This window comes from Phocoena phocoena, chromosome 15, assembly GCF_963924675.1.
Source record: "Phocoena phocoena chromosome 15, mPhoPho1.1, whole genome shotgun sequence".
NCBI classification, from domain to species: domain Eukaryota; kingdom Metazoa; phylum Chordata; class Mammalia; order Artiodactyla; family Phocoenidae; genus Phocoena; species Phocoena phocoena.
The window spans coordinates 76,750,827-76,893,616 of NC_089233.1; the positions used below are offsets into that span (position 1 = coordinate 76,750,827).

Here is a 142,790-nt window from a genome sequence, read left to right on the forward strand (position 1 = left end):
CTGTTCTAGGAGCTGGAGACCCAGAGGTGAGCAAGACCAACAGGGTCCTGCCCTCACAGAGCTTCCCCGATAATAAACTTATATTCGAAACATGACCCCAAGCATATGTCATTTTATACTTGAGCAAGACTATCTGAAGGTTTCATTTGCAGAAGTTATGGCTATTGCATCAAAGAGTATATGCATTTATCACTTTGATAGATGGGGTCAAATTGCCCTCCAAAGGACTGCTAGTCTCCACTTCCACCAACAGGGTACAAGAGTGCTTCTTTTCCTGAGGACTTGACAGCACGCGGTGTTATCAGACTTTGGATTTTTTGCCAATCTGGTAGATGAGAAATGATCTCTCTGTGTACCTTTAATTTGCATTTTTTAATTACAAAGGAGGTTGAACATCCTTTCATATATTTATGAGCTATTTGTATTTCCTTTTCTGAGAACTATATGTTCATATCCCTTGTCCATTTTTCTAGTGATATTATTAAATGAAAAATGACAAATGAAGGGGCAGAACAGGATGCATATTACATTCACTTTTGTAAATTAAAAGTAAAACAATTGTTTTGCAGATATATATAAATATTCTTGTATATGTATAAAACTTTTCTACACGCAACCACAAGAAACTGTTAATGGGGAGGTAGACTCGGTGCCAATTTTTTGCCTGTGAGCTTAAAAAACTGTTAATGTTTAATTCTCTGAATGTGGGGGAGGTTTATCATACCTGTTTGCTATGTTTTGAGCCTTTCTAAATGACTTCACTTTCCTAACCACATACAAGTATTACTTGTATTTTTTTTTAATGTCAGTAGGCGTTATTTGGCCATTTTTTTGCCTTTATATTTTTTGGATTTTAAAAACTCTAATATATGTTATTTTAATTCAAAAAAACTTAGAAGCATGCTGTATTTTCAAAAGAAAATCACCATTAAGAATTGAGACCAGGGCTTCCCTGGTGGCGCAGTGGTTGAGAGTCCTCCTGCCGATGCAGGGTTCGCAGGTACGTGCCCCGGTCCGGGAAGATCTCACATGCCGCGGAGCGGCTGGGCCCGTGAGCCATGGCCGCTGAGCCTGCGCGTCCGGAGCCTGTGCTCCGCAACGGGAGAGGCCACAGCAGTGAGAGGCCCGCGTACCGGAAAAAAAAAAAAAAAAAAAAAAGAATTGAGACCAGTCCCAGAATTCAGCTCAAGTCTTAAACACTTTGTAAGTGCTCAAGAAATATTTGTTGGATTGAAAGAAATGAAAGCTTCTCTTTAACTGACTCATCAAACACCCCAGATGTGGAATCAGAATATTCTTTTGTTTTCAAGATCAATAAGAGAGAGACCAAAGTTGCCTTGCCAGGACTTTTCTTTTTTAGGTGAGAAGGCTGGTGCCTCTGTCCCATAAAGTCAAGAGCCTCAGATAACCTGTAAGAGATTTCCTATGAGGATGCTCCCTCTCAATAATGCCTATCAGTCCTGATATTGTACCTCATTGGTTGAGTTTAGGTCATGTGCCCATTTCAGCCAATCACTGTTGCCAGGGGGTGGATCACAGATTGGTCACGCCCCACACCTGAAGCCAGGGGCGGAGTCTACACTATCCAAACCACATGGACCAGCAGTAATGGAGGTGTGGTTTTGTCAAAGGAAAATCGGAGTGCAAATACCAGAAGAAGGAACAACAGATGCTGGAAGGCAGAAGCAATATTACATGTCCTCCACAAACACCTACTATGTACAAGGCACAGTGCAAGCTGTGGGTGATATGATGGTGAACAAGATGGATGTCCCAGCCCTCAAGGAACTGACATCTTAGTGGGAGAGACCAAAAAAAAACAAACTAACAAATGTTTTTAAAACTACAAATTGCAATAAGTTCTATGAATAACACAGGCAATGGACTGAGATAAGAAATACTTTGAATAGGACAGTCAGAGAGGAGGTGATATTTAAACTGAGACAAGATGAGAAGGAACAACCAGGTAGTCACTGGGGGAAAAAAATCAAGTTGGATCCTTCCTTCACATGTAAACCAGGACAAATTCCAAATAGATCATAGATTTAAACACATAATGTGAAACCACAAATGTAGTAAAATAAAAAAGGTATAAGTCTATTATAACTTCAGACTCTAAGAGACCTTTTTAATAATGCAACAAAACTGAAATGTCCTAAAATGAAAGATAGATACTTTTGACAACATAAAGACGTTAAAAACGTCTTTATGGTTAAAAAGATTTACTAAATTAAATGCCGAAAGACAAATTGGGCTAATCACGAAAGGCTAATTTACCTAATATGCAAAGTTTTCCAACAAATCAATAAGAAAAGAATCACCAGTTCTGTGGGAAAATGGGCAAAAAAAGATTGTTCATAGGGGTTTTCCTGGTGGCGCAGTGGTTGAGAGTCCGCCTGCCGATGCAGGGGACACGGGTTCGTGCCCCGGTCCGGGAAGATTCCACGTGCCACGGAGCGGCTAGGCCCATGAGCCATGGCCGCTGAGCCTGTGCGTCCGGAGCCTGTGCTCCACAACGGGAGAGGCCACAACAGCAAGAAGCCCGCGTACTGCAAAAAAAAAAAAAAAAAAAGATTGTTCATAGAGAAGGAAAAACAAATGGCTTTTAATTATATAAATAGATGATCAATATCATGCATAATAAGAGAGATGAGTATCATTTACCCCCCATCAGATTAACAGAAATCCTAGTTTGACAATCCACTATGTTGGTATCAGAAAATGAGCACTTTCATACATTGTTAGTGTGAGTATAAACTGATGATGAGTATAAAGATGACTTCGGCAGTTTCATTACATTTAAAATGCCCATACCCGCAGTGGTTAAGAATCCGCCTGCCAATGTAGGGGACACAGGTTTGAGCCCTGGTCTGGGGAGGTCACACATGCTGTGGAGCAACTAAGCCCATGCACCACAACTACTGAGCCTGTGCTCTAGAGCCCACGAGCCACAACTACTGAAGTCCACACGCCTAGATCCCGTGCTCCGCAACAAGAGAAGCCACCGCAGTGAGAAGCCCGCGCACCGCAACGAAGAGTAGCCCCTGCTCACCGCAGCTAGAGAAAGCCCGCGCGTAGCAACGAAGACCCAACGCAGCCTAATTAATTAATTAAAAATAAAATGCTCATACCTATTACCCTGGCAATTCTGCTTTTAAGAATTTATCCTGGGCTTCCCTGGTGGCACAGTGGTTAAGAATCCGCCTGCCAATGCAGGGGACATGGGTTCGAGCCCTGGTCCGGGAAGATCCCACATGCCACGGAGCAACTAAGCCCGTGTGCCACAACTACTGAGCCTGCGCTCTAGAGCCTGTGAGCCACAACTACTGAGCCTGCGTGCCGCAACTACTGAAGCCCACACGACTAGAGCCTGTGCTCCGCAACAAGAGAAGCCACTGCAGTGAGAAGCCGGCACACTGCAATGAAGAGCAGCCCCCGCTCACCGCAACTAGAGAAAGCCCATGCGCAGCAAGAAAGACCCAACACAGCCATAAATAAATAAATAAAAATTTATATAAAAAAAGAGAATTTATCCTACAGGTTTATTCATACATATGCTAAATGACATATACAGAGTTCTTCATTATCACACCATTTGTTTTTTGATTTTTGTTTTTTTGCAGTACGAGGGCCTCTCACTGCTGTGGCCTTTCCTGTTACGGAGCACAGGCTCCAGACGCACAGGCTCAGCGGCCATGGCTCACGGGCCCAGCCGCTCCGCGGCATGTGGGATCTTCCCGGACTGGGGCACGAACCCACGTCCCCTGCATCGGCAGGCGGACTCTCAACCACTGCGCCACCAGGGAAGGCCCTATCACATCATTTTTAATAGTAAAAAAAATGGAAACAATGTCTATTGATAAAGGACAGGATGAATAAATGGCAGTCCATACATACAATGGAATAACATTCAGTGATATGAAATAAAGAGGCAGCTGTGTATAAACAGGTAAGTAAAGCTCATGCCAGGACTTCCTACAAAATATATATATATATATGTACAGAACCACGTGTATAGCACATACTCGTTTTTGATATTTTAAGGGGATGGAGAGGAAAAGAATATATTATTGATATTTGCTTATATATGCAAAAAATATCTTAAAGGTTATGCAAGGGACTAATAACCCAGTGCTGGGGGGAACAGTATATGCAAAAGGCCCCAAGGTTTAAAAAAAAAAAAGGTGGTAAATTCCAAGGACTAGGAGTGTGCCTGGGAAAGATGACATGTGACAGGTGGTGGCCAGATGCTACAGAGCCTAAACTGCCATTTAAGAGTCTGGTCTTGAGTCCAAGTTCAGTGGGAAGACATTCAAAAGAAGAATATGATCTGATTCACATTTTAAGAGCATCCTGCTGCCATTTGGAGAAACTATTAGCGGAAAGCAAGATGGAAACAGGGAGACCAATTAGGAGACTGGGCAGTTATCTCCCTCTTTAAGGGAGAGATGAGGTGGGCTGGACCGGGAGGAAGCAGTGGAGATGGTGAGGAGAGGATGGACTTAAAAGAAAGTTTGAAATTGGAATCCATGAGTTGATGTGGCACCGGAAGGGGCAGTGAAGCAAAGGGAAGACTGGAGGCTGACTTCTGGCTCAGGTACCACATGGGTGGCGACAGTGCTGATTGAGCTGGGAGGACTAGGGAGAGGGGACTGGGGTTGGCTTGGGATGGGGGTGCACTCCAGGGTACGGTATATTAAGGTTGGCAGGTCAGTAAAACATCCAAGTGGCAACATCAAGTAGACAGTTGGGTACTTGAGCCTGCAATGGGGGAGGCCAATAAGAACTGAGACAGTGTAAACAGAGTAACAAGCACAGATCCTGTGTGGATTCCAAATTGGGGCCCTATGCCTACCCTAGAGAAGTGGGGCGTTACTTCCACCAAAAGTCATGTTCAAGAATGTTCATAGCAGCTCTATTCATAATAGCCCAAACTGGAAATGGCTCAGTGTTCTTCAACAGCAGGTGGATAAATAAACTGTAATGATAGATAGATACATAGGCAGATAGACAGATAGTAGATTAATAGAAAGTATATGCTAAAATAGTGAAAAAGAATGAAGTATTGATACACACAATGTGAATGAATCTCATAGACATTGTACTGAGTCAAAGAAGCCAGACACCAAGGAATACATACTGTATAATTCCATTTACATAGGGTTCTTGAATCAGCAGAACTAACGTATAGTGATAAAAGTCACAATAGAGGTTACCTTGGGTGGGGGAGTGGAAGGAAACAGGAGGACTTGTGGTGGGAGGGGTTAGAAATGTTCTAAACATGGACCTGGGTGGCGATTACCCAGGTATAAACATATGTAAAAAGCATTTTAGCTACTTCAGTGTATGTATGTTATACCTCAGCTTTAAAATATTGTTAAAGAATAAATAGACTAATTTCATCATCTTAGCAAAAGTCAACATATTCATTAAAAAAAAACAAAATAAATGACAAAAAATAATGCTTCAAGCATCTTAGTATTTTCATAATCATTTTTCTTAACTTTAGGGGAAATTTTCAAATAATTTTAGGGGTAGAACATTCTTTTACTTGAAATTTGAAAATTCCTTCAGTTTCATTTTCATTTCTTTTTCTCCTATAAAATTAAACTTAAGTATTTTATTCAATCAGTCATATCTACCATTTAAAAAAAATTTCTTGGTGGCGCCAGATGCCTCTAAGGGTGGGGGAACAGGACAAGGCTGAGCACGGGGCCTTGGCTGGAAGTTGGTAGAAGGCCCTCAACCCCCTCTGCCAGCCTGTGTAGCCAGGTGACTGCCCTTCCCACCTTGGCAGGGATCTGGGGGTTACTTTCTGGAGACATTGGGATAGAGAGGAGGTGGACATTGCAGAGGCTGGGGATGAAGCAAGGAGCTAAAAACAAAATAGACCCAGCTCCCTTCCCTACATCGGCTTCCAGAACACAGGCAGCCTGGCTCAGGCAGGACCCCTGGAGAGTCCTCTACAGAGAAGTAGAAGTGGGCATCCTCGGCAAAAAGACTGATGACAATGACATTTGGGTCCCAGAATGAAAAAGCTGGCTCACTGCCCAGCCACATTACAGAGAAACACATGGAGCTTCCAAATAGTTGTTTAGTGCCTCCCTCTCCAATATGAATAGAGGTCCTAAGAGCCCCTGACATCTGAGAAACACTTCCAACATGAAAGACAGAGACCAACATCAACAAACAGTAAAAGGGATCTGGGAACAAACCAAGATATTGCAGGGAGTAGATGGAAAGGCATCCAAGTAGGAGACTGGAGAGCAGGATCTGCATCCCAGTTCTGTCACTTGCTGGGCTGCCACATACAATTGTGCAGGTTGTGGACTGCCCAACTCCAGGAGGCACCCTTCACATTGAGGTCTGTGTAGATGGTGCCCCTGGGGCTGTACAGTGCATCACCATATATGGGATCCTGACCCACTATCTGCCCCCGGAAAGTAACAATAACAGAACCTCACACTGGGGGGCTCCTGGAGGGCAGACAACCATCATGGTTGTTTTCATAGCTCCCAAGTCTAATATAAGCATATGAATTGGCTCTCAGTAAATGTTTGTTGACTAAATAAATGAATTAATAAGTCAATGAGTAAGTGAGGGAGACAGTGACTATGTATCCAGTGATTTACAGCATCTATAGCACTTCCATACCCACCACAAGATCACAATAAAGCAGGCAGCATGATGTAGTGGCTATGAGTCCTGGCTCTGGAGGCAGACTGCCTACTTCAAATCCCACTCACTTAATCCCTTTGAGCCTCTGTCCCCTCATCTATAAAATAGAAGTGATAATGATGATGCCTGCTTAGAAGTGCTGTTGGGAGGATTAATTGAGGTGTGTAATAAGCACTTAACATGGACCTGGGCAAGTCTTGTCAGTTAAAATTAGATTTGGCTATATAAAACAGAAATCCCAAGTAGAGCTCTCTCCCTTTCTCTCCCCTCATTGCCCTTATCCTGTGCACACTTAAGAAATCAAAAGGTGTGACATCCAGGGTGAGAATGATGAGTAGACAATCATCAGGGTCCTAGACTTCTATTGTTTTCCTCCACCAACCTTAAGATTGCCTCAAGGACCAAAAAGGTTGCCAGAGTGCCAGCCGTCATGTCCACACTCTAGGCAGGAAGAAGGAGGGCATGAGGAGGGGCAAAAGGTGTGTATCTGCCAACTATCAGCTCCACCCAACAACGTCTGCTTGCTGCTCCCTTAGCTGCATGGGAGGCACATTGCTTCCCAGAACAAAATCAGGGGTTGTTAATAAGGAGTAGATATTAGGAGAGCAGCCAGTCATCTCTGCCACATGAGAACTCAAAAAATATCAGCTGTTATTATTGTTGCTAACCCAGTTTTTAAAAAATATTTATTTATTTAGTTAGTTATTTCGTTATTTAGCTGGGCCAGGCACACAAGATCTTTGTTGCAGCGTGCAGGATCTTTAGTTGCGGCATGCGGGATCTAGTTCCCCAACCAGAGATCGAACCCGGGCCCCCTGCATTGGGAGCATGGAGTCTTAACCACTGGACCACCAGGGAAGTCCCACTAACCCAGTTTAGAGAGGGGAAAAGTGAAGCTCAGAGAAATTGGGCAATTTTCCCAAGATCTTTGTTCAATTCGTTCAACAAGTCTTAACTGTATACCTGCCATGCTATGGCCCCTTAGGCTACAAATTCTGAATAAGACATGGGCTCTGCTCTCAAGGACATGAAATCAAGTAATTTAAAAGATCACTGATGGGCTTCCCTGGTGGCGCAGTGGTTGAGAGTCCGCCTGCCGATGCAGGGGACACAGGTTCGTGCCCCGGTCTGGGAGGATCCCACATGCCGCGGAGCGGCTGGGCCCGTGAGTCATGGCCGCTGGGCCTGCGCGTCCGGAGCCTGTGCTCCGCAATGGGAGAGGCCACAACAGTGAGAGGCCCTCGTACCGCAAAAAAAAAAAAAAAAAGATCACTGAGTCCAATGGCCTAAAGGACAGAGCACTCAGCCTGGAGTGAAGGTATGGGGCTGGAGTCAGGGAGGGCTTCCTGGAAGAGGTGGAAATCCTCATCATGAGGATATAACTGTACCTACTTTACAGGGCTGTGGAGAAGGTTAAATGAGATATGCTAGTGACAAGCTTAGCAGTGCCTGGCACACAGTGAATGCTCAAATCAAAGCAGCTCTTACGCTTCTATGATCCTTACATCATTATTATCTTGACCATTTTGCAGAAATAAAAATGGCCACTTCTCAACTTTATAATGTTTTGCAAATGAAATTATCTTCAAAGGGTGCCGACCTCTAATATGTATTAACAAGAGGAACAACAGAAAACAAAAATTCCTCTTTTTCCTTTCCTTAGCTTCCTGACGCTAAGCCAGAAACTGACCTTGGGAATGATAAATTCGTACTGTTTCAGGAAGAACTGGATTTTAAGAGCTGGCATCTTAAATTTTAACCTCAAGCACTTAGCTGCCATCCTCTCTACTCAACAGTAGGAAAGAAACAGCAAGGGATTAAGAAAAAAAATTTTTTTAAACATCACGGGAGTTTGGTTCTCCTGAAAAGGCTAGAAGAACTGAGGCTAATTCACATTTTACTCAAGCGACCCCAAGAGAAGTTCAAAAAGTGAGGCAAGCTCTGTTTAAAAGCAAACTCAGAGCAAAATCACATTTTGCGGGGGGCACGAGGTAGCCTTTAAGCTGAACCTCAAAAATAGCATCTGTCCCCAGGATATTTTGGGAGTGTACTTGGCAGAGCATGGCAGGAACCAGAGGCCTGTTTGGACATCTCCTCCAAGGGCGCACCTAAAGAATGCATCACCCGGCCTCCCCTTGACCCCAAGCCCCACCCAGGCCCCAGAGCTGTGTCAGCAGCAGTATAAGTGGTACAGTGATAAAGGGAGATATTTAAACACCCAGAAAACATCTTCTAATTTAGGAACCAAGCTGCAAAATATCTTTCTCCCCTAACAGCTCGAGCTGGGTATTTGGATTTTGAACCTCTCCTCTTGCCAGGCCCCAAAACGTCTTCATGTATTAATAGAAGGCAAGTGTAAGGCTTCAGGGACAGGAGGGCTGTGGGTCTTAAATTGTCCACAGTCAGAAGATTAAGACCGTCGGAGCCCTTTCTGGGCCTCTTTGTTTGCACTCTGCTTCCGCTGGGGCTTTTAATCGCCTCATCATTGCTGCCGTTGTTGCAGTAATTATTAAGCCCTTTCATCCTTGCACAAGGAGTGTGCAATCCGTTCATTACATTCCTCCCTGCATGATTGTCGGAGGCAAGTTGGAATTGTTCTCCCTGTTTTGCACAAAGGAAAATGAAGGCCTGGGTGAGTGAACAAGTCCAGGGTCAAAAATTAGTCAGCGCGAGGGAGATGCAGGACATGGGTGGGAATGGGACAGGCACTGGGTCCAGCCCAGTCTACAATGCTTGCAGGTCTAAATTCAAGAAGTGGTTGAGGAGCACATGTGTATCTGTGTTTGTGTGAGTGGTGTCTGTGTGTGTCTGTGTGCTGAATGTCTGTGAGTGGTGTTCTGTGAGTTGGTCTGTATGTTTGTGTGTCTGTGTGTACTCCTGTGTTCGTGTGTTTGCCCATGTGCTTCCGTGTGTACATCTATATATCTGTCTGTGTGTCTATGTGTGTAAAAGGAGGGACAGAGGTGGGAGAGGGAGGGTGATCGGGAGACAAGGAGGAGAATCAGTTAATAAAGCTTGGAATGGCAAAGCTGGGCTCTCCCTTAAAAACCATCTGGTCCATTTTAAGATCTCATTGTTAACTTTGGTAGGTGTGATAATAGCATGGTGATTTAATTTTTAAAGTGATTATCAAGTATTTACTGGTGAAATGACAAGAGGCCAACAATTTTCTTTAAAATACTCTGGCGTGGCATGGACATATATGCACTACTAAATGTAAAACCGATAGCTAGTGGGAAGCAGCTGCATAGCACAGGCAGATCAGCTCGGTGCTTTGTGACCACCTAGAGGGGTGGGATAGGGAGGGTGGGAGGGAGACGCAAGAGGGAGGGGATATGGGGATATATGTATATGTATAGCTGATTCACTTTGTAATAAAGCAGAAACTAACACACCATTGTAAAGCAATTATACTTCAGTAAAGATGTTAAAAAAAAAATACTCTGGCAAAGAAAGAGTAATTTGAAGGGAGATAATCAAATAAGATTGGCAAAATGTGGAAAACTATTGAAGATGGATACCCAGGTATTTATTATGTTTCTATTTTTTGTGTATGTTTTAAAATATATTTTTTAAAAATCCCGTATACCAGTCACTGCAAACTAGCATCCTGTGGGTCAAACATTACTCGTAAAAATATTTATAAAAATTGAACTGGTTGCCAATATTTGGAAATGGGAGATGGCATATTAAAGTCTCAATTTCCAGCTTTTCTTGAAAAATCAGAAGCTCTAGTAACTCCGGTCCCACAATCCTTTTGGGTAACGAAGCTGGGAGGCAGCTGGAAAGCATCCCCTTTCGATGGGCCCTCTGCTCCCAGTTTACCACAGTCTCCACCATTCTCTATACTCCTGACACTGAGACTGCTTATCATCGCTCTTAGGTCACTGTTTCTCGCTTAGTAAAAGTAAGAGGAAATTGAAAGAGATCTCTTGGAGCAAGGACGGTTATTTGCCATCCAAATGTCTAATATCTATTTCTTTCGTACACTACACCCCTACACTATTGGGGGTGGTAATATAGTCAAAAGTCACATTTTCCAGCTTCTTTTGAATGTAAGAGTACCTTAATGTTCCCCAAACAGGGGCGATTCTGTCCCCCAGAGGACATTTGGCGATGTGTGGAGATGTTTTTGGTTGTCACTGCTAGAGAGGGCGAGTACTACTGACATCTAGTGGGTAGAGGCAGGGATGCTGCTAAACATCCTGCAAGGCAAGGGGCAGACTCCCACAACAAAGAATTATTCAGTCCAAAATCTCAGTAGTGCTGAGGTTGAGTCGCCGATGCATTGCAAATGAAAGTTGATGGTGGGGCTTCCAAGAAAGCTTTTTGGTGCCTCACCATTCTCCTTCATTTTCCCTGCAATGCAAACATGATGGCTGGAGCTTAAGTAGCCATTTTGTGACCCTAAAGAGAGAGGTTCCATACTAAAGATGGAAGGAAATGGAGTTCCTGTCCACATCGTGGAGCTACCCCCTTGGAATGCTGACCTCCAGACTGGTTTTATGTAAAAGAAATAAATCTCTAATTTGTTTAAACTCCCGCAGTCAACTAACTGTTACTGTCAGCCAAGTGCAGTTGCTAAATGACTTATCTCTGTGCCTGGTTCTCTATGCTAGTGGGGAAAGGAAAGATAGATAAGAGGGCCAAATCTTTAAACAGGAGAAAGCATATTTCTTTGTGGCAATGACCCAGTCCACGTACTTTGTTTATGCCACTTTTTGGCCTCCCTGGGCATATGGGTTTGTAACTCTTGGACTGGTCCAACCCTTTCACCAAAAATATGAGGACCTGAGGCCCTCAACAAGTTAATGATGACCTGGGGGATAATCCACAACCTCGTCCTTCTCACATTTCAAGAACCCAAGGCTCATGTAGTGATAAAGAATGTGGTTTCTGGAGCTGGACTGCCTTGGCTCAAAAGCTGGTGCCCCCATTTACTAGCTCTGTGACTTTAGGCAGCTCACTTAACCTCTCTGTCCCTCAGTTTCTCATCCATAAAATATGGATGGCTCTTCAAGTTAAAAAAAAATAAAAAATATAAATAAATAAAATAGGGATGATGATAAAGACATCTATGGCCTTTGACTGTTAGGAGGATTCACATCAGTCAGGGGCCCAGCAGGAGGAGAATTTTATGAATGGACTGCTTATAAAGTTGTGGGTAGGGTGTAGAACCCACAGATGCTGCAACACCCCAAGGCTAGTAACAGAGGGGGTGTTACCACTGAGTAGTAGTAATGGGGGGGGCATTCCAACCCCCTAGTGGAAGGCGTTATCACCCTAAGCCGAAAAGGGCAAAGATGGAAACAGTTGCCAGATATGGAGAGAAGGAGACCTATGAAGAGGCTGTCTGAAGGAGCTGTGACCTTCAGTCAAGGGACACAGTGGCCAAGGGTCCCAACAGGAGAGCTGAGGGAATAAATACCCAGATCCACTCTGCTGCCTTCCTCCCGTCTCCTGCCAGTGTCTCTCATTGGTCAAACCAATCAGAAGCCAGCAGGCGGGAGAGCCCTTTGATGCTGTCCACATAGGCGGCAGAGCAGCGTGGGGAAGGCTGGAGGAAGGAAGAGGAGGCTGAAGACTAGGGATCGCATCCCTGTCTCCATGACTACAGGCTTCTGAATTGTGCCATTGGAAGGAAGAGAAGGGCCCTCTCCCTCCCCTTTTCCTCTTCCCACTGGTAGGAGGGAATATGTTAGGAGCGAAACAGCTCTTTTATTTTATTTTATTTATTTATTTTTAACAGCTCTTTTAGACACAAAGTAGAAGCTACATGTTAACGGTGCCAAGCAACTAGACAGAGTCTGAATCCCAGACAAGATGGAACCACCATGGCCAACTATACGCTGTTGGGCTGTTCCATGAGAGAAGATTAAACGTTCATTTTTTTCAAGCCAGTTATTTTGGCTTTTTTTTTTTTTTTTTTTTTTTGGTGGTATGCGGGCCTCTCACTGTTGTGGCCTCTCCCGTTGCGGAGCACAGGCTCCGGGAGCGCAGGCTCAGCGGCCATGGCTCACGGGCCCAGCCGCTCCACGGCATGTGGGATCTTCCCGGACTGGGGCACGAACCCGTGTCCCCTGCATCGGCAGGCGGACTCTCAACCACTGCGCCACCAGGGAAGCCCTCTTTTGGCTTTCATTACTGCAGCTGGACTAATATCCTGACCAATATAAGAGTTAAATCAGGCATTTGCTCAGATTTTGGAACTATTTTAGGCTAAGCTTTTTAAAACAAGCAAAAGTGACTAGAAAATTATAGTCTCTGCTCAAAAATACTGGTAAGGAATCTGCTCTCCAGGGAGATTTAACATAATACAATAGGGAGCAGTGTTTGGTGGGAAAAAAAATGTTTTAACATCTAAAATTCCTCAGGAATTGAGACTTTCAGTGAGCCAAGTTCATTTGTCAGTGACCCAACCACTCTAAGCTCATTGGGGAACTGCAAGACAGAGCTGCTTGCTTCCTAGTTGCTATCAAACAAATCCTGAGGTGAACTCTGATTGGACCAATTTGTACCACATGCCCATTCCTGAACCAGTCGTGGTGGCCACTGATTGGCTGGTGCTAAGTCTCAATGCTCTTTGTTGAGAGGGGTGTCACGGGAACCTCCTGGACAGAGAACTTGCAGAAGGGGTGATGCCAATGGAAACGCGGGGTGCGTGGCACAGAAGAGAACGCAGTAGATGCAGAAGGGGCCCCAATTAGCAAACATCCTTCATACTCACCACTATGAAAAGAAAGAAAATTTAGAAAATAACATAAAGTGTCATGGGGGTGGGGGGTTGGTTGCTGTGGGATTTCCAATCAGCCACTCTGCAAAATTTTTTTTGGCAGATGGAAGTATCCAGCCAGACTAACTTCGGTGACAACATTCAGCATGTGTACTATCCCCAGAAAGTAACTAAATAAATAGGAGAAAGAGGCGCCCCCCGCTGGATACCCAAGGGGCATTTCCAAAGCTATCAACGGAGCATTGTCTGTGTTTCAGTAACGTTGTGAAAGACAACAAAGGAATTCATGTGAAATACAGGGGGCGATTATGTACCAAAGGGTGGGGTGTGAGGCTTGTTAATGCCCCAGGAAAGATGAGGTCCTTCCACTCAGTGAACAGGAGTCATCTGCTTCAGCTCCGGATGGAATTATTACATAACTGCATAACTGGACAATAGCATGTTCCACCCTGTTCTTTGGGGGAGGTTTAAGGCAAGACTGCACTTGGATTTAATTGATATCTTCGTTTGGAAACCCCCCATAGCAGAGCTTGTATCGTAGTTTGGGTTTCCACAGAGGCAGATCCTGAGACAAAGATTCAAGGACAGGTAATTTATTTGGAAGACAAAAGATACATCAGTAGGCAACTGGAGCTTCACCTCCCCGCCCCACCCTCCCAGTATAAAACCTGTGTCTCAGAGTTATTCTACCTGAGGGACCAGGGAGCTGGGGTATTTATACACCACCTCCTTCCATGCACAGGTTGGTGGCTGCTGGGCAGAGGGGAGAGAGAATTAATTCTCCAGCACTTCTAGCCTGCTCAACTCCAACAGCCAGGGAAAAAACAAACTCATGCCAAAAGATGAAGATGCTAGCAGCTAGAAGTTGGGCGGATGAAGTCAGGCAAATGATAAAATCTGAGGCTCACAAACAGCAACTGCTACTCCCTAGGTGCAAGTAGTTTATTTGGGAAACAACCTCAGGAAGAATAATGAGGAAGTGGGAAATGAGACAGGGAAGGGAGGACCAGAATAAAGGGTGTGTCAGTGAGTTGTTTACCTTTATGGGCAACCAGGGCTCAATCTCAGTGAGGACCTCTGGAAGATGATGTAGAGTACACTGTAGTGTCCTGTGAGAGGGTGAGGAAGCTGGGACGTTTATCCACCATGCCTATCTCTCAATGGTGGAAGGTGCCGCCTGGGGCTATCAACTCCGAGGCACTTCCCTTGTGACCTGCTGTGTACACGCTGAACACACGGGCCCTGGGCAGTGATGCAGATGCCATAGGTGTGTACAGAACTGTCCACCAAGCTTCAGGCAGTCCTCCAGGGTGGGCTGAAGAGGATGGCTGTGGGCACCAACACTGGCCTGGAAACTCAAGAGAAGGAGGAAACAGAGAAGAAGGTAAAAAACCAACATTTACAAAGTGCAGGGCACTGACATCCATTAGCACATTTCATCTTGTTTTATAATTCCCATTTTACAGATGAGGGAATGTGACTTGCTGTTGGTAATGTGGCAGTTAAGTGGCAGTGCTAGAAATCCAGCTCATATTTACCCTACAAAGACAATGTTTCAATCCCTCTCTCTCTCTCTCTCTCTCTCTCTCATACATTCCTTTCTTCCCAAATGATGTTTAGAAAGTCATCAAGACTGAAGTCAAGAGAAGCCTCCTGATGTCCTCAAATTTTAAAGATGCTTTTTATGAAAGATAGTTTTCACTTGCACTTTTCATTCATTCAGCATATTTATTAAGCAGCTACTACATGGTGAGAACAAAACATACACAATCCTTGCCCCTTAGGGTTTATATCACAGGAGGGGAAAGAGACGTTAAACAGCTAAATACACATATGGGAAGCAACGGAAGTACGGATCTTAGAGTGGGGAAGTGATGGGGAAGGGAAGGCCACTGACAAAGGGAAATTACTTGATCACAGCTGTGATGCAGTTTCTCAACGTCAGCCCGATTGCACAGGATCGTTTTGTTGTTGGGGACTGTCCTATGCACTGTAGGTTACTTAGCCTTATAGAACTGGATCCTAGATAGGGTAAATCTTACTGTAGATAGATTGTCTTAATAAAAAAAGTTAAAAAAATAAAATTATTTCAGAAGACTCTACAATAGGACTATCAGTTGGACGTTTGCGGGGAAATCAAGCTTCGTGAGAACTCTAAAGCAGATCTTGACTCCAGCGGGGACTGTGTGAGAGGGAGTGAGAATCCAGGACCGTTCGGACCGACTCACGTGTAAGCAACTGGGAGATCTTTATGGGAATGCAGATGTTTGGTGTTGGATATGAGGAATGACTGTTTTCCATAGATTAAGAAAAAAAAAGATTGTTCCAAACAGATCAATGCAAAAGCCGTCTGGGGGAACACTACTGGACTTCACACCGGTCTGTGTGAGCTTAGCCCATGGATGGACCAACCTTGCTGAAAGAGGGGGAAACTCCGCTGAGCAGAAGAGAATCTTGTTTGCATAAACTCTTGGCTACCTTCAGATTATAGACAGCTTCAGGGCCCATTTCAGAGCTTCTTTAGATGTCATTAAAACTTCATCTCTGGGGCTTCCCTGGTGGCGCAGTGGTTAAGAATCCGCCTGCCAATGCAGGGGACACGGGTTCGAGCCCTGGTCTGGGAAGAACCCACATGCCGCGGAGCAACTAAGCCCGCATGCCACAACTACTGAGCCTGCTGTCTAGAGCCCATGCTCTGCAACAAGAGAAGCCACCGCAATGAGAAGCCTGTGCACCTCAGCGAAGAGTAGCCCCCGCTCTCCGCAACTAGAGGAAGCCTGCGCACAGCAACAAAGACCCAATGCAGCCAAAAATAAATAAAATAAAATAAATAAATAAATAAGAAAACATTTAAAAAACAAAACAAAACATCTCAGAAGCAGGAGATTGACGTAGCAGTTAAGATTTAGGCAACTTCAAAATTACATCTGATCCATCTAAACCCCAAAGTGAATTGGGATTTCATCTTTTTAAATGAGACACTTCAGTGCCAATAACAACAAAAACCAATGAGTCAATGGCCCATGCAATTTCAAAACTGTGGTTTTCATCTTATGGCTGGTGGGGACTTCCAGAGAAGTCACAATGTTAATACAGGAACAAACAATGAAAAAATAGTTGACAAAGGCTTAGACCAATGTCTGTATGTTTACACAAGTCCAAATAAATCCTATAGTAGCGGTATTTGTAAGTATACCCATAAATGGCAGGGCCAGCATATGTCCATGGCTCTGCCTGGGACAGCTCTGTGGCCTGAGGAAGTCCCTTCGTCCCCCTGAGCAACAGCTTCCTCATTTCTAAAATGCAGATGGCACCAGGACCTGCCTCATAGGGCTGTTGTGAGATATTAAATAAGATACTGTGTGTTAAATGCTAAGTAAGATGATGTATTAGTTTCCTATGGCTGGTGTAGCAAATTATCACAAACCTAGTGGCTTAGAGCAACACAAAGTTATTATCTTATAGTTCTAAGGTCAGAAGTCCAAAAAAATGGGTCTGGTGGAGCTAAAAGCCAGGTGTGGGCAGAGCTGCATTCCTTGTAGAAGCTCCAGGGGAGAATTTGTTTCCTTGCTTTTCCCAGCTTCTAGAGGGATGCCAAATTCCTTGGATTGTGGCACATCCTCCACCTTCAAAGCAAACAGCATGGCCTCTTCTTTTTTTTTTTTTTTTTTTCTTTTGCGGTATGCTGGCCTCTCACTGCTGTGGCTTCTCCCGTTGCGGAGCACAGGCTCCGGACGCGCAGGCTCAGCGGCCGTGGCTCACGGGCCCAGCCGCTCCACAGCATGTGGGATCTTCCCGGACCGGGGCACGAACCTGTGTCCCCTGCATCGGCAGGCGGACTCTCAACCACTGCGCCACCAGGGAAGCCCCAGTATGGCCTCTTCTGCTCACTCTCTCGGATGCTGATTCCTGACATCACCTTCTCTGACTTTGACCCACCTGCCTCCCTTTTATAAGGACCCTTGTGGTTACATTGAGCCCATTGAGATAACCCAGGATAGTCTCCTCACCTCAAGATCCTTAACCTAATCACACCTGCAAAGTCCCTCTTGCCACATAAAGTAACACATTTACAAGTTCAGGGGATTAAGGCATAGACATCTTTGGGGGGACCGATATTCTGTCTACTATAAGTGGCTGTTAATAGCATTGTTAGTATAGTTTTCTGGTTACAAAAACTCTGCGGCGATGTAGAATAACGATGATGACATATTGGAAAAAGGAAAAAAGGATGCTCTCAAACTGCTGTATGAAAATCTTCCGTAGGAAAGAAGGCTGGGAGAGTACACGCTAAGATGCTTACGGTCATTGCGATTGGAGTTACATCGGTGTAACTAGGGGTGGTGTTTCTTTTCTCCATTTTTGGCGACACTTTTATATGACTTTTATAATAAAGTATTTTAATGAAAATGTTAGTAAATGAAAATAGAAATATCTTTATTATATATGCATATTATTTTTATATATTGTTCTGGCTATCAATTGATGCATGACAAACCACCTCCAGATGTAGTGGCTTAAAAACAACGGTTTATTATTCTTACTCACATGTTCTGTGGGTTGACTGGACTCAGATAAGCGGTTCTCACTTGGTTTCTCTCGTGCCGTTGCAAGCAGATGGCTACTGGGGTTGACGTCCTCTTGACTTGGGCTGGACATCCAAGATGGCATCTCAGTGCCCTCCCACTGGAGCAGCCTAGACTCCTTCCGTGGTGGCTCAGGGCTACATGTGGCAGGAAGCCCAGAACTAGCCCAGCATCACTTTCACCATGCTCTACTAGTCAAAACAGACACAAGGTCTAAGCCAGGTCGGATTCAAGGGTGTGGAAGAGTAGACGCCATACCTCGAGGGAAAGAATGAATGACCACCATCTTTGAAGTCAAGTTAACGTGTATCATACTCTTCCTCTCCCCACTCCTCCCCCATATCATCCCAGGATGTTGCATGCTTTTCCCCTCCCCTATTTCATTCTGGGATGTCTCCCTCTTCTTCTTTGAGGGGAGTGTCACTGCAAAAGCACATCACAGTTTTGTGGGTTTCCAGTTAAGACATGAAACTTGTCCCCTCCAGCAGCATCAAGAGCTTAAGCTTCTTTGAGACGTTGAGGTGGGCTTTTTTGTTTTGTTCTGCTTGTTTAACATCCCTTCCCACTTCCTGTGCCAGGATCTTCCTGTGGGGGGACTACTGGTCAACCACGGTGCCTTACACTCACTTAGCCTATGAGTGGGCAAGTGAACCAGGCCAAGCCAAACAAACCCTCTCTGAAATTTGAATCTCCAACAGAGTAACAGATTCTGAAAAAAGAGTTTGCAGTGGGCACTGTAGGTGACTCCCCACCAACTATTACACCCCAAGCGCAGGGAGGGCCTGATTAGTCTAAGCCAGGGTTTTTCAACCTCTGTACTGTTGATGTTTCAGAACAGATAATTTTCTGTAGTGTGTGAAGCAGGGAGGCGTCATCCTGGGCATTGTAGGATATTTAGCTGCATCTCTAATTTCTACCCATGAGATGCCACTAACACCACCAAATGTCCTCCAAATGGGGGCCAAAATCACCCCCTATGCCTCTTGCTGAGGAATGGTTCAGGGGTGAACAGCCCAAGCCAGATTAGCCAGTGAGATACCAGGATAGATTTCCTGGGGAATTCTGGCAGCAACACTTCCTTACTCTTAAGAGAGAGCCAGGGAAAGCCACTTTCTTTCTTTCCTCCCTACTGGATGTTAACAATTTTATAGCCTGCTTACTACTGGCCGCCACTTTGCAGCCACAGAGGGAACCAGCTTTCAGTTGAAGCCAACAGGTGGATAGTAGAGGGAAGAGAGAGAAAACCTGTGTTCTCAGTTACATTCTTGAACCCCTGAGTCGACCAACTTCAGAGTTGCCCAACTTACCAACTCCATTACTGCTTAAGCCAGTTTGAGTCGTTGTTCTCTATTACTTGCAGCCAAAGCGTCCTTAGTGACAGGTCATCAGAGCTGAAGAAGACACTTGCCAGTTTATGCAACCAAGACCCCCCCAACCCAGGGCATCCTGTTCTCAAGCCTTTTCAAACTTGCTTCTGGCATTTCTTTCTCCATGTCTATAAAGTGCCTTACATTCTTCTCACAAACTCCTCTCCTGTTCTTGCGGGCCAATTTCTTGATTTGCAGTGGGAGAATTCTGGTTCAGGGGTGAACAGGCCAATAGAATAGAATTCTATTACCTCAGTTGACTAATTTCAGCCCCATAAAAACCAACATTCCCAGCCACCATACCACTACCATGGGGCTACCTTAGAACCTGTTTGCTGAGTATCACTGACCCAGCTGGTATTTCACAAAGTGCTGCTTACGAGACCCGCAAGAAAGACTGAGCCTCATGTGAACAGGTCGATAAGAAAATCAATACAGAAAACATTCCAGTAAGTTCTAAAGACAGCACCACACGGATGGGGTGGTCATGCCAAGGGCAGCCCCGTGGGGTCACCCCAGTACATCCTGAGGGCTGCCGGATCTAGCAGGAGATGAGAAGTAGGTAAAAGGGCAAAGAGAAGGGCAGGATTCCCTGCTTAGAGAGGCCCTGGCTCCACCACCTCTGTGACCCCAAAGAAGCTGCTTCTCCCTCCAAGCCTCAGCTGCCTCATCTATCAAATGAGCATGATCTGTACTAACTTCTCAGGGTTGATGTGTGCTTTACCTGAGACGCACACCTAACCGGTTTAGGGATACGTCTCAACTAGTTGAGGTGTAACTAGAAATCATTTTATTTTTATAATAACTACTACCAAATATCCTCTGTTGAAACCTCCCTTTTCCCTCTGGGTAATAATAAAAAGACGAGAGTAGAGGTAGTATTCACGGTAGCGGCAGTAGTGGAGTGAGAAAGAAGCAGGCTCCCAAGAGAGCCCCCCCACCACGGGCCAGGCGCTGCTCTTACAGACACCGATGCACCGAGTCCTCACAATGACCTCGTGAAGTAGGAACCTGCGTTAGCCCCACGTTACAGAAACAGAGAAACAAGAAGTTCAGTCATTTGTCCAAAGTCATGCAGCTCTTAAGGGGTGGGCTTCCTCAACCCACCTCTCTCCAATTCCATCATTTCTCAGGCTCTTTTAGTTACCAAAACCATCTCCTTTCAGTCCTTAAAACTCAAAACTCCTCAAATTAAAATGTCAGTCTCAACCAGTGAGCTGCAGCTAGACCCAACACAGATGAATCTCATAGCCGTGATGCTGACCGAAAGAAGGCAGGCATGAAAGGGCAGACCCTGCGTGATTCCATTTATGCAAAGTTCAAAATCGGGCAAAACTCACCCAGGGTGTTAGGAGTCAGAATGCCGGCAGCCCTTGAGGAGGGGATGGGACCGAAAGGGGCACAAGGTGGCTCTCCGGGGGGCTGGGAGAGTTCTGCATCTTGATCTGGGTGCTGGCTACATCAGCATGTTCAGTTGGTGGACATTCTTTAAGCTGTGTACTTATGACATATATATAATTTTTTTTTCTGTATATGTATTATATTTTAGTAAAAATTTACTTGAAAAAACTTCAATCTAGAATTTGATTCAAAGTTCTTCTACAGAGCGTCCCTGGTGGCGCAGTGGTTGAGAGTCCGCCTGCCGATGCAGGGGACACGGGTTCGTGCCCCGGTCTGGGAAGATCCCACGTGCCGCGGAGCAGCTAGGCCCGTGAGCCATGGCTGCTGAGCCTGCGTGTCCGGAGCCTGTGCTCCGCAACGGGAGAGACCACAACAGTGAGAGGCCCGCGTACCGCAAAAAAAAAAAAAAAAGTTCTTCTACACCTTCCCCCCTTCCAACACCCAGTTCAAGCAAGACTTATGGCTCTAAGGGCTTGGAAGTGGGGGGCGGAGGGGGCTGGGTAGGAGTGGGAGTAGGGTGCCTTTCCACTAAAATGGCTTCACAGGGACCCCTGAAGAGAAGTGGCTGTCCCCAACTGCTAGATGACCTCTGAATTTAGACTCAGAAGGCCCCTTCATCATTTTATTGTGTATGTAAAGTGCCGGGTGCAAAAGCATATGTAGCGGGGGTGGGGCCCTAGAGGGAGACCCAATATATCTGATATGTCAAGGACTAGAAGTGGGGATGCGCTGCTCTTTTAAAGAGGCCAGAAGTTTGTGGAGTCATACTTGGTTGAAGAAGACATTTCTATTTGTGGCCTTTTAGTTAGACAGAAGGAAAAGCCCAAGTCTACTGTCTGAGACAGAGTTCCTCCAGAAGCCAATGCAGAGGCAAGGCTTCGAATGCAAGCAAGTGATTTGAGAGGAGGTCTTGGGGAGCACTGGTCCAGGAGTGGGGGATGGAGGCAGGGACAGGAAGGGGCAGGTTGCCACCAAGGGCAAGTGGGACTCTGCCCCACTGGAAACTTCTGAGAGCCCGTGGAGAACATGCCCCTGTGTTGTCCGCCCTGAGGAGCAAGGAGTTGAGCTGCTTACCCACAAGGCTCCCACTTGTCCTTGGTCGAGGGCTGTTTCTAAAGGCATGAGCTCCTGGCCAGACCCTGAGGGACGCTGAGCCCACTCCAGTGGCCGGAGAGAGCTTTCTGCCAGAAAGCTGCAGTGTGAACACCGAGGGCTGAGGGGATGTGCAGGCCATCAGCATGATGGGGGAACACCTGTCCCCAGACTGTTCGTTCTGTGGGGAAAAGGAACTCTGATCGGCTTCAGCTTGAGTGTTACTTGGAGCCAAAAGCATTCCCATCTGATATGGGAAGAGCAAGGGAAGCTGGAGAGTGGACTGAAGTGAAAATTTAGAACAAGAAGAGACAAGTGGGAAGCAGAGTTTGAGGAAAAGGTATTCAGATTTCTCAGAAAGTGTTGCGGAGCCGAGGGGACTGGGTTTCCTACTGCATCATGAAATGGGAATTAGATCACACTGAGTGTTTATTAAATGGGGGCGGGGTATGACCCTGTCTGGAGGGTGAAGAACCTGGAAACATTTAAGTGTGAGAAAGAGAGAATGAGACCTGGAGTGAGAGAGAGAGAGAGAGAGAGAGAGAGAGATGAGAGGGGCTGAGGGAAAGGGGAAGATGGAGATAGAGGTGAAGAGACAGAGACAAACCAAAGAACTGTGGAAATCCGCATACCAAAATGTTGTCACCACTGTAAGTGGTGAGACTAAAACACTGTTTCCTCTCTTTCATATGTGCTTTTCAAGATTTCTTCATTAAACATGTATTACTTTTGAGATTAGAAAAAGAATTGAGAAAAAAAAGGTCCCACCTCCAGTGCTAGAATTTACACGTCTTGGTGGAGAGAATGCCCACCTTGAATCCTTTCTCTCTTTAGTTCTTCCATGCTTCTGGAATTTGATTTAAATACAAACACAGTTTCTTCTCTCCGTTCTTCCTTCTTCCTGTTTTTTTTTTTTTTGGAGACAATCTGGGTCAGAGTCAGCTCATTGCTGAACCAGAGCTAAGGCTGACAGTGGGTGGATTAAAGGAAATTTAAGGAGAGAAGGATTAGACACTGCTTTGGAATTGAGAATTGGATTAAATTCTTCTTCTTCCTGGCTCTACCTCTGCAAGAACTGTCTTGTCCTAGAGTAGTATAGGAGAGCAGTGGGGAGGGAAATTGTCTCTGTTTAGGGAGGTGAAAAAATTGGGCTTAGATGATTCATTCTTTCATATATTCATCCAACAAGCATTCAGGGAGAACCTCCTCTTGCCCAGCCCTGAGCTACCCTAGGGATATACCAAGATGAATACTACCCAGTCCATGCCTGAGAGGAGCTCCCGGTCAGCTGAGAGACACACATCCGGACTGATAAGACCAATACAAGAGGATCAATCCATGCCCAAATAGAGTTTCGTACAAAGGCTGAAGTTCTGCTTTCACCCCACCCAGATACAGATCTTGGTTCTGAAATGAAGAAGTAAGAAGGGACGAGGGAGATTCTTATTTAGAAGAAAAGTGGTGACAAGTTGATGCAGGTGGTTTCCAAAAGATCTTGACTTCCAGAGCAACCAGGGCTCAGCGGAAGGAATGAGGCTAAACTTGAGACCCATAGGGCTGAAGGAAGGTAGAAACAGAAGGCAAAGACAGTGTAGCGGTTAGCATGCTTTTGGCTGCAAGTAATAAAAAAGCCAACCCAAAGTGGCTTCAACAATAAAACTAAAAAGCTTATGATCTTTACAAAGAAGTTCAGAGCTAGATGGTTCCAGAGACAGTTCAGTAACTCAGTGACATTGCCAAGGGCTCAGGGGCTCTCTCTCTGTGCTCCTCCAGCCTTAGCTTGTTGAGGAAGAGGCAAAATTCCTTCCACGTGTCTCTTACAAGAGGGAGAAACTTTTCCCAGAAGCTCCTGGGCAGACTTTGCCTCACATCCCATTAGCTGGGATTGAGTAATATGTCCATGCTCAAACTGCAAAGGTGGCTTGGAAAAGGAATAGCTCACTTTTTCAGCCTCTGTTATAATGGGTGGGCTCTGTCAGCCAAGAAGAAGGGGGGAGGGGATGATGCGTAGATAGGCAACCAAAAGTATCTGCCTCAGAAGGGAATTAACATTCTCTGGGCACTGTTTCTAACCCCAGCTGTCCCCAAAATTTCCAGCTTCCCCTTTAATATCTAACTAACAATCAGACCCCATGACTCTAACAAGACCAAACTTTTATCAGGTTCTTTCTGCAGGATATTACTCAGAATCTCTGGGGGATGTTCACATGTCCCATGGACCATCCCTGTGGCTGCCTGGCAACCACAGTGAGCTGTCTCTCCCAGGACTTCTACTGCCCTTGTCTGCCTTCTCTTAACTGCCTGCAACAAGATGCTCTCCTGTCTCCAACGCCATCTTAATCTGGAGGCGGTACACAGCCCTCTTCCTTATCAGCCCCCTAAAACATGTCTGGCTTAATTATAGAATATAGATTCAATTACTGTAACTCCCATGAACAGTGGCTTAAACAAAGCAGAAGTTTATTTTTAACAATAAGAATGATGTCTGTAAGCAACCAGGATGACTAGACATGTGCATATCAGCTGAAAATCAGCCCCCTTTATGTCTCTCTCATGGAACGGTCTGTGTGTGATCAGTCTAGGGGTGATGGGGCAGGCTCCTTCTGTCTTGCTCTCTTCCATCCCTTGTATGTTGCCCTTGTCTGCACAGTCCAAGTTGGAACCCACTATATCTACGTTCCAGGCAGCGGGATGGAGTAAAAAGCAAAAGAAAGAACTTTTCCTGGCCCTCTGCCCAGCACCCCCTGGGCCTTTGAGGGCATGATTTAGAGGTGGACCACATCACTTCTACCCACATCCTATTGGCCAGCATGTAGTCACCTGGCATAGTTAGCTTCAAGGGAACCTGGGAAATGTAGTCTTTAGCTGGGCAGCCATGGCCCAGGTACAATCCTATTTCTATGAAAGAAGAGGAGAATTGATATTGGGGACAATTAGTATCTGGGTAATACCAAGCCTAAGATGAGCTTGCAGCAGGGAACAACATTTTATTGAAGACTTGAGGATAACAGGTGGGAATTACAATGCAGAAAAGGGAAACACAAAATGAAATTGAAAGCAGATAGTTTCTAGAGGCCATGTACCTGCGTCCTGCTTTCCCTCATGCCGGTCACCGTCCTCCTTTCTCTCCAGCCAGTTGTGAGAGCCAGTCTACCTCCCACGGAGGGGGGCCTCCTGACCCTCTCTCTAGAATTTAGAGCCTTTCTCTTCCTTGCCTACCCTAGATATGGGCAGTGGGAATATCCAGGTCCTTCAGAGGAAAGCTCCATCCACTGTGTGCTTCCCCATGGCCCAGGTGAGGACAGCTTGAGAGTTGTGAGAACATTCCCCCAAGTCAGGGTCCCTCTGCTTAAGTGTGGGTCCTCTCCATAGGCCTCCCTCCAGGACAGGAAAGGAAAAGTACAGGCCAGCCCCTCCCTCTCTGCATGGTCAGTTTTCAAATGGAAGACCATTTCCATCTTCAAATACAAAAACTACCAGAGCAAATATTTGATCCAAAAGACACACCTCTCTTCCAAGGACTCCAGGAACACTTTTATCTAAATGAAAGCTTAGAAGTTAGTTCCTTTTCTCTAAAAGGGCTGCCATATTTCTACAGAGCCACTCAACTCACAGACATTATGCCAACACTGCTGGTGACAATGGACGAATTACATAACCCCTCTGCTTCCTCGTCTGTCAAATAAGATTAATAACAGACCCTTTCACAGGGTTCTTGGGAAGATCTAGAGGGATGAAGGTAAGGCGCTAGCTTAGCACAGAGCTTGGCCCATAGTTAACACCCAATCCATGTAGCAATTATAATTACTATTACTAAACAATAATAAACAACTCAACATGGGGAATATGTATCTGAATAATGTCACTGTTTTAAGACTTCCCCCAAGAGTAGTAGTTCCTCCCAGAATAAAGGGGGGAAACCATTTCCATCTTCAAAGACAGAAACTGTTCCTAACCCACTTCAAGAATTTGAAAATCTAGACTCACTTTCAGGACTGGCTACACAATTTGCAAGGCCCAGTGTAAAATGAATATGCAGGGTCCCTGATTCCAAAATTATTAAGGATTTCAACATGGTGACTGCAGAGCATTAAACCAAGCGCAGGGCCCTTCTGAGCCCAGGCCCTGTGTAGCTGCACAGATTACAGACACACCCACAAAGCTGGCCCTGCTCACCTCCACCGGCGTGACAGAAATTAGAGATATAAAACAGTAAGTTGCAACATATACTATGAAAACATCTGTAGGCAGATCATAGCCTGCTTTTTCTACTTAGCAACCTCCACAATTGTAATAACAGCAGCCTCATTTACGGAGTCCTTGCCCTGAACTAGAGACAAGGCTCGGACACCATCTCGTCCGACCATCACATCCCTGTCTTAATGTAAAAGATGGAAAACTGGCAATCAGAAGGTAAGTAACCTGTCTAAGGGCACAGAAGCCCAAGTCCGCCAGATTGCAGAACCTACGCCCAGAATCACTGTGTGTGCCACCAAAGTGTCCCCCCACCCCCTAAACTGGAGGGTGGAGGAAGCAGTGGCCTCTGGAAACCCTCCTTTGCTGAAAGCACGGGGCCAGGTTTAGTTTCCATCCTTGGGTCAGACTTGCCTGCTTGAAGTTTCCCTGCTTCAACCACCCCCTGTCTCTGACCCACCTTTCTCAGAACGCATGTGATTCCCCCTAGTTCCCCCTGACCTCCTCCTGCACCTGGGCACTCACTCTTGGAGGAGAGGGAGCTCCAGATTAGATTTGTGTATTTATTCTTGTTTTTACTTATTTATTTTTTGCAGTACGCGGGCCTCTCACTGTTGTGGTCTCTCCTGTTGCAGAGCACAGGCTCCGGACGCGCAGGCTCAGCGGCCATGGCTCATGGGCCCAGCCGCTCCACGGCATGTGGGATCCTCCCGGACCGGGGCACGAACCCGTGTCCCCTGCATCGGCAGGCGGACTCTCAACCACTGCGCCACCAGGGAAGCCCCTTGTTTTTATTTTTAATGGCTTAGAATAAAGTCTGAAATATTTTCTGGGAGTGGAGGGGTGGGAGAGTCTTCACAAGGCTGGGGAAGGGCCCAGTGAGGATGTGAGTGAGGGGCTTCTGGGCTGCTAACCTTCCTGTGAGTTCTCACAGTGCAGAACTCACATATATTCATAGAATTTCAGAACTAGAAGCAGCATCTAGAGCTAAACTGCTTTCAAATCCTGGCTCCACCATTTCTTAGCTGTGTGACCACAAGCAAGCTGAGAAACTCTCTATGCCTCAGTTCAAATGGGGGATAATAATAGTAGTAGCGCCACCATGCTGTTGTAAGTGATAATTATTACCACTATTATTATGTCTTCATTGTTATGATTTGTTTAGAGTTCATGGGAATTCTTGGAGAGACTGTGTAGCATCACGGCTGAGAGCACAGACGCTGAAAGCCGACTGCCTGTTATCTAAATCCTACTTCCATACTTAGAGCTGTGCGACCTTGGTTAAGAATTTGACCTCTCTGGGCCTCGGTTTCTTTATTTGCCAATATTTCCCTTGGACAAAGTGATTGGCTTAGAGATGGCATGTGAGACTCAATTGGACCAATGAACTTCAAGGCCAGGACTTGTGCTGGGACCACAGGGAAAAGAAGCACTTTTTCCATCAGGGTTGCTGAATTGGCAGGATGTGAACCTGGAGCTGCCAGGGCCATCCTGGTTACCTGGGGAGGAGAGTGAAGCTAACACAGAGGGAAGCACTAAGAGAGCAGGAGTAAGAGAGTCACGATGACACTGTTTGAGCCCTTGGATGCAGCTGTGCCAGAAGCAAACCACTTTTGGACTTCCCAGTTTCATGAGCCAGTGAATTCCCTATTTTGTGAAAGCTACTTTCAGTTGGGTTTTTCTCACTGGAAAGCATTCAGGCTACAGTAGGAGGTTAAGCAACTTGCCCAAAGCCTGAAAGCTGGTAAGTAGCAGACCAGGGTTAGAAGTTTCTAACCTGCTGCACCCAGACCAGCATTCTGTATTTGGGTGTTCATTGATTTCACCTCCTTACCCATTTTCTCATCTGCAAAATGGGACAACACCAGGCTTGCAGGACTTCTGGGAAACATAAACTGAGAGGTCACACCTAGTGCTGTCTGTGGCTGGAAGCTGAAGCTCTGTGCATCCAGTTTCCAGTGCTGTGGGCCTGGGTTTTGCCCCTAGTCAGTTATTCCATCCCAGGGATGTCTTTGGCTGACCCCAAATCAGCCAACCAGTCAAGGCCCCCAAACTTCTTTAGGAGAGCAGCTGTGAATCTCAGAGGGAAGGGCCACTTCCTTTCCTGGCTATGTGTCCTCACTGGTAGACAGAGCGAGCTGGATGACACTGCGGACCCTGGAGGTCTGAGTCTAAGAGGTAGAAAAACGCCCTGTCATCTTGATTTCTGGAATCTTCCAAGGACTTGTGGCCCATCTGGGAATGACCTGTAGCTCAAGGAAGACGGCATTGAACCAAATCGACTTAATCTCTTTTCTTCATGAAGTTTACATTTAGTGGTAGAGATGGACGATAACACATAAAACAAACACAGGACATAATACTACATGGTAACAGTAGGGAGAAAATATGTCCTCAAATGCCTGATAAGTTCTAAGAAGGAAAAAGGATATAGATTCATGGAACTGTTTATTAGGAGGCATCAGAAGGGGCCTCTCTGAGGAAGTGACATCTCATCAGAGACTACTTTGGTCTCTCTCTGAATTCCAAGCTCTTAACACTGGTCTACCTCCCAGAAAAAAGACCAGGCCGGATTTTTACCGGGAAGCTTGCTGACACCGCTAAGCTAGGAGTCAATGATCCATTGGAGCCTTGGTAAACAGCCATCCTGCTCTACTGACAACTCTTCAGGATATTTTAAAAAGTTTAATGGGTCATTGATTTGCTCCATTAGCTAAATCTGTGAAGGAAAGGCCCAAGAAACCACCCGAGACCATTCCTCAGGCAGGCCTGCCAAGAAAAGGTTTTCGCTATCATGACACATGGCCATTTGTTTATTTTCTAACCAGTCATCACTAAAAGATTCCCAATCACCACCATCACAGCTCTGGGGGATACCAAGGCTTGGCTGGTTCTAGGCCAGGACATGGCAGAGAACTGGTAGAGCGTGACAGATGAAAGCCAAGCCTTAGAGAGCCACGGAAGATTCCAGAACCTCAAGTCCCTCCTCCCAACGCAATATCAGGGGCTTGGGGCACAGACAAGAAGTCGAGGTCCCTACCCTCCTGGAACACTATAGTGGGGGGCAGGAAAAGGAAACAAGCCAACAAATAAAGAGAGAAATTTTAGAGGTGAGCACTGTGATGGAAATATTGGCTTAGAGATGGCATGACCTTGCAAGATGACCTTGCAAAAAACAAGGTCACCGGTAGAAAGTGACTGGGGGCTATTTTAGAGACCGTGGTCAGAGACCTATCTGCAGAGGTAACAGTTGACCTGAGACTTGAAGGGTGACAAGATCTGCAGGAAGAGTGGTCCAGGCAGCAGGAACAGTTGGTGCAAAGGTCCTGAGGTAGAAACTCATTCAATGAATTAGAGGATTGGTCTAGAATACAAGAAAAGGAGAAAGGTTGGGGAGGTGGGCCAGGGTTAGGACTTATTTGGGTTTCACTCTAAGAAGGATGGGAAACTATTGGAGGGTTTTACCTACAAGAGTTTCATGATCCAAAAGTTAAAAGCTCTCTCTGGCTGCTGCTATGTGAAGAACGGATATAATAGTGATTAGCTGATACTTGAAATTAGGGGTTTCATTCAGGACCAATATTGTGACAAAGTTTCACCCTCTGCCACTGTGGTAGGTTGAGTGGGGGACATATCTCAAAAAAGATATGTCCAAGTCCTAACCCACAGAACCTGGAATATAACCTTATTCAGAAAAAGGGTCTTTGCAGATGTAATTAATTTAAGGATCTCAAAATGAGATCATCTTGGATTACCTGGCAATGCAAAATCCTCCTGGATTAGAGTGGGTCCTAGATCCAATGACAGGTATTCTTAAAAGAGTGAGGCCGAGGGAGATTAGACAGCTGTTAGAGGAGACAGAGGAGAAAAACCACATAAAGACGGACACAGACTGCATTTATGCTGCCGCAAGCTGAGGAACAATTGAAGTCACCAGGAACTGGAAGAGGCAAGGAAGGATTCTCCCCTAGAGACTTCAGAGAGAGTGTGGCCCTGTCAACACATTGACTTCAGACGTCTGGCCTCCAGAACTGTTCAAAAATATATTTCTGTTGCTTGAAGCCACCACATTTGTGGTAATTTGTTACAGCCACCCTAGGTAACTAATGCATCCACTAAACACACGTGGACTCTGCACGCACACACCCACCTCCACTCCTTCATCAAGATCCTGTGCATAGCACTGGCCCCACTCAAAGGCTGCTCCAGTCACTGGGTGGTACTCCCTGCAGGCATGAGGGCCACTTGGGCTCCAGATGGGCATTTGATTTATTTACTTACTTAGGTCAGCCCACAGTAAGAAGAATGAACCAGCCTTGTTCTGTCCCCCCCAACAAGGAGCTCTGAGTTCTGTGAGTTCCAGATAAACTAGCACTCAAAGAAACAAGGGCAGGAAGAGTACGAACCTGGAGAGTCACTTAAATGGCTAAGACTTATATTAGGCAGCTTCCAAGTGTAGGGTTCCCAAAGTTTTCACCCGAAGGGGCATCTTTTGTTAATTTCCCCCTCCATGGAATACTCAGTTTCTAAAGACATTGTCTATCAAACCAATTGCATTTATTCAACAAGGATTTACCTCCCATTTGCTATTATTTGAAGGTATATAATAATGGGGGCTCATATTTATTGATCCACTCACTAGACTAAAAGCATTATACATACTCTTTCAATCTTCACACCACCCTATGAAGTGGGTACTTTCATTATCTTCATTTTACAAAGGAGGGAACAGAGGCAGAGAGGGGTTAGGTAATTTGCCCAAGGTTGCGCAGCTAGTATTTAGTAGAGCCGGAATTTGGACTCAGGCAGCCTGTCTCCAAAGTGAGCACTCCCCTGAAGACTGGTTAGAATCCTGGCTTCCATACCAATGTGCAAAGGTACTCTGGACAAGTGATTTTGCCTCTCTGTGCCTCAGTTTCCTCATCTATAAAATGGGAATAATAAAAGTGCCTATATTGTAGGGTTGTTGTAGAGATTAAATGAGAAAATGTACTTGGAATGCCAGGCACAGTGCCTGCCACAAGCACTCAAGGAATGAGCTGGAATTCAACACCGCTGCTCTGGGTAGGCTTGAGATGGGAAGAGTGAAGAGAGATGATTCTGTCCTCTAGGGTCTCTGATCCCATGGAGTTCACAATCTTCATATAATGTGCCCGACCCAAAAGTGAATGGCTTAAAGTACAACCTGCAGGAAAACCACCTGACCAGCCCTTCTCATGTGTGCTTCAAGGACCACGGGTATAGAATTAGCTGGGGTTGCTGGTAAAAAATACAGATTCCTGTATCCAAATCCTTTGGAAGTGGGCCCAGAAATCTGCCACTATTCAACACTAATGCACCACGGAATTTGTGCTCCACTGAGTCCATTCTGAGCAGGACTTCCTTGCTATTTGGGGAAATATTAAAAATCATTCCAAGACCCCAATCCATTCATTTCTGCAGTGCCCAGGATAGGAGACTCCAAATGCAAAGTACATGCAGAGAGTAGTGGGCCTTCCCCAGCAGCCTGGTAAATTATGAAGCTCTAAGTTTCACGAAAAAAGGGCGGACATTTATCTGGCCAGAGGCCGGAGCCTGGAAGGGGAGCATGTAATCCCCCCCCGCCCCCCTGGGAGCACTGAGGCCTGGGCCCTGGCGCTGCAAGAAAGATGCATGACTGCTTCAAGGTCTCTCTGTGATTCAACGGACCGCGTCGATGCTTGAATTCAAGATCGGTGGCAGCCGGGCAAACCCACGCGCCGTAGGCGGGGCTCCCGGGGTCGCCTAGGCAACGGGCGCGCGCCACGCCCAAGCCCGTAGACCGGGATGGGAGGGCAGGAGGGAGGGCACGCTGCAAGATGTCTTCCCCCAGCACCTCCCCCGGCTCCGCCCCGCGGAACTGCTAGCCGACATTCCTGAGCGCTGATTGGTCCTTCCGCTTGAGGGGCGGAGCCCGCGGCAGCGCGGTGCGTACTTCCGGCTGCCGGGTTGACATGAAGAAGCAGCGGCGGCTAGGGCGGCGGTAGCGGCGAGAGTCGCGGCTTGCAGCGGGACCAAGTGCGGAGAGCGCGACGCGGCCTAGAGCGGCAGACGGCACAGTGGGCCGAGGAGGAGGCGCAGCAGCCCCCCTGGCCCGCCATGGAGATGGAAAAGGAGTTCGAGCAGATCGACAAGGCTGGGAGCTGGGCGGCCATTTACCAGGTGCGGGAGCGCCCCCAGAGCGCGGCAGGCCCTTCGCTTAGGCCTAGCGAACCTTCCCCTCAGACCCCCAGGTCCCGCTCTCCCTCTGGGTCCCGCCCTCCGCCTGGGCCCTGCTCCGTGAGGATTCGATCCGACGGCGGCAGAAGCCAGCCGCCTCTCTCTTTGTCCCCCGGGTGGGCCTCCGTCTCTCCCCGGCCTCGCAGTCCCCTTTGATCCCCCACCTACCTCATATCCTCCAGCCCGGGTGACCTCTCAAGCCTGGAAGCCGCCAGTCTCTGCTTTCAGCGCGAAGCCTCGCACCCCGACCCCGCCCCCCTGCCTGTCCACTCTTTGTCCCCTGGGGTGGATAGAACACCCCCACTACTTCCTTTCTAGACTGGACCACCTCAGGCTGTCTTCCTTTGTCTCCCCGGGGGAAAGGGTTACTCCCCCCTCCCTCCTTTACATTTCCTTTCTCCTGGTCTCTGTGCGTCGAGTCCCAAGGATGACAGTCCCTTCCCCCTTCCTGTTCATTCATTTAATGGATCTGAGTTGACGTGCCTCTTCCGTGCTAGGCGCTGCTGAGGCGCTGGAGGTAGTGTTTGCTGAACAAGACAGGCAAGATGCTATCCCCCGTGAGCTTAGAGTGGAATAGGGCAGTGCAACACATAAGCAGACAATTTCAGATGGGGACAAGTGCTATGAAGAAAACAAAACATAACGGGGTAGAGAGTGATTTCAGGGAAGATGGCCTGCCTCAGAGAAGGGGATCAGGGAAGATCTGTCAGAGGAAGAGATACTTGCTCTGTGAGCTAAGCCCTGAGAGTAGCAGGCTGAAAAGAGCTTTCCAGCCAGGAGGTCTGGAGTACCCACTCCACTGGGGCCAGAATATTACCCCGTGTCAGGCAGGCAACAGGGGAGGTTGACGTTTTTACTTCCTCTAAAATAGCATCTTTCCCTCGGTGAGCATCTTATCCTTTGGTCATGGTTGAGATGATGGTGTCTTCCCGGTCCTCATCTCCTTGTGGGTTATGGTGATTCATAAATAAAAAGTTCGGAAGGTAGAGTTTCTCACGTATCTCTACATCATCAGATTAAAAAGATGAAGAGGTCTGCTTTCACAAGAGCTAAATCCTCTGAAGAATATATGTGCTCCCGATTAAATGTCATCGCGGGGGTTGTGAGGATTAACCAAAACCACACTCGGTATTTTAAATAAACAACATACAGAATAGAGAGATGTTGTTACTTGTGTAAAGGGAGAAGGCTGTTTTTGGCTTATAGGCTCAAAAGGCAAATTGTGAGATCCATCAGCTGGTAGTATTAAAATCTATTTTGAGCTCCACTTAAAAAGAAAAAAAGCTTTAAGCAGTTCTTTGATATGCTTGACTAACAAAAGCCTTTTTTTGGCAGGCTTGGTTTCATGTGGATTTTCATCAAGCTTATTTGACAGGATTCTTTTTACTTGCACTGAAATATGTATATTAGCTTCTGATAGACTAATGTTTATAACCACTCTAATCTGTGTAAGTACGATCGATCAGTATATAAAATTTGTATTCCGTGTCTAGTCTCTCTGAGTTAATTGAATGAATTCCACTAGTGACTTTGAGAATGTGTAGACAAATTTTCTGCATCAGATTGAATACAGTGGAGTCTAACGTGGTCTTAAATGAAAAAATTCTTGGTCTGAAGTGTTGGAGTTGATAATGATATACCCCATCCCAAGTAGGGGTGGCCTCCAGGAGGTACTGGGGAGAGTCTTTTATATTGAAGCTGACTCAGTTGGCAACAGCAAATTCATATTATAAAAAGTCCTTGTTTGAATTTGATTACTTACACTTTTAGGGAGGAGTGGGAGACCTTTCACCCAAGCACTGTTAAAACTATGTTAAGCAAGTCACTAGCATGCAGCATGGTCTTCAGTTAATTTCCCTCATTGTTCTTGTGTTTGTCTACCACCTTGGAACCCCAGGAGTTGGCCGAGATCGCTGTATGTTGAGATTTCTCTAGATCCTTAATCGATTGCCACATTTCTAGAGGTGGTTTCTTTTATCTTAGAGAATTATCCGCTATGGGCTTTCTCACCTCTGCAGTACAGATATTTTTCGTTTACAAAATCTGAATCAGACGCTATTTTCCTTCTTGATGTTAAAAGTGGCAAATTCTGGCATTTAAAAAAAAATGTAGAGTTCAAATGACCTTGAGTCTAAACTGGCAGATTTTCCAAAGTGTGTGTCAATTTACAAAAACCATTATTTTTCAGGAATTCAAAGAAATGTGTTTATGGTGGGTAGAAAATGGAAGTTAAAAAAATTAATGTTTTGTAGCCCGTCACAATGAAGGCAGCCTTATACAGAGTCATTTTGGGCTTGCTTAGTCTATTGTGATTTTTAAAATAATACGTAATTTTTGCTTAACATTTTGTAAACAAAGCAGTGCAGTTATTTCTCACTATACTAACTTCTAACTAGAACAAAAAGATGTAAAAACTTGGAAACAATTGGGAAAAGAACAAAAGATGAAGTAGACTTTTGAATGCCGAGGAATGAGGTGGCTTAGAAAACAAATGTTTCAGGCGAAGATTCTCTCCTAGCTCAATTTGATAAAGTGAGCATAACTGTTTTTATATAGTTGTTAATGCTAATAGATAGCATAGATACTAATACGCATTTAGGTCTATAAAAAGTCAGCTTTGATAGCATGTGTAGATGGCTTTAAAAAATTGTTCTCTATCATTTAAATGATTGTATGTCTGGTTTGAAAAGTGGAAGTAATACTTAGCAAGCCTGGAGTGCCCAAAAGAGAAGAGAGAACATAGATAGGGCAAAGAGATTGGTTTTTGGAGCTAGAATGAGAGAAGAGAGGGCTTGAATGAATGAAAATAGGAAAAACTACCCTCCATTTGTAGTTTAAGGTTTGGGTCAGGTGTTTCGCCATTTCTCTCATCTCTAATTCTTTGATTCTCTGACACTGTTCACTAATTTTCAGTATGAATGATTTGATTGTTTCAGTTGGGGAGATTGCAACAATAGCTTGTGACTTCAAGGCAAGATTTATTCTATGTAAGAGGCAGGCTTTGTAATACGGGCCACTCTTCCAATTGACATTTGTTTTTATAGCTGCTTTCATTATGAAATACGATCTAATGCCTGACTAGGTTAAAATCATGTTATAACAATAATTCACTAAAATTCCTTACTGCTGTATACAGCTTATTTTATTACAGTCCAAGATGAATATTAAAATTTCCCAGTAATTTTTATATAAATACCATTCTCTTCAGAGAAAAACTGTGTTTTGTGCAGAGGAGAAAGATCTATACACTATGACTCACTTCACTTAAAAAAAAGAAAGACAAACGGAAGTGACATGGAGAGGGATGGGAAGCTCTAGTCATCTTGAGTGACCCATTAGATCTAAATGTTCTTGTGTAGCCCTGGTTTGAGTGAACTAAATTTAGGTGTCTGATCACCACTTTGGAAATGGTGCAAAGACGTTTGTAATTGTCTGGACTCAGATTAACTGGGGGCACAAGTAGAAATAGTGGAGGGAAGAACTTTTTGCTATCATTATTTGTTTGACATCACTGGCATATTTATAGGAATACTTTGGTTCTTTTGGAAGTACATCATAAACTATATCAGATGGTTCTGAAGAGTCAGCTGGGGGATAATGGTAATGCAAATGATTTTTGGTTGCCAGTTATCTACCATTGGGCTCCAAGGCCCCTCCAGTGCATTTTGCTTTTTTTTTTTTTTTTGGGCTGTGCTGTGCTGCATGTGGGATCTTAGTTCCCCTACCAGGGATTGAACCCATGCCCCCTGCATTGGAAGCATGGAGTCTTAACAGCTGGACTGCCAGGGAAGTCCCTGCATTTTGCATTTTAGCACGAATAGCTCCCCCAAACCTATTTTTAAAATGCCTGATATTGAGTAGTGTAATTGAATGTATACTGAATTTCATGATAGAAATAAATTTTAAAATTTCCTGTAGGGGTTTTGTCAGACTCTTAACTACTGAAATAACTGTGCCTTTTCTTTTTTCCCTTTTCTCTTTTTTTTGAGTTGTCTCTTTTCTGATCTTTTAGATGGCAGAATCCTTTTGACAGTTTTTGTCTTATGCTGTACTTTTAATTGCAGGTACTTTTTCATAAGCCAGCCTGAGCTCATGTGTATTTTGCACAAGCTGGCGTCCCTCCCTACAGTGTTTATGTTAATTTGTTCATGGTAACCAACTAATACTGACTACAAATAGTCTGGGCATGTTTCTTTGTACTGCCCATGTTTAGGAAAAGGGGAAGTCCAGCAGGGTCATTGTGTCCAAGACAGTGTAGTTTGGTACCAGTCATTTGGTGCATGTTTTGAATATCCAGGAGTGCTGGGGACTTTGGAATGGTTCTTGATTCCCTCCACCGCATCTCATTGATTGGTCACTATGATGTCCTTCCTACCATCCCAGTGGTCTAGGTTCTCAAATTTTGCTTATAATACTGCTGTCATTTCTGGCTTCACATTACAGAAATTGGTGAAACCAGAAACATATTAATAAGGTCCCTCAACAATCTCTCCACATCTCCCCCCTGCCCCACTGTGTATATTCTTCACATTATCACTAGCGTAATTGGTTAAAAACAGACCTGGGTCTGTCACTCCTCTGTTTACTTCTATGCTTTCATTTATGTGTAAGGTCCAAGCTCCTTGGCATGGCAGCCAGGTTCCAGCCATCCCCTCCTGTGTACCTTTTATTCTGGCCACACTAGAAGGTGCAGTGTTCCCCAGACTCATCCTTCTCTTTCATTCCTCTGTACTTTGGCTCAACACTTTGTTTAGGCTGCCTTTCCCACTCATTCTGGCTTGCGCCTCCCATCTCAAATGTGTGCCCCCTTGCACTAGATTTTGGCTCTCTCACTTGTGTGCTTACATACACCTTCGTACCTATCTCTTTTAAAGCCCTGCTCTCATGGGAGCTGTTCCTTTGTATCCGAGTCCATCTACTGTAGGGTCCAAACTATGGAAGTCACCTCTTCCATCTTTCTCATTCATCTTGGTGTCCTCTGCACCGGGCACAAAGTGCCTAAGAAATGTTGGGGTTGAATTGATGGTCAGCACTTTGCCCCAGGCCCTGACAATAGAAAGACAAGTCACAGTTCCCAGCTCCCATTCTGGGGGAGGAGGAATGGTAGACACAAAGAGATTAGCCTGCATTAGTACTAATAGCAGAGGCCACTCTCAGAGAAAACCAGTACAGTTTGAGCCACGGCTTGATGAGGCAGTTTGGTGTTGCCTGCTGTGGTGGCTTGGAAGAGAAGCTTGGATGCTTACCCAGTAGGAAACCCAGCTTATTTCACAGGAACTTTAAATTTAACAACAAATTTGTACTTGGCCTGAGGCGAACTTAATAGGAAACTTGGAGGTGATATATCTGTCTCTCTAAGAATTATTCAATTACTCTGTTCTCATCACTCTCAACTTGTTCTCACATGCCTTCTAGAAGGGCTTTGTATGTAGCTGGTTTGTAAAATATATTTTGACTCTGGGCTTAAAAGTATGGTTCTCAGGCTTCCCTGGTGGCGCAGTGGTTGAGAGTCCGCCTGCTGATGCAGGGGACACGGGTTCGTGCCCTGGTCTGGGAAGGTCCCACATGCCACGGAGTGGCTGGGCCCGTGAGCCATGGTTGCTGAGCCTACACGTCCGTAGCCTGTGCTCCGCAACGGGAGAGGCCACAACAGTGAGAGGCCCGCGTACCGCAAAAAAAAAAAAAAAAAAAAAGTATGGTTCTCCATAAAGTAACAACCCTTATAAAACCTGTGATTTCTTTTCAGAGTATAAATGGTAAAGGCAAACATTTTTGGCCTTTGATCAGATCACTCTTCTGGCCAAGAGAGTAGCTTAATCTTTTGCTTTTTCTCTAGTTAGCTCTAACACTAACTAGGCTGAATGGGTCCCTTCCTTTCTTTGGGCTTCAGTCCCTTCCTGTGTAAAAATGGTCCTTGGCTAACTGATCACCAAATTCTCCTCAAGTAATGAAAGTCTTTAATGTGCTCACAAAGAGAGTTTGATGTTCCTGAAGTAATCCTTGTAACCACTGCTGTGGTTACTCAATTTTGTAAGGTGCGTGGGTGTCGGTGGGTACAGTTAGGCTCAAAAATGTGTAAGAGTTTTGTGACTATAGTTGAAGATTCAAAAGAATTGAATCTTTTTTTTCCCAAGAGGTATTGAACATTTTTAATAAGTTGGGCTCATTTGGTTTAGTAATGTGGGAAAACAAGTGGCACTGACATATGAGTTATGCTTGCAGTTTTTCTCTGAGTAGCAATTGGGTGGTTTTTCCTGTAAAGATAGAGGAACTGATTCTCGAGAATTTACGAAAGATTCAACCCCAGCTAGGTACACAAAGAGTAGCTGCCCTTTATGTTGTAATTTTAGAAAGAAACCAACATCTGGTCTAAACTTCATTTGAAGAGCATGATAGTATACACAGCTGCCGTGTTTGAGAAGAAAGTACCTAAGGCTCCAGCATTTTAGAAATAATGCTTCACTTTGTAGAAGTGGGCTTCATAATTTCCTAGCTGCTGCCCTCTCCTTCCTCATATCACAAGGGTCTTACTGACAGTTTTGTAAATTTTGAATATCTGAAAGCTAGGAACAAGACCATTTCCCATGGAAGATTTTTTTCCCCCGAAATAAATAGCCAAAGAAAAGTCAAGCCCCCCCAAATCAGTTGATCCTCGGAATGTAGTACAAGTCACACTGCAGACAAAAATAACTACTGATAAATGATTTTCAGTTTTTTGTTGTTGTTTTTTTTTAATTTGTGACCTGATTCAGTTTGCAGTTTTGAATGCTTATGATTCTACCAACGCTGTTTGTAAAGTTTTACAGATACCCCGTGGTAATTAGATAGAATTGGTGCTTAAGAAGTTCTACAGCATGGAATCACAAAATAAACGTGGCTTCTTAGCAAAGGGACACTTAAGGTCCATATTTTTCTCTGGAAAATATACATATTCCCTACTACTCTTAATCTAGTAGTGTGCCAGGAAATTCTGAGTTCTTATTGAGGGTTAACTGCTTGTTGAAGCAAACCTTTGGGCGCGAGTGGACTTGTGTCCTAGGCTTCTTTCTTCCCAAAGACTGATTGAGGCACGTTTTCTTCTACAGATGAAGAAGGAAAAGCCTTGGCTGTGTTTGTGGCTTTTGTGGGCAAGCGACACCACTTGCAAAGATAAGATGAGCATAGCAAAACTAGGTTTCCAAAACTGTGTTTTTAAAATTTATTAGTTAGTGATTAGAGAAGGAAAACTCCCTTATCTCCGTTACTGTTATGAAACATTTTTCCCCCGACTTTTTTTTTTCTTACCTAATGGCTTTGTTACTGGTGCATCTCTTCGTTTTGAAGAATCTCATTTAAAAAATGCCACGCTAAGTTCCAGGGAACAGCTTAGCTAGTTTTTATTCTGATGAGTACTGATTACTCAGAGAATTAAACAGTATTGTGAATTGCTTACAGGAAGGTGAACATCAAGTAATTACTCCAAGTAGTTGGAATTCTCCGAAGAACAGGGGGTTACTTAAAAATGTCTGCGCATGAAATCACTTCTGAATATAACTTCACTCAAGAGAACAAATAGGCAAGCTGCATTTAGCATAATACGGTAAATTAGCTTTAAATTCCCTCGGTGCTTAAACATTTGTCACTGTTATATTTATCTTTTAGATTTTGTATTGCTTCACTATTTAAATAGTCAGGGCTGGGTTTGCTTCTACAATGATAAAGGCAAAGTATGCCTAACTGGGTCATAAATATTTGTGTGGCTCACTTTTGCACAGAGAAAAGAGGCCTCTAAGAAGATATTCAGGGGTCTTTCAGAGGGAGGATACTTTGTTTTGTGTTTTTTGTTGTTGTTTTGCTTTATTTTTACCCTGATTCAAAATGTTATTTTGACAGCATCTTAGAGTTAAGAGCATTGTCATTATTGTTCTCCACCACCTGGATACCACCTCCCAGTTGCCAGGGTCTTTTGGATCATCCTCGGAGGTGGGGTGAGGGGGTGAAGCAGAGTGGTGCAATATCAGGAAGTTGCATTAAGCCACATCAGGTTGACAGGCACAAAGCCACATTTCTGGAGCAGTCCCCAGTACACCGGGTGATATGGCCGTGATTGAGGGTTAGCTGGTCCACATCTCCCATGAACCATCCTTGAGAATCCACATCCCCATGATGTGCTGCGTTTTAATGGGTCCTTTATGTACCTATCATGGTACCATTTCTAAGTGTATTTAAATATTCCTTCATGTCCCACTAACAGTTTTTCTTAATATATCCCAGGAATATTAGTGTCATTAGCAGTATTTTATTTCATTTGTTCTTGTCATAGTACCCAGGTCTGCTGCTGTCCCTTGTTTTTCTACTTACTGATAAGAATGCTTTTTAGAATCTTAGTATTGAAGAGTGCACAGTAGCAGTTGGTAGGTTTTATACTCATCGTTTCTTAACCACTCGTTTCCATCCTTTTTGAGCTTGAACTTTCCCCAGAAAACTTATCAAAAATGTAGTCATCATGCAGAGAGAATCATGGTAAAAGTAGTTGAAGTTTAACAAACTAGTACCTTTTTATTTTTGCATGAACCCACATTTGTCAACTAAGCTTCCTTTTGCAACACGTTCCACTACTTTATGACAAAAACTTTTGTGTTTCCCAACAGCCTTTGTTCATTGGAAGATGTTGCTTTTGGAAGTAGGAAATAAACGGCTTGAGGAGATGGAGGCAAGCTTTGGTCTGAAGTAGGAGTCTGGTATGTCCCTAGCTCTCTGTGAGAAGTGCATTCGGAGATGGGTGTGGTCCATCATCTGAAATTTCCTATCCTCAGTTTGAGGAGGTGGTTACCATTCTAACCACTTAAGAACTGCATGGTACATGCTATTTTATTTACAGGGCAAAACTTAGCTCTAATGGTTTCCCTTGTACTTGCCTTCAGATTAATAAAATGTCATTCTTTGGTAATGTTTACATGCCAGAAGGAAGAAAGGATACAGCTGAAGTTAAAGGATTAAATTGGCATCACACCTTTAGTTTTGTAAATGATTTTAATGTTTGATTTTTGTAGGTTGATCATAAGGAAGTGATAAGTATGTTAGGTTATTTGTGGTTTGAGCTAATTTTAGTCTCTTGTTCACAGCTTGCTTTATATCCTTTGACATTTGCTTTCTAGAAAGACAAATTTTGAATGTAGGACTCAGTTTATATTCTACACTTGGCTATATTTCAAAAAAATATTTTCTCAGTACTTTGGTAGTTGGACACTTTGAAACATAGTAACATTCTTTTAAAAATCATTGATTCCTTTGCTTAGTGATGTCTCTACTTTTCCAGCAAGTAAATTAGATTCTTTCATAAAGGCTTGGAACTCTTGCTATAAGCCAGTGGCTAAAAGGGTATGGTTGATAGAGGATTTTTAAGAGTCTGACTGACCCTGAGATGTACTGAAGCAAGGCTTTGATTGGCTGTATATAGGAAACCTTCCCCACCCTGTCCCCTTAGTTGATAGAGCCTTTTACTCATAAAGGCTGGGTCTTTGTCTCAAAGCTTTAGTCCCAGGCTGCCCTGCTACCCACCCTTAACCAACTCCCCCGAACATACATCCCCCCCAGGGACTTGGGAGGTGATGGAAGAAGAGGACAGGGTTTGGGTTCTGGGTCTGCCTTCGACTGTTGTGGGACCTTGAAGGAGTTAACATTCAGCATCTGTAAAATATGGTGATTAGACCAGATAGCCTTACAGCATGACTGGAACCTAACATCCTACACCTACGTGGTCACACGGGGAGCCAGGAGACTGGGGCAACTTTGCTGGAAAAATGGGGGCTTCACGTCCCACTCATGCTAGATTTGGTAGCCATATATGTTCCATGATCCCCCTTATCTAAAAGTGAGACAGAACTTTAAATTTTCATATTAACTCAAATCAAAACTTTAAAAATCCATTATGTCCTTAAAAAGAACAAAACACCCTGTGTGGGCATAAATCCATTATTTTATAAAATGACTGAATGCCACATTGATGAATGCAGTTTCCTTTGAAATTCTTCTCATGTCTAAAGAGGATTATTGGGTTTTGTAATTGGACTAAAATCTTCCATTCAAGGGAGAAAGGCACAGTCTGATCCATGTTCTACCCTCATTCATAATAAAACCCAATAACAGCTAACTTTCATTGAATTCTGTTATGTGCCCCAGGCACTGCGCAAAGTGCTTTACATGCAGTACCATTTATTACACACCATAAATTGGTCTTTAATAGCAGGAAATGTTTTGGGAGGATAATTAGGTGTCAGAGCCTCGATGTTCTTTGCCTGAGGTCTCCCATGTCCTGGACCCAGCTTTACAACGGCACTGTGGCCATGCTCACACTGATACACAACTGCAGGGACAAGGAATTGCTCTTCGCTTCCTGGTTGATTAGCACATAGGAAGAGAGAGTTTGTAGATTTTGACCCTTGCCCATATTTCTGACCTCTTACCTAGATGTCACAAGTTGGCCACCCAGTTATATTTTGCTTGGTCCACACAGTGCTTTAAAAAAAAAGAGGAGTTTAAACTTTTGTCATTATTGATAAATCAGGAGAAATCACATACAAATCTGGATTTCTGGCTTCTCTTGAAAAATCTGAAGATCACACAGCCTGAGCCCACCGTGGCAGTGGTCTGCTGATCTGAGGGGCACGTGTGTATTCTTCTCCCCAGCGGGTCCCCCTGTTCTCGCTTATATGATCTTCCCAGCCATTGGACGCACTTGAGTTTGTAGCCTCTACTCCAAACTGGGTTTTTTTCTTGGAATTGTTTATTAGCATTAGAATTAAGGTGATTTTAAAAAGACGTTTAGGCTTGTAAGTAGTTGGTGTACTATCATTAGATAAAATCAAAGCAAGGGAAGACTAGCTGGAGATATTGGTGGCTAGTGTGAAAATGCCTGAGGAGGGAGTGCCCTTGACATTAAAGTCCGGGATAAAATCATTAGCCACGTGCTTCTTTCCTTCCTGCCCTTCCCCCTTCCCTTGTCATCCTTATCCCCTTTCTGCTATTTTGAGGAAGTTGGAAGCTGCCACCATTTTTTTCCACCTCGAGCAACTGAGTGTGACTGTATTTTTGTCCCATGTTCAATTATTTCCACGAACTATTTTTGATGATCAACTTGGAAATTAAATTGGGTGGTCAATATGGGACTTGACAAGAAGAATGACTTGCTCAAATAAGTTTGCACTGAAAAATCTAAGAAGTAGTGTTTTTAATGACTTGCTTTGTGACCTGGTTAGGAATGATACCATTTGTCATGTGTCTCAATTCATGATTAGATGGCTTCTCTACCTTATCCTCTCTATCAAGGGATGAAATAAATGATAGCCATGATTGGGGGGAATATATATATATATATGTATATATGTTACAAAGAATATGTGTGAAAGGTCTCTGTCCCTGTTTAGCGACAGAAGTACGTGTTATATTGTAGATGCTATTCCTTTGATCCCTCTTGAACATCTCTTTTTCCATAGAGGTGTATTATATATGACAAATTAGAACAAGCAATAGATAGGGAAGATTCTTTACCATTATAAAACAATCAGGATCCTTGTTCTGAGTTTTGTACCTTTTCCCCTCCTAAAGCTGAATCCCAGGAGGACAAAACCAACTCAGTGTTTTAGCACTCCTGAATTGTGTGACATGATGGCATTGGCCATTTAATACTTTTTTGTATATATGAAATTAAAATCAATAACTGGAGATCAATTTCTCCATGAAGCTTTTCATCTCCCCTTTATTTCCTCTTCTGTACTGCAGTGGTAAGCTCCTTTCAGGCAGAGTCCGTTCACTCATTCAAGTTCATGAGCTAGGGCCGGGGCTCTGGTAGGCAGTGAGGGTAAGTGGTGAGCAAGAAAGACACAGTTTGTCCTTGCTGTTAAGAAGCTTAACAGTGCAGCCAGCAAAGGGGCTGGGTAGAGACAGTCCCAGTTCAGAGTGATGAGAGCTCTCATAGGCGTAGGCCTGGGTACTTGTGGACACTGAGGAAGAGGCATTTGGGAGAAGGAAAAGCAAGCAGAAGACCTGTCAGGTAAAGATAGTCTATAAAAGTAATATCTAAGTGGAGATTCCAAGGGCAGGCAGGAGTGAGCCCCTTATGTTCTCTAGTCCCCTAATCTGGGTTCAGGCCTCCTTGCCCTTCTCTGTTCATGTTAAGTGTTAAATTACCTAAGCTTGAAAGCATGGGAGCATATTTAACTTTCTTCCTCTTTGTTCTTAACCCTCCGCCTCCCATCCACCCCTTGCCCCTCCACGATTCATATGCATTGTCTCTCTTTCTCTTAATATATATTTTTTTCCTCTCTCCCTTGCCATTACTTCTCACCTTGACTGTGATAATGGCCTCAGAATCCTTCTAATAGGGTGACTTAGTGAAGGCTACAACATGTCATTGACCTCATGTTGCCGCCGTGTAGTGGTCACCTGTGTAGGTGTCTTCTCTGGCAGGATGATGTTTGTGTTATCGTCTGTGCGTTAACGGTGTTAACGGACAGTGCGTTACACTTAGTAGGCAGGTAGTACAGTATTGATTGCAATGAAGTGATAGCTTTTATATAAATAGTTTTATTTTTCTTATCCAGGTATTTATGCAGATACTCTTCAGTCGGTACAAAAAGCAGAATTATCTTTTATGACACAAAATGTTTTTTATAAAGAGTCTTTAAGCATAAGCCTGACTCAGTAAGTACAAATGGAAAATACGTGGCTATCCCCCTGATTTGCAGATGACACTGTAAGAAGAAAGGTCTCATTTATTCATTGTGAATTTTAAAAGATATCTTTAATGGTGTTAGCTGGCTTATCCCATTATGTGGTCTGTTCATTAGCAGTTCTCTATACATAGATGGCTTTGTTCGAGTGAGTCTTTGAAGTCAAGTACCTTGTAAAATAACTTAAGTTTACTGATAATTTATCCTAGTTTTAAATGACTAACTGATAGGCTTTAATTTTTAGGCATTTTAACATTTTTGGATATGATTACATATTCTGAGACTTTGTGATTTAAACACAAAAATTATCATCTTGAGTAATTCTGAATGAGTTGCTGATTGCTGCCTGTTTTCCGTTCACATACTTACTAAACTCATTCCTTGCTGTGTCGGAGCAGTCAGACTTGGATATCTGCAAACCATTAAGGTTGTGTAACATCTTTTCTTTTTTCCTTTTTCTGATTCTGGCTTTGAAGATAATGTGTGGAAGTAGTACTGGATTCGATGTTTTAAAGAATAATTGTTGATTACTAGTCATTACAGATTTGAAAATGGAAGAGTTTTTCTTATCAATGGAGGACAAAGTAGAGTAAAAGAAGCTTTGACTATCTTTCCTTCACTGGTGAAGGAGGATGTTTCAATGTGGCTTCTGTTCTTGTTTTTCCTCCTTCCGGTTTTATTTTGGAGTCATTTACATGTCACTGAATGGATACTATAGAACATCCATAGCAGAAATAGATGTATGGAGCAGAAAAACAATAGTTCACAGGCATCTCAACAGAGTCACTAAACATAGCTTTTTTTTTAAAATTTATTTTTGGCTGCGTTGGGTCTTCGTTGCTGAGTGCGGGCTTTCTGTAGTTGCAGCGAGCGGGGGCTACTCTTGGTTGCGGTGCACAGGCTTCTTATTGTGGTGGCTTCTCTTTTTGCAGAGCACGGGCTCTAGGTGCGTGGGCTTCAGTAGTCGTGGCACGCAGGCTCAGTAGTCATGGGGCACAGGCTTAGTTGCTCCGCGGCATGTGGGATCTTCCCAGACCAGGGCTCGAACCCATGTCCCCTGCACTAGCAGGCGGATTCTTAACCACTGCGCCACCAGGGAAGCCCCTAAACATAGCTATTAAATGGACAGAATATTGCAGGGGGGAAGCAACCATTTTTAAGTTGGAAGTGAATAAGAAAGCATTATAAAAATAGATCCTTAATAGAAGTCCAAACTCTGGATAAGACCCTGGTTCACTGATTATGCTTTGTCTTAGGATTGGAGGGGAGGTGTAGATGTGCGTGTGTTGGGGGTGGGAGTATGAATCTTAGAGAGGATTCCAGCAGGCATTCCCAGTCAATAAATTGCCTTTGGGGGAATTGTTTAATTACTTGCCTGTATTATGCTGGTCATATTTTAAGTGGGCCCCTCTGCATCCCTCCCTCTCCCTTTAACTTACCTGGCTCACAACGTGTCCTCTTTTCCACAGCTGCTGTCGCCCCTGGGCCACGTCAGTGTTCCCTTGGGCAGTCCATCCACCATGCTCACCTCCTCCCCTGGAAATTTCATGTCCCTCTCCTTTTGCCTTCTCCTTCCCATAGGGCACGCCCTGGCCCTTGGGATGTTTTCTGTCTTTGCCATCTCATTAGACTCAGACCTTTCACTCTCCAATCACAGCCTCCTGTGCTTCCACACTCCCTCACTCAGTTACTTCCCTCCTCTGGGTTTACTCCTACAGCCAGATTTCCAGCTGCTCCTTTCCAGCGTCAGTCCTCCCTTCCCTTCTTATGCGGCCGGTCAGTCCCTCGAAATGCTGCCTCTCCAATATCCCTTTCTGCCCATCTTCTTCTTTTTTAAAAAAATTTATTTAATTTATTTTTATTTTTGGCTGCGTTCGGTCTTTGTTGCTGTGTACGGGCTTTGTCTGGTTGCGGCGAGCGGGGACTACTCTTTGTTGCGGTGGCTTCTCTTGTTGCAGAGCACAGGCTCTAGGCACGCAGGCTTCAGTAGTTGTGGCACGCGGGCTCAGTAGTTGTGGCTCGCGGGCTCTAGAGTGCAGCCTCAGCAGTTGTGGCGCACGGGCTTAGTTGCTCCGTGGCATGTGGGATCTTCCCGGACCAGGGCTCAAACCCGTGTCCCCTGCATTGGCAGGCGGATTCTTAACCACTTCGCCACCAGGGAAGCCCCTGCCCATCTTCTTGCCATCAGCATACCAGACCAGATCTACCTGGACCAGGCCAGCCACCAGCTTTTCTCTTCCTGGGCCCACGCCCCTAGGTGCTGCTGGAGAAAAATCTCCTGGTTTTGCAGATTGAACCACTAGAAGGAAATCAGGTCAGTAACTTCAGATCTGTCTCCCTCAGCTCCTGGCTGTCAGATCTGAAGTTTGCCTGTCATCCTTTCTGCCTCATTTCTCTCACAAGGAAAAAGGAGTCTTTGTTCCTGTCGAAGGCAGCCTTATATCTGCGCTCTTCATACCTTCCCATCCCACCTGTTCAAGGCGTCTTGCACCAATAGCTTAGTGTTTCTTTTTAGGTATGTGTCCTTAGCCCTCCCTCTATGTTACCATCTTTCTTGAACCATTTAAACATTTTCAGGCTTCCTCCGGCTGCAACTCCCCCTCTAGTCACTGCTCTCCAGCTGAAATGTTTGAAATAAATAGGTCACTGCGTCCATTGTTCACCTCCCAGTCACTCCTTGGCTGAGGGAAGCTAGGCTCCACCCTGCCACGCCACTAAAATAATTCTTCACTGGGTTACTGTTAGCTTTCTTGTTTCTAAAGCCAATGGATTCTTTGCATCCTTATCATAACACCATTTAACATGGTCGACCTCTATTTGCTTCTTGAATATTGTCTAACCACAGTTTCCATAACTCTCTCTTTTCCTTTTTCTTTCCTTTTATATATTCTCCTTTTCTAGCTAGTTAGTCCCAGCTCTCACTCTTGGGCTTCTCTGGTCATCTGCTGGGGGTCTCCCTATGCTGCCACTTTCATCTGACTCTGTTCTTCTTAGGCTGCTTCAGTTGTTCACCCAGAGGTAGTAACAGCCCTTGAATTCAGAGCGGGCTCATAGACATTCTTGCACTCTGGTGTAGCTTCCAGAACACTTTTCGTTCCTGAAATGTAAGGCTCCCTGTCTCCTAGAGGGCCTTTGCGTATACTGTTTCCTCTGCCTGGAACATTCTCCCTCACTTGTTCTTTTTTTTTTTGCGGTATGTGGGCCTCTCACCGCTGTGGCCTCTCCTGCTGCGGAGCACAGGCTCCGGACGCGCAAGCTCAGCGGCCATGGCTCACGGGCCCAGCCACTCCGCGGCATGTGGGATACTCCCAGACCGGGGCACGAACCCGTGTCTCCTGCATCGGCAGGCAGACTCTCAACCACTGCGCCACCAGGGAAGCCCATCCCTCACTAGTTCTTGTTCTTCCTTTCAGGCCCATCTTAGGCATCCTCTTTTAGGATGCTTTCTCAAATTTCCCCAGGTAGGTGCCTCTTACAGGTCTTCCCATGGCCCCTGTACTTCCACTTTCATAGCACTTTGTGTGATTATACTGTAAGGATATTCATTGTTCTGTAGTTGCCTGTTTACTTACCTACTGCCAAGTTACCTATCTTAAAAGGGGCAGGATTGCTTTTGTTTGAGTCATTTCTGTCTCTTTGATCCAATATAGTGCCTGGCATATAAAAGTACCCAGTAGGTAGTTCCTGAATGAGTAGATGAGCTATGCTATTTGGGTTCATGAATTGGAAACTGGTTGATAGGGAGGCATTGAGTTTATAGTATTGTGCAAACCATGTGTTACTGACTCACCATCAACTTAGCACACATTTTGTTTTATCTCTCACCCTTTATATTATGTGTGGAACAACCCCCTCCCCCATTGAAATTAGAAGCCCTTCTGAGCAGGAACTGTGTGTCATTCTTGGTGTCTCCCTCCAGTGCCTTGAACGTAGCTGAACTTCATTTCAGTGAGCCTAATCCCAGATAGATAGACACATATACACATATACAGTCAGTCCCCTACATACGAGTGAGTTCCGTTCTGAGAGCGCATTCGTAAGTCTAATTTGTTTGTAAGTCCAACAGAGTTAGCCTAGGTACCAACTAACACAATTGGCTGTATAGTACTGTACTGTAATAGGTTTATAATACTTTCCACACAAATAATACATAAAAACCAAACAAACAAAAAATAAAGAAAACATTTTTAATCTTACAGTACAGTACCTTGAAAAGTACAGTAGTACAATACAACAGCTGGCGTATAGGGGCTGGCATTGAGTGATCAGGCAAGAAGAGTTACTGACTGGAGGAGGGAGAGGAAGTGGAAGATGGTAGAGCTGAAGGATCGTCAGCAATAGGAGACGGAGGGCAAGCTGCAGTTTCACTCAGGCCTTACGTGATTGGACATGCAAACGCACGTTTGCATCTTTGAAAGTTCGCAGCTTGAAGGTTCATATGTCGGGGACTTACTGTGTACACTCTGGAACTAAGTCTCATCTGTAACCCATCCTTGTCTTCCTCGGCTGGTCCTGTTTCGGGGCCGTGCACAGCCCATGCCACTCTGGAGGGGCAATTTCCCTGTGGTTTCTTAGTTCTTGTGTTCCAGCATGCTGGCCAAGTATGAGAGACGTCAGCGGTATGAGAGTCTCCCTCATTGAAACTTCATAGGTTTGGTAGCAGGGACTGACCAGTGCTGACAGGAAATAGAGGCATTTATTAAAAGCCAGAGTTGTCAACTTGCAGGATGCAGAGCTCTTGTTAGCATATGATTTTATGGTTGGTTTGGTGCTCCTCTATAAAAGTAAAGAACTGGATAAAAATGGCAGGAGCGTGCTTGGGTCTCTGAAGTTAGATCCTTTTTCCTAAGTAATTTGCCTTTAGAGTTTCATTTATTTGGAATTTCCTGAGATTTTGATCTTGCCAGAAAGTTTCCAGCAAAACAAAATTCTGGGCAGGTGAAGCATGTGCATGTGAAACGAAATCATTGCTTTTGTTTTCAACTCTTTTCTTAACGTATTATCCTTGGTTCAGCCCTGAAGGTTATTCTATTTTTTGTGGATCTCAACTTTTCTCTCATCTTCTGGTTCTTACAAAATGAGCGGTATTGTTTGAATGGAGAAGAGGAGGAGAGGAATAAAAATAAATGTAAAAGCTTTGTTCTTGCCTAGGCAGGCTTGGCTTTATATTAGTAGCTTGGAGCAGAATGACATGTCTAGTCTGGTGAAGAAGGGATATTTCGGGTTGGTTTGGCTTCTTGTGGATTTGATTTTTTTTTTTTAAAGGTTTGTCTTTTAAACCAGAATTTTTCTGTGAATGTAATCAAATTTAGATAAACGCACTTAGTTTCACAATTTGCAGGGCACATTTCTGTTACCTGTGTTAAACACAAGTCATTGTGGTGAATGACTTGGGTCAGGGTTGTTTCTCAAATGAACTGAGATCTGGCATGGTTTAAGTGGTCACAGAGCAGACCTGTAACCCAAGAGAATTCTTTTCTTCCCGGTTCAGTGTCCCTTCCTCCAGACGTGCTGCTTTCCCGGAGCCCTAGGAATGCCTTTCATCAGAGTAGCCGTGATTAAACGAATAGAGGTTTCCTGTTGGACTGCAGCGCTCACCTGCCTTCATTCTGTTCATCTCAGAGCAGAGGTTCTGGATCCTCAGTGTTACTTACTGAGATTGTTTTAAACATAAAAGTGCCTTTAACAAGTTTGAAGGCCAGAGGTAGAACAGTTGAGAACAAAATAGAAATAGTGTTAAAGACAGAGTTGTTGGCAGGAGTCTTGAAGGAGTGTTGAAGATAGTATGGGAAGCAGTTAGCAGTTAGCATTTATATTCCAGTTTGTTGGTTTCAGACCTACTTGTATGGTCCCCGTATTGTAGTCTGTGTGTTACCGAGTCCCCACCCACCATCATCTTCTTTGTCTTGCTCTCCCCCATCCTTGCTTCCCCTCCTCACCACTCTCTCCCCCCATGGCCACCACAACCACCACTAGCAATTACCAACATGTTGGATCTTGAGGCTGCTTCCCTATAAGGATGTGGAGCAAGTGGGGTTGGCCACTGACGTCGTTACCAAGCTCTGTGGGCTCTCTCACTGTGTGCCTCGTGACGTTTGATTGGCTGCAAACTAGCAATAAACTGCTGCTTCTGCTATCTAATCTGTAGTTGCTTTCTATCTCTGTATTTAAGGGTACATCTATAATCTACCAATGCCAGTTGAAGAGGATAGATGATAGAAACAACCGTATGCTTAAGCAAGTTGGGAGAGATGCTAATAGACAGCCAGAAAACTACAACGGCCTGTAAAACAACAGGCTCAGTTTGTGGCAGAATTTTGTGTTCAAGAGTTTTGTTTTTTGTTTGATTTTTAATATGCCTGTTTTGTCCTTTTTAAATTGATAGTCTTCAAATTGAAAGCTACGACCAGTCTTGTGTGTCATGGAGTCCCTGGCTGTGAGGCTCAAAGTTTATTACTATCCAGAGTGTCCCCTTAAATCTCTTTGGGTCAGTTCATGAGAACAATGTTCAGATGGACTTTTCTGGCTGGCAGAGAGTCAACTGGTAACCAAGCATGAAAGTACAGACAGTTCCTAATACATACATGTGTCTGCTTCAAAAGGTTGAAAGTTAGTTGTCTGGGACTCTGAACATATTTTCTGTAGAATCAGTGCTATGAATGGTGGTTAAGTTCCAAGCTTACCCTGGTACCTATTTATTCTGCAGTATACCTGAAGTATTCCTATTAATATCATATGTGATTTTCCCATAGAATTATTATATATGATGATGATTACTATATATATTTAATATTATACATAATAGTGATTTTATGAATAAAAACCATTCTGGGTTCCATCTGGGGGGTAGAGTGTGTGTGTATGTGGTGGGGGGGTGGCTATAGGTGTGTATTAATACATCCCCTTCTCATGCAGCCCTGCCACTGGAAGTGGTTTTTCTTCTCACCTCTAAGTAATATGGACTCTCATGGATTTTGGAGGAGAGGCTGGATTAAAGGTTAGAGCCGTGAGGAATAGATTAGGCTGGCATTTCTGGGGCTAGAGAACAATGACAGCTCCCAGCACGCTTCTTGGGCCTGGCTGTCTCTTCATTACCCCGTTTTGTCTTCTTCCGGGGTCCCCAGGCATTGACCTTTTTTTCCTTGGTTACCATTTTTTTTTTGCTTGGACCAGGGTTTTTGCCTCTGGTCTACAACTGAATTTTCTATCAGGGTCTCCTGCTTTTGAAATAAATATATAGTCTTTTTGAGGTTTTCAGAATTAAATGTTGTGGCAGTTATCACATGTTAATTTTGCTGTGAGAAATTGTAGAATCCCAGATGACTGATCTTTATGATCTTTATAAACTGCACCTGTATTTCCATTTCATTCTCCTGTGTTATATATCACATTGCAGAAAATAATAGCTTTTATAATTAATACTGCCTCCCTTGATTACATTTCTTGTCTAAGATTTGTTTTCAGATAAGACCTTTTCATGACAGTACACAAAACCGTACAGCACACTTCCTACTTAAATCTTCTGAATCTGTCCACAGCAGTATTTCAGAGTCCAAAATGACTTCTGCCAGGAGACTGGATACACCTTTGGGTAGGTGAGCTCTGTGGTCTCTTATGACTTGATTTGTGCTTCACCTGGTACAAAGAAATCTTGTAGGGTAAGGACAGGCTGCATTAGCTGGTCATAGCAAATGGGACCTCGGAGAGCATCTGAATGGCACAGCAGGCCTGGCCCTGGCAGCCTTGTGATAAAAGGGTTTGCCTCCAGGGCCATCATCTCCCATAATATCACATTCCCCTCCCTGAACCCACAGGCACCCAAGTTGCACCTCATTTTTGTCCTCAACCAAGCACTGCTGAGATGCTGAGGAATTGGGCTCTTAGCTGATGGCAATAGTTGGTCTGGGTGTTTCCATTTAGCAGTTTGCTGCTTTTAAACTGGCTTGTGGAGAGCTGCAGGGCTGGAGGTTCCCTGCTAGTTCGTGTTTGGCTTTTTGTCCCTCACTTGACAGCTGCTATTTCACTTCTCAGCAGAAAGGGACACTGTGCCCACCCAAGCCCACCCAGAAAGGAAGGTGTGATGTACCACTTCTGAAAGGTTCAGTCTGGCATCATTGTAAACGAGAAGGTGGGTCAGGTGGGGCTGGAGGTGGAACGTGGCTGCTCCCCAAAACTGCAGATCGTTCTACAAGTGCATTCTGGCATAGTGTGATGAAAGTTTCTAGCATTTTATTCCCCTTAATAATCGTGAGCACAGAAGGGGTAGGGGGAGTGGGGTTGTCTGGCCATAGAAGCTGTCATATTAAACAGCACTTTCTGGTTTTAGCAAGTTTTATCCAAATGAGACTTCAGATTTTCTCTCTCTAATTTACTGGCAGTTCTTCTGAAAATGTCTAATTATTTTGCCAGAAAATCACTCAAGCACTTAAGCCTTTTTTTTTTAACCTGTGCAAATATGTTACATTCTTTTAAAATAGATCAGATAGAAATGGGAACCCGTAAGATTTTATATATTTTCTAATGCATTATTTTTATATTAAATAGGTTTCTGTAGACTTTCTCATGCTTTTGTTTAGAGGATGTATTTTGTAATGTAGAGCATGGCTTTACCTTGCCTTGTAAGCTTGATATATTTTTTTAACCACCCAGCATTTTTTTTTCCTGTATTGTGAAATCCACTGAATAATTATAAAATCAGTAGACACTTGTTTACAAGTTAATATGTGTATCTGTCCTTAGTTGCACTGACTCAAAAGCTAAAGTAACCTTCAGTTCTTTGATTTACCCTTACATCCAACTGATTGCCAAGTCCTCCAACTTCATTCTTGAAATGTGCATCTGAACCTCTTTCCTTCTTTCCTCATCCTCTTCCCTTGTCTCCATTCAGGCCCTCCTCATCTCTGGCCTTTTATGGTCACCTTCAGCTGGTTCAGGCTCTTTGTTTCCATCCTGTCTTTCATGGGACAAGAAGTGTTATCCCTGTCCTACTTGAAAACTTCTAGTGGCTCCCCATTGCTGGGACTGTAGTCTCCTGATTCCTTGGCCTCACCTAACACAGGTGCTTCAAGCAGGTCTGGGTAAGGGTGTTGGTTTAGCTCTGCTGACCAGCACCCCTGCCCCACCCCCTTCCCTGCACATTCCAAACTGGGTTGTCATTGGTGCTGTATCTTCTGTCTGCTGAGCGGCCACCATTCACCCTCCTTTCAGCTCACTGGCCCTGCCTCAGTGGAGCAGGTGCCTCCCGCCCCCGACACTGAGCTGACTTTTCTGTTAAGTTCCCTTTTTTTGTTGTTCTATGGGAAATATTAACATGCTTTCTCTGTTACCTCTATACCTGAATGTATTAATTTTCCCTAATTCACCTGAGGAATCCATCTCTCTAGGGGAAAATTAGGATTTGGTTACAGGAAGAAAGCCACTGAGAAAACGTATTCTGCTTCTGACATGCCAAATAGCATTTTTTGCAGTGTGCTGTTCCTTTTTAAACACTTAATAATATTTTATGAGTTTCCCTGGTGGCGCAGTGGTTGAGAATCTGCCTGCCAATGCAGGGGACACGGGTTCGAGCCCTGGTCTGGGAAGATCCCACATGCCACAGAGCAACTAGGGCCCGTGAGCCACAACTAATGAGCCTGCGCGTCTGGAGCGTGTGCTCCGCAACAAGAGAGGCTGCGACAGTGAGAGGCCTGCGCACTGCGATGAAGAGTGGCCCCCGCTTGACGCAACTAGAGAAAGCCCTCGCACAGAAATGAAAACCCAACACAGCCAAAAAATAATAATAATATTTTTATATGAATTACTATTTTAATTCTGTTGCTTATATATTATTTTCTTCTTTGCTGGAATGTGAACCCTCTGAGAATATGAGATCATGTCTTTTAGATCTTCGTATCCTCAGTACTGAGTGTACTGTAGTGTCTGGCCTAGTGTCACCTTGCGGACTTGTATCATGCACTCATTTAACCTTGCTTAAACTATACAAGCAAAAAGCAAAAAAAGAGAAATTCCTTTAAATACCACGTTGTCCTATCAGACCACACCTTGATAATCCTCTGTAGGGAAGGGGAGACTACTGGTGAAAGAGAAACAAAAGAAGTTAAGATCCGGGCTTTAAAATATCTAAGGCTTCAATGCTGGCAATTTAAAGTATTTTTCCCAAGGTTTTAATCTTAATTGCATGAAATTTTTGCCTCACAGCTAACTATAGAATTTAGTTGCCATATAAGATGGCATTTCTGTACACCCTTCAGAAATGTTTGTGGAATTAAATAAACCATATTCAGCACTTAAGGGTAATCTACCTAACAATTATTAAACAGAAGAGTCGTAATTTATCCTATAAACCATTATGATGGTCACCTATAAGTTCATATAAATTATGTTGGCACTTAATTCATTACAACTTTATTGGGTGCCTGTGGATGCCAGGCAGTGTGCTAGGCAGTGACAAGTACAGGGGTGAGGGTGATAGGGAACACACACCTGTGGTCTCGTTAATAGTCACAGGAGAGAGATGACGTGAAACAGTCACACAAACTATTAATTGTGGAGGAAGTGCCATGAAAGAAGAATAAAAGGTACAAGGAGAGTGTTGAAGAAGGGGCTTTAAGCAGGTATGAAGGGGTCAGTGAATCCTTGGGCGAGGCCTACAGGGTGGGGTGGGTGAGCCTTTCAGTTAGAAGTGGCTTAGCAATTTTCAAGAACGCAGGGAAGGCATGCATGGCCTGAGCATTGGTCACCAGAGTATGTCACCTCCTGAGATAATGACTCCCAGAAGTTTATTATTCACTGGCAGAAAGTAGTACTTCTCCTTTGTTTATACACGTTTTTAAAATTAAGGATTTGTCTTATACTAGAATCCCCTGATTTGTTGAACAGTCCTGTATTCACTCTACTCATTCATATTCCTTGAGATTTTATAAAATATTTTTAAAATACCTAAAGTCTTGATTATATCCTTTCAACCCTTGTTAAGAATTCTTATTTTTGTAATTTATACTATATTTCATTATACAGTGATATATTTACTATGGAAAACAAAAAAGAATAAAAGTTTTCTTTATCCCTATCACTGCAGAGTATAACTACTATAAACATTCTGTCTGTATTCTGCCAATCATATTTTAATTGAAATTTTTATTGAGATAATTACAGATTCATGTGCAGTTGTGAGAAATAATACAGAGTGGTCCTTTGTACACTTTGCCCAGTTTCCTTCACCATGATAACATTGTGCAAAACTGTAGTACACTATCACAGCCAGGATATTGACATTGGTAACAGTTTGTCCATCTTATCATATTTACTCAGTTTTACTTGGGCTCATTTGTGTGTGCATTATTTGTTTCCCATAGACTCTTGTATTAGTAATGCTAATTTTTTTTTTTGCGGTATGTGGGCCTCTCACTGTTGTGGCCTCTCCCATTGCGGAGCACAGGCTCCGGATGCGCAGGCTCAGTGGCCATGGCTCACGGGCCCAGCCACTCCGCGGCATGTGGGATCTTCCCGGACCAGGGCACGAACCCATGTCCCCTGCATCAGCAGGCAGACTCTCAACCACTGCGCCACCAGGGAAGCCCAGTAATGCTATTTTTTATGTGATTTCATTCTAGTTTTTTTTCTTTTCTGCCCTCAAAAAGCATCCCCTCTCCTAATCTTTTTTGTTGTTGTTGTTGTTGGTAGGAGTTTATCAATTTATTTATTTTTGCTGTGTTGGGTCTTCGTTTCTGTGCAAGGGCTTTCTCTAGTTGTGGCAAGCGGGGACCACTCTTCATCGCGGTGCGCGGGCCTCTCACTATCAGTGGCCTTTCTTGTTGTGGAGCACAGGCTCCAGATGCACAGGCTCAGTAGTTGTGGCTCACGGGCCTAGTTGCTCCGCAGCATGTGGGATCCTCCCAGACCAGGGCTCGAACCCATGTCCCCTGCATTAGTAGGCAGATTCTCAACCACTGTGCCACCAGGGAAGCCCGCCCTCACCTAATCTTATATCCCTCTCATGCCATTGTGTGTTTTCTCTAAACTTGTTTCAAAAAGCAGCTACCTGTAAGAGAAATAAATAGATTAAAAATAGTCCAAATGTACTTTACCAGCTTAGTGATTGTTTATAGACAGTTTAGCCAGTTTATAGTTTCTGGCCTTTCTGCTGAAAGATACTCTGGGTGGTTTCTAACCAAGAGAGAACCATTTAATGCCATTCAAAATAGACTGAATTATCAACAGTGTCTGAAAAGGGCCTGACAGTGAGTTGCCTATAATTTAAGCAGAACAGAGTAAGTAGAAGAATAAATATGTACCAGGAAAGTACAGGTAACAAAGGAGGCTTAGAGATCTTTGCTGTTATTTCTTGAGCAAATATTCTTCTGAGGTCATCTGTCTACTGACTCCCCCTCTGTCGAACAAATAACCAAAAAGATAATCACCACTTGGTTGCTGCATGTGTAGTCAGTTGATTTCCGGTGGCCATATGATTTTCATATGTGGTCTGGTTTTCAGTGTTGCTTGAATTTTCTCAATGCTCCCGTTGAGAAAATACCCCCAATTTTCAATTTTGGGGTAAAAAGGAAAGAAACAATAGGACATATGAAAAGTAAAAAGGAAGTTGTTTTAAAGTACTGTAACTGAGTTCAGAAAGCATGAATAGAGCAGGAGAGAAGCCAGGATGAGTGACGCTAGTCATCAAGTGGCATGGGGTCGCTAAAAGCACATCAACCAGATAATCAGCTTGAAAAAATTTAAAAGGAGGAGTTAACTGCCAAGGGACTCTATCCAAGCAAATGGAAAGGACTTGAGAAGAAAAACTAGTTAGGCATGATTGTCTTGTTATTGGATAGTGAGAGAAGGGAGCTCTTTCTGTCCAGAATAGGATCTCTCCGTGGAGGTTAGGCTCTCACTAATGAAAAATAACTGTTGAGTTCTGGCTGGCCTTATTCAGCAGCTCTTAATAATTAAAATTTAGTAACGTGAGAATATGTGGAAGCTACTTCAACAAAAGAACCTGTTTCTCAAACCTAACTGTTAAAATGCTGAAGTTGTTTTTATATTAACCCAGCTGTTATTGAACATTATTTTGGAGGCTCTAGATAAAGTAATAAGAAAAGTAAATCATTGCTAAACAATTGGGAGAAACGGATTTATTCTATTTGCAGTGTGATTGATCAACCTAGAAAACGAGTTTAAGAAAAATTACATGAGTAAGAAAAAGAAAAATTACATGAGTAAATGAAGGTAGGTTAGATGGCTGGATAACAAGATTTTATCATAGAATAATATGTATAATGTGGGCCTATCTATGTAAAAACAAATAATAAGAATTCATAAATAATGAATTCATTATTTAAGAATTCATTGTTTATTTTGCATGTTTGGAGGAGTAGACAATACTAGACTGTTAACATTGGTTACGTTTTTTCATTACATCTTTGTATACACTGGACATGTTATTTTTATAATTTTTGAGGAGGAATTTTATAATAAGTCTTTCAGTATTTAAGAATGCTTATATTTTCTAATGACTCCTTCTATACTAATATCTTTATTACATACCCCTAGTGCCCTCAGTTTTTGCGTATTACTGTGATTCCCTTCTGTGAGCCGTATTGAAGTTACCTAGTAATCAACTATTCTTCCCTTCCCTCTCCCCCCAGCATCTGATTTGAAATATTCTCAGTTGCTATCTGAAGAGTCTCAGTCAATATCTATAAAACTATTAGCAAGATTATTCTCTTTTTTAAAAACTCTTCCTCTTCTGCCTTCCACACTCCCTTTGGTGGTTGTACTCTACATTATATAGTACACCATCTCCCTTACAGCCATCCTTTTATCTTAGACCTACTAGTAAATATTAATTCTCACTCTCAGTTGTTCCCTAGATCTCTCTAGTCATTTTGGTTGCCTGATGCTCATTCTCTACTAGCTTCTTCAGGAATGGTTTATAGAAACAATATTCTGGGAATTAACAGTGCACGTTCATAACAGTTTGTCTGCAGCTTTAATATTTGAAGGCCACATGGTCTGTATATAAAAATCTTTGGATCACATTTTATTTCCTTAAGTAACTTAAATATGTTATTCCACTGTCTTGTGGTATAAAGCATTGCTGTGGATGTTTGATGGTCTAATTTTTAGCCATTAAAAGTGACTTGGTCTTTTTGCTAGATTCCCAAAGGATTTTTAAAATCTTTTAATTCAAAGTGTAATCATTTATTAAATCATATCTTGCTCTTGGCCATTTTGGGTCCAAGAAGAATTCTTCCCCCAAATCAATGTGTTCTTTCAATGTATAGTTTCAAACCTTTTCTTTTTTTAATTTCAGGAGAGTCTTAAATTCAAGCTTTCAGTATTTCTTTTGTTACATTGCTTTGATTTCCTTCTCAGGGACTCAGCCTGTTGTGTGTATGTTTGATCTTCTTTGCCTATCATTTATTTCTTTCACTTCCTCTCAACAATTTAAAAATCTTAATAATTTGCTTTAAAAACATGAAAAATTATTAAATATAATTTTAAATTAAAAAAAAATACAATTTCAAACTTACAGAACAATTATAACAGTACAAGGAACCTATTTCTCTTTGGTTACTTCTTTTTGAATTTCTTTTTTTTAAACTCTCCTGTTTTCTGTTTCCTTTAAGGCATTAAACCTATTTATTTGCTCTTGTGTTCCTCCTTGTTTTGTCTTCATTTCTGAAAATATTTTCTTCTTTTCTTTTTAATTCTTTCCTGATTTCTTTCACTTCTCTTTTCAGATCATTCTTTTTTCCAGTTACTTTGGTTCTTAAGTTCTCATTCTCATTTATGTTGTTATTCCATAGCTTCTACCATTTTCTTAGTTTCTTGTTGGATTAGTTTCATCTTTTGTGGGCATCTTTCTAGCCTGCTTTTGTCTTCCGTAGGGATATTGTTTGTCCCTTATTCTCTTTCATATATTAATGCTGTGTGGAACTCAGCTGTTCCTTGTCTACTGACCGTTTTTAAGTGAACAGTTTCCCGGTAGTTTTAGGAAGGAAGGGGTGGGTCAGATAGATGTTCTAGCCCAGGGCTGTCAGGCTCCCTCTTTAGTTGGCTTTGTGAAGTGATTTTTAAAGCATCTTGTGTTTCTAAGATCTGCTTCCCCTGTTCCTCCCATTTTTACCTATTATCTCAACCTTCTCTTTCCTTTGCTCCTTTTGTCTGTATCTTGCTCAATTTGTTCTGCTCCAAGAAGCTTCTCCTCCGTGCAGGCTGTGTCTTACTTAGAAGGTCTTAGTTTTGAGAGTCTGTAGGGCCTAGGCTGACCCAGCACCTTGGGGAGGGGGAGCATGGGGATGCCTGTGAATTGGAGCCTACAGGATCTGCTCCTAGTTTGGCTGCTCACACAAGCTGGCCTGTCACAATTCCCAGTGAGACCTGATGATTTGGGGTTCTCCTGGTCACAGCCATCAGAACCCCCTGTTGTCTTGATTCTCCTTCCTCCCACACAAATGTTGATACCACATGGGTCTTAATAACTGGCTGTCCCCCACTTCCTTGTACTTTCAGAGTCTCTGGTTTTGATTTAGTTGTTGTCTGAGGGGTTCTCTGTGTTGGTTTGGCTATCCTGTTGCTCCATTTGTTTGTTTGTTTATTTATTTATTATTTATTTTTGGCTGCGTTGGGTCTTCGTTGCTGCCCATGGGCTTCTCTCTAGTTGTGGCGAGCGGGTGCTGCTCTTCATTGTGGTGCGTGGGCCTCTCTCCTCTTGTTGTGGAGCATGGGCTCTAGGCTTGCGGGCTTCAGTAGTTGTGGTGCACAGGCTCAGTAGTTGTGGCTCACGGGCTCTAGAGCGCAGGCTCAGTAGTTGTGGCACACGGGCTTAGTTGCTCGATGGCATGTGGGATCTTCCCGAACCAGGGATTGAATCTGTGTCTCCTGCATTGGCAGGCGGATTCTTAACCACTGTGGCACTGGGGAAGTCCTCCATTTATTTTTATGGGGATTCAGGGAGAGTGGAAAACTGTGGCCACTGCTGCCACTGTCTTCCCAGAATCATAAAGCCAGAGTAATCGCTCAAAAACACATATCCAATCATATCATTCCTCCCTACTTTAAAAAAAACTTGAGTTGCAAGAATCCTTCACGAAAACTTTCAAACATATAGAAATAGGCTAGTATAATGAACCCCTACGTATTCGTCACCCAGTTTCAATAATTAAAAACTCATGGCTCATCTTTTTTCCTCTGTATCCCCTACCCATTAACCCTTCCCAGCTCTAATTTATTTTGAAATAAATCCAAGCATCATAACAAATACTTAAAAAAAAAATTGAATACTCAGGGGTCAGAGGAGCCAGAACCACATCTTCTTTGGACTTGGAGAGGAAAGTGAAATGTCAAGGAAAGCTGATGTTACCATCCAGGGTCTGGGCTGAGGGACCATCAGCCTGGAAATACATTCGGAGTACGACCTTAGGGAGCCGACCGTCATATCGAGCTCTGCTAGGCACAAGGAGCTAGGAAGACAGCATTTGCCATTCCTACCTGAATATTGTTTGCAGCAGAGGGCCCCGGTGGGTCCTGATTTAGGAGTGCTGAGTGCTGACAACGTTCAGTCCCTCCTCGGCCTGGCTCAGGCACTCCATGTAAAAGCCTTCCTGCTATTCCAGCCGTTGACCTGCTCCTCCCTAGTTTGTAGGGAGGATGTAGGGAGCCTAGATTTCATCTCAGTTGGAATGTAGCCTTCTCCAGGAGTGTACCACATCAGAAAATCGTGCTGCCTGCAGGAGAAGTAGAGGGGAAGAGGCACATCCTTCCAAGAAATGTTTCTCTCACACCCAGCCATTCCCTGGGTATCATAGCAGGAAATTACTCATTACTGGGAAATCACCGCTGACCTTTCTGTTGAGGAAGTCAAAGAGAGAGCAGAGTTCTCAGTTAGTTGGGTCACTGGTGCTTTCTTCTTGCATTCATTATTTGTTTTCCACTGCCATCCTCATGCTATCTCTATTTGCATAATTCCAAATTCATATCTCACCTTGGTTCGTTCTGACATGTTTAGCCCACCCATTCAGTGGATCCTTATTGAGGGCCCTGTGTCTGCAGGAGTCGTGCTCTGCCAGTGAACAAGCTGGACCTCAAGTGCCTGCTCCTTTGAGCTGAGGAGGCTCAGCCAGCAATCTCTCTTGGAAAGCCTCTCCAGCCCTGTTGAGCGGAGGCAAGTTTAGGAGGTGTTATGTGTGTGCCCTGTGCACCCCTAGGAGTCTGGGCACAGAGACCTCGGTCGCAGGCCACTTTCGTGTGGTGTGGGCCCACTCTCTCCTCTCTGACCTTTGGTGTGATGGCAAGGGCTTGGAGAGTGACACAGGCAGCATACTTTGGGGTTGCTCCAATGGAGAATGGCCATCCTGTCTCCACCCCAGCCTTCATTGCTAAGGTTTCCTTTCAAGCAACAGTGCTGGAACAGACTAGGCAAAACAGCTTAGATATAGCTGTATGATGTATCTTCTCCCCTTAATGCCAACCAAAGTTGGCAAGGAGAGGTAACAGGCCAGCAGTGCCAGAAAGAGCTCTTTCCTCTGCACCAGATGTGGCTGCTCCACAGTTACCCCTGAGTTTACTATTTTCATTTTTACCAACTCCTCTCATTGCCTTTCCCTTCTTCCTGTGAATAGATTTTGCCTCTGAGCAGGACTTTCTACTCAGTAGCATTGTTTGTGGCCACAGCGGTCTTCCCCCACCAAGTAGGAACTCACTGAGGACGGGGCGACGACAGAGCCACCTGCCCCGTCAACACTTGGTACAACCTGAATCGCAAGAACAAAAATTGGCTCCAAGTACAGTGATAGCAGTGTTGCAGTCTTGACTCTGAAGGTGATCCTCAAAACTTGACTTTGGCATCGTATGTAAGGGTTTGCTTTAAAAAATATACTTGGGTGGTGAGACCAATTACCTTTAAAATAATTTTACATTTCTGGCTTTTTAACTATCCTGTTCTCTAATGAACATATCTCACTGAAACTTCCCACTGTTTGCTCTGAGTAATCTTGTTTACTTGAAGATTGCTTTACAGTGCAGTAAGAAAACATTCTAATCGTGAGTTTTTTTCAAGTTTAGGCATTGCCGTTACATGAAAATGTCACTAGACTTAGTGTCCCTAAAGTTCTTTATTTATCCTGATTTTTGTAAAATGTTTGATTTATTTGGTCCTAGGGATTTATTTTCCTGTTAGCCCAATGAAGATGTCATGATTTTGTGAGCCTTGGGGAGAAGAGTGCCTAGGTATTGTATTATCTTTAAAGGATATTACTTCTGCAATAGCTTCAGTTATTTATGTAATAATAGTGGCCCAAGGTCTGTCTCTAGCAATATGTATATGGATTTTGGTTCCTATATAGTTTTAGTTGTAGCATTGAGATATTGAGCAAATCCTCTTGAGGAAGTATTTGGCATCAGTCAGCCTTCTAAAAATTGATCATATGTTATTAGCAGAGGTTTACTGCCTCCTTTCATTGTATAGGAATTTTTTTTTTTTTATGTATCCAGTTCTAAGAAGGCAGATGACCAAAAGATCATGTAGCTGTTGCCGGAGGCTTATGGCCGGAGAGAAGGAAGGGATAGAACCGTTTTTAAACAATTGCATCTCCCTAAATATGTCAAGGAGATAGGAAGATGTTCTACTTTGATTTGTTGGCACACAGGTATTTTATGCTGGATCTTGTTTTAAGTAGTCACTCTGAAAGTTGTTTTTTATTTAAGTACACTTAATAAATTAAAATTTGCTTTGACGGAAGTTAAAATGTTAGAAATCAGGTAACTGACATGGAGAACTATGATTTTTAAAAGATAGTCTGCTTAAAAAAAATAGTCTGCTTATGGACATGGTGAACAGAAATAATTTAATGTTTTAATTTTTTCTTCTATTTCACTACAAGTTTATACGCATAATAATACATACCAGATAAATATGGGGGAAAAGTTTTGTGCCAGAGCCATCCTGCCTACTCTTTCCTTACAGAAGAACAAAGTAACAGTATTCATTTTAACTATAGAAATACTATAGTGGGTTTTTTTAATTCCCTACATTTTAATCTCCTGTGTTCCTCTTGATCTTTAATTTGCTAAAATAGTTGCAAAGAATGAATCTAGCCTGCATTAATCTTCTTAAAAAAACACAACTCTACCTAGTTGTAATGGTTCATCTTTCTCTTAAAAATAGTGATTTGTTCACTCTGAAATCTGAATGATCAGTTGCAGCTGCATTTTGTTCCTATTGGAGTTTAGGAAGAAGGGAGGAGGAAGCACTCTGTAATATACAATTTGAATTACTGTAATAGACGGACACAGAGATTAGCATAGAGGAACTGTTAAGCTGTCAGAACCAGAAGAAACATCTATTCTTAGCATAGTTTGAGATTTAAAGGCAACATAATGGGTATAGTTGAAAATTGTAGAAGGAAAATAAACCAGATGGGTTAAGATTAAATTTTTTTTCTAAATTGTTACTACCATACTGAGGAAGAGGACTTTCTACCATTAGAGGCAATAAAGAAAATCGCAGAGGGAAAGGTCAATAGGTTTGAATACTTAAAAATTTTAAACTACTTTAAAACTCTTTATTACTTAGGTAATGCATATGCGCTGTAGAAAACAATTGGAAAACAATAGAAAATAAAAATCACTCATAATTCTGCCAAGTGGCAGCTCTCTTGTTATTATAATGACATTTTATGATAATCCTCCCACACTTAAAATATTTTTATTTAGGGGAAATTAAATTTAAATGTGCAAACAAATAAATTGGCAAAGTGGTTTCTCAGGATAGACAAAGAATTGTTGGCTTCAAGATATGTAAAGAGCTTACATGAGTAAGAAAAATACTAATATTCTCGAAGATTGGTAGGCAAAGGACAGAGACAGTCACTCTGTGTTCATCATTCAGCAGACGTTGAGTGCCTGCTGGTCAAGTTAGAGTAGTGTTTACTGTGCACAAAAACGGCTGTTGGAAGGGACAGACATGCCATATTGTCGTCTGTATGTTTTATTCCAACATCTTGAGGCATAATCAAGATATAAATGAAATTGTATGGAAAAACATTTTTCTTCAGTTGAATTTTTTCAAAAATAATGGAGAAGATTGTATTTATGAACTTGAGATGGGCAACTATTTCTTGAACAAGACACCCCACAAAAACGATAGAGGAAAAGATTGATAAATTGAACTACATTGACCTTTAAGAACTTCTCTTCAATGGGAGAAAATATTTGCAAATGAAGCAACTGACAAAGGATTAATCTCCAAAATTTACAAGCAGCTCATGCAGCTCAACATCAAAAAAACAAACAACCCAATCCAAAAATGGGCCTAAATAGACATTTCTCCAAAGAAGATATACAGACTGCCAACAAACACATGAAAGGATGCTCAACATCACTAATTATTAGAGAAATGCAAATCAAAACTACAATGAGGTATCACCTCACAGCAGTCAGAATGGGCATCATCAAAAAGTCTGCAAACAATAAATGCTGGAGAGGGTGTGGAGAAAAGGGAACCCTCTTGCACTGTTGGTGGGAATGTAAATTGATACAGCCACTGTGGAGAACAGTATGGAGGTTCCTTAAAAAAATGAAAATAGAACTACCATACGACCCAGCAATCCCACTACTGGGTATATACCCTGAGAAAGCCATAATTCAAAAAGAGTCATGTACCAAAATGTTCATTGCAGCTCTATTTACAATAGCCAGGACATGGAAGCAACCAAAGTGTCCATCCACAGATGAATGGATAAAGAAGATGTGGCACATATATACAATGGAATATTATTCAGCCATAAAAAGAAATGAAATTGAGTTATTTGTAGTGAGGTGGATGGATCTAGAGTCTGTCATACAGAGTGAAGTGAGTCAGAAAGAGAAAAGTACCGTATGCTAACACACATATATGGAATCTAAAAAAAACGGTTCTGAAGAACCTAGGGGCAGGACAGGAATAAAGACACAGACGTAGAAGATGGACTTGAGGACACGGGGAGTGGGAAGGGTAAGCTGGGACGAAGTGAGAGAGTAGCATGGACATATGTACACTACCAAATGTAAAACAGATAGCTAGTGGGAAGCAGCCACATAGCACAGGGAGATCAGCTCAGTGCTTTGTGACCACCTAGAGGGGTGGGATAGGGAGGGTGGGAGGGAGGGAGACGCAAGAGGGAGGAGATATGTGGATATATGTATATGTATAGCTGATTCACTTTGTTATACAGCAGAAACTAACACACCATTGTAAAGCAATTATGCTCCAATAAAGATGTTAAAAAAAAAAAGCTTCTCTTTATCAAAAGACACCATTAACTTTGGGTTGTTTGCAGAAGTGGCCCCAAATTCCTCCCATCCCTGTCTGTCACATTCATGCCCCTCTGAATGTGACTCTCACCAAGAGGTGGACAATCACTTTTGAATTTGTGCTCGGCCACGTGACTAGCTTTGGCCAGTAGAATGTTGGTGATAATGACACAAGCAGAGGCCTAAAAAACATACAGGCATACCTCGTTTTACTGCACTTTGCTTTATTGTGTTTTTTACAAATTAAAGGTTGGTGGCAACCCTGTGTCAAACAAGTCTACTGGCACCAGTTTCCCAACAACATTTGCTCACTTTGTCTGTGTGTCACATTTTGGTAATTCTTGCAATATTTCAAACTTTTTCATTATTATTATATTTGTTGTGGTGACCCATGCTCAGTGATCTTTGATGTTACTAATGCAAAAAGATTACAACTCACTGAAGGCTTAGCTCACGGTTAGCATTTTTTAAGCAATAAAGTATTTTTAAATCAAGGTATGTACACTGTTTTTTTCAGACATAATGCTTTTGCACACTTTATAGACTAGTATAATATAACCATAACTTTTATATGCACTGAGAAACCAAAAATTCATGTGAGTCACTTTATTGTGATATTCGCTTTATTGTTGTGGTCTGGAACTGAACCTGCAGTGTCTCTGTACTTGCATATCTTTCTTGCTGCTTTTGAGAATTCTACAGTCACTACAGTGTGAACAAACCCAGGCTAGCCTGTTGGATGATGAACGACACTGACCTTATTACTGCCGTCACCCTTGTCAACAGCCAGCCAAGCACCAGGTTTGTAAGTGAGGCCAGTGGGCCACCAGTGATCACAAATGCATATGGTGAGCCCAGCCAACAGTACATGGAACAGAGACAAGCCATCCCAGCTAAGCTTAGCTCAAATGGCCAACCCCTAGAATCACAAGCAAATAAGCTGTTGTAAGCCCTGTGTTTTGGGGTGGTTAGATATGTGTATCAGTTGGCTTTTGCCAACATTTGCAGTGTGTGTGACCACCAAAGGACTTGTGCCCAGAATACATAAAGAATACTGCATATCATTAAGAAAAAGACAACAGCCTAATAGAAAAAAAGTGGACAAAGGCTACATATGATATCATTCCAACTGTATGACATTTCTGGAAAAAGCAAAACTATGGAAACGGTAGCAAGATCAGTTGACAGGTTGACAGGGGTGTGCCGGGAGAGAGGGAGGGATGAATAGGTAGAGCACAGGGTTTTAGGCCAGTGCAAATACTCTGTTTAGTGGAGGATACATGTCATTATAAATTTGTCAAAATCCACATAATGTACAAAACAAAGAGTGAACCTTATTCAAAACACTTCAAGGGCTCCTCTGGCCTGTAGCAGTAGTATCTTGCTCTGGTATTGCCACTTTTCCAGGTGTCTTATAAGCAGGGGTGACATGTGACATCAATGCTGATGTTATGATAAGTTACTTAAAAAACAAATGGCTGTAAAGTCATTCACAGAATGTTACTTTCACTTGCTGCATTCAGATGTTTTCTTAATTAGGAATTTCAAGTAACTCTGAGTATTGTATGACTTCTTAGTGGAGAAAACAGATAGAAAGCCACAGGCTATGGGCTCACATGGGGTTTTGTCTCTTGTAACCTTATGATTAGACTAACATGTCTTGGCGTGGTAAGTAGTAAGCATTCACTGAACTGTTGACTTTATTAAAAGTCCTCTCTCACTAAGTTGGCCCAAAGAGATTTTTCTCCTGAAGCCCTGAAGTTTTTAAGACCGTTGCTGTTTATTCAGCAACATCCTAAATTAGCTTTATGTAAGTAGAGTTGCATCTCACACTAGATTGAGGTCTAAAAGAAGATAAGAAATCTGTGCATAGATCAGGTTATCCTTAATTTACCCATAATGTGTGGTGCATGTGGTTTTATGCATACAGCGTGGTTCCATTGTTCTCAGGCACAGTTCAATGCTAGAACCCTTAATCTAAGCCACAGGAGGAAGCAAAAAGAAAGGCAGATGCAGGGCTTCCCTGGTGGCACAGTGGTTGGGAGTCAGCCTGCCGATGCAGGGGACACGGGTTCGTGCCCCGGTTCGGGAGGATCCCCCATGCCGCAGAGCGGCTGGGCCCGTGGGCCATGGCCGCTGGGCCTGCGCGTCGTAGCCTGTGCTCCGCGGCGGGAGAGGCCACAGCGGTGAGAGGCCCGCGTACCGCAAAAAAACAAAAACAAAAGAAATGCAGGTGCAGATAGAGTTTGGGGCTTCTGAATCATTCCTTCTGCCTTTCCAAGAATGATCAGATCCTTGGTGGTGGGGAGGGGGTGTAGGTAGAGTATCCACTTGCTCAGGGCTTTAATCCTGTTTTACTGTTAATTCTTGATGAATAGTCATGGATGTGTTTGTGTGAGGTACATGTGACAGTGCCTATCTGAGAACCTAGCGTCTCTTTATCTAGCTGTTCATCTTCATATCCTTATTGCCTGCCACATAGTCAGTGCTCAATAAATATTTGGATGAATTGCAGGGACTCAAACACTGACTCTAGACCTTGCTTCTTTAATCCACATACACAGAATTCTTTGGAAAGCCAGGCAGAAGAGCTTGGTCACCTGCTTCCCCTCTTCCCCAAATTGTCATTTTATCTTTGTGGCTTGAGTAAAAAACTATCACTTCATAATGCTTTGGGGCATTGGTCACGTCTTTCCTCGTCAGCCCTAATCCCCGAAATGGTATGTAGAAAAGGACATTTACATCTAGAAAATATTTAGAAAACTCATTTGGTTGATAACAATAATGCAAAAGCCTTTTCTTTGGTTATGGTACAGAATCTTGTACTGCTCTTGGAATATTAAAGAAATGCTTAACCAAAGCTAGTTGCATTTTGACATTCTGTTTCCCTCCCATTTACACTCCCAAATTATACACAGACTATCATCAGTTTCATAAGTATGGTTCTGTTATTTCAGAGTAGGAATACCGTGTGGGTTCCTAAGGTCTCTCCCTGTAACCACTGAGCTTAGGGAAATTAACCATGGAAGGAGGAAGCTGGTGGTTGGCAATCTGGTTCCATGTAAATGAAGGTGTAAACCTTCCACTTTCAGATGTCTGCCAACTACTTGTGTCCTTAGTCAGCTGTACCACTGTCCTCGGCAAAGTGCCAGAACCCCAGGGCCTGAACACTTAAACTGTCCTTATGGGAAGCAGAAGGTAAACAAAACAGAAGTGAAAGTAGATTCAATTTTTTAGACTGTTCTCTTACAGGAATGGTTTTGTGGTTCTCAGCATTAAAAAAAAAATACTTGTTCCAATATGTTTCATTGACATCAATTACTGTAAGTCTGATTCATTTTCTGCCTATTGATTTCTGCCCAAGGTGAAATTTATGACATTTAACAGAAAACATAAGTGATTAAAAAAAACAAAAAACAGATACTTTAAGGGTTGTAAAAATAAGGTTTAAAGTCAGTGGTACTTGAAAACGCAATTTTTATATTTCTTTGTTAACTACTCAGTTGTGTAAAAAATAAATAAATGACAATGTTAACGTTCTGTTAAGCTTCCAGGAGATGTTGTGATTTACTTTGAAGATTTTTTATCCTTACTGTTTTGCAGCTTTACTCTGACCCTAACGTGTGGGTACTGATTTATAATTTTAGGGGTGTGCTGGGGCTGCTCTATCCTCTGTATCTCTGAACTGCTCCTTCACATCTCCTATTTCTCCATGCTGTGTTCCTCTGCTTTCAAAGTACCCATCCTTTGTGTTCAGTGCAGAGTTTTTATCTTCATCTGTTAAGGTTTGTTGTTGTTTAAATTTCAGTGATTGTCAATTCCATTTCCAAGATTTCTCATTTGTTCTTTCCTATCCACTTATTCTGGCTTCATTCCTCCCTAGATTTATTTATAACATCTTTTTTATACATGATTCCTTTATTTATCCCTGATCTCAAATATATTTATCTTTAAAGTGCTAACAATAAATTTCTTGTGGGATAGATTTATTTTTCTAGTTGATTTGTTGGCTATCTTTTTCAGAACTAGTCACCTTCTGTCTTTTTGGTACCTTGCTTGCAGATCACTTTGAGTGGGAGGCCTGTTTTTTTCATTTGTTCTGTTTTTGAGCCTAGCTGTGCCTTTGTGCTTTTCTTTATATTTAATCAACCTTGCTTTGTGTTCAGAGCAGAGGGTGCACATCAGAGCGTGAAATTGGTCCCACCATGTCCACCAGATGGTTCCCCTTTGTGAAGGGTACTCCACACTTTCCATTCCTGCCCTCATCCTCGTTTGTGGCGAATTTGTAAAACAATTTGATTATGCTTTTTTCCATGTTGTTTTCCAAATGTACATAATTGTTCTGGTAGTGATTTGTAACTCCATTTTCTTTTAACCTTACCCCCGACCAGTGTACAAGATGACCCAACATTTCCTCAAGCTCTGGCAGGGATGATTATTGTATATCCTTCTGCCTTTTAAATGCTGGCCAGTTTTGTTCCTTCCTCCCTCCCCCTCTTTCTCTTTCAACTACCACATGAGAGTCTTAGGTTCTTGGTTTACTTTTCATCATCTTTTTCTGTTCAGTACATAATCATTTTAAATTTTAAACCAAAGCAAGCTTGGTGCTTGTTAGCTAAATTTTAAGCTTTTTCATTATTATCTAAGCGTTGTAGTTTATCTTAAAATTTAACAATATTGAGTATGTGACTTCTCGTGTATTGATTATATAAACAGATAAATATAATAAAATATTTTCCTAAAGTTTTTGTAGTAAATTATATTGTTCCATTAACTAGTATAGATAAAGAATACAGCATTGCTTTCAACTTGAAAGACATTGAACTTCTGACTGATAATTTGTGTATTTCTCAATGTATACTTTGTTATACAGGAATTTTATATTCTCATTTATAATGAGATTTATGAATAATGAAATTTGTTCAACAAGTTATTTTGAAGAGTTGGTTGCTAAAATTTTAGTCTAGCCACCCCTCCCCCCCATTTCTATATATATCTCCCTATTCAGTGGTGACTACTGCAAGAGTTCCAGGAAATGTACACCCTGTATGTTCACTTACTGCATTTTAAATTATTGTCTTTACTGTACTTCTGCATTTGCCTTCAGTCTAGTTCTGTCTATTTCTGAGAGCCAGTAGATTCCATAAAGTACTGGATAACGGTCGGAGCAATCAAATTAGGCAACCATTTGTAAAATGGGGGTGCGGGGGAGCATAGAAGATGCTGAAGGTGCTAAGGGACTTGTAGTTCACTGCAGTTCTAGCAAATAAAAGGTACCACTGGAGTCCTTTCTTCCTTTAGACTTTTAAAACAGATGGCTGTCCGAACCATCTAAAAATAACCCTTTTTGCTTTGAATCCACGTTTTAGTAACACTTTTGGTACTCTCTTGTCAGGAGGCCGTGTGACTCAATTGCACAGCAAAATAATAATAATAATAAAATGATTGGAAAGCAGGATTGGACCAGACATTTGCTTAAACATATTCCCTTTCAAGAACATTTCTGTACCATAAAATGAAGCAGATTGGTATGGATTTAAGGACTCTTTGAGGGGGACCTTTGGAATGATCCCTTAATTCCATCACTAGAATTAGGTTGAGTGCCTACTCTGAGCCTGGGCCGGTGCTAGGAGGGGTGAGAGAAGTGAAGGTCTAGGCCCTTCCCAGCAGACTCCCAGCTTTAACAAGATGCTGGCTCCACCTCATCACTCTCAAATAGTTTTAAGAGAAATATGCATTTTACTGTGGAGCCAATAAGAGACATTCACCCTATTCTGGGACTAAAGAGAAAAAGGTGTTAAAACCAAAATTGCTAGGTTTAACTTAACAAAGTGCTATAAACCTGAAAATATTTCTGCAAGGCTGGATTGGCTTTTATGCCTATGTGTTTTCAAAAACGGAAATCTCAAGTGAAAAATTACCAGCTTTTCACCCAAGTTTGACTTTTTGCCTAATTGGATTTGGGAGGTATTTGAATAATGGATCATGAGCTTTCCCGTAAATACAGAAATTGATTCACTCTGGTCCCTAATTCATTCCAGAATTACCAGAGCTTTATAAGCATGTTATATCCCTTTGTACTCACTGGGAGGTCATCTGTTATCTTAAGTGAGTGTGGGAAGATGGGAAATAACTAGCTTTAGAAATTATTCAGGTAATGTCAGTTTCTGCCGTGCTCACTTCCTTGCCTCTTAAGATTTCCAGTTCAGATGTTTTGTTTAAACTTTATCAAGCATTTTATAGCCCAGCTTTCTAGCCCAGCCAAATCATAATTTTGGAAGAACTGCTTTTTTCCTCTCATGAAAACAGTTCACTATAGAGATGAGTCAGATCATTTTGGGTGCCCATATAAAATGATACAGTGTAATTTAAACCATTTGCCTGTAAGCTTTGACCAAACTTGAGCTCTGCTTCAGTAGCACATCATCAGATTTATTCTCCAAGAGAGCATGAACGTTTGATGTCCATTACATATGGTGTTTCGTTCTATGACATTTCTGAAACCTACACTAAGAATAGGAAGTAAGCTTCTAAAAAGCCAGTAAAGAACTGTCCGAGGGAAGGAAATGGATAGGTTATCTATTTGTTGGTATATTTAATTTCCCACTGGTAAAATTTCTAAGTTAGTGTGATCCCATCCCTGAAATTATGAGGTACACTTTGAATGATTCTTGAAACGTTCAGTGGGTATTTTTTAGGGGATGCTTCTGGGAGTATGTTTCATGGCAAGTTTATTGTTTCCTTTTTGGCTTGGCTCCTCAGTTTACCCAGCGTTCATCTTTTCATCATCAGCTTTAAGGCTTTTATTTTATTCTGTGTGTGGAAATTTTACGTACTTTGGTGGGTTATTTAATCTTTGGTCAGAGTAATCAAAGATCTTCTAGGGATACTTCATGCTTGGGATGAAAGTCTCCTTAAAGTTGTTCATCAGTCAGGGATCTGCTTTTTCTACCGCAGTTAGAAGGTTAGCTTACCTTTGATACAGTTTTAGAATACAGAAATCTTGTTTTGCTGTAGTTCTATAAAGGTTTGTGGTACAGTAGTATATGTGCTTTCTTCTAAACCACTGTTGGTAGTTACTTCTAATTTTAAAGGTACTTTATCACTCCTCAATTTTAAGACTCTAATCCTGGCATTTTATTTTACCGAATGAAATGTAAATACTTGTATTCAAAGCATGCATATATTTCCCATATGCCATTCTAAAATAGAGAAACACTTAAACTGGGTATATTTTATTATTTGTAAATTATACCTCAAAGCTGGTCAGAAAAGCTAATTGAAATACATAATTAAGATCTGTGCATTTTGCTCTATGAGTATACCTTAATTTTAGAATCTCTTTTTTAAAAAGTATTGTGTGAATAACTCCTATTTTTATTAGGTATCTCCGAGTTTTGCTGTGTTCTCTCTCACCAAAAAAGTACAGATTAATAAATCCTTTGGCTGAATAAAATTAATTGCACACTTGTTGCTATTTTGGCCCTTATTTCCTCAGAATGAATACTTGTTAGTTCAGTGGTTTATCCATGTCAATGATTTCTTCCATCTTCATCTAGTCACACCAGCTGGAGTGATCAGATTGTTTCACATCACAAGGCAAAATTCGTACCTTTTGGTAAACACTTCCAAATAACAAGTAGAATAAGAGATTTAAAACTGAGATTTATTTTTTCAAGTCATTTTTCTGTGTTGTGTAGCATTTCCCTGAAAGCTTAATCTCATCCATAAATGATGTGATGGCTAAGTTACTACTGGACTAATTTGTTTAATCCCAAGTGGGTTTATAATATATCATCATAGCTTTAAATTATTATCTCATTTCTAGTATGAGTCAAAAACTCCTCGTCATTTTGTAGTTTTTTTAATAAGTAGAATAGCAGAATGTGGGCATTCTTTTTTTTAAAATCCAAGTTGAATGTATACATGGTTTAAGAGCTTAAATAATACCATGATAAGCTTATAATAAGATCCAGTTACTTGCTGCCCATACCTCCCTGTTCCCCAGTCTTTCTCTTCATGGATGACTATTTTGAACTCTTTGAGCTGCTGACTCTAGCTTGTATTTATTTCCGTATTTCTAAGGAAAATGCTTATCTTTGGATTCATTGATTTAGATCTTTCCTAAGGTATAGGATTTCATTTTCTTAAACAGCCATTCCTTCTGCTTTCCCACTTTGCTTCCCCTCCGCCATTCTCCCAGTATGTTATACTTTTTGGTTAAAGCCATATTCATTGTGTACATTATTTGCCTATGCACACGGTCACAGATAGTGTTGTACTGGACTGTTTCCTTTTTAATAGATTTTCCTGTAGTTAATACTTTCCTGCCTTTTTTTCATCTGTAGAGTTTTCTTTCTACCTGTTGCTAATTCTTCCCATAGCTTCTGATAGCCTCTCAGAACAATTTTCCACAAGCTCAGTCAGTGCTATGCAATAGAAATACAGCGCAACCCATATGTGTCATTCTGCTTTTTCTAGTAGCCACAGTAAGAAAGATAAAAGGAAGCAGAGGAAAGTAGTAGTATAGTTTGCATAATCCAATATGTTCAAAACGTTATTTCAACCAATAGTATTTCAAATATCTGAAATACCTTACTTTTTTTTAGCACTAAGTCATCAAAATCCAATGTGTATTTTTACACTTGCGCAACATCTCTTTTCAGGCTGGCTGCATCTCAAGTGCTCTCAATAGCCACGTGTGGCTCGTGGCTGCTGGGCTGCTGTTTCGGACAGAGCAGTTTCAGGTGATTTCTCAGCTTCAGATTTGGTCTTGGAGGCGTCCCTACTGGGGACCTCTGTTCTTTGGTCTGGGTCGCTGGGTCTGTAGGCTGCCACACAGCTACCATTTTGAGACTTCTTTGCTTTGCTTCTCAGTTGGATTCCCTGTTTTCTGGACTTCAGGTCTTCTCATTTCCCTTTGGTGGTCTCGTTTGGTCACGGTTGGTACAGGGGACAAAGGCATGTTGTTAACTCGTCTGTCTCTTGAGTCATTCTGGGCCAATCTGGCTGCTTGCCTCCTAGGGCGGTACATGGTTGTCATCCTGGGGCCTCCCCCGTCACAGCTTTTTTGGAAATTTCCTGTGCCTTTGCTCTTGTGTTGGATCCTTCCCCCCAACCCCTGTCCTGTATATCTTACATCTTTCTCTTTCTTGGTTTATTTCCTCACTCAGGTGGAAGACATGCTCCAGTGGATTGCTGCAGCAAGGGAGCAGGGGTGGTAAAGTTTTTGAGACCTTGCATATCTGAAATGTTTTTCTTGTCCCTTCTCACTTGTTGATTATTGGGCTGTGTATAGAACTCTAAGTTGGACATTATTTTTCTTCAGAATTTTGAAGGCATTGCGCCTTTGCCCTTCAGCTTTCAGTGTTCTTGCAGAATCTGATTACCTTATCTTTTGAAAGTGAACTATTTTTTCTCTCTGGGAACTTACAGTATGTTCTTTTTGTCTGCAGGATTCTGGAATTGCAAATTAGTGTGTCTCAGTATGGGTCTGTTTTTATCATTTTGATGAGCACTTGATGTGTCTGGGAGATTTCCTTGAACTATTTTTTAATGTATTCTTTTCTTATATTTTGTTTTGCTTAATTTTCCATTATTATTATTTATTTAGGCTTTGCCTTCTGGAAAGGTAGGATTTCTTCTACCTTTATCTTATCACTCTTCAGTTAAGCTTATCATTTCTGCCATCTTGTTTTTAAGTTGCAAGAGACATTTTTATTGTATACAACGTCCTGTTCTTAATCCATGGATACAGTATCTTATCTGAGTATATTAATAATGTATATATTTTAAGCTTTCATTTCTCTGCAGTTTATTTCCTCTAAGGGGCTTTTTTTGCCTGTTTTGTTTTTCTTTTAAATCTCTTTTGTATCAGAGGCTTTCTCTCCTCTGACATCTTGTAATCAGTGGTGTGTACATGATGAAGAATAGGGGCCTACAGGGTCTGCAGCGAGCTCTGAGCAGGTGTAAGGAGCTTATCAGCACAGATCTGGCCACTGGGCCTCTAGGTGCAGGTAGGCTGTTGTTTCCATACCCCTGTAATGGCATCTCTTGGTCTTTCCTCTTGTCTGCTCAGATCATCTAGAGAGCACTCTGCCCCCTGATTTACATCTTCCAGAAAATAAATCTCCAGATTTCTGCAGAGTTTTGAGGCAGCAGTCACCCAGCAGCACGGAAGGGGGTGGTGGGAGTGGAGATGCTGCTCCTCTCAGGCAGCTCTGCCCAGCTCCCCTGCAGTGAATCCCACCCCTCCTTCCAGAGAAGCACACTTTCTGCGCTTCTCTGTGGAAGGTTCTGTGGTGGAAATCATGATGGTTCTCTGCTTTCCCCACTGCTGGCTTGTAATTGAGCTTTCTCAGGCCTGCCAACCACTAATCAATCTGACTTCCAGCTTCCAAAATTGTGTTGCTATTATCTGCTCTCGTGTTCTCTCACTGTGGGTTCGTCTTTTTTTTTTTTTAAGTTGTAATAGACTATGCATAACACACAATTTACCATTGTAACCATTTTTAGGTGTACATTTTAGTGGCATTAAGTATATTCACATTGTTGGATGAGCTTTTCTTTTAATAATGTATAGTAAAATACAGACTTAAAGGAAAAGACTTTTAAATAGTATCATAGGGGTGTTGATTTAGGGGATCCACCTAGCAGGACGCATAGCGTGCATCTTCTGTTAGTCCAGGCACTTGCTCTTTCTGACAGTTTGGTGTAATGGGATTTGTTTACCATCTCCTAGGAAAGCCTTTGGATAGTTTGTTGGCGTAAAAGGGCATTTTATCTGCTCTTGATAACTGTAGCTTTACAAAACGTTACAGATGGAACTCCCAGGTCTGACTTGGAAGGCTCTCCAAGATCTGGCCTGTACCCACCTGTGTGCCCCAGGCCTGCTGTTCCTCCCACCGGCCCACTCACTGTTCCTGCATAAGACGTGAACTCCAGCCCCCGTGCCTTTGCCGTGCTGGGGGTTCCTGAGTGAAACGTGCCCACCCCGCCCCCCATCTTCCTGCCCTCTTCCACATCTTTCCAGCTCCCAGCCCCATGCCACTTCCTCCCACCCCAGTTGTCCTTCTCTTTTCCTCCCATGACCTTGGGCATGCCTCTGAATTAGCACCTTGTATTTCCCACACTGCGTGGCTCCCTTTGATGTCCGTTTCTGTGCTGGGTCTTCCTCAGTGCCCGGCGCAGGGCCCACGCTCAGTTAACTATCTAGATGAATTCCTGATGCCAGAGATTTCAAGAGAGAACTCTTTATCCTTTTTTTGTAGGATATCCGACACGAAGCCAGTGACTTCCCATGTAGAGTGGCCAAGCTTCCTAAGAACAAAAACCGAAACAGGTACAGAGATGTCAGTCCCTGTAAGTATTCACATCGCCGTTACTCTGCTTCCATTCAGCTGCAGGACCTCTCAGTCAGGACTCCTTTAGCCCCGGGGTTTGGTAATAAATTGATAGCAGTAAAGGTTTGTGACTTGATTGTTTCCTATAATAAAGGCATTAGAGACTTATAGTAATGGTTCATTTTTCCACCCTTGTAGAAGGGGTAAGGTTTCAGTTCCTGGAAAATTCAGCTAAGTTCAAAGCACTTTTTTTCCGCTTTGAATATTTTAATGATGAATCGTTTTCCTACCAGCTGAAGCAGGGTATAGCAGGCATAATATAACCACTTCTGGGTGACTCAGCAAAAGTCTTATTAGACCCCGAGCCTTGTACTGAACTAACGATGCCCTGCGCAGGCATTAGAGGGTGGGAGCGGTTCACCCCCTCAACTAAAGCTGCAGTCAGCTCTGCTTGTTGACCCCGCCCCCTGCTGCCATCATCCTTCTTCAAGCTCTTTCCTGCCGTTAGCTCTCAGTGTGCCCGTTGGCATCCTCCTCTGCCTTCTGAGTAATTGGCTCTCAGTCCGCTGATACCTCGAAAGTAAATAACCAAATATGTTCGAGTTTGTATAAAGTAACAAAACCTGGAGGGGAATGAAGGACGTGAACTTTGCCACATCCTCTAGGCCACAGAGAACCTTCTGGCTCACCTCCATGTGGCCGTTGCCAATCAGTGAGGGCTGTGGCTGCCAGCAGCTCCCCCAGCACTGCTCTCTGCCAGGGACATTGAAGATGTAGCCGGTCAGTCCCCAGCCAGGCACTTCCCGCCGGCCTGTCAAAGCTCACTGCCCTCCCGCCCTGAACTGTGCAGCGCCCAGGTCCCCGGGAGGGGCGCGAAGTCAGACCCCAGTTGGCACGGAGCAGTCTGCCTCCAACGGCTGCCACGGTCCCTGCCCCTCAGAGCTTTGTGGCCTTGGGCCGGCTGCCCCCTCCTCTGATCGTCAGTCAAACAGGAGTCAACGCGGATCTCAGGATTGTGCGAAGATGAATAAAGTCACGTCAGCCGCCTAGCCCAGTGTCACACTCGTGAATGTTGGCTGCGGTTGAGATGGTCGCTAACTGAAGGTGCTCGCCAGGAACATCTGAAGCGCGGGTCTAGGTCAAGTGACACGTGATTTTGCCCCAATGCCCAGTACTCTTGATTGAGCACGTCTAGGCTATGGCACCTCGTAGGCTTTATTTAAAAATAATACTAACAGCCTCTCCTCAGGTGATGATGCTGTGAGGCCCTGGCCAGCCACCCTGAACTGGAAAGAACCATCACTGTCCGCACCTTTCACATGGTGTGGCCATGCCCATGGTCTCTAGCCTTTGCTGTACTTGCTCTGAATTAGGCAGTAATGTTGTCTTTAATATTCCTTTTCTACATTTTTGATCAAGGCTCATCTAAATGGTTTTATGAACCAGTTTTACAGAGAAAAAAACAGCATTTAAAATATTCTTCCAGAGACACAATTCCCAAACCTTTTCACCCTCACCCAATCTTACTCCTTATATTTTGCTTTTTCTCCCCTACCTCTACTCTTCAGTAGAAAAGGTGATTTTCTTTTAAGGTTATGGAGGAAGTGGGGAGAATGTTTCAAGGTGGAAGCTCTGGGGACTGGGTATTATCTTCCATTTGGCAGGTGAAAAACCCAGCGCTCGGTGAGTAAGTTGTTTGCCCAAGGTCACCACCCAGTGCTGTTTGAATCCACTCACATAACCACCAGTGCCGGTCATAATTTTTTTTTGAGATTTCTTATCTCCATGACCCACTTAAATATTACCCAAGTATTTCAGTTTGTATTAACCCTCTATGATGAGAAACATTATTCCAAACAGTGGCTAATTTCCTAAAACATCTCTTTGGAATCCTTTCAAATAGGAGGCCCCAAACCACTTATCCCCATTAACTTTTCCTTTCCCACTGGGCAGGGGGAGAACTATTTATGGATGGTCACCTGAGTTTACCGTCCATTGTGTTGTACCAGAAATAAAAATACCCACCTGCTCTTGTTAGCTGCACTAGCAGGATAAGGAAGGTGGCCCTCAGGGAAACATGGCTTTTGTGACAAAGTTATGGTAAAGGGGAAAAAAAGGGGACTATGCTTTTTCAGTAACCTGGGGCAGACCTTCCAAACACAAGCTTATTTTTAAAAACTCTTCTGAAAGTTACGTTTAGTAGACTTTCAGTGTTTTGGATTCAGAGTTTATTTTTTCCAGTTAAACTGTCTTTTAAGTGTCTTTGATCATGAGATTTATGTTATACTTGAACTTTGAAAAAAAAAACCTCGTATCAAGGAATTCAAGGTATGACTTTTCACACTGTTGTATACTTAAGCCACTTAATCTTTGAACCATTAGCCATAGGTGAGGTTGAGGTGTGATCATAAGTCTTACGTACTTAGCTCATTGTAACAACTAGAGCTCTGGGGACTGGGTGGAATATTTGGTGGATTTTTTTTTCCTTTTTAAAGATTGAAGCCACTGTATTTTTTACCCTTTAAAAGTATATATTAGGCATCAGAGAACAGATCCCTTGACATCCCCTTTCCCCAGTCTTCCAAGTTGTGGGGACAGTAACAAATATCATAAGACGATATAGCCTAAAAACAGATTTCCCAAACAGGACATATTCTGTGTTTTAGTATAGTTTGCCTCTGTTGCTGTTTCATGTTAAGTTTCAAACACTTCCAAAAACCTTTCTGAAAATACTAGTCATTCCCATATTGATAACTAATCTCAACTAAAACAGCTTGGACTCAGCCAATGTGAACACCCTGAGTGCCACCAACTCACCTTCTTGCTTTCCCCCATGGGGCGCACTGCCTGTGTGGACATTTGGGTCCTCCAGGATTAACCTCTGAGTTCTGGTTTGCCTTTCAGTTGACCATAGTCGGATTAAACTTCATCAAGAAGATAACGACTATATCAATGCTAGTTTGATAAAAATGGAAGAAGCCCAAAGGAGTTACATTCTCACGCAGGTAAATGGATTGTTCGAATTTGACTCTAATGGTTTTTGCCTTACTTGATGTCACTGTAAGAGTTTCAGAGTGATGTTGTCTACACCTCAAATAAAATCTGCCACATCTGTTTAGAAGATCAGGTTTTAAACAATCCAAAAAAGCAACAAGGAAGGAAAAAGTCTTCCTTCCGAGATTCAGTCTGGTCGTGACATGAATCTTTTCTGGGAAGTATGGCATTGCTGGGTTTACAGAAAACAGCAGTAAAATGCCAGAGTGGCCTGTGGTCTGTTGACAGAGGCAGCAGCTAGAGAAGAGCAATACCTGTGTTGAGTCCATAAGTATTCGCCTCAGAGTGTCCAGTGCTGCTCGTGGAAATCTGAGAGGGTTAGCAATAGATGAGGAATCTATCCAGATGGCCATTCAGAATTCCTCTGCATGGCCCTCATTCTTGCGGGGGGTGGGGTGCATGGAGGGGGTAGATGATGTGAACAAACATGCACAACCACTTGAAACTCCCACTGGTTTTTGGCATCTTTATGGGAAAAAAAATCATAAAAGTGGTTTAATAACTGACCTTTTGTGAAACACGTACTGGTGTATGACCCAAAGACCATGGGTATCTGGGAAAGGGGAGAACGGAGTTTCTTTTTAAGTAATCTTCTCACATCTTAATCTGTTACCTGTAAATTGGTCTAAACAGTCTAAGTTTCTCTCTCTTTTTTTAATCCTAATTTTTGTTTTTTCATTGCGTATCAGTTTTTATCAGTAGTATATTGGGTTTGCGTTACAGGGTGATTGTGAACGTCATAGCTGTGCTTAATATTCGGAGACTAAAATGACAGTGAAACCAGAAAGTGCAGTGAAAAAATTCTGCTTTGGGGCAGGGCGTATCCCTGGTGGCCCTTCTTTACTGTCCCTTTTGTCCTGTCCCAGTTCCTTTCCGCACGTGACCACAGTTGGCCCTCGTGCCCCCCAAGTCAGTGTATGGAACGTCAGTCCCCGGGCCCTCAGCGCATGGTCCTCCCAGCACCTCTGGGGTGGGGATGAGAAGGAGCGAGACTTTGGTGGTGGCAGGCTGGTGGGAAGAGGTTGAGGCAAAAGTGGCTTCTTGGGAACTTCTCTTTAGAAGTAGTCAAGTTTCTTACTTCCTAATTTCAGCCATTCAGCTTTGGTGTGGGGTCAGGAAGCCCAAAGCAAAGATAGGGTCTGTAAAGTCACATGGAGTGTTAGGAAATCACCATGGAAACTTCTACACCCCTGTCCTCCCCACCCCCATGCCCTAGCGCTTCCTTGGCACATCTGAAGGTCTGTCTGTTTGTCAGGTTGTACCATGGTTATATCCAACGGCTTACATGATCTCCCTCTGCCCTGAGCTGTACACACGGGATTGAAGCAGCCTGACCCCAAAGTTACATCCCTAGACAATATGACTGAAATATTTTTTAAAGCATAGAGAATAATGTCACAGATGCTGGCCTTCATGTCCATCTTCAAGTGTTGGCTGAGTTTGGCGTGTATCCTTTCTGATCTTACAGGATTTTTAATCCCTCAGACCCATTCTAAACTGGGGTGAAGTATGGGGGCAGGGGAGTAACAAGAGCCACCGCTATGGGGACCTGGCAATAGGGTCCTCGTTTCCAGCCATGCGACCCCTGATTCCTGCCTTCCTGGAGCCGTTTTTCTGTCAGTTGGCTGGAAGGGGTTACCGTGGAATCCGCTATTGTCTGAGACTCTAAGGAGCCAGGATTTGTCAGGTTTAGGCAGCAAATCCCAGATAAGTTCAGGGAAGGAAGCGAGAGGGCACTGAGGGCTCCGTGGTCGAGGGAAGCGCGGTGAGACTTAAAGGGAAAAGATGTAAAGACTGAGGAGATTTTGGATGAAAGTGAATGGAAACTATTTTAGAAGAAGTGGTGCTGGCCAGAGGAGGTGACATGCTCTGTCGTGCAGGTGATAGGTGATGTCCCTTCCAGGCAGCACTAAAAATTGAGGCAAGCTCGAGGCATTCATACCCTATATCCAGTAAACATCTGTGCCCATTGCCAGGGGGGCTGGAGTGAGACGGGCCCCGCTGCTCAGCAGGCACCCCTACCCCCCATGCCTCGGTGACACCATACCCCTTGGGCCACCCGCCTGACTATTTGTGTGTCCACATCTCATGTTCCTTGGTCCAAGGATGAAGGCTGTCTGTGGTCAGGTTAACCATTATTAATAGTAATAATAATCGCTACATTTTATTGGGTGTTTACTGTATTCCAGGTACTGTGGTAAGGCCTAATAAGTATTGATATATGAACATAGTTAATTTTCACAACCCTGTGAATAGGTGGAGAAACTGAGGCAAGGAGAGGTGGGGTGACTTGTCCGAGGTCACACAGATAGTAAGTGATTGGAGCTGGGACCAAGCCGTCGGAATCGTCCCTGTGACCCCTTCCCCACACTGCCTCTCCCTTGCAGCCAGTTTTATTCGCTGTACCACCCGCCCTAAGGCATGGTTCTCAGTGGAGCCCCTCAGCTGGCCAGCCCACACCAGAAAGCAGAGTCTGTGTTTTCTCTCCTCCATCGCTCAGCTCTGAACCAGCCCTGAGGTGCAGAAATGACCTTTCACCGTGTGGTAGGAAATAGAATTGTGGTTACCACTAGGCAGGGAGAGGCAGGTCCCTGTCCCAGCCATGGCCACCATGCTGCCCGAGGGCCCTGTCGTCCACTCACCGCCAGCAGTGAGCTTGCACTGGGACGTGTTTGTGTGTAAAATGCATACACTGTGCATTGTGTGTTTGCAGGGCCCTTTGCCCAATACCTGCGGTCACTTTTGGGAGATGGTGTGGGAGCAGAAAAGCAGGGGCGTTGTCATGCTCAACAGAGTGATGGAGAAAGGCTCGGTAAGTCATAGATTGATCCACTGTTTGCATCGCTGCCCGTGTGGATGCCAGTCCACAAAGTCGACGTCTGTCCGTGTTTATTTCCTTGAGTTGATTTTCTATTTCTATTAGAAAAACATAAAGAAGCAGTATACAAATACATGTTTATTGTAAACAAGTCACATACGTAGGTGAATTTAAAAGAGGGAAACAAGTCAAACTGCCCTTGACCTATTCTCCACCCTGCCCCCATCAGTCAGTCTCTCCAGTGTGTGATGCTTTCCTCTCACCTCTCAGTCTCTCTCCTGCTTCGTGTGCTGCTGTGCTTGCCTTGTGGAGCTGTGTAAGCAGAGTTTTATTTTGAAAAGCAAGTTCCTACTGTATCTTCATCATATTTGCTTTTTCTGGCTGGTAAAAGCATGCCTCTCCGCACCTGAGCTGTGGGAGCAGCTGGACCCTGGGTTCGCCTCCGTCAAATCCCCAGACGCTTGGCTCCTGGCCACACCTCTTTAGTGTGGACGTTGTCTGCTTGTGCTTCACTTCAGGGTGTGTGTTCCTTTCTTCCAAGTTCTTTGCAACGTGGACTCGAGGTGTGCGTTTGTTCAGGCCACCTCCTGCCCCTCGACGGCTCTCCTCAGTCTCCTGCATCCTGTATCCCGAATGGTCTTTCTAAAGCAAGTCTCACCATACCTCTTCACAGCTGAAACTCTTCTGGGGCTCCCCCTGCCTCCCAGCTATGCATAATGTGGCTACTGGACCGGGTATGGTTGGGCCCTAGTTAACCTGGACCCCCAGCCCCGCCTTCCGTCTCCAGACTCCAGCCAGGACGAACGTTTATTTATTTTATTAAATTGTTCTTTTTTTTAAGTTTCTTGCCAGTTCTCTGGGCTAATGATCAGAATCACACTTGCCCCACTTCCTGGCATCCCACGTTGCTTCCCTTGGGGCCGCGGTGGCTGTGCTCTCCCTCCCCACGCATCTTTGAAGTAGGGAATAGATGCCATATCCCCGCCCCCCTGGCTCCCACCTGCTTCCCGCGACACTCACGGCCAGCACCAAACACTCACGGCCAGCACCAGACACTCGCAGCCAGCACCAGCACTGCCAGGGCTCCACAGCCTCAGAGGTGGAGGCCCCGGGAGGAGGTGGGCTGAGGAGCACGGAGACCGGGAGGAGCGTGTGGCCCAGGCCCGGCCAGGTGCTGGCACTGTGCTCTCTGGGGCTCAGCGGGGGCACTGCTGTCGCAGTGTCAGGATGCAGCCTGTGGCTTGCCAGGAGAACATGAAGGCTCCGGAGACGCCACCCCTCTGAAGAAAGCACAGTCGTGGCCCTAAAGGGAAAAAAATACAAGCGCAAAGAAGTAACACATCAAAGGAAACGTGAGCGGTGAAAACCTAAAGCAGTAAAGCGCTCGCCACAAAGCCTCTTCCCTCCCGCACCCGGAAAGGAACGGTCTTGGTTACAACAAATGGCCTTCGTACAACGGCACATGTTTAAAATCATATTTTTGCCTCTGCCTCCTTTTCTTGAAAGAGAGTATTTATTCGCTCCGTACTTACAGGTGTAAAGAGCTTACCTGAGCGTTCAGTTGATGCAGTAATGCTTCTTGTCTTAGAAAAAAATGTTTACAGTGAGAGTGGTTTTTGATTTTCTCTGCAGTGGCTTGATTAATAAAATGTGAAGTTGCAAATGTGAAGCAAACCCTCACCCATCACCACTCTTGTCAGCAGTTTTGAGTAAAGAAACAAAACACGAGGTTCCCGCAATACATGCACTCCTCAAGGAGAAGTGAAACACGGTGGCCGGTGCAGGTGCTGAGCACAGATGACCCTTCGGGGTCTTCCAGCCTCATCGCTGCTGACATTTGGGCCGGATTGCTCTCTGTCTTGGGGGGCCGGCCTGTGCGTTGGAGGGTGTTTAGCAGGATCCCTGGTCTCTGCCCACTGGATGCCAGTATCACCCCCACCCCAGGTTGAAGCCATCAGAAATGTCCCCAGACGTTGTCCAGTGTCCCCTGGGAGGCAGAATTGCCCTCAGTTGAGAAACACTCTGTAGTCGTATGGAGGGTTGAGAATTTTAAATCATGACTTACTTATTTTAAAATCATCAGATATGGTAGCATTTGCCTTTTATTTGTTACTAAAAGTTCAGATGAAACCTCTTTGCTATTTGCACGCGGTTTGCTTTAGCTACTGTTGCCACAGGACACAAGGAGTGGTGGCCCTGTACTGCAGTCACGTTTGTCACCAGGCCCTGCTCTTGGTTGTCGCCCACCCAAGGCCGAACGTAAATGGACCACAGATCCACTGTGACAACCTTTCCCCTTGGACTGCTATGTTGGCCATTAAAAAAACAACAACAAAAAAAACTAGTTGGTTTTTATTGTAGTTTACTGTGATGATGTGACAGTAGTCCCTGTTTTCCTTTGCAGCTCTTCTTTTTACTGTGGGTCTTTTGGGCCTGCAGATTGGCATGGAAAGCAACGTATGGTTTATGGTTCTTAAAGTTTCCTTGGGATAAACATTTTTAATTCAGCCTCAACGTTATCACCCCATAAGGGCTGACTGGGGAAAATTATAAGAAATTGCGTTGTCTTGTTTGCTCAGCTAATCTAATTATAACTTTTCCACACAGCCCGTGGTGAAAACCAGCTTGCAGAGCGTTTCCATGTAATGCATATTTGTTTTCTGGTTTCCTTCTTTCACCAAACAGTGGTAGATGTTCTCCCTGTATTTTTGGCAGACCTGCCCGTTACCCTTTTGGGACCCTGTGCTTCCTGGAAAACCATTGTGGAGAAAATGATCGTGTGTGTTAGACTAAGGTCATCCAAATGGCCAAAGTTCTCATTCATTCAGTTTAAAAACTGAGTTTAGACATGATGGGATAGAGTGCATGTGTGTAGGGGCCGGGCTTGTTGTTGTCTAGGCAGGGGAAGTAGCAAAGCCATGTTCAACCAGAAACATCGCCCATATCTCTCCCCTGAAATCCCTACGAAAGATGCTGTTTGATTTCAAGTGCTTTCAGGCCCGAGACACTAGGTTTTGTATCATAGGTGCTTTAGGCTTTGTGCATCTCTCTCGTACTCTGCTTTTAGTTCTCTGTGTTCATTCTTCTTTCAGCCAAATCACCCATCACAGGGTCACCCCAGATGACTTTCATGGATTTTTCTCAAGATGGCGTAGCTCTTTGTTTTAGATGGACCCAAGCAAGGACTCTCTCACACCCGCCTTCATGGTGGTAACAGCAGGTATGACAGATGCCAGTACTTTGGCACTGCCATGTGGCTGTTTGGTGCCAACCCAAGACACGCCTCAATTTTAACCCTGAAGAAGGACTGCTTTCTAATAAAATAAATCGCCTTTTCCGGTCACTATGTATCAACTAAACAGGATAACAGGAAGTAGTTGATATTGTGCTTATTTTGTTTTGTTCTGTTGCATATGTTTACAATAAAAATTTCTACAGGAAATGACAGAGAGCAGACCGTGGCATGTTGCTATAGATGCCTAAGAGTTCTTTTAAGAACTCCTATTTTTTAAATAAGTATTGACACTTAGTGTGTGCCAGAATTCCTCAGCTGTAGAGTTCCAAAGTCTTGCTCTTTACCCAGATTACAGAGATTTGTAAGGCTTTATATTTGCTTTTGAAAGTGAGTGCTTGCTGTGTGGACGTGAGGTTGAAAAGACTTGCCTTTCCTGCCCATGAGGCATGAAAACATTGGCCTCTTCTTTGGTAGCAACTCGCCATTCCGCATTTCTGCTTCTTTGCTTTACTCTTGGTCTGCTCACTGAATTGGGTGCCCACTCCAGCACACGTGGTTTTGGACCTACCAGGGCAGTCTGTTTCTGGAGTCTCAAGGCATTACACAGGTCTAATGATTTGAAGTGTGGGAATGAATGCATCCTTTAAGCGTCTCCTGAAGTCTTGCTGTCATCTGCCTCACCCACTTTGGCTAAGCATGGGATCGTGCCATGCCATTGATGCTTCTGTGTCCTGAGTGGCAGGATCTCTTTGGTGCTGACAGATGGGCTCTGTTCCAGGGGTTCATCTTTGGCGCTCATCATTGGTGCAGGGAGGGTGAAACTGGCCAAAACTTTAAAACAGGCCAGTGTCCAGGCTCTTATTGGCCTTCTGTTCGGGAATCATAAAGTTTGATGCTGTGTTGGCATCTCAGTGTGGTGTTTCTTAATTTGTTTCCCTGCCTTTTTTCTGTTGCTTTGGTTTTCATTAAAGCAGGACCGATGGGCTTTTGTTGTTCTGTCGTCAGCCTCTTCAAGAGCCTCCTGGCTCCTCTGAGTCAATGCATGTTGAATTATAAGGGTCTTGAACTGGTACCATTTCCCAAAGAGCTGTTTACACACACTGATATTTCATTTGCTGAAAGTCTTACCACCTTTGAGGGTCCCTCTGTCTGGGGACATATGTCGGTTCCTCTGGCTTATGGACCTGGCAGCTTAGCCCCCATCTACCTGCTGTTCTTATCCAGAACAGTCATCAGCAACCAGAAATGTCTGGTGTAGAAACTTGGCTCAAGCAAAGCATGCCACTAAATTTGACTCAGATTTTCTTTCTTGAACTCTAAATGAAACCAAATCTTCGGGAGTTTGCTTGCTATAAGGAAAATGTTAATGAGCTACGTTTAAATCAAGAGCATCAAGTAGTTTCTAAAATTTTTAAACTACAACAAGGGATTTTTCTGAACTGAACCGAACCAGAATGAAAGGGTGGGGTGGGGCAGTGGGTGATCCCCAGCCTTGGAGGACCCCTCTGCAAACCTTCTCGATTCTGGTTTGCATTTGATTACAGCCCTTCAAGCTTTTTACGGTGTTTCATGTGGTCTCTTCTAGCCTTGGTTATCGTCCCCAGGGTGGGGAGTCTGCGCTATGCCGAGAGCACCCATCAGGTGCACCCATCAGATAACCTTTGAAATGGCTACATAAAGTAGTTCATGAGAGACTAAACCTTGTGTGCCATCTGGCTTCCTTCATGGGTGATAGGGAGAGGATCAGACCCCTGGAACACTTCGCTGTGTGGAAAACCGGGGCAGCTGGGTTTGGAAGTGCAAGTCCTGTCTGCCCGACTAGTCCTGGTCTAGATCTTCACAGACCCCTCCCCATCTCCTCTGGAGGCAGGCAGGTTACATTGATGGCGACCTCCAAGGTCCAAAAACCCTGGGTCTTTGGGTTATCATAAAGCTCGTGGACAGTACTTCAAACCTCCATAGGAAGACAGTCAGTTGCTCACAATAATTGAGTGTCATTTTCTCCCCTAGTTAAAATGTGCACAGTACTGGCCACAAAAAGAAGAAGAAGAAATGATCTTTGAAGACACAAATTTGAAATTGACATTGATCTCTGAAGATATTAAGTCATATTACACAGTACGACAACTAGAATTGGAAAACCTCACAGTGAGTATGGCATGCGCTTAAGTACTTCAGACAGTTACTGGTTGAGGTGTCTTTTCACTTGGGTGATACTACTGAACACCAGTTGTTTATGCCAGTGGTTTTCTGTGCTCTGAGCAAGAAGTAGTTTTAGCACTATGGTGAGTAGAGCTTACCTGCTTACTTACCGGGTGACTAGAGGTGCCTGGGAGCGGGTCTCACCTGCCTCCTTCCCCACAGAGCTCTCTCCCAACACTAGTTAACACCAGTTCTTAGGGAAAAGGGAGTTCTGACCTAAACCTTACCTGTTCCTGCAACACTAGTTAACACCAGTTCTTAGGGAAAAGGGAGTTCTGACCTAAACCTTACCTGTTCCTGCTCCTGCCTTTGCAACTGCAGAGGGACTAAAGTGATGGCCTGTGAATTAAATACCAGCAGAGCACGTGGGCCTCTCTTGTGGTCCACAGTCTCTATAGTCTGAAGTGAGGGAAGAAGGGCCCTCCAGGGCTGACTCCCAGTTCATAGTCAGTGAAAGTTTTCTAGATGAAGTCTTGGGCTTGTTTGTGTGGGGAGAATTAATTAATTAATTAATTTAAATAAATTTATTTATCTCATTTATTTTATTTTTGGCTGCGTTGGGTCTTCATTGCTGTGCGCGGGCTTTCTCTAGTTGCGGCGAGCGGAGGCTACTCTTTGTTGCAGAGCATGGGCTCTAGGTGCGCGGGCTTCAGTAGTTGTGGCTCGTGGGCTCCAGAGCACAGGCTCAGTAGTTGTGGCACGTGGGCTCAGTAGTTGTGGCGCAAGGGCTTAGTTGCTCCACAGCATGTGGGATCTTCCCGGACCAGGGCTCAAACCCATGTCCCCTGCCTTGGCAGGCGGATTGTTAACCACTGCGCCACCAGGGAAGCCCATGTGTGGGGAGAATTTGTAACACCACCTGCCAGCTATCATTAAATGATGGTCTTGGAATATGTCTGGGCAGTGTGCTAGAAGCGGCATCACGGAAGACCCTGCCCTCGGGGAGGCTGAATGATTCGCCCGGAGCCATCACTCTGGGGAACCATGCTTGTAGTGGGAACAGTGGAAGGAAGCTGATGGCAGCTCCTGGGGACACCCTCAAACACGGTCAGCCACTGCCTCCTGGAATCAGACTGCCTGGGGTTGATTCCTGGCCCCAGCATATCAAATTGTCAGACTTCAGGCAAAGGGCACCGTTCTCACCGCGTCTATGTCTGCCCCCCTGTCAGATAGGGTTTTTGAAAGCCTTCCAGAAGGTGGTCCATGTGCAGTGTGAGAGCAGCACAGGCTCAGAGCACGTGCTGGGAAGGGTTTGCAGGTTCTCTGGGGTTGAAGGAACGTGGATTTATCTGGGGGCAGTGGGACTGGTGTTGGGGCTTGCGGGCCGGGGCTGAAGAGGAGGGATCTGCCCCTGGATTCTATTTGCATCTTAGTTTTCAGTTTACTGCTTTATAGTCACCGTGACGCCTGGGGTGGGATTAATAGTCGAAGTAAGATCGAGGACTTAGCGCAGGTGACTGGAAGTGGAGAAGAGGTTAAAATCCCGTGGCTCTGGAGGAATGCAGCTGTGCAGTGGGTCCAGGTCCCCCTGCCGCCTCCTGTGCGCTAGCGCTGGAGCCCCAAGCCCGGCCATAGCTGCGTGCAGGCTCTCGGGGTATGATTTATGGAGGGGTTTGATGCGGAGGATTTTCAGCAATAATGTTGGCAGTGGGTTGGTATGTGCCTGGAGGATTATGTGGTAGACTTTTTTAATGCTTTTGAGCGTTTGCAAGCCTGACATTGCAAGTGACTTCCGGTAAACTCTTGAGAAAGTTTCCTTTGCTTGTTGAGGGAGACAGAATTTGGACAGAGCAGAAGAGGTTTGTGCTGTTTGAGTGGCAGAGCAGAGGCAGCAGCTTGGAGGTTTGGGGGAGATCTGTTTGCTCCAAACAGACGTGGTTTTGAAAAAGTCTTTTGTCAGACGTGTACCTGGCCGAGCACACGTCTGGAATGAATTCCTTGAGAAAGAGGTGGGCAGGCGTGAGGGAGGGAGTAAACAGAAGGTAACCCACACCTTTTTAAGAATTAAAAGAAGGAACTTGCTTTTGGCATGTTTTCTTATTTCTTTTTTTTTAATTTTTTAATTTTTTAATTTTTTATTTTTATTTTTGGCGGTACGCGGGCCTCTCACTGTTGCGGCCTCTCCCGTTGCAGAGCACAGGCTCCGGACGCGCAGGCTCAGCGGCCATGGCTTTACGGGCCCAGCTGCTCTGCGGCATGCGGGATCTTCCCGGACCGGGACACGAACCCGCGTCCCCTGCATTGGCAGGCGGACTCTCAACCACTGCACCACCAGGGAAGCCCTTCCTATTCCATTTTTTTAAAAATCTATTTTTAAGTGCTTTTCTGTTCCAAAAAAAATAGAAGACACATTTCTCTTTTAAGCCATTAAAGGATATAAGGAGATCATTTTCTAGGGAGGAAAGTATGGAATTGTTTGGTGTGGTTCTATAAGTTATCCTAATGTCATAAGCAGTGTTTTCCAGTTCTGCAGAAAGATACCAGTGTGTGTAATAGCTGGTGCAGGGCGACACGTGTGTGTTCTCTGCTGATGTTAGGTCCTTGCTGTTTTTGTGGGTCCTTTTCACACGTTTTCATCACACTAGGGTCAGGGAAGGTTGCTGTAACTAAGCTGTGAGCATTGGGAGGGCAGGGCACGGGGTCATTACCTCATCGTGCCGCGCACACAGGAGGCACGTTATGGACATTTGCCAAACGAAGGGAGACATTGTCAGTCAGCGGGTCTTTGGCCCAAAGTGTTTCACCATCAGCCGCTGTCCAGGTAACCTAGGCACTGGCTTGGCCCTTTGCGCTGTGCAGCTGGGGTGGTTCCTGTCTGCAGGCCTTACTTCCCCTGTGACTGGCTCCCATTACTGTGGGCTCTTACCTTGGTATAATCTTGGGTGCTCTCCTCAGCAAGGACTACATTTTGATCATTGCTCCTGGCGACCAGTTGTCCACCCTGGGAGTGGAGTCTCAGAGGCTCAGAGGAAGGAGCGGAGCTGGAAACAGCATCAGAGGCCGTTCTTTCTGTCCCACAGCGAGCAGATTGGGCTAGGAGACAAGGGCCAGGGTCCTCCTTTCAAGAGTTCCTGCAGCGGGCTCTGGAGTCAAGCAAGCTTAGATTTAAACTCCTGCTCCCCCACTTAATGGAGGGTTAGCTGCCAAGCCTCAGTCTTCTAATCTGGAAAATGGGAGTAACGGGACTACGTGCCTCGAGGGATTGCTGTGAGAACCCAGTGAGCTCTCGTGCCCACACTGGAACACAGTAAGCGCTCCGCTTGTGGGGCCAGTGCAGCTGGTCTTGTCAGCATCCTCCTCTTCATCGTGGACCATCTGTTCAGCTGGATATTGAGCCACACGTGGCAGCCTCCTGTCTTTGGAGACTGAGTTGGTAACTTTTTTCTGTAAAATGACAATTCTCTGAGGCATCCAGATAGTCCTGTAAGGAAAGCCCCGAGTTTCCCAGAGCTGGTGCCCCACACGTGCAGTTACATTTCCACTCTTTCATGTGAAACCCCGAGGCCTTTGATGACAAGATTGCTGTGGGTGGCAGCGAAGCATCATTTTGACTTGTGGGGCGGATAGAAATCGGTTGTAATCATGAAGACGGCAGAAGTGAGAGGAACATTGGAGACAAGGGCTCCTGTGGGCAAGACTGTTCCATCCTAAAGGAGGGGCAGTTGAAGCAGGAGCAACCTGGGGTCCACTCGGGGCTTGGTATTTGTTCACTGGGTTTGTGGACCCGGGGAGAAAAATCTGAGAGTTAAGGCTACTCTTGGAGTTAGGTGGGTGGAAAGGCACTTCATGCTTACTTGGAATTAATGATTTCTGTGCAGGTGATTCTCTTAGAATCGTCATGAGTATATTTCTCTTCCAGTCTCAAGAAACTCGAGAGATCTTGCATTTCCATTATACCACGTGGCCTGACTTTGGAGTCCCTGAATCGCCAGCCTCGTTTCTGAACTTTCTTTTCAAAGTCCGCGAGTCGGGGTCGCTCAGCATGGAGTACGGCCCCATTGTAGTGCACTGCAGTGCTGGCATCGGCAGATCGGGGACCTTCTGTCTGGCTGACACCTGCCTCTTGCTGGTAAGAAGGCCCTTAAATGCCCCGAGAAGAGAAGGGAGCACATTTTAACCTCCAGTCTGGCCCAGCCACAGCTTCTCTGTTAACTGTCTCCGCAATAAACTAGCTTTGATCTTCACTTTTCAATAGCTTCCTTCCCATGAAAGGAGCTTTACCCTAAATAGCTTCGTTTGAAGGGAGGCCCTTAATTTTAATGTGGAAGCCAGGATGATCCAGAGAATCCCCTTCCCTCTCATTTTGCCCCTGTGCTCAAATGGTCCCAATTTTGCCACATTTTCTAGAATTCTGCCTTCCTCGCTATGACTTTTCCTGAATAGGAACTGGCACGCTCCAGGACATATACAGTCACATTGTACTTGAGGCTCGGACCTCACTGAGCTGTGTCTCCTCTCTGGCTTTCAGATGGACAAAAGGAAAGACCCTTCTTCTGTTGATATCAAGAAAGTTCTGTTAGAAATGCGGAAATTTCGGATGGGACTGATCCAGACAGCAGACCAGCTCCGTTTCTCCTACCTGGCTGTGATCGAAGGCGCCAAGTTCATCATGGGAGACTCTTCAGTACAGGTCAGCAGTGCTTTTGCTTTAATCCAGGTGTGTTGGTTTTAAATTTTTGCCTGTAAAGAAGGAGGCTGTTCTTTGTAAACGTTGAAACAGTATCCTGGGCCAGAGGAAATAGCTAGGCTTCATGTTTAAATAGCTAAAAAGTTGTGGAAGGTTTCACCATGTTCCAATTTCTGCCTTTGAAGTGCTCACATAGAGATCATTAATAGGGAGAATAGACTTTATTTTCATAAGATCTCATCTTCCAAGGACATGGCTGGAGACCCGAGAAGCTGAGAGGGCCCCTCACCTCTGCTCACTTAAAGGGGAGCAGGTTTCCTGACAGATCAGCCAAACGTGAAATCTCACGGGACTTCCTCTTGCTGCTTTTTCAAGGAACAATGGAAAGAGCTCTCCCACGAGGACCTGGAGCCTCCACCCGAGCACATCCCCCCACCTCCCCGGCCTCCCAAACGAATCCTGGAGCCACACAATGGGAAGTGCAAGGAGTTCTTCGCAAACCACCAGTGGGTGACAGCTGAGACTGAGGAGGTTAAAGAAGACGGCCCCGTCAAGGAAGAAACCAGAACCCTCTTAAACGCCCCCTGCAGCCTGGAAAGGTAATGTGAGAGGGTCCTGGCTTACTGGGGGCGAGGGGAAATGGCCTTCTGTTCCAGAAATACATATTGATATTGAAACCCTGTGGACCCAGCCTCCTCTTGGCAAACGGTGCTTCTGTGTTCTTGAGGAACAGGCCCCTGGACCGTCCCTGCTCCTCCCCCAGCTGGAGGAGCCTCTGACTGAGCCACGGGCTGGCCTGGCGAAGTGACTGACTTCAGCGGGGATCTAGCACCACCTGGTGGTGCTTGATGGAATCAGGGGTCTGGTGCAACTGAGTCAGGTCTTCCAGCCCGGTGATGACAGCGACAGAAGACAGAAGCCTGCCCTGGACTTCAGGCCGGTCCTGAAACTGATATCCAGGCTTGACCACGTACCTTCAGCCCCCAGAATGGTCTTGGGGTACTTAACCTTTTCATGTAGTCTTTTTTTTTTAAGATTTGTTTATTGTTTACTTATTTATTTTTGGCTGCATTGGGTCTTAGTTGTGGCACGCGGGATCCTCGTTGAGGTGTGTGGGCTCCTCTCTAGTTGTGGCGTGCGGGTTTCCTCTTCTCTAGTTCTGGCGCGCAGGCTCCAGGGCATGCGGGCTCTAGTTGAGGTGCGCGAGCTCAGTAGTTGTGGCGTGTGGGCTTAGTTGCCCCGCAGCATGTCGGATCTTAGTTGCCTCACCAGGGATCGAACCCGCATCCCCTGCATTGTAAGGCAGATTCTTTACCACTGGACCACCAGGGAAGTCCCCCTTTTCATGTGGTCTTGATTGAGTTGATTGCTGTTTTGCTTCCTTACAGTTTGACAAAGATTACTGAGTACCTACTGATGCATGTGAAACCCCAAGATAACTAGACTGGGGCCCCTGGTCTGTGTTCTAGACCATCTTACTGGCAAGGGAGCAGTAGATTGTGGTGGTGGCCCATGGACAGGTCAGCCTTAGAGAGGAGACACCCAACCTTCCCTGGGTGGTCAAGGAAGGCTGCCAGCAGGAGGTGGCATCGTGCACAAGCTTGAAGGATGAACGGGGGTTAGCCCGAGCCTGAGACCGTGGAGGCAGTGCCCTTGGTGCCTGCATTTTTGGAGGGCAGTTTAAGATTAGTGCACACTTTGACCCCACGTTTGTCTACACCTAGAAACTCAGCCAGCAGGAGTTCTCAAGCAGGTGTGCAGAGATGTACAGGTAGAGGTGTTCGTGGTGGCATTATTTCTAATGGTGAAAATCTAGAGATGAGCTGATTGTGTATCCAGGGATTAGATAAGTCGTGCTTTCTCCCTGTGTTGGATATTCTGCAGCTATTAAAGAATGGGATCAGGGTGTATTGTTACGGCCGGACACTGGAACGGTCATGCGTGAGAAAGCAGGTCACACACAGTGTGTGCCCCACCGAGGCCTCTGGCTAAACTGATCATCAAAATCTTCCTCGGGCACTTTGCTAAATGCTGGTGTCCAGGTCCCAGTCCTGGCCCATGAACCTACTCCCCAGGGCCTTTCGTGCAACCGGCCCTCATCACAGGAACACCGGGTCTGGTTCTGGGGCTCGAGAGACACTTGTCCAGCGGGGCCTCCCAGAGCAGGTGCTGAACAAGTGCGACTGTGCTCCGGTTCCCAGGGCCTCTGTTGACACTCTCAGGGTGGGCTGGCGTGCTCCCTCTGAGGGCTCGCCGAGAGCCGAGGATGAGAGGGATGGGAGCTGGCACGTGACTTGGGTCAAATTTGTGTCATTGCTCCTGTTTCTTTATTCATGAAGACAATGGAGAGAAAGGTGCCTTTCACATTCTGTGGGCGAAGGTGGTGAGCAGGGAAGTGTGGATTTGGGAAGCTGAAAGCCAGAGAATTCCAGGAAAAGAATGGAGTGGGACCAAGAACCTATGCGCCTCTGGGCACCGGGGAGGGCGGGGAGCCCACGTGCACACAGGCCTCAGCCCTGCGGCTGGGGCCTCACCGTGTGTGGGCACCAAGAAGGGTGCTTCGTGCAGCCTCCTCCTGTCTCCTGGGGAGGCGGTGCCCCCGGATGGTCCTGCCAGTCACGCGGGAGGCTGCTGGGGCAGCAGGGCCGTGGAGAGGCCTGTGGGAGGCAGGACTTCCTGTGGCCAGGGCCGCCTCGATGGACGCAAGGGTGGGAGGGCAACGGCCTGGGAGAGGTGGGGAGGGGAGAGGCAGGGTCTGGCTGCACCCAGGCCCACAGCCTCTGCTGGCCTCTCCTGGGACAGCCCTACAGGGTGGCTCTGGCTCGCCCCCAGCAAGGTAGTCAACTGACTGCACACGGGACACCCGGGAAGTGGGCCTGCTGGCAGGACTGGCTGGGCGTGCAGCGGGGAGGGCAGAGGGTCAGCACTGCAGATGTGTGGTGTCCGCATGTCAGCAGCAACACAGGCCTCTGTGTGTCCACGTCTGTCGGGCCCCGGGAAGGGAGTGGAAGCCTGTGGCCGCACTGCTACCTTCCCTGATCTGAAGGGGAACATTCTACAAGCGGCCCCAGGGGCTGTACTGCCCCTCAGACCCTTACCCAGCCCCATCACTGAGGAGTCCGCGGGTCCCCGGAACCCCACCCTGGCCCTGCTGTCGGGCCCTGGGAGGGAGGCGGTGACAGGCGGGCCTCGGGCCAGTGTCAGCACCAGCAGGCTCTGCTTCCACGTGGCTCGTTTTTTCCTAGAGCTCCTCCGGGAGTAAGAGCATCCTTGCCATTGTTTTCCCGAGTGAGTAACCCGCCTCTGCCCCCCTCATTCCTCAGCGCGAGTCAAGACACTGAAGTCCGGAGGCGGGTCGCGGGGGCAGGTCCCGCCCAGGGGGAGCCGTCGCCGCCCGAGGAGGAGCAGGACCAGGCGCCGACTCACTGGAAGCCCTTCCTGGTCAACGTGTGCGTGGCCACGGTCCTCACAGCCGGCGCGTACCTCTGCTACAGGGTATGTTTTCACTGACGGACGTGCTGGCCAGACCGCGTGTACAGCAAGCCCTGGCCGCCAGCCCGGCGGTAGCGCTCAGTGCTGCGGGAGCCTCTGAGCCAGCCTCAGAAGAAACAGATCAAAGGTTTTCGAAGTCTGGGACTGTGAAGGGCTAACGAGAGAGAATTGAGGATTGATGCACCGGGGTCTTAAGGAGCCCTGTGGTCCCAAGAATAGAAGAGTCTAATCTCAGGGCCTTAACCTATTCAGGAGTAAGTAGACAAAATGCCAAATACGTCTCTCTCTCTTTTTTCTTTTTTTGTTCATTTGTTTTTGAAAAAAAAGTAGTAGAATTACAACACATTGTTGTTTTTAACCTTTATAAAAAGCAGCTTTTTGTTATTTCTGGGAAAAAAAAAAAGACTAGGCACTTACGAAACTTTCTTGTACCCTTAGGTGGTGTAACCAGATACACAATTTTTATTTGATTTCCCAGGGAAAGACTCCCACACTTTTGCGAATGTCAAGTCCTTTGGAGGAGAGGGTTTGAGGGTTTCGGACATCGTCCCGCTCAGGCGCTTCCTCTGCTGAGCGCGCACTGAGCCGGGACAGTGCCTGCGAGCTTTCCCGTTTTAAGAAGAAAAACAACAAAAGGCCGTCTCTAGAAAACAGAACCCGGCTTCTGCTTTTGCTCAGGGTGTCCCGCTGGCTTCCCGTTGTCCGCTCCTCCACCGGCCCCCTCGTGTTACAGCCGTCTTGCGCACGTCCTGCCCCCATTGCTCCATCCCCATAAACAGGGTTCCTCAGGGCCCCTGCCTCAGGGTCAGAGGTCACCACAGGGTGGCCACCGGCTTTTCACCCAGCCATTGAGATCCAGAAGGAGCAGCTTCCACTTTGCTTGGAATATAAATGCCATTTCAGTAGAAATCCACACGTTAGAATGTGTTGCTGTGAAAGTTACGGAGAAGAGTGAGGATTAGCCTCAAATCTCTGGTCGTGGAAATCACCTCACGAGACTTCTGTTTTTTCTTTTAATGGTTTTAAATATTTTACCTCTTTCTAAGCAACCACCTTTGAGCGCATCCGATGGTTTAGCAACGTGCAGACAGCTTTTTCCTCGGGGGTGATTTTGGGAAGGGGGAGCTGTTGTAAAAAATAATAATAATAACCAAAACCCCCTTCACGGGGGCTGGAGTGGCCCGGGAGGCCGAGGTGTTGCACGAGTCCGCAGCTCTGCGGGGGCAGGACCGGGCTTCTCTGAAAGCGTTTGGTTTCATCCTAGTTCCTGCTCGACAGCCACACACAATCTGACCTGCCTCCACCCACGGTCCGCCCCTGCCCGTAGAACCCGCAGCCGCGTAGCAGGCAGCCGCCGTAGGCGAGAGCCGTTGGACAGCGTAGCCCTCCGCGCCCCGACGGACGTCGGTTCTGCACTAAAGCCCCCCTCCCCGGGCGTTTGGCCTCACCTCCATCCTGCTACTTTTCTCCCCCTCGCCTTCCTCTGAATACCAGACCCGCAACCCAGTTTTTGAGGAGGGCACAGAGGGCGCTGGGCTGGTGGCGCAGAGCAAGGCAGCCTGTGCGGGTGGAGGGGCGAGCCTCACATGGTGCCCCCTCGGCGCGTCCCTGGCAGGCGGCAAGCGACATCCTTCCCGCAGCCCTCCCTGGAGACGGTGTGTAGTGAGCCTCTCCACTCCATATTTATTTTTTAATTCTTTTCTCCTGAAGGCATCCACAGTGCACTAGCATCTTCATAAACCAATAATGTGTTAACGTTTTTTGATGTCAGCCTTGCACCAAGGGCTCTATCAAAAAGTACAATAATAAACCCTCAGGTAGCGCTGGGAACGGAGGACTTTGCCGTGAGCCTGCTGCATCAGACCAGTACTAGGAAGGAGGACGGTTGTAAGCAGTCGTGATTTCATTGGGTAACACGAGAAGAGGTTTGCCTATGTTTATAGAACAAGGGGATAATATATAATGAACACTTGGCTATTTAAGACACGTGGCGTGAGATTACTTTGTCCCGGTTCCTCCCCTCCCCAGTTGTCTGCTCGAACCTCGGTCTCAGTCACCACTCTCCCTGTGTGTATTAGGATGCACATACGGTCTTCTTGTGTCCCGATCAAATACCACGTGCTTGAAATCCTTAGATCTCTGCTTACTGATGCGCTCCGTGTACAAGTCCAGTCTACCTTTGCATGAGCTGAGCATTACGTGGCTCTGGTTCCTAAGACCGCTGCTGAAATCATTGCCATTCGGCAGCGGAGCGATGTCCAGTAACGTATTTGCCCAATTCCTGGCATGACACTCTGGTGACTTCTAGTGAGGCCCAGCCTGTCCTGGTCCAGCTGGGCCCCACTGTAACTCAGACATTCCAAGGGTGTGGGAAGCCATAGTCACACCTCGCGCTCTGGACACTTAGACAAGCAGGTCCCCCACGACACACACACCTTTGGGGTCAGCCTCCACTGTGCCAAGTTCACACTCTTCTTGAGCGGACCGTGATCTGGAACCAAGGCGACTGTTGGAAACCACACTTCTTGAAACAGCCTGGACGATGGTCCCTTCGAGCCAGCCTGTGGCCCTTCAGGTCCGGGGGCCTTGCTGAGAGAGGCGTCCGCCCTGCCCTTGAACCCTGGGGACTGATGGTGCTCATGACTCTTCCTGCGAGGGGAACTTAAGACCTCCACGTTAAGTGGCTTTTTTAACAAGAAAAAAAAAAGGCAGCTATAGCTCACGGGCTGCTCTTCTGCCAGCATTTTCACATTTTGCCTTTCACGTGTTAGAAGCTCGTGCAGAGAAAGTCTGTGGTGGGAACATTTGAGGCATCGCCCTGCAGAGCCTTGGTGAGGTGTGGATAAGACTGAGGTGCCAGGCTGTAAGCATTTTTGAGTTGGGCTTGTTTGTTATTTTAAGTCCTGTATATGTATGTAGTAGTTTGGTGTGTATATATAGTAGCATTTCAAAATGGATATACTGGTTTAACCTCCTATCCTTGGAAAACAGATGGTTCTCCATCTTGTCACACGTATGTTAGAGAAGTAGCGAGCTGCTCTGCTATATGCCTTAAGCCAATATTTACTCATCAGGTCATTATTTTTTACGATGGCCATAGAATAAACCATTTTTACAAAAATAAAAACAAACAAAAAAAAGCGAGGTGTTTTGGTATGATACCTTTTCAGGTGTGTGTATACATGGATGCATGATGGGGGGCGGGGGGGCGCGTCTCAGGGTCTTCTGTGACCTCACAGAACTGTCAAACTGTACAGTTTTCCAACTTGCCATATAAATGATGGGTTTGCATTTTAGTTGCAACAATAAAAAATTTTTTCTAAAGAACATGGCTTTGGGGTGCTTCCCATTTCTTTGCTTAATAGGCCTAAACCAGGCTGGGCAACTTCTGTTTTCTTTCCATCCCTGCTGATGTGAAGCATATGTTGTCAGTCAAGAGGGGTTATAGTTTTTCCGCATCTGAGGATTACGACGGCGGCCTCCTGGAGTCGTGGGTGCCTCTGGGCTGGGGGCACTTTCCCTGCCTCGTGTTTATTCAGTGCTTCAGGCCTCAACCCATTTCAGCAACAACAACAAAACTCACCTTTTCAAGTGTTAGGGCCTTTGGATAACTTAATGAATTTATAAAGGTTGTTTGAAGAACTGCTCAAACCTCAAGAACGTGTGTCCCTTAGCCAGCTGCCTGTAAGACACAACGGTGGCCATGTCTCAGCACCTCTGCCGGGTCACATTTGATGTGGAACTGACACATCAGTGGAGACTGACACTGAGAGGTAACAGTGAAGTATAAACAATTCGTGTAGTCTTCCTTGCGTGTACAGAATTAAATGTAAGTCTCCCCTAAAGTGATTTTTCAACTTCTTGTTCTGAAATAATTTCAGACTTGCACAATGTTGCAGGAATACTACCAAGAATTCCCTTATATCCTTCAAGGTTTTATGACTGTTTCAAAGCTGGCTGCTGAGTAAACTGTTTATGCTGTGGCCCCTCAGCAACATCCATGGAACCCAGAAACAACGTCTGTGGTCATGTGACCACACAACACCCAGCAAGGACAGTGGGGACCTGGGTGGTGGTGTCACGCCCACTGTCGTCACCTCAATCGTTTTCAGATACAAAAAAAAAAAAAACGATATCTAAGCTTTCATGAAGAGGAGGAATGCCAATGTGGAAAAAAATATAACTAAATTTGTAACTAAGCAGAAGTCAGGGCCCAAGGCCAGAGAAGGGCCACGCTGCCTGGTCTCTGTAAGGAGTGGGGACTCCGGGAGCCTCAGAGAGCACGTGGAGAGTCCAAGGGGCAGCCCTGCCCTGAGGCCGCCCTCCTCTACCCCTGCATCTATGTCACGTTGGAAAGAGAGCACTGAGGGACAGCAGGGATGGCTTCTTCCCTCAGGATATTCCAGAAAACAACCACTACCCTCCACTTTTTTCAGGTAGAGTGGAACACCAATAAAAAGTTATTTTAATTGAAATTTCAGAAAACAACATATGGACAAGGCAAATAAATACTGAGTTAAACCAAAAAGCACAGAATATATACAGGAAGTGTAAATGAGCATGTTTAAGTTACAGAGCTTTCCAATGCCATTGTTGATACCACATCCAGACCCCAGGGTACCTCTACATTCTTAACCCAGAAACAGCCCAGGACACGTCGGGGTGTTTTAATAGACTTAAATAGGAAATTAATTTTCCTGCTTTAAACATGATGTTCAGTAAAATCTTTCTTCAAACTAGCTTATGGCTTCTGAAGCAATTTATTTAATAAGCCCTAAGTTGACTTGCTTCAGAAAATGGATTCCATTCTGATGAGTGAGGTCAAAGCAAATGGCACTCAAGACTTCTCGGCTGACGGCATGTTCTTGTTTCCTTTGTGCTGTTGAACCACAGTGAAAATAAGGCCCACGGTCAGCAGGCCGCCAGCCGGCTCCCCTGTGGCGCTTGGGCTGCAGCTCGGGCTGAGGGGGCGAACCGTCGAAACCCTGGCTCTGCCCTCCCCACAGTGACACCTGCTGCTGTGGGAACGACTCGAGTTCTGTCCTCAGCAGGGACGCTCGGTCTGCTCGCCTCCTCAGTCCCAGTCTTTAGTGAACCAGAAGTGCTGAGCCAGCTGACCTGCTGATTCCAGGCCTCCGCCTGCCTGGCCTCGGCCCCTTCGTGACGTGGCTGGCTGGCACTGACCTGGCTCTGCCCCCGGGGAAGGTCAGGCCGATTCTCAAAGCCAAAGGCTGATTGACTGAAGTGCAGCCCTCTAAGTGCCGTGCAGCCCCTTGTTATGCTCCCGCACAGAAGTCCCACTTGTGCCCTGGGGCTTCGTAACTGGCCCAGAGTCCGGCAGCAGCTCTGGCCAGTTCACGCTCTTGGGAGAGCGCACCGTGTACCTCCACCCGAAGCCCTCCCTGTGTCGAGGCCGGGCAGCAGCAAAAACAAAGGTGCCGGATTTGGGCTCATTAGCTGAGGCTTTTTAAAATATTGTGATTTCAACATCTGCCTCCTGGCCAAAGGCTTCGTCTCTTTGTTCTGAGCAAAGTTTGTCCATCTTCTCAAAAGCTAAGCGTCCTTTTTCACCTGAAATATTAAGGTCATCTGTCACTGGGTTGTCTCCCCACCTCGCTCTTTCCTACACTGGTGAGCCAAGGTGGCCTTAGTACTTCCAGACGCCTAGGCCTCCGGTGCTGCTGTAAAGGGTAGGGGGTGGGGAGCCTTTGGGACTGGCTCACAGGGACCCCAGGGCCTCGTCCCTTTGTCCAAGACAGAGCCTGCTGAACCTTAATCCTGCCTCGCATCTGGCTTTCATTCCCAAGGGTCGTAAACGGCCACCTCAGCCATAAAGGAAACCGGCCTTGGCCAAATGCAGTCAAACAGGTTGCTAACGGTGCCCGTCCCATGTGCTATTTTGTGTCACGTGAGAGCTGGCTGTGGCCTCTCTGGCACAACCTTTCTACGGGCCCCAGCAACCCCACTGCACTTCGAAACGCTGGATGCTGTACGTTACCAAATGACAGCGTGGTTTCCCGGGCTGCCGCTCGCACGGCCTCCACGTCAGACTGGCACAGGCGGGCAATCTGATCAATGCTTTCGATGCCCTGTTTGAGGTTGGGGGAAAGGGGGACCATTAGGGGGCATTTTAAGGAACAGGTATCCACTTTTATAAACCCTGCAGGACCAGCCCTAGCATGGTCTCTGCGGCTTCAGCCCCTTCCTTCTCCGAAGGCTTCCAGGTTTCTCCTGTGGCCTCAGGTTCATCAAAGTGCCACTGGCAGCATCTCATGTTTTCAATCCTGACACCTTTGGAAAGGCCCGTGTTGGAAATGAGAACACCTGCTTTCTCCTGGACCATTCTACCCTGTCTTCTTCTCCCAACCCTGCCCTCCTGGTCAGACCAGGAGAGGAGGTCTGACCTGGTTCAGGCACAGCTGACCACCTGATCACCTCCAGGGCCAAGGACCAGAGTGCACTTTAGCTCCCCCTAGTGGGCACCCTAACACTCACTGGTTATTTGATTATAACCAGATGGTCCTTGTAGAATTTCCTGCCGGTTCATTCCAGAATGAATTTAGTCTGTATTGGACCATTTTTCATCTAGCAGAATGGCAATGATTTTTTTTTTAAATAAGGGTTACAAATGAAGATGGGATTGAGGTAAAGCGGGCATGCCCTCCTGTCTGCTTTTGGGAGTGTAAAGGGGTGTGTGGTATCAGGAGTCTCAAGAACATTTATCAATGCATTCTCCGGCCCTGGGATAGCACTAAGTCTAGCCTAAGGAAGTAATGCAGAATTCCATATAAATTTTAAAAGCTTTATGCACAGAGATGCTCAAGAATTAGGATGGATAATTTTTGCATTGCTGTATTTTTACACTCTCTTTTTTCTACAATGAGCTTATTGTGTTCTTAGAACATTTTTCATTGAGGATATTAAACCATATAATCCAAGAGCTCAAAAGTGAGTCTCTGGGGCCACCTGCTTGTTCACACCAAGCCAGAGCAAACGGGCACTGTTTCCGAGGGACCTCTGCCATCAGAGCTTCTGCTGCTGGAGCTGGTGGCTGTTCCTCTACAACCAGCTCTTTACGGTGCTTCTTCACTGGCAGTGATTTTCTTTCTTTCGGTCCCAGTGGGATCATTTTGAAATGAACTAACTTCAGCATTAACCACAAGCAGGCTTCCCTCTATCCCCACCAAGGACGGGTTAAACTCACCCTGAGATGTTTTAGCGCCACGCACGCAGCTTCCTGGAGTTTTGCATCGTTCTCGGTCAGGGCGTTGGTGTAGAAGAGCAAAGCCTAGGAAATGAGGTTACTGTGGACGGGGGGCTGGTGAGAGCAAAGTCCACGGTGCCCACGGCTCATCCCCCGAATGCTGACAGCAGGTGTGCACAGTGTCGAGTTGTAGGCTGCGGCATTCAATTTATCTAAAAACGCTGGTCCCTGGGCTGAGGGTCACGACATAAGAAAACTCTTTTTCTCTAGTACTGTTTACAAAATGCGTTCTGAAACTGCCATCTAGATAAAAAGCTGACTCAGAGGGCTTCCCTGGTGGCGCAGTGGTTGAGAGTCCGCCTGCCGATGCAGGGGACGTGGGTTCGTGCCCCGGTCCGGGAAGATCCCACATGCCGCGGAGCGGCTGGGCCCGTGAGCCATGGCCGCTGAGCCTGCGCGTCCGGAGCCTGTGCTCCACAACAGGAGAGGCCACAACAGTGAGAGGCCCGCGTACCACAAAAAAAAAAAAAAAAAATGCTGAATCAGAGAAACCCACTGTCCAGCGGGGACAGCAGAAAGAAGTGAACACAGAGGGAGCCTCGGTGAGGCTGCTGCCTTGGCCAGAAGGAAAAGCATCTCTTCCTTTCCTCACTCTTCTCCAGTCACAGCTCTGGCCCCGCCCCGTCAGTCACATGACCATGTGGCCAAGTCGGTTCAGCTGGAAAAGAAAGCTGGCAACTGCTTTGCAAAATTGTTGTAAGGGCTATTAAGCACGGGGGAGGGGCCAGTGGGGATGTGCCTGGCACTTGGGTGAGCCCAAGACCAAGGCCCCAGTGTTGCCCTTCTCCCACCACGGGGGCTGGTACCCGAAATCTAGAAGAGTCACAGGTGTTCAGGAACCTAAGAGGCAGAGGGGTCCAATCTCTTGGTTTTCAAGTGAACCGAGCACAACGAAACAGCCAGCCACACACATTAGTTGAAAGTAAATGAGGGTGACTGTCAGAATTCTAAGAGACATTCTACGTGCAGGTGACATCTCAGAGACAGAAGAGAGAAGGTGCTTTAGAAACACTGAGCTGAATGAGGTGGGGAGCACGTGGCATGCTGCTAGCCACTGGTCGCCTGGCAATGCCAGCTCCCTCCCCGGGGCTGGCTGGCTGCTGCCAGTGGTGAGGGCTTGCGGAAGGCTGTGTTCCTGTCTGGAGTATCTCTGCATCAACATACCGGCCGCAGATGCAGCCCCCAGTCACTCACTGCTCCCTGTTTTTCCGAGAGGAAGCCTACCTCCCTCCACCTCCCCCCAACTCACACACCTGCAGCCAGGGGCTGCCGCCTCCCACACCGTACCTTTTCCCGAAAGCTCTTGTTCTTGGCTGCGCTGGCCAAGCGAGCACTGGCCACCCTGCACACCCGTGGGGTCCCGTCCAGCTGGAGCAGCGCCCAGGCCCTCAACGTCTGGGGCAGGGGCTGGAGCTGGCCCAGCTGCTTCCCCTTCAGCTTCCTGACTGTCTTGGCCTGGCCCACGCACTGCAGCTCCTCAAAGAGTGTTACTACAAGAGACAGAAAAAAGGAGGCCCGGGGTCCCCTCTGATTGCGCCGGGTTGGACAGCTGTGGCTTGTGCATTAGCCAGGGAGAAGCAAATCCCAGGACAAGCCCGTGTGATCACCAAGTGGACAGTCTGGATTGGTCTCAAAGGGGGCCTCCTGGAATCTCCAGAAAGGCTTTCTAGCAAGGGATCAAATACACCCTGAAAATGAATAAACCCCAGGTCCATACTTCAGGGACTCCAGCCAGCCCAGCAATAGCCCTCCTGTCCAGTTCTGACCTCTGCTCTGTGCTTTGTAAAGCCTCCTGCCCTGGGAGCTCATTTCTACGTGGGCTGAAAGTAGAATCTACTTAAATCTGGTTCTCGAAAGAACAGCTGGAGGAGAAAGACACAGTGATTCTGAAACACTGGCTTCCCAGAGCCGAGCCGAGACAGGGGTCTCCACGATGGACACTCCTTTGTCGTCAGTGTGTTGCTTTGAGGCCATGTGCCCCCCACCCCAGCCCGTACCTTCCTTGGTGAGCTGAGCGAAGTGCTTCTCCAAATCGGAGACGCTCTGCCTCCGCAGGTAGCTGTGAAACTGGAACCAGGTGATGGTCTGTTCTTCAGGGAACTCGGCTCCGGGCAGCAGCCCGCCGCAGCTGACCACCTGCTCCAGGAGCCTGCGGCACACTGGCAGCACACAGACACGACGTGAGGGGAGACCGAGACCCCGCCCCCTTGGCGCCGCTCAGCCGGCCACGGCCGGGTCACTTTAAAGGCTCTCTGATGGCGTGTGGGTGGGTATCCCTCCCTGCGCCCCCGGCGCCTGCGTGGGGCGTGCTCCAGCTAAGGCCCACAGGCCCGAGTTGGGAGTCTTGCGGTGCATCCGTGTGCCCTGGGCCCCACCTGCCCCTCGATGTGAATCACAGAGCCGGGGCCTGGGAATATGCAGGTGGTTAGAACTGCTTAAGGCCCAGAGCCACTGCCTGGAGTATGTCACCCTTCAGTTGTCAACAGAGAAAAGTGCTGCAGCTCTGCATTCTGGGAAAGAGTCCAGCCAAGATTCAAGACACCGCTATGGGGCAGGTAAAGTCCCGCCTACCTTCCCATAAAGGCTCCTTCTCAACCCCTCTAAGGTTCTGGTGGAAGCCATGGAATCAGAAAGGTGCACGAGCCCACTAACGTTTGCAGCCTCCCACCTTCACGGACTCCTCCCTCCTCTCCCCAGGAAAAGGAGATGCCTTGTTGTCAATTTCAGAAAGGCCTCCACTTCATGCCGAGAAGGCGTTCGCAGAGGTGGAGATGGGGCTACAAGGAGGCTTGCCGAGGCAATGCTGAAGGCCCCACAAAGCATTTCTGAGGCGGGTGGGCACAGGCAGGGGGCTACCTATTTCCAGTTGTCCCGGGTATTTCCCTCTGACTCTGTACAGGAACGTCTTCTTGAGCTGGTCCAGCAGCACCGTACCAGGGCAGTACAGGACCGCGCCGGGCTCCGTGCAGCCTCTCCACAGCTTCAGGCACCCCTTCCTCCGCGTGGCCTGCGGGATGACTGAAAGCCCAGGCTCAGAAGCCTGACTGGCGGTGGGGAACAGCAGGCAGTGAGGAAGCCCAGAGATGTCCTTCCACTAGGCCCTGAGAGGTCGGGGAGGAGGGATGGCCTGGCCTAATGCAGAGTCCCTTTCCCACGTCCCATTGTGACCCGCAGAGACAAGCAGCTTCGGCTGTGAGCACCTCATCTGGGTCACCACGTGCAGCCCTCACGACAACCCTGGGGCTGCTGCTGTCACCAGCCTCTCCTTATGGACAAGGGGAAGTCCCATGGAGGCGGCAGAGGCAGAACTGGGGTCACAGCTACTGTTTGACCGCACACTGTATACCCTGAATGTGTCCTGGGGTTCCTTCACTGACACCTACCCAGCGGCCTCCCCTATACAGATGGGGAAGCTGAGGCTCAGAGAGGTGAATCGTTTGCCCAGAGTCACACAGCTGACCGAGGCTAGCGGGCCTCCCTTCCCACCCCACAGTGTGTGTCTGATCCCAGCCACTGCCCCCACTCATGTCCCCTGGGCTCCATTTAACTCTGGGTGTTGGGAAGGGAGAGGAGGCCCCCTGGGCTTTCATCCTCATCACTTCCTGCCACGCACACGGGCAGTCCGTGGATGGAGGACAGGCACTTACTCTCTTCAATGCATGTCGCCTTGCTGACCTTCTCAAAATCAAGCACAGAAAGCGTCTCCAGAATCTGTTTTTGCTGTGCAGCCTCTTCCAGAAGGCACTCCTGGACCATCTTCGACAAGTTAGGAGAGTCCAGTTTCTGGGAAGCAACCCATGATGCTCCGGGTTAGCACAGAACATGCCCTCTGAGGTCAACCACCATGCCTGTGGCGCCCACCTGCCCTGTGCCCATCCTTTCTTCTATCCCGATGGTAGCTCCCTGACTGTCATTTGGGGATTCCTCCTTTGCTAAAAGGGGTAGAGACGATAGGATGCAGGCTGGAGCTGCCAGGAGCCACCTTTGCCACCGGAAGGAGCCAGCCTGCCAGAAAATGAAGCCAACCAACACAGGAAAGCAGAGCTGAGAGAGGGAAAGACAGTCATGATGACGTTTGAAACCCTGGATCCAGCTGGGCCTGAAGCCCACCTCTGGGCCTTTCAATCCTATGAGCCAAAAAATTTCCTTTCGGCTGAGCCAGTTTGGATTAGAGTCCTGGCATCTGCCCCTCAAAGAGACGCAACCACTGCCTTCGGTTTAGGGCTTGGGCTGTATAAGGACCTCATGACTATTCACCAGCACCACCACCATCACCCCCGCTTTGAACCTGCCACCCCACCCCGACTCCACCCCACCCTCCCCCATTCCTCACCCACCTGCAGCAGTGCTTTGCAGATTCGGAGGTGAATCGTGAGCAGCACGTCCAGCTCTGGGGCACCAGCCGTGAGCTCCCTGGACGACGCTTTCAGCGCTGGCGGTGGAGGTGGAGTCTTGTCCTTTCTGAGTTGAATTGAGAAGAACTGGGTGACCGTTGGGTTAGCAGTTCAGCTCCCTCCAAGGGTAGAGGAAACCCTCCCTCTCTGGAGAGCTCTGATCAGGGAGGCGAACTCCAGGTCCCAAGGAGATGGAGTTAAACTGAGGAGAAAACTAAGAGAAAAGGAGAAGCAGCGAAAGGTAGCAACAACTCAAAACAGGTGCTGGGATGGCATTGCCCCCCCGCCCCCCCCGCACCTTGCAGGGTGTGCAATTTGCAGCAGAAGCCTCAGGTTCCAGCTAATTCCTAGCTCTGTGACTCTGGATAAGTCAGCCTCCCCTAGTCTCAGTTTATTCATCTGTAAAGTGGGGGCAGGAACCCCAAGCTCGGGGCCGTGAGGGGTGAGTGACACACAGCGTACCCAGCACTGTGTCTGCTCCGGGCAGGGGCTGAGCCTGAGCCCTGAGGGGGGTGGAGATGCCACACCCTCGCCATGGGACCGTGAGAAGAGAGGAGAAATGTGGCCTGTTCACACGCCTCTGTGCCGCTGAACTGGTGCCGGAGAAGCGCTCGGGCCAGTGCGAGTGGGCAGGTGGGAGCTGCTTCACCGAGGACGCAGTTGGTGTCGCAGGTGAGGGCAGGCAGTTGTGCAGAAGGAACTGGGAGCGGGGTCGCTTGGGCGATTGCTCCGCAGAGGTCAGAGGTCCTACTGAGTGTGCTATTGTTATTTTTTTAAGATTAAAAAAAAAAAAAAAGCCCATCGCTGGGAGCAGAAGGCTAAGGGCCAGGCTGAGGTATCCTCATTCACTCAGTGGTCACAGAGGACCTGCTCTGTGCGGGGCGGGGCCGGGGCCACAATAAAGAAAACAGACATCAGGGCCGGGCTGTGGGAGACCCCAGCCCCGAGGCTGGTCACCAGGGCCGTGCTGGGACGGGCGCACTCACCGGGGACCCTGGGAACCCCCAAACAGGGCCAGCTCGTGCGGGGTGATGTGGGCGCTGAGGAAGGAGAAGCTCTCCAGGATGTACTCCATCAGGCTCTCGGCGGACGCCTGCTCCCGGCGGGCTCCGCGGGGCTGCGGACGGATGGACGGACAGCCAGAACTCAGGGCAGCCCGGCCACCCGCCCAGCACACCCACCCTAACGGCGTCCTGGTCACCGTCCCTCAGCAGGGCTGCCATCCCCTGCGTCAGGGACGGGCAAGGGGACGCGTCCCCAAGGCCCCTCCCGAACGGCCTGTGACAAGGTCTGGCATGACAGCTGGAAGGAGGGCAGATCTGAAAAATCTCACCGGTCACAAACACCCACAGGGACAGGGCAAATGACAGGAGAGAGCTGGAGAGCAGGGCCCTCCCCCAAGAGGGCCACCTGCCACCCGGAGTGTGAGGCCTGAGGTTGCCAGATTGTTCAGTTTTCCAAGAAAAAGTGGAAATCTAGACTTTGTGGGGAGCTGCCCAGTTTTTAACTATCGACAACTAATTCCAAATTATTTTTTAAATACGGCGTGGGTCAGGCCAAACAACTCCCAACAACCCAGGCCAGAGGCTGCTAGGTGAGCCTCTGAGTTCCAGGTGTCTCCTCTCCCGGGGAGACGTGGAAGGAGAGGAAGTTTAAGGCAGCCCCTGACTGGGGGAGGCGGCAGGAGGGGATGTCAAGTCGTCAGAGTCTCCCAGTGGCAAGTCTGCTGTGGCTGATTCCCATCCCCAGGGGCCTCGTCTCACACAAAGTGCACCGAAGGCATAGCCCAAGTAGACGCTGCCCCAAGAGCCAGAACTGGGCTCCTGAAAGTTGAGCCCAAAAAGAAAACCTTGAGCAACAAGAGAAGAATAAGACTAGTTGCAGAGATTTCCTTGCCCAATAGAAAAAAAAAAAAATATATATATATATATACATATACACATATATACATATATATATGCGCGCGCACACAGATGCATGCACACACACAGCTCTTGCTGTTCACGGTAGTTACGGTGTGTAACGTCGTGATCTCTGGATTTGAAACTGAACAATTGCTCCCAGGGGAGATGCAGAGGAGTAAGCCTCTGGTCAACATTTTCATCAACCCATCAATACGTAACCTTGTTTTCTGTGTGTCTGCTTAAAGACGTCTTAGTTAATATAGACACTGTACCGCTGATACACTAAACCCAAGGTCAGTGGCATTTTAACTCACGCCTGAACACAGCTTATCCAACACACACATTTCCTCCATAAGGCACGTCAGGAACACTGGCCAGCACCTCAGCCTGGCACTTGGGCGCTGTTTCAAACAGCGAAATCACCAGAAGTAAGTACAGAAATGTGGAAAACGTAGCACTAAATATTCGGTGAAAAGGACACTTGGGTGCAGTGTGATCTGAGAAAAGAAGGAAGAGCGTCATCTCCTTCAGCGTCAGCTGGGAACCTGCACATCAGGTGACTCCAATTATTTGCCCCTTTGCACGTGCCTCTGAATGACCACGAAAGCATCGCGAGCACGTTTTAGCAAGTAGATGAATTCGCAAAAACAGAATCTGTGAATAGCGAGAATTAACTGCGTGTATATAAATATATATACACACGTATAAAATTAAATCCTCATTAAATCCTCACATATACACATGAATATAAATACGTGGATTTATACACCTATACCTATGTGTATAATTTCTCTTGAAAAAGTCAAACTAAACACCATCGCCTATAATCATTTGTATTGTTCTAACTTGGTTTGCCCAAAAAAAAAAAAAAAAAAAGTTCCTCGAAGATGTTTAAAATTATTGTCCTATTGCGGTATTACTTTAGGGTGTTTATGCAAAGTGTATTTTTCAAAATACAGGTATGTGGCAAAAGCTGCGTGCGTGCCGACCCGAATGGTTCTACATACTTACGCCGCTAAGAAATACAAAAAGGGTGACGTTACTTCTTAAATTTTTTTCTTGAAATTTTCTGGCAGGTCCTTTTTAAAGACCACAGCAGTGGTAAACAGCGAACGTGTTTTTAAAGTTACTAAAGTGAAAAATTAAACTTTCACCTGTGCTGAATTGTAATGCTAGGGGAGGGGTCAGGGCTGGAATAACCGAAACGAATTTTGAACAGAGCTGTTAAACAATTTCAGTGCCAGTGAACTGAACACAAAAGACAGTGGTTCCATAAAGTAATTGCTGTATGGGGACTTCCCTGGAGGTCCAGTGGTTAGGACTCCGTGCTTCCATTGCAGGGGGCACTGGTTCGATCCCTGGTTGGGGAACTAACATCCCACGAGCCTTGGGGCACGGCCAAAAAAAAAATTGATGTCTAAGTAGGTGCTGTATGTATATATGCTGTATATATGTGCCATATGTGTATATATATATATATATATATATAAGTATACATTTTAGCTTATGTACATCTGTATATGTAAACCAAAAAAACAGAAATAACCTGCCCAGGCCAGCACCTCTGAGAGCCACCCAAGGACAGCCCCTGGCATGGGCCCTGTGGAGAAGTTTTGGTGTGGGGTGTGTGGCTGTGAGGGGCCTCCCACAGTGCCAGCTCTGACCCTGAGAATGCCCCAAATTGGGAATTTTAAAGCTGAGCCGCAGCCCCACCCACCCAGGTCAGAAGATGTGAGATGGGGCTGGGATCTGGCTGGACGTGGAGCAAGTTATCCACACTGAGCCCTGACTTCCTCTTATAATCCTCCTCCCAGGTCGTTGAGAGCCGTTGTTACACCCATTGGACTGATGAAGAGACCGAGGCCCAGAGAGGAGACATCGCCCACCTGCGTTACACAGGGGTGAGGCCAGGATGCTGGCCCAGGCTCCCTGCCCCAGGATCTCACTCCCAGTTGTCACACCGTCAGCAAAGCAGGACTTCCACCCAGCAAAGAATAAACGTACCTTCAGCCGGTCCCTGAAGCTGAGGACCTGGTACTCCAGCTCCCGGAGCTGGGGCGGGGCAGGGTCCGTGGACCTCAGTAAATCCAGGACATCCTGCAGGGGCCTCTCGAGGGGCACCCCGGGCCCATCCACTCCATCCTCGGTTTCTGCTTCATCGTGGCCTTCCTGGCCTCCGGGGATCTCGTGGTTGCGGAAGGGGGAGCCCCGTGGCAGGTCGAGGCTTTCTACTCCCAAATTTCTCCACCCAGGCTGCTCCACAAATGAGCCTTCCGCCAGGTGGAACACCTCTGGCAGGAGGCCCAGGGGCGGGGGGTCCTCCTGGGCCCCCTCTTCAATGGAGGTGTTGGGGCCAATGGCCAAGGGCAGGAAGCCCACGTCCGAGGCGGATGCTGTTGTGCTGGTCTCAGTGTCTCGGGGGTCCTCGGAGCTAAAGGAGTCCATCTCAGGCAGCTCCTGACTCCGGCTCCGCAGGCCAGGCCCCCGAAGGTCACCGTCGGACAGGCAGCTGAGGATGGAGGTGGCCCTCGGCCTGTCCAGCAGCAAGGCTTGCTGTGCCGGCTGCTGCAGGACAGACTGGAGAGGGGGATGCGGGAGCAGCCTCAACAGCTGCCCCAGGGATCACAGCGAGGCGCCCAGAGGGCTTCCCCCACAGACCCTTGCTCTGCATACCCACATTCTCAGGATGACTGAGGTCCAGCAAGGTGACTGGCAGCCCCCAAGTGCTGATAAGAGCCTGGCACCACTCTGCCCTTATCCCTCATCACCCCTCTAATGCACTCCTTTCCAGCCCCAGTCTCTGAGTCAGACCTCATTTAACCATCACCACACCTCCCTGAGGGTGGGCACCGGCTCATCCTCAGGCCACACAGGCGAGGATCAAAGTGCGAGAGTTTTAATCCAGGCGAGCTGACATAAACCCGAACCCCTCCCCCTCACCAACCGAACCAATAATAATGGTTGATGTTCAGACAGCACCATCTGTTTTTGCCAGGCATTCTTGTAAGCACTCCTCATTAACTAAGTCATTTAACCCTTACAAAGCCCCATCAGGGCGGTGCTGTTGTTCTCATTTCTCTGATACGGAAATTGAAGTCCAGAGAGGTTGAATGACTTGCCCAAGGTCACACAGCAGATGAAAGGCATAGACAGAATTTGGACCCCAGGCCATCTGGCTCCAGAGTCCATGCTCTTAACCATAGATGATTTTTCAACCAAAGTACACTGGGACCACCCTGGCCAGACAATCACGTTTCCTCTAAATGCACAAGTTGCCCAGCTCATATAAAGCTGCCTTCCGCACCTAAGGTCCAGAGGCGGGAGACAGGTTCATCCAGCTCAGCATCACCCTCCCTCTGGGCTTGACAGAATGTCCTTGTTTTTGTCTCTGTCCCTGGACCCTCACTGGGGCACCTGCTTTGGGAAGATACTTGAACACATGCAGGATGACGTGTGTACCAGGTTATTTACAGCCCCGTCGTTGGTAACAGCAAATAACTGAACCTCAATATCTTGTTAAATAAAGTGCGATTTTTAGCCAAATGTGGAATGCTGCACGGTGCAAAGAATGAGGAGCGCTCTGGGAATGACAGTGTCCAGTACATCACTCGGTTAAGGGCTGCTGTGGGAGAAAGGCTGGGAAAGAGGCATCTGCTCCCAGACGGCACGGAGCATCTCTGGAGGAATATGGAGGAAGGTGACAAGAGTAGTTGGTGCTAAGGAGGGGACCCAGGTCCCTGGAGGCCACAGGAAAGAGGTATTTTACTGTACAGGGTGTCAAGGTATTACCTACTGGAAACATATACTAAAGGGTAAAACAGACTGGAGGCCAAGGTCATGGCTGGGGTGGTAGAACCATCCAGAGAACCCCATCCCAGGCATCCGGAAGAACCAGCCAAGCCCAGGACCAAGTCCAGAGGCCCCAGAATGGAGGGGTTGGCTGCGAGAAAGAAAAAGTACAGAAAAACACCCAGGATAACCCCCAAACAAGGGAGGCTGAGCCCAAAGTTTGCTGCTCAGCCCAGCCCCCTGTGCTGGCCCCTGGGGAGTACCCCCCACTCCCGATCCCAGCTCCACCATGGCACCCCTGCCCGGCGAGGCTCACTCACCAGGTAGTATCTCTCCCGGAAGCTGGGGGTGCTCGGGGGTGTCCAGTTGTACAAGAAGCCCTTCCTGCTGCCCACGGAGAACTTGCCCGTGGGGCTGGGCGACACCAGGAAGCTCTCTGTATCAAATGGGCTGGAGGAGAGCAGAGGCCAGGGTGTCATCGATGGCCGGAGGACACTGGAGCACAGACAGGACCCAGGAGATGGAGGCTCGGGGAGGGGCAGGCACAGCCAAGGGACTCCAAATCCACGTTCTCAACCCTTCTGGCCACGTCTCTCAGAGGCTCGCTGCCCTGAACGCCCTTAGCCAGATGGCGAGGGGCAGCACTCGGCCACCACACAGGTGAACGACACCCCCCTTTAGAGGCCTTTCGAGAAGCTCAGCAGACCAGAGGTGGACACTCGGCTCTGCCGTCTTCTGGGTTAGCCACGTCACTGCCCCCCTCAGATTCCTCATCGGTCAGGGGGCGCCAGTCACAGTCACAGGGAAGGCTGCAGATCCAGGGTGAGGAAGTGATGCGTCAGCCCGGCCCTCGCCTGCCCTTGGAGCAGGCAGGCGTGGGTCAGCCCTCCCTGCCTCGTGCCTCCCTGCACACAGGCCTAGCTCGCAACTTCTGGGGCCCAGCCCAGCCACGAGGGCCTGAGGCTCAGAGGCACTGCCTGGACACCCTTCCTGCCTGCCCAGGGCAGCTGCAGGCCGGCGGGATACCCGGGTCCTTGGACTTGCCCGGCTTGGGGCTGCATGGCGCTGGGCCACCCCCTGCCCCGTACACTTGAGAGGCGTGCTCGGCCCCACTAGACAAATGAAGACACTGAAGCTGGGGTGTCACTTGTCCAAATTCACCCGGCTCACCAGGGAGAGGGCAGTGGCTCCAGTGACCCCGGCTTGGACCCCACCCCAGGGAGGAAGGAGAGACCGGCCCCAACTGGTCACAAGAAGCACCAGAGTAGAGGAAGTGCGTCTCAGCCCCTTTGCTCCTGCACCTGCCCTGGGGAATGAGGAGAAGGGAATTTCCTCGAAACCCAAGGTTTCATTTGGGAGAAAGAGCTCTGCTACCAAAACCAAAACCTGTGGAAACCACCATTGATCACTGAAATGGCATGCACAGTGGAGAGCCCCACCCTGGGCAGGGGTCGTTCTCACGCGTGTCCCCCATCCATGGGGCTGTGGGCTGTGGCCCAGGGAGGACTCAAGGTGACCACTCGGCGTTATGCCTGATGGGTGGCAGGGGTCAGCGGGAAATGAGGTGGGCACAGCAAAGCCAGTCCTCCTGGGCAGAGGCAGGCTTCTCCCAGGAACCCAGCCCAGGGGGCTGCTGGAAAGGGTCCTGGCCAGCCCAGGTCTTTATTTTATTTTATTTTTTAATATTTATTTATTTGGCTGCACTGGGTCGTAGTTGCGGCATGCAGGCTCTTAGCTGTGGCATGAGGGCTCTTAGTTGCGGCATGCGGGCTCTTAGTTGTGGCATGTGGGCTCTTAGCCGCGGCATGTGGGATCTTTTTCCCTGACCAGGGGTCCAACCAGGGCCCCCTGTATTGGGAGCGTGGAGTCTTAACCAATGGACCACCAGGGAAGTCCCCAGCCAGGTCTTTAACAGCCACTGGGTCAAAAGTGAGAAGGGAATCAAAAGTCAGAGGGGCGGGGGCGGTGGGGTAGGCAGGGCTGCAGGGAAGGGTCTGGGCCCCAGCCTGTCTGGGGGGCAGGATGAAGGCAGGGCTGCCCAAGGTGGATGCTAAGGCGTGGTTAGGCCACCAGAGGGAGACGGCGAGCCCCCTTCCCCCCACCCCGCCCCCTCCTCTCTGGGTGGGAGTTTGGGGCCGGCCTCCAGTCGGGGCAGTGGGCCCCGGGCAGGGGGAGGCGGCTACCCCGACTCACTTCCACAGCACCTCCAGCTGCAGCTTGATGGTGCCCAGCTCTGTGATGTCCACCACGATGACCTGCGGCCGGGTTGTGAAGAAGTCGGTGATGTCGCAGGTCACTGTGCCCACCGCCAGCGAGCTCAGGCCCCGAAGCTCTGTCACCTGCGGGGATGGGGAGTTCTGGGTGGTGTCGGAGCCAAGCCCCGCCCCCCCGCGGCTCCCCGGCCCCGCCCCTAAGCCCCACCCACCTTGATCTCCAAGTTCTCGTGCAGGGTGGGGATGAAGACCTTCTCCTCCTCGTCCCAGGTCTGGCTGTCGTCAGACTCGATCCGGCCCCTCAGCTTCCAGCGCTGGCGGCCCAGGCGCAGGAGCACCTGTGGGCCAGGCCCACGGAGGGAGGGGTCAGCCGCCCCCCTTGCCCCCTGCCTGGGGGCCCTCCCTGCCAACTGGGTTGGGGCGGGGACAGAAACCCAGCTGGGGCCCTGGTTGCCAGCAGCTCCCAACCCCCAAACGCCTGGTGAGGAGCCCTGAGGTCTAATCCCGCCCGGAGCGTGGCTGTACCTCATACTGGTCTCCCGGACAGAGGCGTGCGTAGCCCACCAAGCCTGGAACACAGAGACGGGCTAATCTCTTCTCCACTCTCCTCTGTCCCTGTCCCATGGGTCACAGGCCCTCACACGAGGAGCCCCCCATCACAGGGTGGGTATCAGCTTCGGGGGATGGGGGGGATAGGCCTTCATGATGACAGTGGACAGGCCTGGGCCCTCACTTTCAACTCAGAGAGGGAATAGGACTTGCCCGAAGTCACAAGTCACAGGAGTGGAAACGAGGGCTGGGCCTGGACCCCCGGGATTCTGGCCAACCCTCCGCACAAGCCCCAGGGTCCCCGAGAAGGCCTGATGCTCCCTCCACACTGGCACCTGCCCAGCCACTCTCAGCCCTGTTCTGTTACCTTTCATCCTGACGTGGAACTCGCCCAAGTGAACCTCCAGGGCCCCCTCGATGAGCCACATGTCCTGCAAAGCCCCACACAAGGTGGCTCACCGCCTGCCCCCAGGCTCGGCCACGGGGGACGCACAGACCCTGCCAGACAGAGGCCCCCGGGCAGAGAGAGAGGCTTCCTCAGGGCCCAGGGAACCCCAAGACCGGCCCGACCCTCGAGGCGCTGCCCGCCACCGCCGCCCACCTCGGTGCACTCCTGCAGGCTGCGGCCCAGCTCTTGCAGGCTCTCTCGGGAGGCGCGGCTCGGCGGGCACCGGGAGAAGGCCCGCTGCATGTTGGAGGCGCCGTCTCGCAGGCGGCACTGGATGCAGTAGCCTTCGTAGAGCTCGTCCACCTGCGGGGCGCACGGGCCAGTGGGCGCGCCGCACGGGCTAGTGGGCGCGGCCCACGCCGAGGGGCGGGGCCCCGACCTGCCAGTCACTCGCCCCGAGCACCCCTACGGTCCCACCCCCGTAGAATGTGCGCTCGCGGGGCAAGGACCAAGTCTGTCTCGTCCGCTCCGCATCCCCAGCACCTGGCAGAGGCTGGCACCCAGCGGGTGCACAGTAAAAACTAGTGAACTGGCCGGGTGGGTGCATCGCTTCCCCTCTCCCTGCCCGATTTTTCAATTGTGAAACAGGGAAGGTGGGTTTGTGATATTCTGTACGCCCACTGGGCTCCTGGGGGAGTAGAGCAAGCTCACGGAAGAGTTTGCAGAATATAAAACTTAAGGCACTTGCTGTGCGACCCTGGGCCAATCCTTTTCCCTCTCTGGGCCTCTGCAATCCCATCTGTATGATCGGGTGGTGGGACTCAACATTCCCAGCCCTCTAACCCCAACCCCCTGATCCCCATCTCAGGGCTCAGCCCCTGCAGGCTCTGCTCCTCCTCGGCTCTCTCCAGCCACCTGGCACCCAGAGAACCTCCCGCCACCGCCCCACTGCTAACCCAGCAGAGGCCCAGCAAGCCTGGAGACACCCCCCGAAGCCAGGCTGACCTTGCTGATGTGAAACTCCATCTTCCGAATGTGCCTTTCCACAGAGCGTGTTTGCTTCTCCCAGAAGAAGAGAAGATGCTTCAAAAGTAGCCTGCCCACACTCCCCCCAAGCCCCTGCCACCCTCCTCCAGGTAGCAACACACAGAGCTGCGCTCAACGCCAGGCCAGCCCCTCACCATCCCTAAAGAAGGCGCATCACTGAGCCTCAGTTTCCCCATTTGTAAAGTGGGGAGGAAACCCAAGTATTCCTCCCATGGGACGGCCAGGAGGATGGAATGCAAGCGAAGACGTTATTCTCATCCAGCCAGGCCCAGCCATGGCCCACCTTGCTTACCACGTGCAGACAGGAGTTTCCCTCACCTTGTCCAGGTCATAATAGAAAGCCTGCAGGGGAGGAGAGAAAGGAGGGAGTCAGGACTCCAGTGCTCCCCCAAGACCCATGAGGCTATATCCCAGGGGTGCCTGAGCTCAGAGGACAAAAAGCCAGCGGCCACTCCGTCCTCTGAGGCCCGCAGTCAGCAAGCTGTGGTCCAGGCCAAGCAGGAAGAATGAGTAAACACATGGGCTTTGGGTGAGGCAACTCTAGGCCTGACTCTGTTTGCCAGCTGTGTGTCTCAGGCAAGTTTCTCTACCTGTCTGAGCCTCCATTTCCTTATGTAAAGTGGGGTACCAACAGCACCGACCCCATAGGGTAGTTACGAAGAGTAAAGGACGGTGTAAACTCAACAAGAGGGGAACCAGTGCAATTTGATTATTTAAGGGGTGACTTTAGCCATGACCAGAGGGATTGAGAGTGGGGAGAGGCAGCCAGCACCACCCAGGAGTTCAGGTCTAAGGAAACTGCAAATCCGGACTGGTCCATCCGGATTTGCAGGGGGCCACGGTGTAGCCAATGAAAAGAATATATTGTTGGGATGGGGGAATCTTTGTATAAAGGGCCAGATAGTAAATATTGCAGGTTTTGCAGACCACATGGTTTCTGCCATTGGAGCATGAAAGCAGCCACAGACAATATGTAAATGATGGGTGTGGGCTGTGTTCGGATAAACTTTAATTCCAAAACAGGCCCTGCTTTGCCCACGTGGGTTAGAGTCACTATATCTGAGCCTGGACGCATTTCCACAAGGTTGGCGATCCACTAAGGAGAAGGACTAAGATGTGGGAGAGTATGTAAGTTGCGATTTCATTTTTGTAAGACAACTGTTAACCAAACCACTCTATATGCACAATCTGTAAATTTGCATGATTATGTGACCAGGGAGGAAAATATGGAAAGATAAAGACTAGATTGTCCTCAAGGGCTAAACAGGGTGGGACAGAGAAAATTGCAGACGGGAACCAGTCAGGCAAGAAGGAAAAGATGGATTAACCCTGTGCCAACGTCTGTTTTCCTACATATGCATTTATGTGACATTGTACGTGTAGGATTATGAAATTAAAACTCTATGTAAGGGGACTTCCCTGGTGGTCTAGTGGTTAAGACTCCACGCTCCCAATGCAGGGGCCCCTGGTTCAATTCCTGGTCAGGGAACTAGATCCCCGCATGCATGCCGCAACTAAGAGTTTGCATGCCTCAACTAAAAGATCCCTAGTGCTGCAACTAAGACCTGGCGCAGGCAAAATAAATAAATATTTTTTTAAAAAACACACACAAAAACAACTCTATGCAAGAAATTAAGAAATAAGAAAGTTCCCAAGGCTTTGGAAAGAAAAGTAACTGCACAGCAACTTCTCAGAAACTGAGAACCGGACCCCAGGTGCATCGTCCCTCTGGTGGCCCCAATGCAGTTGCTGCCCCTTCCCTGCCTCAGTGTGCCCACCTATGAAATGGGAGTAGCTAACACATACAGACCTTTACATAAACCTTGCGTCCCTTAGAGTTACTTCTAGAACAGAGAAAGAGAGACCGGAGGACGTGAGAACAGCCACACCCACAAGAGAGGGAGGCTCGGCAAGTGCTCGGAAGGGCCAGGAACCAGGCAGCGCCTCCTTCCGCCTCTGCACTGACCCATTTGCCCACCAAGGACAAGGCATGAGTGAGCTTGCCCGGCCTTCCCTTCTCCAAGTGGGCCGGCAGGCTGGGAGCCCTGCATCTCCCACCCTGTCGACCCCCGAGGTCTTCTTTGCTGGGGCCAGGATATAGAGGTGAGGGGACACGACTGATAGATTCATTCCCCACCCCCTCGTGTCTGCAGTCCCTCCATCAAGCCGGTGGCCCGCTCTCTGCATTGGCCCTTGGAGGAGCAGGGCTGGAATGAGCTAGAGAAAACCATAGACATCAAGGCCTCCTGGTTTCTGCTTCCAGAAGTTCTCATTAAGGACAGGAGGGGTTTTCACAAGGCAGCAGCCGGATAGAGAAGAGGGGCTGGGAGGGACTCCCCAAGATGCAAAAGAAAGCCTCCCCACTGGAGAGATGCAGGCACCCAGCAGTGGGGTCCTGGCAGTGCCAGCAGATAAAATGCAAGATACCCAGGGAATTCCCTGGTGGTCCAGTAGTTAGGACTCCACGCTTCCACTACAGGGGGCACGGGTTCGATCCCTGGTCAGGGAACTAAGATCCCGCATGCTGCACAGCGTGGCCACAAAAAAAAATACAAGACCCCCAGTCACATTTAAATTTCCAATAAACAATGAATACTTTTTTTTTTTTTAGTATAACTGTGTCCTGAAGATTGCATGGGACATACTGAAAAATGATTTGTTATCTGAAAATCAAAGTTAACTGGGCATCCTATTTTTTTGGTTTCTTTTTGGTATTGGTTTTTTGTGGCGTTTGTTTTGTTTCTTCTAAATCTGGCTTTGCTAAGGGGGTGGCAGAAGCCCAGAGCAAGTGAATCCTGGGCTAGACAGGTCCCAGGGCAGCCTCAAAGATGCCACTCGGATGAGAGCAAAACTGCAGAGCCGCCGGACGTTGTGGGAACACGCAGGGATGATCAAGGACGGACGGTGTCAGGGCCACTGGCACAGTGACACACCCTGGATTCAATGCCTGATCCAATTTCCTGCCATCATGTAAGCCACCCTGATTGCAGGGGGCCCAGATGGCCAAGCGCTACAGAATAGGGCCATCTAACGTAGACACCCCTCTGTACACCCGCCTACCTTACAGTTACTTCTAGAACTAAAGGGAGGTGGCCCGAAGATGTGTGAACTGCTACACCATGTGAGGGCCGGGGGCTGCCGGGAGCTCCCCACCAGTCTGCGAGGTTAAATTCATCCGGGTCCAAGTGAGGTTCATTCATCAAAAATAAAGCCCACTCCTTAGGCCTCTGAGTTCCGAGACTGAGATTCACACCCGTGATGCAGGCAACGGGGTGAAAGAGGGTCCATCTTGGAACCCTGGCCAAGGCTGCTCGCCCGGGAAGGGCCCGGGAGGGGTCTCACCAGCCTGGAATTCCTGCGGGTGTCCTTGTGGCGTCCTGACAGGTAATCCAGCTCGGCCTGCTGGACGCACAGATACTCCCTGTGAGGAGAACAAGGAAAAGGAGTTGGAAAAGGAGCAGAGAAAGGAAAGAAACAGGCAGATGAGCAGAGTTCCAGGGAGGAGGCAGCCACGGCCACCAGCAGGGGGCGCTCAGCAGGCTCAGGGGTCAGAGGGCAGACTCAGCCCACCCCCCGGAAGCCCAGTCCCAGCTCGCCCAGCCTCCACATCCCACACACCCAGGGCTGTGCGCCCAGCGCTGTACAAAATGGGGAATCCCTTAGGTAATTCCCCAAACAGCCCTGCAAACAGGAGCTACTGTTATTATACCCGTTTTAGAGATGGGCAAACTGACCCTGAAGCAACTCAGCGCAGGGTCACACAGCAGGGAAGAGGCTGAACCCAGGTCTGAAACCAGGCAGTGGCCTCCAGAGTCCAGTATCTTCACCCCAGCCCGTGGGGAGGTTACAGAGAGCACCCCTCCCTCACAGCCAAAGGCAGGCCGTCCTGCTGTCTGGATGCCCAGGACCAGAAAGGGTCCTGACAAACCCACTCTGGAAGGCACAGAAAAAGCCACGAGCCCGAGGGGACTTTTCATGTTGTGTTTTCCGCCAAAAAGAGACTCGGACATGAAACCTGAGGTCTGGACTTGGGGGCCAGGTGGGGGCCCCGTCCTCCTCCATTGTAGATTTGCTGGCTTACCCCAGGAAGGTGACTCACCCTCTCTGGGCCCACTTACACTACCTTCTGCCAGACCACAGCTCCCTCAGGGGTTGGGCTCCCCAGGAAGAAGGAGATGCCCTTGACCCCAGACAAGTCTCAAATGTGCGGTCCTCACAGGAATCACCAGAAGCTTTCCTGGGAGAGCGGCACCTTGGAGATAGGCCTCCACCCTCTGGGCACATCCCCGGCTCCCACTCAGCACCAGCGCTGGGCGCACTGTGGGATGACCCCTGCGTAGGGAGCCAGGCACCGGCACGGAGGGAGGTGACATTTACCCTAAGCCCAGGGGACAGCGGGGCAGGCAGCCTTGGCCCTGGAGCCCCACTCTCTGCTTCCTGGCTGTGGGATCCTGGACAAGATGCTTCCCATCTTTGGGACTCAGTTTCTCGCCTGGAAAAGGAGGCTAAGAGAGTCTCTCATGGCATCAAGGACACGATGTATATGAAGCACCAAACAAGTCATAGAGCTGCTGCTGCTGTTATTATTATTATTATTATTAAATTAGTGAGGGATGAAGAGCAGGGTCACAAGAGGTGGAGAGCAGGACAGGGCATCCCAGGAAGAAGGAAAAGCCTTCCATTCGGCAAATGCGCGAATACCCCTCCCCCCACCTCAGCCCCCATGCTGACCTGACCACTGTGCCCCTAATGTGCCGATCAGGCTCCTGCCCCAGGGTCTTTGCACAAGTGGCTCCTTTGGCTTGAAATGTTCTCCCATCATCTGCAGGGCTCACCTCTTCAGGTTTTTGCTCAAATGTCACCTTCTTAGTGAGCCCTTCCTTGAACACCTTATTTAAAATCAACCGCACACCTTCTACCCTGATTTGTTTTCCTCCATAGGAGCTACCACCCTCTGACATACTCTCTATTCTACGTTTCTATATTGTTTATTGTCTGTGTGTCTCCCACTGGGATGTCAGCTCCGCGGGGGCAGGGGTTTTTGTGTTTTGTTCATTCCCGTACCCTGCGCCTGGCACTTGATAAGCCCTCAATAAAAATATGGGGAATAAGTGACTGAATCTTCCTGTTCCCACCTCTGCTCAGTTAATCAGTCAGTCTCTTCCTCACTTGAATCCAGCCTCCCTGACCTCCAGCTGTTGTGCAAGCTCCTACTGCAGGGCCTTTGCCTGTGCCGTTCCCTCTGCCCAAGATGCTTGTCCCCCAGAGGCCAGCACGATGGCTCCTTCTCGGAAACCATCAGGACCTCCTCAGTGAAGCTCTCCGGGCAGCCCTGTGTGACAGGCCTTCCACACGCTGTCTCTCCATCACCTCCCTCACTGCCCTCTGGGCTCGTGGAAGTTACGGTATTGATCACATTACTTTTTATCACCGTCTCCCCCTCCACACGGTGAGCTCCATGAGACCAGGGTCCCCCTGCCGTATTCACTGTGTCCCCGGTGCCCAAGGACAGGGCCAAGCACCTGGCTGCACCCAGGACATGCTTGTTGACTAAACAGATAGCCAGGAGCTCCCTCTGTGGCCTCTTACAGAAGAGACCCACCCACGTTCCCCAGGAAGAGGCAGAGAGGACCAAGCAGACGAGGACAAACAATGCACTTGTTAAAGGCAACGAATAGCCATCCTTACTTGAGGCCTCTCTTCAGTGCTTCAAAGATCTTCTTCACTTGCTGTGGCTTGGGATCCGAGCAGACAGACCCCTTCCGCAGCGTGCCATACATCTTGGAGGATTTCACAGGCATTCGAGACCTCACTGAGTTCCTGTGGACGGACTTTCTGTGAGAAGGGATGGGGGGGGCGTGGTCAGAGCAGGGGTCTGGACCAAGCCCTTCTCAGGGGCAGGCACTTTGGGAACAGTGGCCAGAGCCCCAGGCAGTCAGCAGACCTGGCTGAGTCTCACCCCACTGCCACCAAGCTGCGTGGTCTCAGGAAAGCTGCCAAGACTCTCTGGGCCTCAGTTTTCTCATCTGTCAAATGAGGGCTTGGATTTGAGGATTAAAAGAATAATAGGGGCTTCCCTGGTGGTGCAGTGGTTGAGAGTCCGCCTGCCGATGCAGGGGACACGGGTTCGTGCCCCGGTCCGGGAAGATCCCACATGCCGCAGAGCGGCTGGGCCCGTGAGCCAAGGCCACTGAGCCTGCACGTCCGGAGCCTGTGCTCCACAACAGGAGAGGCCACAACAGTGAGAGGCCCGTGAACCGCAAAAAAAAATAAATAAATAAAAAATAAATTAAAAAAAGAATAATAACACTAACCTGATATGAGAAATTAACTTACAGTGAGAAATACAATCAAGCAGCCCAAATGCCAATGCTGTCTGTTTGTGCTCTTCATCAAGCTCTGTGCAGGCAAAGCAACGTGGGAGGCCAAATCATAGTCCAGTGGTATACCCATGGGTTGGGTACCTGTTGGCTTTGCTTGCCCCACATCCATTCCCCTCCCTCTGTTAATAGCACCTCAATTTCCCTCGGGGGCATCTCCCCAACCCTGCTCTTTATACATATAGTATGGAGGGAGGTAGCCTGACAAATCACCATACACACACACACACACACACGCACACGCACACGCACACACGCACACACGCACACGCCCATGCATCCATGGGCATTCTGAGGCACATCCATGTCCCAGTACTGGGTTAGTCAACATATTCCACTTCCTTGGAAGAGAACTTCTCCCCCTTCCTTCCTCATCTTCCTCGGATGCACTGAAGAGCCAGCTTCAACCATGTGTACTGGGGCCCCCCACAGGGATGGCCAAGCAACAAGAGAGAAGGGACAGGCCCTGGACAGCCTATGGAGCAGACGGTCCATTGGCTCTACACTATTGTTGGTCCTCAGACCACAGTAGGAGGACCACTTTCTCAGGGGTTCACCATTTCTGCTTCACTCAGGAGACATCCTCCCGCTAGAAACCCAGCTCCGAGTGTCCCTGGATGCCCTTCACAGTCTGCTGCCCTTTTAGGGTCTAAAATCAAGGGCACAGGCTCATTCATTCATTCCAACACTCACAGAGTGGGGCTTTCTCTGAGTCATGCAACATGATGGGAGCCAAGGGGCCAGAGTCCCACCTTCAAGGGTTCACAGTCCTGCGGGGAGGGGCGGGGGGCTTGTGGTCTGGAGAGCTGGGCAGGGGGCAAGTGGACACAGCTCCAGCTCCTTCGCCAGGCCTGGGAGAAGGGCCACTGGGCCATCGCCAAGCCCTGGTCCCCAAGAGGCCTGGCAGGTGGCGGGGCTGTATTTCCAAGCCAACCAGACGCTGCACATTCCATGCACGGTCACAGGGTCCTGTGGTTGTGACTCAGTAGAGCTGTCCTGTCCGCCCCTGCTGTCGGGCATCAAGCCCCAAACCCCGTGGTTCCCCGAAACATGGGTGCACAGCCACATTACAGGCCAACGTGCCAGAAATACAGATCCCAGGGCTTGCCCGGGCATACTGAGAACTGGGTCCCAAGGATGCTGCATCAAGGAAGGACCTGGAACCCCGCCCTGGAAACCTCAGGGGCCTCACCAAGCTGACAACTCATATCATCTCATGGGACACAAGCTCCTGGTCAGCCGCCCATGTCCAAATTCTAGCCCCAGAGGGCACAGGTACTTAATCTACTGCAGCCTCAGTTTCCTCATCTGTAAAAGGAGGATAATAAGAGGGCCTGCCCCACGGAGTTGTCATGAGATAGTCCTTCATTCAACAAATATTTACTGAGCTCCTGTCATATACCAGATGCCATTCTAGGAGCCAGGGGTAGAACAGTGACCAAAACAGACAAAACCCCTGCCCTCGTGAGCTGCCCTGCCAGCTGGGGAGACCGTGGGAAGTGGTAGCAAGCACAGACTCCGGAACCACATGCTGGGGTCTCTATCCGGCTCCCCCAGTTATAAGCTGTGTGACCTTGTGTAAGTTATTGAACCTCTCTGTGCCTTGGTTTTCTCATCCATAAAATGGGGACCAGAGAAAGGGTTGCTGTGAGAGTTACATGAGTTAACAAATGTAAAGAGATTCAAGCAGTTCCCAGGAAAGAGTAAGTGCTATATATGTGCTGAAGTTAATAAGGTAATTTTTAAGAGTACATATCAGTTATATTGTACAGCAACTATACTTCAATTTAAAAAATTATATATCAGGGCTTCCCTGGTGGCGCAGTGGTTGAAGTCTGCCTGCCGATGCAGGGGACGTGGGTTCGTGCCCCGGTCCAGGAGGATCCCGCATGCCGCGGAGCGGCTGGGCCCATGAGCCATGGCCGCTGAGCCTGCGCGCCCGGAGCCTGTGCTCCGCAACGAGAGAGGCCGCAGCAGTGGAAGGCCCGCGTACCGCAAAAAAAAAAAAAAAAAATTATATATCAGATAGTGCCTAGTGCCAAGAATAAAAACAAAGGCAGGATAATGAATGTAAAGGGTGAACAGGGAAGGTTCCTCCCATCAGGCGATGCTTGAGTCTGGGTAATGTGCACGCAGCCCTGGGGACTAAGCTCACCCCTGCACCTGCCGTTGCTGTTATTCATATATTATATGTCAAGTGACACTTTGCAGAGCCCAGGCAGGGACTGTGCTCCCTCCTCCCCGACCCTCCCGGAAGCCACATCAGCCACCTCTGGGAACACACCCTCCACAAAGTTGCCATCAGCAGGCTGGCAGGGACAGGCAGGGCTGCAGCCTCGAGAGAAGCGGGTTTCAGACAGGCTAGGGTCCCCGGCAGGTGGGCAGACAGGCAGGTGGGGTGGGCGAGCAGCTTGGAGGTGGGGCTGCAGGAGCCCCGCTCACCTGCCAGCTCCCAGAGTCCCACAGTTCCCGGCAGATGCGTGCCCTCGGCTGGATCCCACTTCCATCTACCTGGAAACTTCCTCGCCCTCACTCTGTGGCTGTGCCTGATAGCACCGGCTCCTGGGGAAGCTCTGAACCCAGTGCTCTTGTCTGAGGTTCAACAGAGCAGGTGTGGTGGCCAGCCCCGCCAGGGACGGTGATGTATGTGCGGTCTCCGGATGGCGAAATCAGGTTTCATGTCTGGCCCAGTGCCACAGCTGCCAGGGCAAGGAGCAACCTCCAGGGGCGGATGTCACAGCAGTTCTGGGAGGACATCCCCCGGCACGCCAGAGGAGCTTCCAGATGGGCACGTGTGACCCACGGGCCCCAGCCCTCACGTGAGGCCGCTGGGCCAGCCCTTCTACCTGGTGTCGTTGGGAGACACTATCGGAGGCCCGCTGTACGGCTGCTGCAGGTGCAGGATCCGGAGGTAGGAGGGGCTGGGGGCGGAGTAATAAATAATAGGACGGACTGGACACGTTTCAGGTGAGGACTCAAAGCTGGGTGTAAGCGCACCTTTCCTCCTGCATCTGGTGGTACTTGACGCCCAGGGATGATGACAAACACGCGCACGGCACTCGCAAAGGTCAAGCTCTGCTCTGGGTGCTTCACGTGTACTAGCCTGTTTCTCCTGATACATGTCTCTGAGGTCTAGCCCTCCTCTCTGCCCCCTTTCTCTAGCCTCCTCTCCTTGAAAATCAAGGGCTGCTGCTTGGTTTTCACACCTACACTTCCCAGCCGTCCCAGTGGAGGAATTCCCAGGTGGTGCGGACCTTGCAGGGTCTCCTGGCTCAAGAGGGTCCCTGCCTGAGGGAGGGGAGACCCGGCTGAGGGATGGCAGGAAGGGGTTAAGAGCAGCCCGTGCCTGTCAGTCAGGGCAGAATGGGACAGTGTCAGGGCCTGGCTCTCTTCTTCATCTGCCCACCTTATTATGTACGGCCTTATGTTATAATATAGTATTACATATTTATTATATGTGGCCTTGTTATAGCAGTCATTCAACCTTAGTGTAAAATTTCCTCACCAGATTACCTCCCCAAGTGAATTCTTTGATTACACAATAAAGAAAAAAAAAACAACCCTGTCCAGAGTCAAAGGGGCTTCAGGTGCCAGGGCAGGGATAGGGTTGGGGACATCTAAGTGGAGCCGGGCTCTCCTGCTCTCCTGTCTGAGGTTATTTTTGCCCGACCTGCCCCTGCTGCCGAGCACACTGGCAATGTGGCCGTGTTTCAGTCTGGTTGGATTACCTGGGAAATAAGGCCAGAGGTGAGGCCTGAAACCCAATCCAGACCATCCAGCCCCAGAGCCAGGGTCCAGATCCCTGGGAGTTGTACAGAGACAGGAAGTTAAAAATAGATGTGCTGCTTCTCTGCCATCACGGGCAGCTACTTCCTCACCCCTGGCAAGGGGACTACAGAGAACCAGGCCCGATGGAGGCCACTCAGGAATCTCAGAACCCGTCCAAGCCAGGCATCCTCCAGTAGCCCCTGCAGGGTTGGGGGAGGGGGGCAGGACGGGGAGCCCCAGGAGGGGTCCAGGACATTTACACCACTGTCCCACAGGCCAGCTGCACACCCACTTTCTGTCCCTCAAAGCTCATTCCCACCTCAGGGCCTTTGCACCTCTGTCCCCTCCGCCTGGAAGGCTTTCCCACGCCCACACCCTGTCTGCACGTGATGGGTTCCTCTTCTCTCTGCCTTCGCTTAAATGCCTCACTGGGGGCCTCCTCCAAGCCCCCTGCTGCCCTCCTGCCTCCCTGCTTTAACCCCTTCAGGGCACCTGCCACCAGCTGCATCCATCTTGACTATCACTGGCTTATTGTTTTCCCCGTCCTGAAAGGATGGCGGGGCCTGGGTCTGTCTCCACAGCCCGGGACGGGGCCTGACCGGAGCCAGTGCTCCATAAATACTTGTGGAAAGAATTAGGGATTCCTAGGGGTGCTTCCAGGATTTCAGCCCTGAGATGCCACTCCTCCCAGGCACACCTCAGAACTGAGAAGCTGAGCTGCCCTGAGACAAGGCGAGTGAGCTGGGAGGGCCTGACCGCAGGGTCAGCCTCACAGTGATGGGGGGTGGGGCGCGGGGAGGGGAAGGTGGGTCTAATGCACAGCTGGGGAGCCTATGGACAGAGCACAAGGAGGGCCTGCCGGGCTCGGGTGGTCCGCACCCCCAAACCCCAGGAAGTGGCTTTGAAGCCAAGGCCTGATGAGATTAAGCGGGACCAGGCCAGGTGAAGTGCAGTGGGGAGGGTTCCAGGACGAGGGCAGGGCCTCTGCAAAGCCCTGGAGGACAGAGAGGCCAATGCGGCTAGAGCCCAGGGCTCAGGATGAGGCTGGCCAGCCAGACCCTGCCACGTGGGGACCGGATTGCGCTCTCAGTGGGACGGGAACCTCCGGAGGGTTTCAGGTAGGGGAACGCCAAGATGAGATTTGGTTCTGCGCCCTGCTCTGGCTGAGGGCCCTGCCTGCCCACCACGGCTGTTCAGACTGGCAGCCGTTTGGGGCCCTCAGGATTCCTGGAACCAGGGGACCAGCACGCCTGGGCTGGCAGGGCTGTGACCCCAGGAGCAGAAACGCGCCCTCCTCCCAGGCATTACCTGCAGCTGGAGGAGACACATTGCAGATCAGCCGTGAACTCACGTCTGGAGGGTCAGTACTAACCAGGCCTGTCTCTGCCTGTCTCTCCTCCTTGGAAAACTTCCCACAAGCCCCCACTGCGTGCCAGCATGTGCCGACAGCTCACCATGTGTCACCTCACTGTACCCTCATGACAAGCCCATGAGGGAGGGACATTTGTGATCCCCATTTCGCAGATGAGGAAACCAGACTCAGAGAGGTGAAGTCACTTGCCCCAGGTCACAGGTGGCCCTACTTCCCATTCTATCAAACAGGAAGAACAGGGCTTCCCTGGTGGCGCAGTGGTTGAGAGTCTGCCTGCCGATGCAGGGGACGTGGTGGGTTCCTGCTCCGGTCTGGGAGGATCTCACATGCCGTGGAGCGGCTGGGGCCGTGAGCCATGGCCGCTGAGCCTGCGCGTCCGGAGCCTGTGCTCCGCAACGGGAGAGGCCACAACAGTGCGAGGCCCGTGTACCGCAAAAAAAAAAACAAAAAACAAAAAACAGGAAGAACATTCCATCCTAACCTGGCCCCTAGGATACTGAGTTCCAACTCTGAATCAGTCTTGCCGTGTGACCTTGGGTGAGCAGCTCTGCCTCTCTGAGCCTCAGTTTTCTGATCTGCCAAGTGGGCCTGATAAACTCAAGCAGATCAGCTTCTAGGATCAACTGCCAGGAGCATGTAGGGTGACACCTGTTCAGATCTGAAGCAAATTACAGCTTTCTCCCAACACCAAGCGTCTCACTCACAGACACACAGACACAGACATACACAGACAGACAGACAGACACAAACACATACTACCCTGCGCCGCAGGCCTGGCGTGAGAGTGAGCCTCCGGGTCACTGGTCTGGGAGGAGGATGTCCCCGCCGGCCCCCCGATCCCTGGCCCTCAAACAAGCCTCCCACACACAGCCCGGGCAGAACTTACGCGATCCTCCGGCTCTGGGCACTGCTGAAGCCGGCAAAGGAGGCGCTCCGGCCCATGACCCCCACAGCCCCTGTGTCCCCAGAGGACAGGAACCGCACCCTCACCGACATGGCTGTCACCTGCAGGGAGAGGGCAGGACAGTCAGCCTCGAACTGGCACCCGGTGAGTGCTGACCGCAGGCTGGCTACCCTCCACCGTGGCCCCCAAGGGTCCTACAGCAGCCCCAGAGAGGGGGCGGCTGGTGCTGCCCCCAGCTCACAGATGAGAAAACCGAGGCTCAGTGAGGTCAGGGAGCTTGGGGCGGGGGGCAGGAGCAAGATTCGAACCCAGGTCTCTGCACCCTGTGCTTGGGTCCTTGATGCCTGTGCGATGCAGGGGGCACCCAGCAACTCGTGAACCAGCTCCTCTCACCTCCCCTCAGCTGCTCCTCTCTGCCAGTAACCCTGACCCCCCTCCACAAACCCCCACTGAGCACCTCCTGTGAGCCAGATGCTGAGTAAGGCAGGCCAAGCCCTCGCCCCCCAGGGCTCCAAGTCCAGCAGGGGGCTGATGGGCCACCATTACAGTAGGGAGTCCACAGCGAAATGATGGGGGTACCAGACCCACCCATGGAGGAGGCGACCAAGAGCTGAGAAGGAAAGGCGAGGAGGGAAGAAGGGGAAGGGGAGGGGAGGGAAAGGTATCTGAAGCAGAGGGAACGGCATGAGCAAAGGCCTGGAGGTGCAGAGGACAAGGTGTAATCCAGAAATGGAAAGAAGTCCAGGGGTGTGGGGTGTGGCTCCAGGTGAGGTTGGAGAGGCCAGCAGAGCACAGGTCAGGGCGGCCTCGGTGGCCCCAGGAAGGACTTTGGCCTTGCAATTGGCAAAGGGTGACTGGGAGCCACGGGAGGTTTTGAGCAGGGGGTGAGTCAGCCCAGTTCACATGAGGCCAGGCTGCTGGCATCAAAGGCTTCCAGAAGCCACAGATCCATTACCCCATCTCTGACCCAGGTTGCAGGGAGGCCAGCCTAGAACCCTGGCTGTCTTTACGTTTTTCCAAACCATCTCGAGATTGGAAAAATGCCACCACATCCTTTGGGAATATCGTCCAGTGTCTTCCAACACAATAGGAAAGTTCTCCCCCATATCTAACCTAAATCTCTGCTGCTACAGTTTTATACCTCAGCCCTCAGCCAGGGAGGCGTCAGTGCAAGGATTCCGGGGACCCCACTGCCCTGAGAAAGCTCCGCTCCAACTCCCTCTTATTCCCGCTCGGTAGGGCCCCTGCTTCCCACATCCCCTCCACCCAGTGGCTGAGCCCAGACTCCACACCTTTGCCCACCCTGGGGCCTCTGCCTGGAATAACGTTCCCTTTGCAGCCACGTCTATCCAGTGTCTAGTCCTGCATTTTGTTTGTAGTCAGCTCCCACCACAAGCTCCAGAGCCCTCACTCTGAACCCCCTGGCAGATCTGCGTGACCCCCACAAGCTTCCTCCTCCTCCGATACCTCCCGCAGCCCAGAGTCCCACACGTGCTGTGCATAGGTGAGCTCTGGAAGCAACAAAGCCAGACCTGGGCTCAAACCCCAGCTGCAGCTGTGCCGCTCACCGGCTGTGGGCCTCGGTGATCACATCTGGAAAATGGAGATTCAGAAAAGGACCAAGGACACAATGTGCTGACAACACATGATGTGAAATAGACACCAGAAAGAGCTGGTTGTCTGTGTGCCATCGGCTGACCAAGACCCCAGCCTGGAGACCCCAGGTGCTGGGGCAGATGAGCCAAGGAGCGACCTCTGGCCCCAACGGAGGAAACGGCGAGCGTCTGCGGAGCACCCACTGAGTGGAGCCCCAGTGCCGGGGACTGTCCCGTGCAATAGGTCCGTGAGCAGCAGCCTGGTGTACGGATGGGGAAATTGACGCAGTCTGGCAGTGGAGACATCACTTACTGAGTGCTCATAATTAGGCCAGCTGTCCACTACGTGCCTTACGTAAATTATCTTAGTAGAGCCACACAACCCCCTGAGGTGTAGGAGCTGTTGCGAACCTAATTCAATAGATGAGGAAACTGAGGCTCAGAGAGGTAACAAGACGAGCTCAGGGACCCAGCTAGGAAGCGGCAGAGCCAGGCTGAGAACCCGAGTGTGACCGATGCCGAGCCAGCGCTTCTCAGGTACGTGGGCAGGCATCCCGCACTCTGGGGGTTCGCCCCAGCCCCACGGGAGGACCCTCACGCCCCCACAGTCCCTACCTGGGCTGTGCTGCTGCCAGCTTGGAGCAGCTCACAAGAGTCGACGGTTAAATTTTCAGGAATGTTGGTAGCTTGAAATCAGCCATGACACAATTAAGTACAGCGTGGAAATGGGCAAGTGCTACAAATTAGGTTTTGTGGTGTTTTTGTTTGTTTGTTTTTCTGCCTGTTGTTAAACTTTTATCAGCATACCACTGCCCCCACCCCTATCAGCACAGGCTCTGGGTGGCACTGGAAGCTTCTCAAACTGCTAAACACGCCCTTCCTCCATCCTAGCCAGGATGAGCAAGGGCACAGGAGGAAGCAGGCAGGGAGATCCCCAAGGTCAGCGGGTGGGTCGTGGACTCTGGAGGCAGCCCCAGGGGGCTGGGGACCGGAACGCCCTCCCTCCACCTTCTCCCTCCACATCCCCACCACCCTCCCTCCCAGGCCTTCTGGGTCATTCTTCCAGCCTCCCCCAGGTCCTCCACTTCAAGATAAGGGAGAAAGACGATCGCTAAACAGTTCCTCTGCATGCAGTTTGCTAGAACAAACCCAACCATCTGCCTGCCCAGCGTTAGGAAAGGAGGACCGAGGAGGAGAACTAAGGTTCAGTGCAGACCCATGCAATGTGCCAGCACCTGGCTGTAGGTTGATTACTCACAACAGGGCCATGAAGTTCAATGACCCCACTTTTCATATGAGGAAAGAGCCTCTAAGAGGTGAAGAGGCTGGCTCAGGGAGCCACGTTTTCCAGTGTGAGGTCTGGCTGTCACGTGGGGATTGGCCTCCTGGCTAGACCCTCCCAGCTCCTCTTCCAGCCCAGATGTCACCTCCCCCAGGAAGCCTTCCTGGACCTCCCCCCAATCCCTGCCTCACTTTACTTACAGTGGACGGTGAATGGTGACTTGTCTGCCTCCCCGACTAGACAGAGAGTTCCCTGCAGGTGGGGCTGGGGGCGTTCTCCAGGGCCTGAAAGAGTCACAGCACATCTTTATGGGACCAGAGGACAAGAATTGAAAGGCTGGGGCTGCTTCCCCCACTTCAGCAGGCGGTGCAGCCCAAGGCACAGTCAGTGGAAGAACAGGATAAAGATAAGAACTCCCACTATGTGCTGGACTCCAAGGCAGGGGTGGACAAATGACTTCGGTAAAGGGCCAGAGAGTGAATTTTTTTGGCTTTGCAGGCCTTATGGTCTTTGTCACAGCTACTCAACTCTACCGTTTTAGAGCAAAAGCAGCCACAGATAATGTGCAAATGAATGAGCCTGGATTTGTTCCACTAAAACATTATTTACAAGAGCAGCAGCTACTGATGGATGACCCCTGGGTGGCCAGCACTCCTTCTGCTACCTGCTCTAAATGTTTAAAATCTCATTTAATACTCCCAACACTATATGAGGCAAATATTATTATTATGCTTCCCATTTTGCAGATAAAGAAACTGAGACTCAGAGAGGAGGGGAAATGACTCAACCAAGGTCACACAGGTCGGAACTGCCAGAGCTGGGATTTGAACCTGGGCACGATGGGCTCCAAAGCCCAGCTACTTCATGCTAGGATGCACCTGCTTCCGCAGGGGCTGTGCTGAGGACACTACCCCCCCTCCGCTGCCATGAGCCTGAGCAGGAGGGAGGGGGCCCCAGAATGGAAGCAGGTTCATGACCCAGACCTGCCAAGCTAGAAATGTAGCACTGGGGATGGCTGAGAAACATCAAGCCCCATCCCCTGCAGGCTTCAGGGTGTGGGAGCCCAGGTCCCTTTGGACCAGCGTCAGATCCCAGCAGCGCCTCTCCGGGCCGATCCCTGGTGGGGCTGATCCTTTGAAGTTGACCCTTGTGATCTCACCCAGCGGGCTGCAAAACGATCCCCTCTCTGGTGGACTGGGCATGAGATGGCCGGGCTGAGACCCCTGGAATCCCAGGAGCCTTCAGTGGGCTCCTGACAAGTCTCAACGGATGTTTGTCACCTTTAACCAAGGGTCATACTCTTAATGTCTAGTTGTTGACACAACAGCAGGACTGACCACTCAGAATAGAGGTTGGGCACCTTGGAGACCCCACTCCTCCCCCAAGACCATCCCCCCTCCCCCTCCCCCTGCCGGCATTACCCTTTAGCGGCTGGACTGTAGGCAGGTCGGGCAGCCCTGGGCAGCCGGCACTCTGCAGGGCATGAGAGGCAGGCCAGGGACCTCACTGGGCCCCTGGGCAGAGGAGAGAGTCACAGAAATCATGCGGGTCCCAAACCTTCGGTCGCAGGCAGGACTGCCTCTTCCCCGCGTGTCCCTCGCTGCCTCTCTGTGGCACCCGGACAGCACCTGATGCTTGGATCCAGCTGGGGAGCTCAGGGCAGGCGGGCCAGCTGAAGGGGCTCCTTACCCAGCAGCTGCTCCCCAGACACTGAAGGGGCCGTCCTGGGCCTCTTCCCCCGAGGTGCAGCCAGAGGGAGCCGGAGCCTGTTCTGCTAAATCTGTCCTGCTCGGTGCTGCCCAAAGCTGCCCACCGGCCACAGGGAACCTGCAATTTCACTTCATTTGGAAGTGATGCTTCTAAATTTAACGGCGTGGGCTCTCAGGGCTGGGCAGCGTTTTTGCCTGAGTCCCTCACTTAGGGCTCTTTTATATCCGTTCAAATGCCAGCCAGGGATTAGTTTCCTTATAGGAGTTTCCAAAATAGCCCTTTGGTTTAGCACAAAAGGAAATGGCAGAACAGCCCGGGATGAGGAATGTGAGTTTATACATAAGAGGGAAGGGCGTCCTGAGAAGGCTTCTCTGGGAACCAGACTGTCTGCACCAGATGGAGTCCAACTCCCTCATCTTACTGATGGCCAGACCCAGTCCAGAGGGGCCAGACGACCTGCCCAGCTCACCCAGAGGTGAATGGAAGAGTCAGAAGAATCCAAACTACCTATGCCTGCCAAAACGCAGTCCCCTGCTCCTCCGCTGGAGCCCACTTAAAATCCCGTAGCTGACCCACGCAGGACGGACACCTTCCATCGGCTTCCACGCCTGCCGGCTTGGGCTCCCCTCTCCCTGCTGGGCGCCTCCTGAGCCAGGTTGTATGGGGCCGGGAAGACGTGCCCGGGGAAACAGGAGAATACGGTTCCAGCTGCATGTGATCTAGAACAAGTTCCCTCCCCTCTGAACCTCTGTCTCCCAGTCTGTAAAATGGGAGGATTGGGCTAGAACTCAGGCTTCCCTCAAGCACAGCACACGCTGGGCCAAGTGAGGGATGCCCAGTGGCCTCCAGGCGTCACTCGGTGGGAGGGTTCTCTTAGTCTTTAGTCGTCTTTTCATCCTGGCTCCCCGACTCTCTGTCACTCGTCACCCTTCCTGTTCAACAGAGCACAGAGCTGGCCCGGGCACAGAGCCAGGGGTGGGCAGAGGAGGAGCTTGAATGCAGTCAGGTTGTTTTGTTTTGTTGAATTTCATTTAAGGTAACCTTCCATTTAGAGCAAGCTCTCTTCTGTATGACTTAAAGTGTTTTTTAAAATAGCATGTTTAAATAAAGACAGTACGGATTTAAAGAACATTTGGTTTAAATAGAGCAAGTAGGCACCCACCTGCCTGGCAGCCCACATTCCTGGGTCCTGCCACCAGCTCTCAGGGGCCACCGTGGAAGTGGCAGCTGGAGCCAGTGGCACCTGGAGACCCCAAGGATGTCTCTGCAGGTGGCCAGCTGGCCTCAAAGAGACAGATGGGCTGATGGCTCCGGCTTCTGGTATAAGAGAAGAGCAAGCAGCTCCTTGGGGAGCCCCAACTGTGCCCCCAGAGTCCACTGTCCCGCAGCTGCAGGGCAAATGGAAACTTCCTGACGGCCAGATTCAAGACCAGGCACGGAGTCAGAATCCGGGATCCAAGAGGGCCCTTGCCTCAGTGTATCATGCAGTCCACAGCCCACTGTGTTCTTCCTGCCCAGGGCAGGCCTGGGAGGAGTTCCTGTCCTGCACCAACTCTGGCCTGTAGGCTCGTCAAGGACCAGTCACAGGAGAGGATGGGCAGGCCCTCTCATTGGACTTCACAGCACACCTGTGCCCATTTCACAGATGGGAACACTGAGGGTGCATCCACAAATGGCCAAGTGCAAGGGACAGGTTAGATAACCATACAAAAGAAATGTGTGCGGCCGTTAGGAATATGATTTTGAGGAATAGTGACATGGGAAAATGTTTGAGGTAAGATGTGAGTAAACCAGAGCAAGATGTAAACTGTATACAGCATGTTTTATTTTTGAAACAGTACCTTACGAATGTGCTACAATGGACATGTATGCCCTCAAATTAAGAAAAAAACGTTAATTTGAAGAAAATCGAGAGATTGACTAAGCTGTCCTCAGTCCCACAGTAATCAAGCTGCCAAGCTGACTGCGTCTCCTCCAACCTAGAGAACGTTGCTTCTCAGGATGAACCTGGGATCAAAGGAGAAACTTGCCTCTTTAAAGAAAAGAAAAAAAAAAATTTTAAAGGTCCACAGATATCATCTGTACTCCCAGCTAACTCCACTGGGTTTTATGAGGCAAAAATGACTCATGAATTTCTGTGAAATATCCAGAGAGTGTTCTAATTTAAATGGCCCCTGACCACCACCGACACACTCCCATTGGCGGGTTGACCAGGGGTCACCTGGAAGAGACAGCAACTCTTGGGGGAAGGAGCCTCCTGAGGCCGCCAGGGGCAAAGGAGTGGGTGTGGGTGTGGGGAGGGGAGACAGGAAGCTGGAGCTGCCCAGAGATGGGGGGAGGTGATGAAGCTGAGCCTCTGGAAGCACCACTCTCACTCTGGTCTGCTTAAGACCAGCAATAAAAATGGGGTGAGGCAGGAGGGATCGGGCATCTCCCCACAGCACCCCTCTGAGGTGGGCACCGTTACCACCCCCATTTTACGGACCGGGAAACTGAGGCTGGTAGAACTGAAATGACCTGAAGTAACACGTGGCAGCACTAGGTCTTCAATAACTCACCTTAAAATGCTAATGTGCGGGCAGCGTGGCCCAAGTGTGCGTAGACCTAGCCCACATCCTAGGGGTGAGTAGGTGTTGCGTGGAAGGCACTAACATGGGTCCCCACTCCAGAAGCAGCTATGGGAGGGTCTGTACCTCAGCACTGCTGACATTTGGGGTCATTCTTCACTGTGGAGGTTGTCCTGCGTATTTAGCAGCTACCCTCCCACCCTCCTGATGCCAGGAGCCCTCCACCCTCCAGTTGTGACAACCAAGACTGTCTGCAGACACGGTACTGTCCCCCGGGGGCGGGGGCGGGGTGCAGAATGGTGACCCATGGGAAGGACCGGGTTAAAGGTTAAAGGCAGCTTGTCAGATCTGCACGAGAGGGCTGGTGAATTAGCGTGCTGGGTGTCAGGAAGGATTTCTCACAGGTGAAAGGAGTAGTGTTGTAGATACTCTATTCCGTTGACTACGAATGTTGTTCAGGCTCCGTCTCCTGACACGAATAGGGTGTGGGAACCTGGGGGCCCCGGCAGCCCAACATATTCAGAAGGGGCCCTGGGCCTACAGCTCCCACTGGGCCTCTGCCACCCCATCCTTCACACGCACGTGTGCACACATGCACACACGCCAGGGTATGGATGAAAGCCTGGAGGCCTGAGCGGGAGGCCTTGAGCTTGGAGTAGAGGTTGACCTCCTCCTTGGGGGGTGTTTGCTGTAACGTCAGAGTTCTGCGTGAGACCTGCCTTGATCGTAACCCCCTACCTGGAGGCCAGAAGAGACCCAAAGGCTACCTACCTTTTTAATCCCAAAGACTGCCGATGAACGCACACGCTGGTTTGGGGCAGCTCAACACAGGCAGGGTTTGGATTCAAACCCAGGCAGGCAGAACTCTGCTGGCCACGTGGGCCAACCAGTCCACCCTGGATGAACCGCCTGGAATTCTCGGTAATCTTGGGGACACAGACCTTCCCCCTGCCACACAGCTGGACATCAGAGCCCAGGAGTCTCTCTCCAAACCAGCCAAAAGGACTGGGAAAGAATTCTGTTCCTGACTGCTGTCTGTGGAACAAGTTAGGGCCAACTTCTCCACTAGGGATGGGGGCACAGTGCACAGGCCCCATGAAAACATGAGGATTACTTTTAAAATCAGAAGACTACAAAATGAAATTTTAGGTCAAAGAGAATGTTTTATTATATAATGTAAAATTATATTATTTATATATTTTAATAGAATGTATTTTATTTTATAATACATCCATCTTTATACCAGTCACAATATCCTATACTATTTAATATATTTTATGCAGGAATTGTCCCCGGATGGCCAAGGTGCTGGGGGTGGGGTGGGGATGGCACGAAAGTCATCACTTGGCCCTGCCCTTGGCCCTCTCCTAGCCCAGCCTCCAATCCGTCTGCCTCTAGATCAATCCTTCCACCTCCTGCCCTGCCCTCGGGCTCTCTATCCAGCTCCCTCCCACACAAGTCTTTATTATGCAAATCAGATTTACCCTTCCTTCCTGTCTCCCCCTTTCTCAGTTTTATTCCCCCTTCCCTACTCCCAAGTCCACTGGGCCTGACTCCCCAAGATGGAAGAGCTATGAGAGCCAGGCCGGACCTTGCACTTGACCCAAATCAGCTCATTTGACCCTCAGTGAAATGTAGTACTGCAGGTTTCACTCCATCCCATTCTGGTTTTGGGGTCTAATGAATCTGAGTTTTGGCTTCTGGCCTGTGCTATCAACCGCAGACCTCAACTTCCAGTTCTCTAAAATGGACTCAGTGGTTCCTAGGTAGAAGTTATGTTTGGACATGATTCCTAGTGAGCTCATGCATGCTTCCATATGTACATTATCCTTAGAGCCTTCTTTTCTGGAACTTACAAATACATATTCCTTTGTACAGTTACCTAGTTTTTGTTGTTTTTTTTTTCTGTAGTCTGCATTGCGTGGTATGTGGGATCTCAGTCCAGAGATTAAACCCGGGCCCCCTGCATTGGGAGTGCAGAGGCTGTTTTTAACCACTGGACCACCAGGGAAGTCCCCAGTTATCCACCTTGATCTCATTGATTTCTAGGGGCTATTTATAAATCCTGGATTGGTGATCTTTTCTTAATTTTCTCCCAGCCCTTCACTTACCTTTTACCTTGCTCTTAATGAGGTGTGCGTGCGTGCGTGTGAGTGTGTGTAACAGAAGCTTCAAATATTTACGTGTCTGGATCTGTGAACATTCCTTGTATGCTTTAGAGTTTAGAACCTGCTTTTTCCACCTCGAAAATTGTTTCAGATCTGTGGACCACTGAAGTCTAGTTCCCTGGGTGAGAATTTTGTCTTGCTGGCAGCCGGGCTGTAAGACCCTCAGGGGCATCGCTCTCCCCCTCCTTGGTCAAGAGACTTCACTCTGCACCGTGCTTCTCAGAAACACCCGGAATCTGTCCCCTTTTTCCACCCCTACCCCAGGACCAAGCCCCATCACCTCTCAGGTCTCCACTGGTCTCCCCGCCTCCACTTGCCCTGAAAACTGGAGTGAGCTTTTAAAAATGTCCATCTGTTTCTTATACCCCACCCCAGATCCGGGGCTTCTGGGAACTCTTAGTATTAAAATCTCACCCCCGCACCACACCCACAAGGTCCAGAAGGAGGTGGTGCCTAAGGACGGAACCCAGACAGGGACAACGGAGCGCTCCCTGCCCGCTGCCCAGGAAGACAAGAGCCCCCTTCTCACCCCTCAAACATTAATCACAACCAGGTCTTGTCATGGTAAAGGCAGGGCCAGGGGCTTGGGGGACCAGGGGCTGGAAGGTGGGAGGGATTGCAAAGCCTTTACATAATCCATCCTATTTCCACCCTCACCCCATTTACAGCTGAAGTACCCAGACCCTGAACCCTGATGAAGATCCATAGCCCAGCAGTGCTGAGTCAACCTCCTGGAATGCCCGAGGCTCCCCAGCCAGCAGGCCCTGGGACTCCTGCACAGGCATGTGGGCCAGTGGAGTGGGACTGTTTGCTAATAGAGGCTGTTAACAGCACGAGAAATGGTCAAGGGGTCAACAAGAGATGAGCCATCTGGTTGTCCCAAGGTAAACAATTTACAAGAGAAAAGTCAGGCCAGCTTGCCGTTCTGCTTTTTCTTTCGACAGTGCGGACGTGCAGTGTCCTTTTCCCCTTGGTGCCGACGGGAAAGACAGAGGCTGTCCCAGGCACCCTGGCCTCAGCTCCAGTGCCTCCCAGGAGGGGCAAAAAGGCAGGAAAAGTCGGATTTTTTTCCCACACCTTTTCTTGTCCCATTCTCAGGACTGAGTGATTTCACACCAACTGGTTAATCCACATTGTAAGGAAGGTAGGTTTCATCCCAAAGAAACAGACTTATTTTCAAGCACCCAAAGCCTTGAACTTAGAGAATCTTCAGCCTGAAATTTATTTCCTGTTGGAAGAAGACCCCTACTGGTCTCCCCAGGGATTGCAGCCCTGCTCTACCAACCGCTACAAATGCCCACCCGAAAGTGAGAGAGGGTCTCCCTTCTTGCCATTCAGAGTGAAGCCAGTGGATTCCCAAGCATGCGGAACACACATGTGGCTTAATAGCCTGAAATAAACAGATTGGGCTGAAATTATAGTCCTGGAATTTCCAAAAGTGTTGCAAAACATTCCAGGCAGACGCTGGAGTTAGTATACTACAAGCTGTTTATCAATTATTTCCTTCTTTGCCAAACATTCTTACTTGGGTCTACGGGGAGATGATTTTGGTGGGAGTGAATCTCTGATTTTGTAATGAAAATCACCAGGGAAAAAGGCTTGCTTTACAGAGGCTCATGTTACAGAAAATGTGGCTGTAACAGGTAGTTCCCATAAGAACATAGCTAGTACTAACTTTTGAGCTCGTGTAATAAAGAAAAGTGACATCTGGGGACTAGGATTTGGGGTCTCTGCACTAACCTGTGAGATACAGAGCCACACATTCACATGGAGGATGATGAGTACAAGTCTTGGTGTCAAAAATCTTGTTCAAGTCCAGCCTTTGCCTCCTTCTAACTATGTGACTTGGATAAGTCACAAACTCTGAGCCTCTGTTTTCTCATCTACAAAATAGAAACCATTGAAATTAGTTACCTTACTTTACAGTTTCCAGGATGTGGGGTTTTCTTCTCCTTGTTAAAAGGAAAAACCAAACCATAATTTATGGCCTTTCCTACAGCTTTGTGCTGCTAACGTTAGAGACCTGAGGTAGTATCTTAGTTTTCTGTGGCTGCCGTAATAAAGTACCCTTTAAACAACAGAAATGTATCGTCTCACAGTTCTGGAGGTTAGAAGTCCAAAGTCAAGGTGTCGGCAGGACCATGTTCCCTCTAAAGCCTCTAGGAAAGAGTCCTTCCCTATCCTTCCCTGGTGGCACAGTGGTCAAGAATCCGCCTGCCAATGCAGGGGACACGGGTTCGAGCCGCGGTCCGGGAAGATCCCACATGCCGCGGAGCAAGCAAGCCTGTGCGCCACAACTACTGAGCCTGCGCTCTAGAGCCCGAGAGCCACAACTACTGAGCCCGTGGGCCACAACTACTGAAGCCCGCGAGCCTAGAGTCCGTGCTCCCCAACAAAGAGAAGCCACCGCAATGAGAAGCCCATGCACCGCAACTAG

The 142,790-nt window shown here is 47.6% G+C and overlaps 2 protein-coding genes across 2 annotated transcripts; one reads left to right on the forward strand and one right to left on the reverse strand.

The window, feature by feature from the left end:
* Nucleotides 1-32,034: 32,034 nt before the first annotated feature.
* Nucleotides 32,035-97,429, forward strand: PTPN1 (protein tyrosine phosphatase non-receptor type 1). Its single transcript, XM_065892346.1, has 9 exons — nt 32,035-32,231; nt 77,560-77,650; nt 80,536-80,636; nt 83,399-83,497; nt 88,749-88,886; nt 92,800-93,009; nt 93,409-93,570; nt 93,943-94,166; nt 96,891-97,429. Exons 1-9 carry the CDS (start codon nt 32,169-32,171, stop codon nt 97,075-97,077), a joined length of 1,275 nt encoding a protein of 424 aa, XP_065748418.1. The 5' UTR covers nt 32,035-32,168; the 3' UTR covers nt 97,078-97,429.
* A 5,097-nt stretch (nt 97,430-102,526) lies between these two features.
* On the reverse strand, nt 102,527-131,123 carry RIPOR3 (RIPOR family member 3). Its single transcript, XM_065893085.1, has 21 exons — nt 131,014-131,123; nt 124,296-124,442; nt 121,950-122,028; nt 118,926-118,949; nt 118,566-118,619; nt 117,774-117,923; nt 117,540-117,603; nt 117,149-117,192; nt 116,836-116,961; nt 116,604-116,749; nt 114,731-114,860; nt 112,626-113,198; nt 109,704-109,834; nt 108,661-108,784; nt 107,971-108,106; nt 107,180-107,341; nt 106,321-106,482; nt 105,611-105,813; nt 104,264-104,347; nt 103,058-103,148; nt 102,527-102,630 (listed from the first exon to the last, which is right to left on the reverse strand). Exons 1-21 carry the CDS (start codon nt 131,121-131,123, stop codon nt 102,527-102,529), a joined length of 2,844 nt encoding a protein of 947 aa, XP_065749157.1.
* Between the last annotated feature and the right edge of the window lie 11,667 nt (nt 131,124-142,790).

Excerpts from the sequence above, each read along its gene's own strand:
- RIPOR3 (XM_065893085.1), bottom strand. The coding sequence starts at position 131,123 with ATGTCGGTGAGGGTGCGGTTCCTGTCCTCTGGGGACACAGGGGCTGTG. Across the intron at positions 116,750-116,835 it reads ACGAGAACTTGGAGATCAAG|GTGACAGAGCTTCGGGGCCT; the intron begins GTGGGTGGGGCT and ends CCATCCCCGCAG. Across the intron at positions 104,348-105,610 it reads ACAAGAGCTTTCGGGAAAAG|GCTTTGCTCTTCTACACCAA; the intron begins GTACGGTGTGGG and ends CTCATTTCCTAG.
- PTPN1 (XM_065892346.1), top strand. The coding sequence starts at position 32,169 with ATGGAGATGGAAAAGGAGTTCGAGCAGATCGACAAGGCTGGGAGCTGG. Across the intron at positions 83,498-88,748 it reads GAGTGATGGAGAAAGGCTCG|TTAAAATGTGCACAGTACTG; the intron begins GTAAGTCATAGA and ends TTTCTCCCCTAG. Across the intron at positions 88,887-92,799 it reads TAGAATTGGAAAACCTCACA|TCTCAAGAAACTCGAGAGAT; the intron begins GTGAGTATGGCA and ends TTTCTCTTCCAG.